This window comes from Phyllostomus hastatus, unplaced genomic scaffold (genome assembly GCF_019186645.2).
Source record: "Phyllostomus hastatus isolate PE091 unplaced genomic scaffold, TTU_PhHast_1.1 phas_contig_40, whole genome shotgun sequence".
NCBI classification, from domain to species: Eukaryota; Metazoa; Chordata; class Mammalia; order Chiroptera; family Phyllostomidae; genus Phyllostomus; species Phyllostomus hastatus.
The window spans coordinates 98,839,341-98,979,040 of NW_025333872.1; the positions used below are offsets into that span (position 1 = coordinate 98,839,341).

At 63.2% G+C, this 139,700-nt stretch overlaps 1 protein-coding gene across 2 annotated transcripts; it reads right to left on the reverse strand.

The window, feature by feature from the left end:
- Window positions 1-444: 444 nt before the first annotated feature.
- Window positions 445-94,801, reverse strand: RPS6KA2 (ribosomal protein S6 kinase A2). Of its 2 annotated transcripts, none has more exons than XM_045842828.1 (21): window positions 94,547-94,801; window positions 44,177-44,293; window positions 42,615-42,696; window positions 30,682-30,762; window positions 29,933-30,012; window positions 28,339-28,445; window positions 26,961-26,998; window positions 25,578-25,720; window positions 24,118-24,188; window positions 22,465-22,553; window positions 21,865-21,929; window positions 19,536-19,638; window positions 17,029-17,159; window positions 16,123-16,248; window positions 11,122-11,211; window positions 9,730-9,888; window positions 8,151-8,312; window positions 6,841-6,917; window positions 5,282-5,399; window positions 2,868-3,008; window positions 445-1,208 (listed from the first exon to the last, which is right to left on the reverse strand). In XM_045842828.1, exons 1-21 carry the CDS (start codon window positions 94,712-94,714, stop codon window positions 1,083-1,085), a joined length of 2,274 nt encoding a protein of 757 aa, XP_045698784.1. In that variant the 5' UTR covers window positions 94,715-94,801; the 3' UTR covers window positions 445-1,082. The 2 variants fall into 2 exon arrangements, with proteins under 2 accessions (XP_045698784.1, XP_045698785.1); XM_045842829.1 differs by lacking the exon at window positions 94,547-94,801 and adding an exon at window positions 72,580-72,884.
- Window positions 94,802-139,700: the final 44,899 nt, after the last annotated feature.

The following is a 139,700-nucleotide window of genomic DNA, read 5'->3' on the forward strand; positions in this document are numbered from 1 at the left end:
TGTGCAGGAGGAAGCCAGGGGCCCGAGTCTGCCCCCACCTTCCGCGTCCTGGGGCGCTGTGACGAAAGATGCCGTGTGCACTCGTTCGGCTCCCGTTCTAGGTCTGAGAGCCTCCGACCCAGCTAAGGAGTCCTTTCCAGGAGGTGGCGTGCGTGTCTGTGTGTGAGAACGAGCAGAGGCCGAGGGACACGAGAAACACGGGAATACTGTCTCTGTAGCGGGAGCCTGGCTGTGACCCCCGGGTGCTCCCGCAGCCCTGCCCGAGCTCACAGGGACAGACGGATGGGCGGCGAGTGGCGGTCCTCCTGCAGCCCGGCTGGGACACACGTGCCTGCTCCTGCAGACCCGGGCAGCGGCTGAGCGGTGGCGGTTTGGCTCAGCGGCAGCGCACGCCTGGCTGGCAGCAGCACACCGCGCCTGTGCGCACACCCAGGGACACACGGACGGTCACGGAAGGCCCGTGCAGGCGGCCCCATGCGACAGAAACACGCAACAGCACAGCCCAGCTTCCACAAATGGCACCACCTCCCAGCCGTCAGAGCTTCCAGCTCCCCGGCCCCTCCTGTCCCCGAGGGGAGACAGGGGGGACTGAGCCTGGGGTCCCGGTGGGCATGGGCTCCCGTGGGCGGTGGGCGGAGCAAGGTGAGCAGACCCAGAGCCATCGAGGGCAGGCCGGTGCCGGGGGCAGCGAGACGAAGGCTCTTCGGGTGGTCTTCGGGGGGCTGGGCCCGCTCTGACGCTCTCCAGCTGCGGCCCCCGGGGGCCTCGAAGCCTCCTACACACGACTGGGACCCCATGTCGCATTTCCCACCAGGTGACTGGCTTTCTCTTTGGGAAACGTCTGTCCGCACGAGCGGGGGCCGTGGTGGTACACGGGCCGGCAGGAGCCCCGGTGTCGTCGGCATGGTGGCTGCGGGGAAGGAGGCGGGAAGGCGGGAGGAGCGAGGCGGCACCGGGAGGTCGCCGTCTGGACCCCCTGGGCTGAAGGAGGCAGTGGGGCGGAGCGAAGTCCCCGTGGTCGCTGCGGCAACACCTGCAGTGCCGGGGCTGGGGCCGGTGCGAGGACGGCGCGGGTCCTGGCGCTACAACCGCGTGGACGTGAGTCTCTTCATGCCTCTGCGCTGGGCCAGGCCGGATGACAGCACGGGCTCCAGCCGCGGGGCCTGAGGGGTCCTGTTGAGCGCAAAGTAGGTGGCGGCCATCGCGCCCTGCAAAACAGGGGGGGCCCGGTGACCGCACTGCCACCACCCCGCTGGGCGCCGGCGGCCACAGCCTCTCAGGCGTTGCTCTCCCCCACGTCCCGGGGTGGGGGTGAGGCCCCTGTGACCATGAGTGTGGTGGCCCAGGGCCTCACCCCTGTGCCTGCCTAACACCCCTGCCGGCCCTGAACTGTGCCCCGGGCGAGGTCAAGCACCCCTACTTCGGGCTGGGCGGCGTCTGTTCTGGGCCCGCTGGGTCCGTACACGCACTCGCCCCCGCCCCCCGCCAGGGTCTGGCCGCCGCCACCTGGCCGCGGCCGAGGAGCCGGACTGACCTGGGAAACGCTGGCCGGCCCGAGTCCTCAGGGCAGACTGCTGCTGACCTGGGAGCTCCAAGCCCCGCAGGCACGCAGGCCGGGGCCGCCCCCACTTCTCTGAGGAGGGCTCCGCCCCCCGCCCCCAACCCCCACCCCCCACCCCGCCCTGTGGGGCCGCTGCTCCGATGGAGGCCCCTGCAGAGTGGCACCCTGGTGTGCTCTGTGCCCCATTTCTGAGTGTGGGGGGACGGGGTCTCACAGACTGCTGAGAGGGGGGGCCCCAGCAAGCCCTGGCGGCGGAGCAGAGAGAAGGTGGCACCTCTCCACCGCTGTGCGGGGGAGGGAGGGGCGTGGCCCCAGAAGGCGGTCTAGTGCGCTCCTCCAGGGGGCGACCTGCACAGCCGGACCCGGAGGACTGCACCCACCCCTGCCCGTGACCCTGAGACCTGGCGGGCCTGCGGCCTCGGCCCTCCCCCAGGCACAGAGCCGAGGGCGGGCGGCCACCTAGCCAGGGGCCCGTGCTGCAGTGTCTGTCCCCCCGTCTGGCGCGCACAAGCGGGTGCCGTGTGCCGGACGGAGGGGACCGGGAGCCACCGCCTCGGCACGTTCGTTTGAGACCGCGGGGCTGCAGGGACTCAGAAACCACAGGCGCGGGACAGGAAGGCCAGGAGGCACAGGAAGACCAAGCTCGGGGCAGTCGGGCGGCAAGTCCCCCGCACGTGAGTGGAACGCGCAGCCACCCGTGGGCGGAGGTCCACGGGTTCCCGGGGGCGAGACGCCCCCGCTGAGGGCAGGGCTGAGCGTGGGGCGGGGACCCTCGCCACGCCTGGTCCAGGGGCTGCCGGCTGCGTGGGTCGAGTCTCACTGGACCCGGCCACACCTGTCCAGGGCCGGCTGCCCAGGGCGTCTCTGTGCCCCAGGGGCCGAGCTGAGTCCTCGAGACAAGGGCGTCCGGCTCAGAACGCCCCAGACATTTCCTCTCCGTGCCGTCGGGGGCGCTGGCCGGGCTCTGGCCCAGAACCGAGGAACTGGGGACGGGGAGCCGCACGGCCCCGAGACCCTCCCTGCACCTCCCCCGGTTCTGTGTCCCCCTTTGTCCGTGTCCCTCTCCCTGCCGCTCTGTCGTGTGCACACACACACGTGAAAGCTGTCAGCCGAGTTAGCAGGTGCTGTGCCCACTCAGAGAGCCATGTGGGCCCGCGTGAGAGTGATGGGTGAGGTGGGGGAGCCTGCCCGCGCACCGGGGGCCCCTCCCTGCACACTGCGATCCTCGGGCTCCTGGGGGGGCCTCACGGGGCCTCTCCTGGGCCCCCCGCCCCCACCGCTTGGCCCTCCTGACCCGCGTGAGCACCTTCACCAGGTGGACGTCCTGCCTGCTGCTGAGCTGGTTCTGGGACAGGTGCTCGCGGTTCACGACCCACGGGTGTTTCAGGACCTGCACCGCCGTCAGGCGCTGCTGCGGGTCCACGTGCAGCATCCTGGAGACCACGTCCTGCGGGGAGGGTCAGGGGTCAGGGCCGGAGAGGAGGCGGGCGGTCTGGGCTGTCCCCAGAGCCCTGAGCAGACAGACACCCCCCTCCCTCGGCCGCTCGCTGCGCTTCTGCGAGTCCGCGTTTTGGGGTCCAGTGCTGCTCTTCAGGCTCACCAGCACGTGGCCGGTGGCTCTGTTTTAACCCTGAGAGGCCTGTATTGTGTTGAAGACGTTACGTCTGAGGAGAACCCGCGTGTGGAGATGTCGAACGGTGCAGCGTGTGAGCTGCTGAAATACTGCTCCGTGGGGATGACGCCCCCCAGCGGGCGAAGCTGGGCTGACCCCACGGACAGCAAGCCAGTTCCCGACGACGTGCGCAGCGTCCGATCAGTCGCTCGTAGAGTGACAATAACGTCTCCTGAAACGGTCCATAACGCAGAGCCCCACGTTCCACATCCTTGCTGCATTACACACGCACACAAGCCACACAGGCACACACATGTGCAGAGGCACACATGCATAGGCACACACACAAGCACACACACACAGACATGCACACGCACAAGCACCACAAGGCACACACGTGCACAGGCACACACGCAATCAGAGCCGTGATTCGCGTTCGCACAGCACTCGGGCCCCTGTTCTCCTGAGTCGTCAGGATCGTCCTCAGGGGGTCGGGGAGGGTCGCCGTCACTGCCCCTGTTTTGTGGATGACGGCGGTGTCGGTGTTCACAGTGACTAACCACGTGCCCAGGGAGGCCCGTGACAAGCACCCAGGCTGGTCAGGGAGCCTGCGCTCCACCGTGCTCGGACGTGAGATGAAGGAGTCGGCGTGTGAGCGCACGGTGGAAAGTTGAATCTCCCCGCAGAAGCTCTGGTCAAAGGCCGCACCACAGAGGGGCTGCCAAACACCCTTCTCCTCCACCGAGAGAGCCAATACCTTTCAACACCCCATGACGTCCGTCTGGGTAACTCCCTGAAACAGACACGTCCTGGAAGTACTGTCTCGCTTCCCCTCGTGAGGACGTGGAGGCCGAGAGCCCCACGCTGACTGGCTCAAGCCCTCGTCGTGAGAAAGGCATTCTCGCACGTCTGAGCGTGGAGGGAGCCGCGGGCGGAGCCGTTTCTGGAGGCCCGGAGGGCAGGCTGCCTGGTGGGCGCAGCAGTGGGGAAGGCACCAGGGCCTGGGGGCGGGGGGGGCACAGGTGGGCATGGCGGTGATGGGGCAGGAAGAGATTGGCGAGGTCCTGGGGGCCGGGAAGCCCTCTGCCCTCGGCGAGGCGTCCTGTGCTTGACCTCACTCCCGTCCCAGCACCGCCTCCCCTCCCGGCCTCGATGCCGGCTTCAGAGCGCGCATCCCGGAGAAACCACCAGCACCCATGCCCTGAACCAGGAAGACTCCCGTGTGCACTTGAGACAGAGCAGATGGGAAGGGGCGCGGGGAGGGTCAGGGTCACTAAATGCCAGCTGCCATCACCTCCACCATCACCTCCGCCATCACCTCCGCCATCACCTCCGCCATCACCTCCTCCATCTCCCCCACCATCGCCTCCCCATCTCCCCCTGCCACTGTGTGAGGTCACATGGTGACAGTGACGGCAGAGCTAGAGTCAGAGCCCCAGACGGTCCCCTCTAACCGAGTGAGGGTTGATTTTGTGTGTCAGCTCGGTTAGGCGGTGGTACCAGGGTTTGGGCAAACACCAGTCCACAAGTTCCTGTATTTCTGGAGGCAACTCTTGGATGAGATTAACATGAAAGTTGGTGGAGTCTGAGCAAAGCAGATTGCCCTCCACAATGGGTGGGCCTCACCCAATCAGTGGAAGGTCTTCAGAGGAAAAAGACTGAGTTCCCCGAGGAACCAGGAACTCTGCCAGTGGGTGGCCTTTGTGCTAGAGCCGCGGCCTCGACTCTCCCCGCGCCTGCCACCTGCCGCCTACTGGGTGGACTCTCCCCGCGCCTGCAGCCTGAGCCTCCGGGGTGGGTTTTGGACTCACCATCCTCCACGATCACATGAGCCAATCTCTTAAAAATAAACGCCTCTCTGTGTCTCTGTCTGTGTATGTATATACACCTTACTGGTTCTGATACAACACCGTAGAAAATGTGGAAAGCGCTGTAAAATATTTACACATCTATATATTTTTCAGCCGAGCAGCTTTAAATAAAAAAAACCTATGGCAGTGCAGTGTCTATGTCATTCGCACGAACGGTGTCCTCCAGCTCTGTCTCGGACGGAGCGGCTGCTGCAGGGTCTACACACCCGAGGGGGCGCCCGGGCGGCGCGAGCTCACCTTGGCCGCGTCAGAGACGAAGTCCCAGTTCCCCCCGGAGAGGGCGTACTTCCCGCTGCTGATCCGCGCCAGGATCTCCTCGGGGGTGTCGTCCGGGCCGTTTGCAAAGGGGGTGAATCTACGTGAGGACAGAGTTTATGGAAGTGAGCTTCCACTTTAACCCTCAAATGGAGCCCACGACAGAATGCAGCCACTCTGCTGCTACAAACGGCTTTTCCTCCCCGTGATGCTCCAGAACCGGGATTGGTGGTGACGCACGACTTATTCTCAAAGCTGCGTCCATTTCCCTTACGTGGTCAAGGCTCGGGGTCAACAGGGCAAGTGACAAGGGCCCCGTGGGCCCCGGAGAAGCTTCTCCACACCGCGCCTGGCTTCCCTGGTGACCGCTTGTCCGAGTGGTGTGCCTGGTGATTCGGTTTCCATGGTGACGGCACAGTGTGATGGGTGAGGCCTGAGACGCGGAGTCGGGGAGGCCCCGGTCGGTCTGCTACCTACCACCCCCGGTTCTTTGACAAGCTGGTTTTCAAGCTTCAGTTGCAAAGTGGGTGGAAGCACATGCTCCCGGGGACCTTAGCACGCCACACGGCGCTGAGCAGGGGCGTGCACCGTGCTTGGCGCACGGAGAGGGCGTGCGGGCCGTTCACTCTGCCGCCCCGAGTGTGACCCAGCGCACAACACGGGTACACGCCTCCCTAGCGTGGAGTCCCGTGTGGTTCTCACAGCAAGGCCGTGATCCCGGTTTCGTGGACAGCCACAGGGCGGCGCAGCCGTGTGACATCAGGACCTCGCAGCTGCTCCCCTTTCTCCGTCGGCACCAATCACCAACCCGTTACGGAACACTCGTTAGGGCCACAGAACGCGCAGGCCGTTCCCGTCCGGTCTTGCGAGGGCCCGCGGTCCACGCTGCGACAGGAGACGGCGCTGGGCGACCCCCTCCCCCGAGTACTCGACAGACTGGGGTGACGTCGGGAACCAGGGGTTTGTCGAGTTCTCGACCCTCTCGGGGGGAGGAGCCTCAGCCCTCACGCGTGAGCCCCCCCATTCACAGGGAGGGGAGCCAGGCCAGTGGGGTCAGGGGTCAGCCCGGGGGCACAGCTTGCAGGAAGGCATGGCCGCTCCCTCTAACGCCAGGGCCTCCTCCCAGGAAACTGGCCCACGCATGCCTGAAGGCCACAGCGCCGTGAGCGGCTGGCTTCCTCAAGACACTGTTTGACCACGACCTTTTATGGGCGCTTCCTGGGTCAAGAGGATGACTTTAAGGAGCGAATGCCTCGACCTTTTCAGGGAGTGGCCCCATCCGGGCAGTGGTGAAGGGGTGGCCTCAAGGCCAGAGGCCCGGGTGCTCCGTCGGTGGGCTGAGGCCGGCAGCCCCCGTCCCTAGTTCTGGAGCTGCCCTCGAGAAAACACCTGCCACGTTCCCTGTCCTGTTCCCAGGGGTCCTGAAGGGGGCGTGGAAGTCTGCAGGTGTGCCCACACCCGAGCCCCGGGGACAGATGGTCCACCCTGAGGGGACAGCGTGGGCACAAAGGCCCCCCCCCACCGGGGAGGGCGTGCCTTACCCCGCCAGCATGGTGTACAGCAGGACGCCCAGACTCCAGATGTCACAGGCCGCGTCGTAGCCTTGCCGCTTCAGCACCTGCAGCGGAGGGCGGGGGGCAAGTGAGCGCTCGGCGAAGGAAACTCAAGTTCACGGCGTGTCGTTCTGATGGGACGATGGTCCCGGCAGGGTGGGGACGGGGCGGGCAGGACCCCCGAGAACCAGCCCCTGGGAGCCAAAGCTCCTGCTGGGTACCGGACAGACAGACTGAGAAGGAAGCTGTTCATTTTTGGTGTTTTTTTTTTTTTTAAATATAATTTAAGCACTTTTTAATAAAGATTTTATTTATTTATTTTTGGAGAGGGGAGGGAGGGAGATAGAGAGAGAGAAAGAGAGAAACATCAATGTGCGGTTGCTGGGGGCCATGGCCTGCAACCCAGGCATGTGCCCTGGCTGGGAATCGAACCTGCGACGCTTTGGTTCGCAGCCTGCACTCAATCCACTGAGCTACACCAGCCAGGGCTGGAAGCTGTTAGTTTTTAAGGCAGGAGAATTTTTTATTATGGAAAAACAGGCATAGTGTAAAACTGACTATCTTAACCATTTGAAAAAGTTTTATTGATTAGAGAGAGAGAAGAGCGGTAGGGAGAAGATGGGGGGAAGGGAGAGGGAAACATGGAATTGTTGTTCCACTGATTTTGCACTCGTTGGTTGACTCTGGTCTGTGCCCTGACCGGGATCGAACTCACAACCTCGGAGTATCAGGACGGCGCTCTAACCCACTGGGCCACCCGGCCAGGGTTAACCGCTTTAAGAGTGGCGTTAAGCACATTCGCACTGCTGTGCAGCCGTCACCGCCACCATCTCCGAGCTGCTTCACCTTCCCAGACTGACACTCTGTCCCCACTGGGCACTCTCGCGCCCTCCCCCTGCCCGGCCCCTGGCCCCGCCCCGTCTGTGTGAATCTGGACGCTCTGGGCCTCAGACAGCACTGGGGCGAAGCTCACTTCACCCCTTGTCTTCAAGGCGCACCCGAGCTGTAGCTCGGGGCAGGCCTGCCCTCCTTTTGGGGGCTGAGTAATAAATTAAACCACACTGTGTTCGTCCTGTGAGCCGTTAACGCGCAGGTGGGCGACTTCCGCCTCCTGGCCACCGTGAGTACTGCCGCTGTGACCACGGCGGACGGGATCAAATACAGTAAACAAAAGTCGTGTGTGAGCAAGGTCAGAGGCCGGTTCTTCTCAGACGCATTTCTGTTCTCTAAGGCGACTGCCGACCTGAAGCCCGGGCTCCGCCAGGCGCCGTCTCCCGCGGGCTCCGAGCCCTTCCTACCTCCGGGGCGACGAAGTTGGCCGTGTAGCAGGGCGTCATCAGCAGCCCGTTCTCGGCGCGCAGCTGCTTGGCGAAGCCGAAGTCGCAGATCCGGATGGATTCGGGGTTCCCAGACTCGTCCACGTACAGTATGTTGCTGGGCTTCAGGTCTCGGTGGACAACCTGGTGGGAAGGCAGCAGGGGTGCCTTTCCTGGCCTGGGGGTGCAGCACGGAGGGAGGGGCAGGAGGGAGCCGGCGGGCCAGGAAGGTGGGGGAAGGTGGGGTTTCTGTGGGAACCGTGTGTGTCTCCAGGGCACACCCCGCAGCAGAAGCAGGTCAGCCTGGAGGCTCTACTTAGAGCCCCCCCCCAACCCCGCACACCCACGCTCAGATCCAGTCAGAGGGGCTGGGCGGACCCCTCTGATGGCGAGCGAACATTTGAACAGAAAAGTACGTAGGCAGCTACGCGGCTGCGGGAGTGGCTGGGGGTGGGTGGACAGAAGGGACTGGGGCGCTCGGGCAGCACGGGCGGGACCATCTGAAACAGTAAGCATGCGCCTCGGGCCCGTGGGGCCGCAGGGCAGGCGTCGGTGCACCTGTGAGGGACGCGGGGCCAAGAGGCAGCGCACAGAAGCCCGGGAGCTGGGCCTGCGCCCTGAGCTGCGGGACCGGCCGCCGCATCTCAAAGCAACCTGACTACGTAGGGCACAGGGCGGCGTCTCCATGGTGACCACCCAGCAGGACCCACCGCGGGTCCTGGCAGAGTCCCCTCCTGCTCACAGGGGACTGACCACACGCACACGGCTGGTCAGAGAAGGACGCCCACCTCTGCAGATGTGCCCGGAACCTGGAGAGTGGGGGCAGGCGAGGAGGGGGGGCCAGGCCCCCGGGGGAGGCCGCATCTGGGGCTGAGAGTGCAGGGTGGGGGGCAGTGTCTGGGGGAACAGCTGCCACTTGCTTGTGTGCAGCTGGGGGCGAACGTTCAAGCCATCCTCGCCCTGGTGACGATGTAAAGCTGGGCCACCGGAGGTTGGGACTTTGAGGGGGCGGGGGGGCGGGAGGTGGAGCTGAGAGCAGCGCCTGGACCGTGGTGGGGGCCATGAGAGCCTCAGCGTTACCCCCACTTACATGAAATGATTTTATTTACTTACTCATAGAGAGAGGGGAGGGGAAAGAGAGCACAAGAAACATCGAGGTGTGGTTGCCTCTCGAACGCCGGCCAACCGGGGACCGAACCCACACCCCAGGCCTGTGCCCTGACAGGGAATCAACCTGTGACCTTTCCCTTTGCAAGACAATGCCCCGCCCACGGAGCCACACCGATCAGGTGTGCTGTGGTCACTTTTATCGACAGTGTCACTTTGCGTTGGTTAAAAAAATTCGAGTTTAAATAGGGCGAGTGAGGGAAATTCTAACATTTCCCTTTATCGAGCCCACGTTGTTGCTGTAAGTGATCCAGGTACATTTACCTTCCTCCCTCGGCCCCCTGCGCCCAGCGTGCGCCCGGGACGTCAGACACAGACGGACTAGGGGGCCGGAGGAAGCCGCAGACGCCCTAGGTCCGCGCCCCGCCCACCGCGCCGCGCCCCGCGGGCTCACCCCCTGCGAGTGCAGGTAGTCCATGGTCTTGCTGATGGTGCACAGCACGTCGCTGGCCTCCCGCTCCGAGAAGCACCTCTGCCGCAGGATGCGGTCCAGCAGCTCCCCGCCGCGCATCAGCTCCGTCACCAGGTACACGAACTTCCCGTCGTCGTAGACCTGGGGGCCGGGAGGAGGCGCGCATGCACTGTCGGTGCTGCACAGTCACCCACGCCGCCGCCCTCTGGCCCCCGGGGGGCAGAGAGAGGAGCGGCTGCAGAGGGCGCCGTCCCAGGAAGTGAAAGACTTGTACGCAGTAGGCACGTGCGAGTGGCCAGTCCGGTCCCACCAGACATGGCTTAGACGAAACCAGCGTCCACACCCGCAGCTGGGCAGGGATTTGGACAGCGAGGCCGGCAGCTCAGGGCTGCCCGACTGAGGTTCCTGCTGAAAGGAGCCCCAGCCCTGCCCGCGGCCCGAGGCCTGCGGCCGACACCTAGGGACTGAAACTGGGCGTTTGCACAGCCCCTAGGGCAGCCCGGTGAAGACTCTTAGCACACCTGGCACCCAGGGGCGCTTGCACCCCCGCAGGTTCTGACCCTGCAGGTGGAGGGTGTGGGTCTAGCCCTGCATTCCTGACACGCCCAGGGGCCCTCTCGGCCTCGGGCAAGACTCGGAGCAGCCAGACCCCAGGGTCCAGACAGGGCGGGGGGCAGAGCCAGAGCTAACTACAGCATGGGGGGTGGAGCTTGTCTTTCAGCAAAGGGATAGAAAAGGAGGCTTTCGTCGCACTAGCTGTAACGCTCCGGCTGTCCCTGCGTCACACTGTGCGTGCGACAGGCACAGCCAGGTCCCGCTGCATGGGCCCCCGGCACTGAGGAGAACCTGGTGGAAATGGAGTAAAACTCCAAAATAGGATTCTACTTGAGCTTCCAGACCAATGAGTTTTCAAAACACGCCACTAAAGCCATTAGTGTGGGCTGGAGAGGAGGGAACTCTGCCATGGACCCCAACACCCCAGCCCGGGGACCTTCACGGATTGCTGGGGGCACCCCCTGCCTCGAATGTGGCTAGTTCCTGCCCGCTCTGCCCCGGGGGAGGGGCCGCTAACCACCCACCGGGAAGGGAAAGGGGGCTGAACCCCCACCTGGCCTGCCACACCCTCCCGTCTGTCACATTAGCAACGACAGTGGGAAGTGCACATCTGGGCTGGAATTCACGCCAGCGATCTTCCCCCCTTTCTGGTCATGTGACCTGGGGGCTGGGGTGGGGGGGTGTAAGTGCTGGGCAGGCCAGGCAGAGCCGGAAGGGCGAGCGGCAGACGCCGGCCTGGGCGCGAGCTGGGTGCCACGCCCCGTCACCGAGCCCCACGGAAAGCCAGCGTGCCGGCGCGGCCCCGGGGAGGCCACTCACGTCCTTGAGGGTGATGACGTTGGGGTGCTGGCCGTATCGCAGCAGGATCTCGATCTCTTCCGAGGGGTCTCTCTTGCTCTTGTCGATGATCTGAAACACAGGGGGCCGGAGGGCGTAAGACCCTCGGAGGACTGCGGCCTGGGTCCCGTCTGCCCCTCCCCCCGCCAGCCCCCCCCACCCCCGGAGGTAACTCACAGCCGCCTAGAAATCCACCGCAACCCCCCCGCCCCAGCTGGCACAGAGCAACAGTTACAGAAGGACACCACCCCTGTTGAGGTGTTCCAGGGCTGGCTGCAGAGGGTGGGCTGCGGGAGCCCCCCAGCACGACAGGCTGTGGGTGGGGGGCCGTGTGCTCGTTCACTGCGTCCAGAACGAGCCTCCAGCTGCTGTGTCTCTGCCGCACACCAGCTGCACAGCGCAGTCGAGTGCGGGGTTCTCGCCCAGAGCCGCGGGGCGGGCGCCTGCGGGGTCCCTCTGTGGCTGGGACCCGCACACTCCGGTGCTTCTCTCCATGCCTCCGCCTCCCCCGCCAGCGCGGCGCCCCGTCAGAGGGCAGGCACAGCCCCCACGCCCCCTGCGGGCGGACGGCTCTGCCGGAGACCACCCGCCTTGGAGCAGGGAGCCCGCTGCGGGCGTGCTGGGGGTGGGGGGACCGGCCCCTTCGTGTGAGAGCTGCTCTCAGAATGGGAGGGTGGTCAGGCTGTTCCCCTTGTCAGCCACCCCCCACCCCTGACTTAGAAGCATTCGCAGTTTGGGGGCCTGAGATCTCTCCACCCAGAGCGTGGGGGGGCCTGCTTCCTCCGCTGGGTCAGGGACTCCTAGTGACTCTCCGCATAAAGCTCCGTCTCTCTCTCTAGGTGGGCACAGCGCTGGGCAGCCCCTGCCCCGCGGTGGGGGCTCTGCCCACCGCCTGTCCTCCCCGCCCGGCGCCGATGCGAGGAACCCCACGGGGACAGCTCTTCTCTCCCACCAGGCTCACAGCCCACCGCCGAGCTCCAGGGGCGTCGGCGCCCAGGACCGTGGGCACGACGACGCCCGTGACGGACAGGAGACACACCACCGGTCTCCTCCTGCTGCAGCCATTTCCTCCCACTGAGGTCCCAGCTGGGACCCGGGGACCCAGTCAGTTACTGACGCCAGCCAGCAGGTGGCGCATCGCCCTCACGGACGCGGTCTCCTCGGGCTCGCCCAGTGGGGGAGGGGCTCCTGACCGTCCGCGCACCTGCGGCTGCGGGGAGGGGGGCCTCGGTCGGCCTCTGCCGCGGCTCCCTGCCGGGCCACCCAGCCTCCGTGGGCTGGGATCTTCTCTTTGAAACTTGAGGTTAAAAAGACAGGGTCTGGGACAAACACCCCCTTTTATCACAAAATCATGAGCGTGTCATTCTGTAACGTAACAACGTCACACTCAAGCACACGGTAGGACATTTTAGGTGAAATGTTCCCATTAAAACGATAAATTATCACACCTGTATTATTACCCTACCAACCATACTCAAGCAGGCCTTACTTCTGTTGGACCCTATCGGTGGATTTAAAAAAAATTACATTTTTTTAATAATAAAATTTCATGATGAAAGAAATATTTTCGTAGCATAACCTGTTGCGTCACCCTCTGAGTGGATAAACAAGAAAGAGGAAGCTTTTTCTGCACGGGCCGGGGGCAGGGCGGGCGGCAGTTAGACCGAGGGGGCTGCTGCGGGGGGGCGCCCATGGGCACCGGGTCCCACCTCCCTCCTGCCCTCCCACCTCGCCCTGGCAAAACTGACCGCAAGCCAGAGGGCAAGGCAGGGAGGGCACCATGATGGGGTCCCCCCCCGCTCACAGGGAGGGGAAGTGGCTCTGCAGGGCCCTGACAGCTGTCCTGGACAGGACGTCCCCGGGAACTCCAGCCCCACCCCCTGGCCGCTCCCTGCCCCCTGGTCTGCTGGCCTGTGCTGACGCGGTCGGACACACGGACGCACGTGCTGTTCAGGCTGTGTTTAGACCCCGAGCTCTGCCAGCGGTGCTGCCGCTCTTCTACACAAATCTCCTGCATGGTTTCGCTTCGCTGTGTGTTCGGCAGGGAGGGAGAGCTGTCGGTGGCGGGTGAGGAGGGAGCCCCCGCAGAGATGCCCTGCGGGGGGGGAGGGGAGGGGAGGGGAGGGGAGGGCAGGCGCGGTCGCCTGTGTGGGGGTGATGCCGTGGGCCCGTCGTCCAGACAGGCCGGGAAGAACCGTGCTCTGTGGGGTGGGTTCCTCGGGGTCGTCAGTGCTCCCCCTGCTTCGAGTGCAAGCCCGGGCAGACTGAGCCCCCCCGTGTCGAGAGCCGCTCCCCGTGTCGAGAGCCGTGCCGTTCGGAAGCCCCTCTGCCGTGGCAAGGCCGAGGGAGGAGCTCTCCCTGAGCAAGTTCTGCACAAGCCCCCCCCGTCCCCCTGTGCCCCAACAGTAACAATGACGGCCACCGGGAAGGAGTCGCAGGGCCTGTCCCTCCGTCATCTCGTCTGGCAGTGGCCACAGGGAGCAGGGCACTGCCCGGCGCTGAGCCCCGCCCCACGCGGAAACAGCCTTTCCTCCGGGACAGCCCTAAGAACAAGCATCGTGGGCCCGAGGTCCTGGGGGATGCGCAGCCTCGACACCCACGGGCGAGCCCGGCCTGGCCAGGGGACAGCCGACACCAGCGGCCGTCCTGGGAGGTGACTCACAGGCCCCCCGTCACACACTCGGACTCCTGGTGGCTGACAAGGGGGACAGGCGGGGACCAGACTTCACCACCCTCACACGCCTGTTCCTCTTCCCTCCGCCCTCGAGTTCCTCCTCTTCCTCCGCGCCCTCCCCCCTCCGGCTGCGCTCAGTCCCGGGCACAGCACAGCGGGGGTGGGGCTTTGCAGGGGACCCCACCGAGACCTGGGTGAGCTCCCTGCCTGGAGAAACGCCCCCCCCCCAAGCAGGGACCGGCATTTCCCCTGGCCCGCCCAAGGGAGCCGTCTCTCGTGGGAAACGAGGCTGCTGGGGCGAGCTCTCGCTTGCAGGGAGCCACAGACGCCCCCCCCCTGCACAACTGACTTTAACAAACGACACACGGAAACAACGCCCAGGTTTCCTGCCAGGAAAGGTGAACATTTCCACACCGACCAGCTCTCCTTCTGAAAATGAGCCCCCTCCGTGTGGAGCAGCTGTCTTAATCCCCCTGCTCCTTCGGGTGACACATTGCACGCTCCTGGTGGAAACCAGCACAGGAACGCTAACGTCGTCGCGGACGGTCTGCGGTGGGCGCGAGTCGGGGCCGCGAGTCGGGAGAGACCCCCGGGCCTCTGTGGAGCGCCGGGGCGCTGGTGCATGTCTGGTGCAGAACAGGGGCCGCCGCGAGGGGCTGCGGGAAGGAGTGAGGACCACCCCGGCCGCCGAAGGGACTGGGGCCCAGACCGGAAGGGCTCTGTTGGCAGTGATGGCCAGAGGGGGGAGGCGCGGAGGGGCTGGGACTGCCAGGGGCGGCTCCCAACTGAGGTTTCTCTGTAAGCAACTCGCTCTCTGGCCCCCACGAGCACTGGGGCGGGGGTGGGGACATGGGCAGGGCCGAGCTGAGATGCACGCCAGCGGTAGCAGGTGCCCGGGGCAAAGTGCTGCAGCCGGGGAGGACATGCGACAGGTCAGGAGCCACAAGGGGGCAGCACCCCCCCCCCCCAGAGAGCAGGGACCCTTGGAGCTGAGGTGCAGGTGCCAGTCTCGGGGACGGCTCTGGGCACAGGGAGGGCGAGCCCGGGAGCCCCAGACAGGAGCTTCCTGTATCCGTGAGAGCCGCCGCGTCCCGGACCTGCTCTGAGGCGACGCATGTCCTTCGTGGAGGAAGAGCTGCCCCGTCCCTCCCCGGAGGCCCTGCCCCGGGCCCAGGGCCACAGGGTCATGGCGAGGGCCGCCTGGCCCCGCACGGAGCCCAGGGAGCCCCGGGGAGCCCTGGGCTCTGGGTCCAGGATCGTCCTGAGGGACCCACCCTGCTCTCCCTCACACCCCACCCCCTGGGAGGCCCCTGGGCTCGGCACCGCCAACTTGGGGCTGAACAAGTCCACAGGGGAGGAGTGGGAGGGGCTGTCCCGGGCAGGACCGTGAGCAGAGTCCTGGGAGGTGCCAGGAGCGCCGCCGCCGCAGCTGTGAGTGACCAGGATGTCTCTGGACGTGGCCAGAGTCCCCGGGGGAGCCGCCCGACTGATCGGGACCGCCCTGGGGAAACTGTGCCTCGTGCCCAGTCGGATTCCACGTTCTCCGTGCGGCTCACCACTCCGTGGGCGAGTTTCGGAGGAGCCCACGCAGCAGGAGGGGTTGTGGGTTCGCTCCCTGGTCTGGGCGCAGACAAGGATCCGCCAGTGAGCCCAACACCAAGTCGATGTCTCTCCCCCCCCCCCACACCCCCCCTTTTTCTTTCTCTCTAAAATCAGTTAAAAAACAAAACAAACAGTCCAGCTCAGCTCAGTGGGCAGGCCGTGGACTCGAGCGCCCTGTACAGAGAATGTGCGACGTACGCTTCTCCGTGCACTGGAATCAGATTTACAGGAGACCTGCGCCCCCACAAATGGCCACGCCCCCCTTTCGCCAACCAGAGAACTTGAGAAACGATACTTTGCACTCCCAGACCACACAGTCATAGGAGCTGCTCTCCAAGGCCGAGGGGAGGCCGCCAGGTTCAGCCCCTGCAGACGCTGCCAGTCTGTGCTGGTCTTCGCTCCCGCGACTCGATTTTTGGCGACCGTAGCCGCCTCCCCTCCTTCCTCCCTCTGTCCCTTCCTTTTTGCCGGCTGCTACCCCTGTCCCCACCTCGATTTCCCAAAACACAGAGTGCCCAAGGCTGCCCCTCCAGCGTGTATGGTCTCCGAGGCTGCCGCGGGTGGTCGGGAGCTACGTGCTGACTAGAACTGCAGACGGACGACCCGTCACGGCAAACGGAACACCGGCTGGTCGGAGCGTGGACCGGGGAAGGGGGCGGGGCACAGCTGGCGGGAGCGTCCGCAGCACGGCCCGCCCACGGCCTTACCTTCACGGCGTACTCCGCGTCGGTGGCTTTGTGCACACACCGCTTGCACACGGAGTAGGAGCCCACCCCGATGTCCTCCTTGACCTCGTAGCCATCAGTGAAGTGGACGTTGTTCCCGTGCAGCTGCTGCAGAGACACCGGGCGGAGGCGTCAGAGGTCCGGGCGCCGCACACAGCGCACGCGCAGAGGGGGTCCGCCCAGGGCCGCGGAGCTGGGAGGGTGGCTCCCGACCTAAACCCCGACCCGCCCACCTCTCGGGCGGGTGGCGACCACGTCAGACGCCACAGTGCACCGCGCGGGGCTGACCGCCACGGCCCCCAGCTCTGAGTGAGAAGCTGGGGGTGGGGGGGAAGGCCGGAGCCCCGGCAGAGCAGGGCGTGTGGCTCCGACGCTGCGCCCCAGCCGCGTCTGCAAATCAGCATCCGACCGGAGGTCCCACCCCCTGATACCCCGTCCCCACCCCGGTCCCCACCGGCTCCGCCCACGTGCAGACCCTCCACCCCACCTGCTCGGAGTGCAGACAGGAAGCCACCGAGACCGGGGCACGCCGTCACACCCATGTCCACCCCGGACACGCGTGTTTTCCCAAAGGGTCGTGGGGAGAGAAATGCGGAATTCAATGCCATCCACACGCCCTGACTGGGTTTTTAAATAGAATCCAACCACGACTTCTCCTTAGCATTCTCTGTGTCTGGTTATATTTACAAGGAAGAAAACCATAGAAACACTACCTTCACAGACGCCCCCAAAGGCAGAGTTCAGGACGGGGCAATGGTGCCCACAGAGGGAGCTGCCCTCCTGGGCTCCCAGCTTGACTCCCCACGGTGAGGACACCCCCATGGGCCGACTGTGGGCCCGGCCCCCGTCACGCCCCCGAGGACCCCCGCGGAGCAGGTGCCGGGTTACCTGCACGATGGGGTGGACCGTGGACTCCCGCGGGCCCTGCTGCGGGGGGTCCTGGCCCAGGCTGGAGGCCACGAAGCTGAAGCCTCGGAACAGGTGGTGCGCGTTGGCGCTGGGGGGCACGCCCGGCGAGTCTGCAGGGGCGGGGGACAGTCAGCCTGTTGAGGGGCTGCGGCGTGGGCACACCCCGGCGTGGGGGGGGGTGTCGTCTGAGTCACACGCGTGTGTGATTCTGTGCGTGTGGCAGAGAGAGAAGGGGGTGAAACAGGCCGGATGGAGGGGAACCGCGGGGAACCGCTCTGTTCTGGGCGCTGCCGGCGGAAACGGCGGCAGTGCCTGAACACCAACCGTCTGGGATTCACTGACCGTAACTCACTGGCCACTCTTGACCGTGACCCTCCACCCGGCCCACTGCAGGTGGAGGCGGAAAGCCGCCGGGGACCTGGGGTGGAGCTGTGGGCACACACACCCACGCCACGGGCCACCGAGTCCAGTTCCGAGACCGAGCCCCCCACGCCCCCAGCCTGCAGGGACGGCGCAGAGTGCACGGACACCCCCCCCCATCCTGTGAGGGTCGTTCAGCCGAGGTGCCCTCCCCGGTGGCAGGACCCTGACTTCTCCGCGCACCACTCGACCTGCGGGAGAGCCTGCGGTGGTGGGGCTGGCCCCGGTTCGGGTGAGCCGTGAAGCAGAGTGAGAGGGTGAGTCAGTGCTGGGGCCGGGTGGCGGGGGGGCAGTGTTCGCAGCCCGGGGACAGCCTGGGGCGAAGAGAACTCCGCAACCTCGAGCTCCTGGAGACGGATGGGACCGGTGGCACAGCAGGGAAGGGCGCCTGGACGTCCAGCTGTGCGCCCCACAGACCTGCCTCCAGCGTGCTCGGGAGGTGAGGGTGGGAGACGGCCATGGTGGCCACGTCGGTGACAGCAGGGGAGTGGCGACCAGGTGAGCTCTGGGCACCGGGGAAGTCCCGGGCGTGACCCCGGTGTGTGAGTGCCGGTGACCCCGACAAGCGGGATGGGGCCCGGCTGTGCCAGCCGCGTGTCGGGTCAAGGGGAGAAAGCAAGCTCGGGCACCAAAGGACCCCACGCACATTCCGGAAGAGGGAAAACACAGCATTGCGATACACGTTACATTGCAATGAAGTCCCGTGTAGCAATATAACTACAAATACAGAAACCTATAATTATGCGCATTTAAGTTTTTCTCATAATGTACTTATACAAGAACGTCTAGACACGTATTTCATGTAAGTCCCTACAGAGGGGGTGGGAAAGGCTGCAGCAATGGCCCCGCCCTTCCACCGTTCACCCCTCTGCTCTGCGCTGCTGCTTCCCTTTGACACAGAGGTGACGCACGATGAGGCAGGGTTCGCCCTCTCGGGGGAGCAGGCGGGTGGGGCGCGGTGGGGTGGGCTGCCACGGGGAACGTGGGTTTTACTCCCCAGCGTGTTGCTTCGGGGTCGACAGCCATGAGGGGGGCTCCTTGCAACTGGGGACCCGAGCCGTGAGCTGTGGGTCTCCCCGCATCGAGTGACGCCCACCCACAGCCGTCCCAGGAGACTAAGCCTGGTGACAGGGCGTGGCAGTGGTAGTCTCTCTGTCAGCACCGTGGACCGCCAGGGGCCGACTCGGGTCTCCGCCTGGACCGGTCACCACCCAGCACCGAGACCAGAGTGGACAGTGTTTGGGGATGAACTGCCAGGTGCTGGACCTGAGACACTGAGACACTGAAGACCCAGGAGTGGCGTTTGAATCACGGGCTGTGCCAGACTGCAGACTCGCCTTCGGGAGACGCCGGGCGCAGCACATGGGCTTGCTCTGCGCCCTTTCTTTCGCCGGCACGGAGTTCTGGCTCCAAGGTCCGACCGGCCTTAAATGTCACCCCAGGTGCCAGCTGCTGCACCCTCTCCACCCAGCCCCTGGGTCCACCCAGCCCCTGGACCCACCGCCCTCCCCCGGCAGGGCTTTGGCTGGAGGAGCGCAGCCGTCCCGGGGCATCAGGGCGCATGCGGAAGGCCGGGTGGACCAGGAAGCGCCCTGACTGCCTACAGGGGTGGGTGCCCGCATGAGGGTCTGCCACACTTTCATCGCGACAGGAACTCTGCGGTCGCCCACAGCCTTCCTTGCCTGGGGCTGCCCCGCCCTGCACAGAGGAGACGCAGGTGCTGCCCAAGGCTCAGGGCCACCTGCCCGCGGCTAGATGGGTCCTGACAGGCCCAACAGCCGGTGCTTGGCCCGTGTGGCCAGGTGGGACCAGAGACAGGAGGTGGCCACAGCACTGAGGATGCTTTACAGTCACCTGGGGGCGCTGACTCTCAGCACAGATCTTAGGGAAGGGCAGACGTGGGCCTGGACAAACGGGATCCCACAGAACCGGCCCCGGGTTCCCGCGAAAGCGCCCCTGCAGCTGGGCTGCTCTGGCGCCTGCGCAGCTGTGCCTCCCGGGTCAAGGGAGGGCGCCCACCACGGGCAGGAACCACGGGATCACCCCCACTCGCAGCGGGCACGCACCTGTGGGCGTCCGGGTGGTGAACTCGGGGTCGAAGTGGAAGGTGTCCTCGGGCCTGCCCACCGCGGGCTTGAAGGGCGGCTTGATCTCCTTCCTGTACAGCTTCTGCGGGGACAGCGGCGGGGTGAGGGGCACGGGGCCGCAGGGGCGGGCTGCGGGAGAACTCGGGGGGTGCCAGGGCGTGTGGGTCATGCTGCGTCCCGTCTCATCGACGACAGCGCCTCACACGCCCTGACACGCGTGTGAATACACGAGTCACACATCCCCTCCAAACATATGTGTCCCGGGTCCCAGCGTAAGGGTCCTCATTTGGGGGCGACGGTTTTCAACCTTTCATCGGCCTGAGAATCTGCCTTCACTCTGTGGACAGGACAGAGTGTCTCGCCCTGCCCCGGGTGACCTCGGGGGAGAGCCCTGCTCCTGGGGACCCTCCTCACGCCCTGGTGGCCTCGGGCCAGCCCCTCGGAGCCGCCGGCCGGGTCAGTTTGGGAAACACACACAGTGATGTGTCGAGGTCTGCGCAGAAACTCCCATAGCGCTGCAAAGCAGGTGTTACCACTCTGACTTTACCGGCGAGGAAACTCAGGCTAAGACGGGTTAGGTAGCTCATCAAGGTCAAGAGCAGCTGGGGTAGGCGGACCCGGGTCTCTGGCCTCCTGCAGTTGCAGCTGCGCTCCGGACGCAGGTGCAGCGGGAGGGGCCCCTGAGGGAGCATGGCCGCCCAGAACCCCGTGGAGGCCACAGACGTTTCAGGGGCCGAGGGGCCGGGTGGGGGAGGGGGGTTCTGACTGAGGACTACTCGGCTGGGGGCGGAGCCTAGCGCTGCCCTCGGAAGCCACCAGCGGAGGAGACCGGAGTGGATTCGGCCTGGATTCTCCGTCGCTTCCTGCCCTGGGCACAGAGATCCCATTGGGAAGGAGTCACCGCTCCAGCCCTCTCCAGAAACAGCAATGTGCCGCCGCCCGTGGAGACGCACGCATGCACATGCTCACACACACACACGCACACACGCGTCGGGCGGCACGGACTCCCTGTCCGGCACTCGTCAGAGGCGACTCCGAGGCCGGCCGCCCAGCGGGCCCACTGTTACGGCCCTCCCCCTCACGGCCGAGGTCCCCTGGACATCAGAGCTGGGTTATCGGACAAACACCCCTCCTGCTCCCGTCTTGGATACAGGGCCCCCTTCCTGACGCCTGGGGGACGAGGAGAGGACAGGGGAGGGCACACCCAGATCCTACCCACTGAGCTAGGAAGGGCGTTTTAATTGTTCTGAGACTTGGTTAAAATGCTGGGGTGACTTTGCTAACTCTGGAAGAGAAGACTCCGTGTGGCTGTGGTGGTAACCCTAAAGTAGAGATGTGGGGACCGGCGTCGGGGGGGGGGTCTGACTCCCTGCCTCCCCAGGACAGATGGTGGCCCTTCCCAGCAGAGCAGCACCCGGGGCTGGCGAGAGCAGAGACCCCCGCCCTTCCCAGCTCAGAGCTCGCCATCCCACCCCCGCTCGGGCCCAGGGGCCGCAGGCGTCGGCCTCGGACGACCCCCGGTTCGTTCCCCAGCAGTGGGCCCTGGCATCCCACAGGACCTCGGCCCTCGGGCCCGACATCTCGGCCCCTGGCTTGGTTTCAGCAAGTTGATGACGGTTTTCCCAAAGCCCTCCCTCCACATCCGGGCTCCTCCACAACCGGCCGGGTTCCTGTTGCCCATCCACAGGGGACATCTGACCCCCGCCTGCCTTCAGCAAGAATCCCGGTGGCTCTGTTCAGCCAGAACCCCCCACCCTGGGTTTCTACCCCTGACACCCCCCTGCTCCCTGGCTGGAAGCCACTTGCGCACCTGTGTTCAGAGTGGAGCCCCGCCTCCCCCCAGGCCCCACCAGTCAGAGTGGAGCCCCGCCTCCCCCCACTGGGAGGCCCCACCCATCTCCACAGCCCCGTGAAGTCTCCTGCGGTCTACAACAGGCTGGGTCACTTTTTCCTTTAACGCCCTCCACAAGAGCGCGGTGGGGGCATTAGAGGTGGGAGACGCAGACCTGAGGGGCCCAGAGGCCCCCGTCAAGAACAGGCTGCACAGCCCTGCCCAGCGCCCCTCCCTCTAGCGCCCCAGGGGCTCTTGCTGGCTGAGGGGGGCCCTGCTCCGACCTCGGAGGCCCGCAGATTTCAGGCCCCAAGCCAGGGGCCGGTGCCTGTGCTCGCCAGCCCGATCGGAGAGCGCCCCCTCCAGGTGACAGGCTGGCGCGGACCACTGGTCTGTGCCCCGACGGCTGGGGTGTGCCCCACCCCCCTCCCCCTCCCCGTCCCCGGGTGTGCGGTGTGGGCCACGGCAGCCACTTACATTCCAGTCTATGGTCACAAAGAAAGGGTGACGCTTGATCTCCTCCACGCCGTCGCTGCCGGCACCTGTCACAGCACGAGGGGTGGGGGAGTCAGGGCCGAGGACCCGGCGGGTGCTGGCTGTGGGCGCTCAGCCCGTGCGGCGCCCCGGCGCCCCGCCCTGACCCGCGGCTGCGGGGACCCTTGTCAGAGCTCTGCCATGGAAGCGACCTGGACCTGGCTCGCCCTCCAGTGAACCTCGGTTCACACAGACGTGGAGGTTTTTTACGTGAAGAGGGATCAGGCTGGAAGCAGGTCCCAAGTGCGCCTCCCGTGGTTCGTGGGTTCCGAAGGAAGGAAGCGAACTGGGCAGGGGGTAGCGCCGCGGCGCGGGGGAGACAGAAACTGCGGCCCGCAGGCACGCGCTTGCGCGGCCTGGGCAGCCACGGGGCGGGGCGTTTGGACCACACGCGAGTCCTCACGTCCTTGGGTCGGACGCAGGCGAGAGCATCCCCCCCACCCCCATCAGTGGCCTCGGGAGCACGTGGGGCTGGAACAGGGCTGCGGGCACGGGCCCCGCCGACCCCCCTCGGTGCGCCCACGGCGGGCGCGGGGCTCTTACCCAGCCGGTTGCACGGGTTGCGCTTGAAGAGGGCGCGCAGCAGGCTCTGCGCCTCCGCGCTGAGGAACTGGGGCATGCCGAGCTTGGCCCTGCGGGGCGGGGGCGGAGTCAGAGGCGGGGGCGGAGTCAGAGGCGGGGCCTGGCTGAAGGGCGGAGGGCCGGAGCGACCGCCTCCCCCGCCCTCTGCGACCTGCTGCGCCAGCAGCAACTGACAACGCAGCGCGGGGGACCCTGGGCAGCGGCGCCCCAGCCTTCGGCCTTCCGCCCCTACACTCCGAGGTTAGTGAGGGCACCGAAATGTGTTTGTTCACGTGGCCGCACCTGTGATGTCAGCCACATTGGAAGTTAAAACTGAGAAAATTTAATTAAAAAAGTAATGAAGTCGCTACAAAGGAACCCTAACAATCCCGGGAACAGAAGTCACTGTGAACCGGAGTTAACTGTGACGTCCTGACAGCAACGGGGGCCTCGGAGAGGACAGCGACAATGTCCCACCCCGGGAATCTCCCCTGGGCTTGTCGCCCCTGCGGGGGTCTCAGCCCCCCGCCCCCGGACCTGGGGCTACAGCTGGGAGCTGCCCCCTCGGAAATGCTGTCACCCCAGGGGGCCCATCAGGAGCCCCCCGTCTACCCCTGCGGTTCGCTGGAGGGGACTCTGCTAGCTTCCGGGGACGTACCGGCCGTGTTCCCCCTTACCACGAAACAGAGCTCCCAGAGGGGAGAGAAGAGGGAATGTCAGGAGACAATGGGAAGGGTTTGCAGGAACAAATTTGAAGGACACGTGGACAAAAACTAGGGGGAGGTGGTAATGGGAGGGAAGTGGGGAGGATGGGTGGGTGGGCTGGAATGGGAGTATAAGGGAGAAAACTGTACTTGGACAAATGATTAAAATAAAAAAGAAAAGAAAAAAATAAAAAGAAAGAAACGGAGCTGAGGTCATCGCTACAAAAACATGGAGCTGGGGCCACACGCTGGCCTCTCTGGGGTTCGCCCCGAGCCTGTCCCGCCCCCCCCCGCCCCCCCGCCCTGTGCACACCTCGGCGCCGTCTGCAGGCACCGAAGCTCCGAGTGTCCCTCTGCAGGGTTCGGTGGGCGGGAGCTGGGGGCCCACTGCCTCACGGTCCCCTTCAGCCCACCCAGCCCTGCCCCGGAGACGCTGCCTTGGGCCCCTCCAGGAGCTGACCACCCCCCCGCCCCGCCTCCCCGCCCCGGGGCCCCGCTCAGACGGCCCCTGCTCACGCTGGAGACGCGACAGCGAGGCCGGCACTGGGGTCGGCCTTCCTTCGGGGGCCCCAGCGGCCAAGCCCACTTGCGGGGTGAGTGATCCCCCCCGAGAAGGCGCAGAAGCCTGCTCCCTGGCCCGCTGGAGCCCAGTCCTCTGCCCTTGGAGCCTGCCCTCCCCTCCTGACCGGCACCAGCCTCCGCACCCTACAGCGCTGCCACTGGACAGCTTAGAGGGTGTGCCTGGTGGGAGCCTGCTCTGGGGTGGACCAGCCCTCGGGGCCCTCGCGGCCGGCCCCTCACTATCCCTGTCGTCACCGGGATCGCTAGGCCTGCGTCCCAGCCTGCTCCCACCACCGGGGCTCTGGGCAGCAGGAAGTGCTGACTGACAGGTGCCGGGGGGCGGCCCCCAGGGTGGGCGCTGCCTACTCACTTGAGGATGAGGGCCATGGTCTCCTTCCGGTCCTTCCCCTGGAACGGCAGGGACCCCGTGAGCATCTCGAACTGCAGAGACAGCGCAGGGAGAGCGAGTTCAGACCAGCGGACGCGGCAGCGGAGACAGCACGGATGGGCGGGGCGCGCCCGTGTCCCGAAAGCACTCGGAGTCCCGAGGGGTGGCGTCGGGCGCTGGGGTGCTCGGTGGAGCCTCGGTGACTCTGCGTTACGGAGCGGCCTCAGCCCCGCTTTCCTGGCCGGTGGGTGACGGGGCGGGAATGCGCTGACCCCGGAGACAGGCTCAGCCCGCCACCGAGACCGAGACCGAGAACGGGACTCCCGGTCTGGTTCAGGGCGTGGGATCCCTCCGTGGGCGGCCTCCCGTGCGTCTGCCCCGCCGGCCAGCATCGCTGAGCGCCCCGGGGGCCGAGGACCACACCTGGAGACCAAGTGGCCATGGCCTGCGAGGCCTCCCGAGGACCAGCCTGGGGCTCCCCGGGGACTCCTCCGGCCCGTGGGGGTCACCGCCCCGAGGTTCTGTAGCTGGGGGACCGGCCTGTGCGGGTGGGAAGAGAGGGGCTGGGGAGGTGGGGGGCGGGGCCAAACCCGCACGAGCTCCGCAGCCTCGCTTCCTCCCGGGCTCGGCGCACTAGACGCACTAGACGCACTAGACGCACTAGACGCACTAGACGCACTAGACGCACTAGACGCACTAGACGCACTAGACGCACTAGACGCACTAGACGCACTAGACGCACTAGACGCACTAGACGCACTAGACGCACTAGACGCACTAGACGCACTAGACGCACTAGACGCACTAGACGCGGGCGCACAGCCCTGACAGCCGCGCCGCTGCTCTCGCCCGGCGTCAGATTTCGCAGCGTCAGCCATCAGGCCTGCGCCCAGCGCACCGCGCAGGCCGGGAGGACGCGGAGTGGGCGGGGCGGCCCGTGGGGGCGGGGCCAGGGAGTCAAGCCCGCCTCCCGCAGGGCCGTAGCCTGCGGGTCGGTCAGTGTCCGCTTAGGCTCTACCCGCGAACGCGCGACCTAAAGAAAATGCCGGTTCCCGACGCACAGGTGACAACGTTCAACTCCCCGTGCGTATTGGCCCACGTTAACTAACGTGTACGACCGAGTGGGAGGATTTGTGCCGGAAACAAGGGGAACGCTGAACGCGGAAACCGCTGCGTCTCCCAAGCCCTCGTGTCGGCCCCTAACGACGTTAATTAGGGTGTAGGCGTTTGACTTTTAGGACACACGTGCCCCTCATTTGGACCCCACTCGTGTCTCCTGAGGGTGGGGCTTGGGGTGGGAGCAGGAGGCGGCCCGGAACTGCGGGCGCCAGGGTTCGGGGTCCGGAAGCAAGCCCGGTTTCCCCGGGTCACCCGGGTCTGGGACGCGGCCTGGGGCGGGGCCGGGGGCGGAAGCGGGAGGTGGGGGGCGGGGCGGCCCTCACCATGAGCACCCCGAAGGACCACCAGTCGGCGCTCTGCGTGTGCCCGCGCCGGTTCACCACCTCGGGCGCCATGTACTCGATCGTCCCGCAGAAGGAGTAGGCTCGCTTGTCGTGGTCCACGGCCTCCTTGCTGAGCCCGAAGTCTGGAGGGGAGACCGCCGCAGTCTTCTCAGTCCCGGGTGGGGGGGGCACGGCCGGGGTCTTCGGGTCACGCCTGTGGGTTCCGCCCCACTGGCCTTCCCTCCCCCACTCGCTCCGTCTGGCCCAGCCCCACCCGGGGGACCCGAGCACCGTGGGGCCCGCATGTGCCGTGTGAGGCCGGGCAGCTCCCCGGCCAGAGTCTTAGGGGACCTACGGACTGAAGGAAGGCCTTGAGGGGCCACCAGCACACTGTATTTCTCAGTGACCGCTGTGAGCTCCCGGGAGGCCGGCCTTTCACAGGACCCCCCCACCCCGCCCGGGACAGCAGCTGGGCCTGGAAGCACGTGGGCCACGGATGGGAGGGGGGGCAGGCGCTGGCTTCGAGCGAGAGGGCACGGGGGCTGCCGCCCGCCACACCCGTGCAGGCACGCGCCTCGTGGCGAAGGGCCCGGTGACCACACAGGCCTCAGGGGACGCGCCCTCAGCCTCATCAGCGAGGAAGGCAAGGGGCCCGCTCCCCTGTCCGGGGCCGCGTGGGGGGCGAGACCGTCCAGCGCCCCGGTGGCGTTGCTCACTCCCCGCCCGAGGGACTAGCTGTGCACCGGGGTGCGTCAGGGGTGGTTTTCAATTGGGGCCGGGGGCGGGGCCGGGGCCGGGGCGGCGGCGGCGGCTCCTACAGGCCGGAGCAGGCCCTGCGGGCCCTGGACTCAGCCCCACGGACCACTCCGGACTCCCGGCCCCGGAACGGGAAGGTGGCACACGGGTGTCCCTTTAGGTCACCCCATGTGTGGCGGTCTGGGACGGCACCAAGAGGAACTTAACACAGGCGGGTGTCATGGGACCACGGGGGCGTCTCCCGTTGGACTGAACTTGGCCTTGACCGGGGAGATGGGCCCCGAGGAAGTGAAGGTGGGGAGGGGACGCGGGGCTGGGACCCTGCAGAAGTGAGACCACGGACACCTGTCCCCGGGTCCGAGCGAGCGGTCCCCGAGATGCGGGAACCAGACACCCAGTGGTGCTCCGCCTGCCTGCGGGAAGGTGCTGGGAGGGTCTCAGGTCAGAGGGAGAGGAGGAGGGCCCCCGGGACGAGTGGGTGAGCGTTCAGGACACGCCCTGCCATGCGGCTGACCCGCGGCTGCGGAGCACCCAGCCACGGCGGACGGGGGCGGACGGGGGTCGGCCCAGGCTGGTGCGGCGGCGGGGGGCAAGGGGGCCGGAGGGAGACCGGCGTCCTCTACGCACCTGTGATCTTCACGTGACCCTCTTCGTCCAGGAGGATGCTGCAAGGCGGGGGAGAGCAGAGCAGAGGGTTTGCTTCACCAGCCGCCAGCCTGCCGGGGGCCCTCGGGGGGCCGTCTGCACTCGGCGCTGCCTGCTGCCCAGTGTGTAACCGAGGTGGCACTTGACCACATTTTTATCTTTGCTTCTCGGTGACACCGAATCTCTGCCCAGAAATGAGCAGCTTTCGCGATTAATTCCTGACCAGTTCTCACTGACAGCAGAGTCCCCTCTCTCACGGCCCTGCAGTGGGAGTCACCCCTCAGGAGGGCGCAGACCCCTCCCGCCTGTCGAAGGAGAGAGGGCCAGGGGCCGGGCTTACGGCCGAGAGCGAGGGAGAGCCGCCCTGCTCACGCTCGCGCGTGGGGGCTGGGCCCACCGCTTGCTGCCCCCTCCGCGGGGCCTCGGGCCCGGCCTTGGCGGGTACACGGCCGTCTGCCTGCCCCGGCAGCGGGCAGCCCCGTCCCAGCGTCACGGCCAGAGGCTCTGCGTCCTCGTGTGCGGCTGCCGCCTGGCTCCTGGGCAGAGCGGGAGGCTCCCGGGGACAAGCACCGTGTGCTGTTCTCGGCCATTGCAGGGGCGGGGCCGAGAGCCCAGCATGGAGCCCTTTCCTGCTGCGAGGTCTCAGCATGCCGCCCAGGCACCCAGCCCAAAGCTGGTGGCTCCCAGCAGGCCCCACGCCGTCCGGGGGTGGGTGTGGACGCACAGGACAGTGCCCCGGGACTGAGAGAAGCAGTGAGGTCCTCTCAGGGATGACTGTTAGGTCAGCACCTGGACCTGAAACACCCCCAACCTCCCTGCCTCGTGGGGGCCCCCCCCAAGCCGTGTGTCAGCTCCAGGGGGAAACGGGAGAAGAAAACCGGAAACGGAAATGCCGTGGCTCTGGCGGGTTTCCGGCTCACTCTGGGCTAGACCGGCCAGCCCTCCCGGCAAGGACACCACAGGGCATCACCGCCCAACACGCTCGGGTCTCCTCAGCGACGCGGCTGAAAGCGCCTCCTGAAGCCGGAGGTGCCTCGTGGGAGACGACCCAGGACAGGGGGCATCACTCTTCGCGAGGAAGGAGCCTCGTGGCAGGAAGGAACGGGGGCAGGGGGTGGGGCAGGGGGTGGCGAGGAGGGGAGGGCGTGCCTCCCACCTGTGCAGTCACGCCCGGGAGCAGGGACACGGCTCTGGCCTCGCACCCCCTGGGACCAGGTCTCGCGAGCTGGGACTACGCCGCACCATTCAGCAGGAGCCACACTCGTGTCCGGGCCCCCTTTTCAGGGGAGCAGGTGGAGGCTGCTCGCCCCCCTGGGGCCCCGGCGTGGGAGGGGCTGCAGCCAGGGGCGCGCTCACTCACTTCTCCGGCTTCAGGTCCCTGTAGATGACGCCCAGGCCGTGCAGGTGGTCCAAAGCCAAGGCCAGCTCAGCCAGGTAGAACTTGACGTCCTCCTCCGTGAACATCACCTGGCGGGCGAGAGCACAGACTGCTGGCGGCGGGTTTGTCTTGAGGAACTCTGCCAGAGGGACGGGGACGCAGCCCCACAGAGTCCCACGCCCCCACGGTGCTCTGCTCCGGCAGGGGGAAGAGGCCTCTATTCGCCGTCCCGAGGGCAGTGAGGGCGCGGGAGCCCTTCCTGCAAGGACGAGGTCGGCAGCCCTGTGGGGGGCGCCTGGAGCTTCCCGTCCTCTGGGCCCGAGGGCCCCGCAGGCCGCCCGGCTCCGGGTGTTGCTCTGGGTTCGCACTTGCACACGGGAGCTCCTGGTGTGCATTTGCAGGATTTAACACAAGACTCCGCAGAAGCCTGGCGAGGAGCCCTCAACGACACGTCAGAACGTGTGTCTTCTGCCTCTCATGTGACGCCCGCCCCGGGTTTGTGCGGACCCGTGAGCTGGTGAGCCGCATGCAGTCCGCCCTGGGTGGGGGTGGGGGTGGGGGTCTACCCGAGAAGACACGCACATGTGGTGCAGAGTTAGCGGGCGCCCGGGGACAGTGGGACAGGGGACACGTGGGCGGCGAGGTCACAGGTCAGGGCGCCTGCCTTCGGGCTAGGAATTCCCACGACTCCAAGGTCGTGGTCTGGGGGAGGGGGATTCCCCTGCCCCCGGCAGCAGTTAGGAGCAGCGTGTACTTCCTGCGGTCACCTGCGAGGAGGCCAGATGGTGACGCGAAACCGTTTTTCACACTCACCACGGGACTCAGTGTCCCAGAAGGGACCGGAAGCCCACACCTCCCCCTCTGAAGGCCTGAACGCCGGTTCGCAGCTGCCAGCTATGCACAATCATAGTTTGAGGCGGCTCGCGGGGACGGGGTGGTGACTGGGTCGGGCTAACGCAGACGGAGCGCACCCGTCTCACGAGAGGGTGCTCCCTGGTGCGGCAGGAGCACGTGCCCCAGCCCCGGCGGCAGCCCCTGGGTGCCATCACCCCTCTGTCACCCCTCCCTCTGGCCTCTGGAATCTCCCGTTCCGCCCTCCACACTCAGCCAGAGCCTTTCCCGGTCGGACGTTTCTTTTCTAAACTGTTGGCCCAGCCATGGGCTTAGTTGTAACCAGTTCTGCCGGCCGCTGACCTCCCCTTCCCCTGATGCGATGTGTGAGGACCACAGCTGCGCCTGCAGTCCACTGCTCAGTGGGCAGCCCAGTGTCTCTGCCAGCCCAGTTCCCACGGCGCAGGTCGGTGTGGACGGGCAGGGGCCAGGCACCCGCTCTGGTGGGAGGGGGGGCCAGACACCCACTCTGGGGGGAGACCAGACACGAGCTCCAGGGCGGACCAGACACCCGCTCTAAGAGGGACCCAAACACACACCTGCACTCCCTCCACACAGACAACACACACACGTAGCCTCCCTGCACAGAAAACGCACATGTGCACACCCCTCCGGCCCGCCCTCCCCCCCGGCCCCTGGCCTCCGGGGCAGAGCGGACGGCCTGCAGCCCCCTGGCGGCCCTCACCTCCTTGGAGAGCCGGGTGAAGAGGTCTCCTCCCCGCAGGAAGTCCAGGATCAGGTAGAGCTTCCCCTCCGTCTGAAAGGCTGCAGGAGGAGGGGAGAGAGAGAGCGTGTCGGTGGCCCCTGTCCTCGCCCGTTTCCCGGGCTCGGTCTCCTGGGCTCGGATGACACTGTGCAGCCTGTGCCGCTGGGTCGGTTCACAACCGGGGCCGGGACGACGGGCAGGAGACAGCCGGCCGGGGCGGGACTCAGGGAGAGGGACTCGAGGTTAACGAGTTGTGTTGCCAACACTTCTAAGGGTCTTGAGATTTCTTCCCTTTTCCTTCCCTCCTCCCTTCCTTTTCTGGTCACAAAGGGGAAGGAAAGACACAGGGCCCGCTTGCCGTCCTCGTCACCACAATCAGGGTCACGCCCTGGGTGCACCTGGGCTCACCAGCGTCACCCTGGCTGGAGGGCGTCCTCACCAGAATGCCAGGGACGCCCCCCAGGCTGGGTCAGGAGACTCCCCCTACTTAGCCAGGGACAGAAACGAAAGAATAATAACGACACTGGTGTGTAGCCGCCGCGAGTAAGGTTTCCGAGACAAAAATAGGCCTCTTGCTCGTCTGGAGAGGACAGACAGATTGGGCCCCGGGAAGGGGGGAGAGGGGGGGCTTTGTCCCGGCGGGTCGCTGACCTGCAGCGTCACCGCCCACCCTGGCCCCCTCCAAAGCGCTCCCGCTGTCTCGCCCTGCCGGGGCTCACCGCGCTCACCGTAGTGAAGCTTCACGATGAAAGGGTGGCTCACTTCCGCCAGGATGTCTCTCTCCATCTTGGACCTGACGCGGTCGCGAACTGCGGGCAGAAAGACCGAGGCTTTCAGGGCGGGAAGCAGGGCCCACGACCCGGGGTCTGCAACGCCGGCATGGGCCGTCTCCCTAGCCCCTCGTGGCAGAAACTTCTGGGCGTGCACACAGGCTGAAACAGCGGGACAGCGATCACCCCGAACCCTCTGGCGGCTGCAACACTGCTGATGTCTGCACACGCTACGCACACACACATGGGAACACATGCCATGCATATGTGTGCACACGTGTGTACACACACACGGCCAGCGACCTGACAGTGAGCAGCGGTACCCCCCGAGAACAAAGACGACCTCTCACGCGGGCAGCAGGACAGCCACCCCGGAGGCAGTCAGCGGCCACCCCATGCTGTCACCTGACCTCCAGCCCGAAGTCCAGCCCCACGCCCGGTCATCCGTGGCTGTGTCCTTCCCCCGAGCCGGGACCCCGTCACGCCCCCACACCGTGTTTCTTCACTCTGTTTCCGCACCAGAACCGCCCCACAGCGTGGTCCCTGCCTCCCGCCGGCGCGCCTCCTTCTGGCCGGGAGGGAGGAGCGGCCACTCTGGCCCCGCTCCTGCGGGCCGAGGGCGGGTCTGGGGGCTCTGCGAGGGGGCTGCACGTGTGCACAAGAAGGCCTGGGGGGGGGCCGCGAGTGCCATTGGATGGCAGGTGAGGGGTGCGGCCGCCACCTGCTCGCTGAGCGACGAGGCTCGGGCGGCAGGTCCGCGGTCCCCCACCCCGAGGTCCACGTGCCCCCATCAGTAGGGCACCACCTGCGGGTGATGCTCTGGCCCCTAGTGACCCATGGGGGCCCTAACAACCCTCCGTCCAATGGTGTCGGCTTACGTCTACCCTCCTTGCTGGCATCCTAAGGGTTACAAAAGGGCAATGTTCTCATTTCCGAGGGAACTGGAAGTCCACAGGAAAAAGTTTCCTTCCCTCTCTCTCCCTCCCTCAGAATAAATCACTATGGACTACCAAATTTTAAAGCAGTTTAGTTTGTTACAACCAGTTACAATACTACTCCCTTTGGTGGCGACGTTGTCCCAAGCTTAGCCATCTGGGAATACAGATGGAATTTGAGGCAAAAATAAACAAACGAAAACAATCACCACTTGAGAAGAACAACTCCAAGATTCCCACGTGTGCATCGGCGCACCCGGCGCCACACCCGCGTGGACTCACGTGGCCCCACGCGGGCGACGGTGGGCAGTCTCCCCAGACGGGTGTGTATGCCTCCCACCCCCTGAAACAGTGTGCAGCCAAGATGGGGGGGCCCCAAATAGGGATTTGGAATGGGGTCCAGAGCTCAAGGTGTCCAGGAAATATTAGAAAGGCCTATAAGATGCCCTTCCCCCTCCCCCTCAACAGGTGTGAGTTGGGGGAGGGGACACGTGGAGCAGGGCCATGCAGGGCTGTTTTGTACAGCCACGGCTTTGCAGCTGACCTCTGGCGTGGTCGTTTAACATATCTACGACCTTTAACTGGTTGCAGAGATATGTTAAACAGCTGTGGCCGGGCTCTGAGCCAGGGGGACTGAAGGGATTTCCACCCAAGATGCAACTGGGGGGCAGGTCCCCGGAGTTACAGCGCCTGCGTGGGAGCTTGGAGAAGATTGGCTCCATGACATGGGGCCACGCCTGCCCGGACTCACGATGGCAGCCCAGTGAACTTGGAGTGATACAGGAATGCCGGCAGGCGTAACTAATTGGGGGAGGAGTTGGAAATGGGGGCACAGAGGAAGACTGGCGCGGGGATTTAAACCCAGACACGGCAGCCATTGCTAGGGGAGGGGACTATGCGGCTGTGGCAATAGAGGAGAGATCCACGCGGTGTCGCCGGAGTGCGGACCCCCACAGCTTGGGTGGAAAGGAGAACCACTCGGCTTTAGCCAGAGTGGGGAATCACCGTGCCGCTTTAGCGGAGAACCGCCACTCGGCTTTGGCAGAGTGGCCATCCCCCCACCCCCACTTCCCGCACCTTTGCTGAGAAGAACCACGTGGTTTTGGCCAGAGTGGAGACCCCTGCAGCTTTGGTAGAAGAGGACCATGCGGATTTGGGGTGCTCCCTTTGACCACGTGGCCTGGGAAGCAGGAGAGACTGCCTGGAGGAAGGGTGAAAGAACGCCTGCCAGTAGGCCACGAGAAGGTGCCACACGGCTTTGGATCAACTGGAGACCCTGCCTGGGCGGCGACACAGCTGACGGTGTCAGGAGCCTGGATCCCGGGCGTTTGCTCCTGAGTGACTACGGCGCCCCGGATCAGGGCAGGGGGAGAAGGCAGCACTGTGGGCGTCTGTGGGCATCCTAAAGGACTTTGATATCTTAGTGAAGACATTGGGTCTCTACTTTAAGCCTGTATAGCTCTGAATAAACATTTCCTTTCCTTCTCACACATTCTCTGGCGTTGAGAGACGTCCTTCCTAAGGCGGCGGACAATCGAACCTAGAGGGGGGCCCTTTGAGTAATAGTGTATGGTACCCCCCTGGGCCCTGTGTGTGTGGGGGTTCTGCAGTGCCTTGGCCTGGGCGCCACGCTCGGTTTGCCGTGATGGGCCCCCCCCGCCCCGAGGACGCCCGCGGCGGAACGCCAGCCACGAGCCCTGGCCGGGCTGCGGAGAGGCCAGAGCCCTGGGCGCCGCCGGCGGGAGCCAGAAATGGAGCGGCCGCTGTGGGGGACAGTGCGGTGGTTCCTCCGAAAAGCGAAGCGTAGCCCATTATTTCTCATATAGAGCTGCTTTCTCTAAGTTCCCTTAGGCTATGGAGGAACACTGTTTCCAGATAAGTGGAAACTTCAGATTAAAATAATGCTTACCCCGTGCTTTAAAGTGGCTCTCCGGGACCGGGTACTATAAATACGCTGACCCAGTTTGAGTTGCGCGTGCACCCAAGGGTGACAGAGTTTCAGTAAGAACACACTTCTGAGTTGAAACCGCACTTTTCCTTAGTGACTTTTAGCTAGTTTTACTGTTTCAAATTCACAGCCAAAGCGTGTGTTCATGAAATAACTTGGATTTTGGAGTATGAAGACGCATATGTTTTACTTCAAGCGGTGGACAACAGGCACCCCAAGAATTACCTTGTTCCCAGCCCCACTCCAATTAAAAGTGAGCTGACCTGCTGCTGTTGTTTCAAAAAGATTTTATTTACTTATTTTTAGAGAGAGGGGGAGGGAGGGAGAAAGAGAAGAGAAACATCCCTGTGTGGCTGCCTCTTGTGCGCCCCCTCCTGGGGACCTGGCCCGCAACCCAGGCCTGGGCCCTGACTGGGAGTCCAACCAGCAGCCCTGTGGTCTGCAGCCCGTGCTCAACCACTGAGCCACGCCAGCCAGGGCTCTGTTGCCTTTTTTTTTTTTTGGCTTTCTTTTTATTTTTTTAAATATTTTTAAAATTTTTTTGAGAGAGAAATGGGGAAGAGGAGAAAGAGGGAGAGAAACATCCATGTGTGGTTGCCTCTCATGCGTCCCCTACTGAGGACCTGGCCGGCAACCCAGGCCTGTGCCCTGACTGGGAATCGAACCCGCAACCATTTGGTTTGCAGGCTGGCGCTCAATCCACTGAGCCACGCCAGCCAGGGCCCTGCTGCTTTTTTGGAGTTGCGCACGGTGCCCGTGTGACCCAGAAATTCCACTCCTGGGTGTGTGTGTGACCACGAGCACCGGCAGCGGGGCCTCCGCAGACGGGTGGGCACGCACGTTCCCGGCAGCGCTGTCCACAGCAGCCCGAAGACGGACGCAGCCCCCGGGCCCAGCCGCAGGGGACGGGTAAAGGACGCGTGGTCCATGCAGACGCTGGAGGGCTCCTCAGCCTTCGAGGGGCACACTCTGACACGTGCTGCAGCACGGGGGTGGGGGGGAGGCCTGGGGACCCGGCGTGGAGTGGAGCCATCCTGACGCAGAAGACTCATGCAGCAGGCCTCCACGTCTGGAGGGGGGGGAACCTGGGGAAGTGGGGGGGGGCGTGCTGGGGCGGGGGAGGGGAGGGGTGGGGTGGTGTTTGTGGGGACAGAGTTCCACTCGGGCGACGAGACCTTCTGGGAACAGACGGGGCGGCGCCCACACAGCTCCGTGGACTCGCACGCATTTATCGCCACGTGGGACTGGCCAGAGAGTCCCCGTTCCGCGGCCCCCTCCTCACCACGGGCAGGGGAAAAGCTGTCCTTCCTGTTCTCGCATCCCCAGGAGGGTCGCCGCGTTCTGCTCTGGGGGCTTGGGTGCGGTCTTCTGTGTCCAGGCGCTCGCTCGGGGGGGCCTGCGCTGGCTCTGCGGCCGTGACCGAGGGGCTCCCCCCCCCCGCCCCATCTGTCTGTGACGGATGTGCAGTGCCTGCACGATTCCCTCAGGATGCCCCCCCCCACAAGCTCATTCCCAGGGACGAGGAACGCTGCAGACCCCCCCACGGCTCCCACACCCACCGCCACGCCGGTGCTGCCGCTCAGGAGACGGACACGGGACGGTGGAGCAGGTCACGGGGCCAGCGAAGGGCAGTCCCCACTGCTGGCTGTCCCGGCGCAGGTACCACCCGCCACCACCCGGGGACTGCCACAGAGCGGGCCCCAGCAGGGGGACAGAAGCAAAAGCTGAAGTCTGCCCGCTTGGTGGCAGAGGCCGAGGGTGCCAGCTGAGGACCCCGCAGGAGGAGAGCAGGTGACGCCACGGTGGCAGCACTGAGACGTCTCTCAGAGGCACAAGCTGGGGAGGAGGCCTGGGCAGCTGGCCGGCAGGCTTGGGGCAGCGAAGGGTGGGGGTGTCAGGGACAGTCGGGCGAGGGACTGTCCCTTCCAGTGCCGCCAGAGGAGCACGCTGCTGTGTGGACACGGCCTCGGCCAGCCCCCAGGGGCGGCGGCCTCCTCAGAGCGACAGCCTCCCCCGTGCATGTGGCCAGGCTCCTTGCTCTCCAGACAGCAGTCCAGGGGACAGGGCCACCTTGAGGTGGGTCATCTTCTGGGGAACAGTGTCTGTCCCACCCACCTGTCTAACCCCCAGACTCCGGCCCCAGGACGTGACCGAGAGAGAGCCGGTGTCAGAGAAGAGGACCTGGCTCCCACACCTGTTGTCACCTCCGTGCAAAGCCCTGTCCCTAACACGGGTCAAGATGACCTAAACCCCCCTGGGACTGACACGTTGTCATGGAGTTTGCATCTCTGTGGGAGGTAAGGACCCTGTTTCCTCGCATGCCTGGCCGGTCGCAGAAACCAAGGGCCGTGATAAACCTGGTGCTACGGTTGGAAAAAGACTCCCACTCAGATTTCCAGGGGCTGGCTAGTCACGGTGGAAAAATAATTATCAGTTTCCGCCCTGTATTTTACACAAAAATTGATCCCGGGTCTACTAAAGAGTTTGGTGTTAAAGAGACTCGAGCCCTGCAAACAGTGACAAGAACGCCTGGTGGGGTCCCCTCCGAGGGAAGGCGGCGGGGGAGACACCCCGGGAAGAGGGCCGGGCTGCACCCCAGGCACCCGAGGACCGGCCGTCCGGAGAGACCCAGCACTGGAACAGAGGCAAACTGAGGAATTAGGGATCATCGGAAACAAACGGAAAGAGGGCCAGGAGCCTGAACACACACGCCATCCAAATCCTCGCGCTGCGTCTGGGACAACAGAGGAAGCGCCCGAGACCCCAGCCGGCAGGGAACAGGCGCGGCACAGACGAAGCCGCCCTTCGGGCAGTGCTGGGGGCGGGGGGTGGGGTGGGGGGGGAGACCGGAATTGGGTGGGCCGGCCACGACGGGCGTGCACAGAAAAAACGCCCCGGGCTGTGCTGAGGCACAGGCCGGTTTTCACCAGGACCCTGCAGGTGCTGGGCGCGAAGCAAGGCGGTCTGCACTGCACGTGGCCCCTGTGCCTGTGGCCCGCCCCCAACGCAGAGGGTCCGGGTGGGGTGGTCTCGTGGTTCGCTTTGCTCTGCGGGACCGCCTGCCCCTCCCGGAAGCCGGGGTGACCTCCCCGTCCTTCAGCCCCCACGCCCCTGGGGCTCAGATGGAGGAGGGGCGCCCAAGCACCACCCTGCCATGCAGGGCAGAGCTCCCCCACCCCGGGGACACAGCAGGAGGCGCACGGGGGCGCCACCCTGGTGGACACGACACTCAGCACCCAGAGCGACCTTCTGAAAGCCCCGCTCTCGGGGACCAGACCCCGTCTCCATGACACCCCAGCCCTGGGGCCCCGACTCCCACTGGACCTGCTGCCCTGCACCCACGGGGAGCTTCAGGCGCCCGACTTCCCGCCCCGCTGGCTGGCCCCGGTTCACAAGCACGGGCCTGCTCCGGGCTGGCAGGGCTAAAACGGTGGCCCTGTCAGTCCCGACGAAGTGTCTCCACAGCCATGGTCCCTGGAGGCCCGGCCAGTGGGAAACCACAGCAAGTGGCCTCTCGCCCAGTGACCTCTGGCCAGGCGACCTTGTGACGGGGACACGGAGCCCAGTGGCTCTGACCCGAGGCCACCCTGCTGAGGGCCTGAGAAACCAGATAACTTGGTAACTTGGTGGGCGGGGGGCAGTCACCTTATGTTACTTTCCCTCCCGTTCCCTCTTCTGGGGAAACCAGCCCGTGAAGAGCGGAGACCCCCGTCTGCCAGAGAGTGGCTTCACGGCTTCCTGCCTGCGCTCCCCCACCTCCCAAGGGCAGGGGGTCACCAGCAGGGGCAGGGGTCACCAGCAGGGGCAGGGAAGAGCACGGTCGGGCTGGGAGTGGCGTTCCCTCCTCCCCCGCCCCCAGGAGTTCGCAGTCACCCGGGTGCGAGCCCCACGGCAGACGAGTCAGCGCAGAGACGAGAGGTGCTCAGACTCCGGCGCTGAGTGAGGTTATTCCCGGGTAATAAGTCCGTGTTCGTCAGGGGAGCGTCCCGGGACGAGGCCACGAGTGAGCCGGCGCTGACCCAGCCTTCTGGGCGGAGACCGCCGCGCCCTCCACGTCGACTCCGCCCCTTTCCCCCACCCCCCGGCAGCGGACCCCCCCTCCCCCGCGCGGGCCCTGCGCACGGTGGGGTCGCGGGAGGGTGGCGGGGAGGCGGCCTGCCCCACCAGGCTGCGGCGCCGGCCCGGGCGCGCGCTGCCCTCCCCCACTGCCCGGAACCACCCGCCGCACGGACGCGCGAGGGCGAGGACGCGGAAAGGGCGTTGCAGGGTATTCCCGGGTTACGGGACAGCGGAGGGACTCGGGCTGGGGCCGCAGAGGCGTGGGAGCAGCGCCGGGGTCAAAGGGTTCTTCGAGCCCCGCCCCCCTCCCCAGGGAGGGGCAGCCACGTGGGAGTGGGGGGCGTCCTCCCACCCTCCTGGCCCTCCTGGAGGGGCGGCGGGCCAGCCCTCCCCGGACCCCCGACCCCCCTGACCCGGACAAGCCCCACCCCGCAGAAGGGACCGCTTCTGTTTTCCCCGGAGGAAGTCCCTCCCAGCTGCATTTCCGGGAAAGAAGTAACAGTTCTTCAGTGGCGGCCGTCCCGGGGGGCTGGAATGCTCCGTGGCTTGAAACAGAGGGCGCTTCCGGGGCGGCGCACCGGCCGCCCCAAACGCTCCCCCGGCTCCTTTGCACGACGGACGTGCAAGTGACGTCACACAGCCGGGCACATGGGGCTGTTCACAAACGAAGCCGCGTGCTTTATTATTTTATTTTATTTTTTTAAGTTTTCTTTTTTAAATTTTTAAAAGATTTTAAAGAAGATTTTATTTATTTATTTTTAGAGAGGGAAGGGAAGGAGAAAGAGAGAGAGAGAAACATCAATGTGTGGTTGCTGGGGGCCGTGGCCTGCAACCCAGGCATGTGCCCTGACTGGGAATCGAACCTGCGACGCTTTGGTTTGCAGCCCGCGCTCAATCCACTGAGCTACGCCAGCCAGGGCTTTATTTTTTATGGGACGCCTGAACCATGGGGCGTGGACAAGGAGATCACAGCCAGTCACCGCGTGCCCGTTCCACGCGGCACCCGTCTGCCGGCCAGCGCGGCGTGTGTTCAGGATTTGCACACGCCGGGCCTCTCCCCGTCCTGACACACACACTCGTGTGCATTCAACCAAGCCACGCTCGGGCTGGGCACACTCCATCTCCTGCCCCGCCGCGGCGGTGCCCCACCAGACGCTGTCTCAGGGACGCGGGGGGCGGTGTGTGTGTGTGTGTGTGTGTGTGAGACAAGTGTGGACAGTGCGCGTGCCCGCGGAGGGCGGGCTCACCGAGCCGGACTTTGCACGGGAGCTGAGCGGCCGGGGTTGATTCACGCGGACGGACTGCAGGCGTCGCCGCAGGCCGAGCCAAGAACAGACCCCCGCTCCTCACCGGAGGAGCCTCCATCTCGCTCCCCGGGGCAGCGAGCACAGTCGCAGATTCACTGGGGGGCGGGGGGGGAGGTCGTGTGTGAGGGCGAGAAGGAACGGTTCGCGGTCGAGGTGCCTGTGCTGGCCAGGTTACTATGGCATCAGCCGGCGGACGTAGCGGTGCGTCAGCTCCAGGAGCACGTGACCGGGAGGATGACGTCACACCTTCCCGTTCCCACCCGCCCTCGTCTCGGGACCTGCCTGCCCAGTGCTGGGGGGGGGGGGCGGTGAGAGAGGGTCTTAGAACCCGCCCCCCCATGTTCTTTAGCAGCTGTTGAGTTTTTGTTTTTTTTTAAGATTTTACTTATTTTTAGAGAGGGGGAAGGGAGGGAGACAGGGAGAGAAACATCAGTGTGTGGGTGCCTCTCGCGTACCCCCTGCTGGGGACCTGGCCCACAGCCCAGGCATGTGCCCTGACTGGGAATCGAACCGGTGACCCTTTGCTTCTCAGGCTGGAGCTCAACCCACGCAGCCACACCAGCCAGGGCTAGCAGCGGTTGGTTTTTAAAACGATAGCTTGGCCAAGTTCCATCCACAGACAGGTTTGCATTGAATGACTTGTATGTCATTCAATGCACTTGCTGAAAGGGCACAATTCAGTGGCTTTTAGAATAGTCACAGAGTTTTCTAGCTGTCCCCACGGCCAGTTTTAAAGCAGTTCCATCATCGAAACCCCATGGCCACCACCAGTCATTCCTACCCTCCGCCCCGCCCCAAGGCCCCGCCCCAGCCCTAAAGCCCCGCCCCCAACCACGAATCCACTCTCCGTCTGTGGACCTGCCCCTTCTGGACCTGCAGCCCGGGGACTCTGTGGCCGGCTTCCTCCGCTTCCGTGTGATGTCTGCGGGATGCGCCCACGTCGCAGCAGGAGCCAGCGCGTGGCTTCTCCACAGTCGAGCGTGCCCCGCCGTGTGGCTGTGCCACACCTGATTTGCCCACCCGCTGAAGGACATTCGGGTGCTTCCCACCTCTGGCCACCACCGTGAGCCGGCCGGTGGGGCCGTGCACAGCCCCGCACAAGCCCCTGACACACGTCTTGAGGGTCACTGGGCCGGAGCGGCCGTTCGCTGTTTCAGACGCTCCGACGCTCCTGAGCTAACACAGGCCTAACTCAACCGTCCGTTTCTGAGGGCTCCTGTCCGGGGAAGGGCCTATCTGACTAAAACTTGGGTTAGAGAGACAAAGCCTTTCTTGTTTCCTCTGTACTTTCCTATGCCCCTTGCTTCCCACACGTTTCAATGCTGTGTAGGAAATTACAAAAATGAAACAAAACAATTCTTTAAAGTGATGTCAGAACCTTGGACTGCTTGGCCAAGTTCCATCCACAGACAGGTCTGCAGATACAACCCTAGCTGCAGTGAACAAGGCTCACTGGGGAGAACAGGATGCTGCCTGGACGGGCTGCGCTGAACACCTGTGTGTCTGCAACAACGTAGCGTGTCTGCAACAACGCAGCGTGTCTGCAACAATGTAGCATGTCTGCAACAATGTAGCATATCTGCAACAACGTAGTATGTCTGCAACAATGTGGTGTGTCTGCAACAACATAGTATGTCTGCAACAATGTGGCGTGTCTGCAACAATGTAGCATATCTGCAACAACGTAGTATGTCTGCAACAATGTGGTGTGTCTGCAACAACATAGTATGTCTGCAACAATGTGGCATGTCTGCAACAATGTAGCATATCTGCAACAACGTAGTATGTCTGCAACAATGTGGTGTGTCTGCAACAACATAGTATGTCTGCAACAATGTGGCGTGTCTGCAACAATGTAGCATATCTGCAACAACGTAGTATGTCTGCAACAATGTGGTGTGTCTGCAACAACATAGTATGTCTGCAACAATGTGGCATGTCTGCAACAATGTAGCATATCTGCAACAACGTAGTATGTCTGCAACAATGTGGTGTGTCTGCAACAACGCAGCATGTCTGCAACAATGTGGCATGTCTGCAACAATGTAGCATATCTGCAACAACGTAGTATGTCTGCAACAATGTGGTGTGTCTGCAACAACATAGTATGTCTGCAACAATGTGGCATGTCTGCAACAATGTAGCATATCTGCAACACAGAGCTTCCTGCACGAGAGTCACTTGGACCTCGGAGGTCCGGTTTACAAAGTCAGGTTCCAGGCTCTGCCCCGGAGAGACTCGGACTCAGCAGGTCAAGAGGGGGCCCAGGAGCCTGTTTGGACCATTTTCCCTCCGGAACACATGCAGGGGATTCTGGGGCAGCCCCTGCCTGCACAGAGGGGCCCCCTTGGCCGGGCTGCGGTGGTGCCCTGGCTCCTGTCTTCCCCATAGCACCCTCCAGACGGGAGCCCCCCACCCATAATCCCCCTCGTGTGGCCTCCTTTGGTTTGGTTGCTGCGTACTCGGTCTGTGTGTTTAGTGTCCTGTGTTGCTGGTCACATGCAGACCGAACTGTGCGCCCCACCTGCCCGCTGGACAGCCAGCGGCTGCAGTGGCGGGAGCAGCATGGCCTGTGTGGGAGCTCTGGGGGCCCAGGGCTCTAAGGCTGGCGCCCACTGTTGCCTGCACACCCTCAGGTTTCAGCCCCCAGAGGCCCAGCGTGTGTCCCCCTTTCACAGAAGTCCCCCTCACTTAGGCAGGCAGGCTCCCCAACTGACCCATCCCCCCACAGGCTGGAGGGGCTGCCCTGGTCTGGCCTACGTCCCCAGGGTGCAGCTCCCTGCCTGCTCAGCATCCTCCAGACCAGCGGAGGGGACCTCCGCACCCTTTTGCTCCTACAAAGACAGCACCCCCCCGCACCCCACAGCCTACTCTGCTCCTGAGAGCGACCCCGATCGGCCCAGGTGGCTCTGTGCCCTCCTCCCTGGGGACAGGGACCAGGAGCACAGGTGATAACACGCTCCGTGTCCCACTGCCTGGGGCCTGGATGGTGTGTGTGTCCGCCTCCGCTGCTGAGCGCAGGGATCCCCCTCCCACCCGCGGGGAAGAGGCCGTGGTCCCAGCCGACGCGGCAGGGGCTCGGGTCCCGCGTGCTCTTCGCCAGACGCCGGTGAGCGCGGAGCAGACCCCAGAGGACAGCAGCGACGTGCACTCGGCGCTGGGGCTTTGCTGGAGGGCGGGGATGGAGGGCGGGCCCGAGGCCGGGATCAGGAGTCGGCCTGCGCGGCTCTCTCCGCCGCAGTCACTGGGACCCCCCGGGAAACGCGCCGCCTCCTGCAACACCTCCTGCCTCAAACTGAGCGCCGCCCCCATCACCGTGACAACCTGCTCGCCACCGCCCCCCCTCCACGCTCCACGCTCCACCTGCCAGGGGGTGCGCACGAGCGGAACAGATGCGGAACGACGGTATTTACACAACGCGGCGTTTCTCTCTGGGGACCGGGGGCCGCGTGCGGGGCTGTGCGAAACGCTCAGGGAGACGTTCACACTGTTTACCGTCCGTGAGAGCGCGGCGCGGCAGAGGCCCTCCGGCCGCGGGTCTGCCCACGCCGCGAGCGCCGCACAGCGGACACCCACGGAGCGGAAACCGCCCCCACGCGGCCGGCCCCGCCCCACCCCGCGCGCCCCCCGGGCAGCCCTCACCTTTCAAGGTCGCCTTCTTCAGAACCTTCATGGCGTACAGCTGCCCCGCGTCCGGGCCCGCGACCTTCCGCACCAGGAACACCTGCGGAGAGAGCGCAGGGCGGCTGAGACCGACGGGGCGCCGCGCTGTGCCCCTATTTCACTGGCCGAGGGGCCACACCGGAGTTCCCCAAGCTCCCGGGGAAGCAGACGCGCTGCAGGAAAATGTAGGATTTTCCCCGACGGCCCAGCTGCGGGGAAGCGGCCCCTCACCACGTGCGCGCAGGAGGAATCGTGGGTTGTCTCCGCGCCTGAATTTTCTGTTAAACCGTCACATCAGAAGTGACGCCGCCCTCCTTTGTTTTTTATGTGTTTGTACCTCATCCTTTGTGTTGCTGTTGTTTTTGCTCTCACGGTTGCCCTGCTGTCTCCGCCCCACCCCCCCCACCCATGTCCTCCTCTTCTTAAAACACAGACGGACAGACACGTCTCCGGGGTGAGCACTCAGTCTCCTGCGAGGGTCCCCTGGGCCCCACAGCAGAGCCGCCCTCTGAGCAGGCTCTGACTGCCCGTCCCCACGACAGGCCTGACTCTCAAGAGAAACTCGTTTCTCTTCCTCTGCGCTTTCTTCCCCCAGATTCTACCTCCGAGCAGCTTAAGCTCAGACGATAGATTCGTTTCTAAGTGACAGGGAACCCCCTGCTCAAACCGGGAGACCCCGGGGGGGGGGACAGTGAGCACCGTTTGGGGGGGCCGTGTGTCCGACGCCGGCCTCTGGGGTGCCCCGGGAAGGGCCCCCCGCCCTCGCCCCGTGCTGTCCACGCACTCCTCTGCCTCTTCCCGGGGGCCCTGCGGTGCGGAGGGTCCCGCGAGCTCACACACGTGGCCGGAAGGGGACTGAGAACCCCGTCCCACCGGCTCTGGGCGGAAAACCATGCTCACACGAGCAGCCCAGTTAGGACTTTGTGTAGACGACGTCAGACTCCGCACGAGGAGCCGCACACACACAACTTTGCTTCCCTCTGTTCCGTCCCAGGCCCCAGAAAGGCAGTGCGTGGTGGCGATGGCCATTTTCTTACCTGGTTTTAGAGTTCTACTTTTATTTCCGGAAAGAACAGGGGGAAATCCACCTGCCGATGGCTGCCAGGCCCCCGAGTGGCTGGCCCTGCAGCGGGGGCCACGCCGGGGCGAGCAGGGGACCCAGCGGGGACCAGCAGCGTGGGAGAGAAACCAGAAAACACGGCAAACCCCCATTCCAGAATGAACTCAGCCCAGGAGACCGGCCCTCTTGGCCACAGGGAGTCACGCCCAGCCCGGACCTGTGCTTCTCTCTCCTCCTCTGTGACCCCTCAGTTCGCACGGAATCCTGGCCGTGCGGAGTGAGGTCTCGGCTCTGGGGGTGCGCAGGACCCGCCGGGGGAGGAGCACTGGGCATTTCGCTCCCCCAGCTGCGGGGCTGCGCGTCCACCTGTTCAGGGGCGCCTCCACCACGTCCCCCTCACCGGACGCCCGAGGGCCCCGCCTGGAGATGGGGCACCGGCCGCCGCGGAACCAGACTCGGAAGGAGCTGAAGGTGAACTTACCTTCCCATAGGACCCCTGCCCTAGCACCTTCAGCAGCTCAAACTGGGAGGGGTCGGCCTTTTCGAACCCTTCCTTCACATGGTGGCTGATGTCGATCTCCTTGACGACGCCTTCCTCCTGCAAGACACGGGGACACTGGGTGAGCACCCGGCACCGAGGTTACGACCTTGGTCAGCTCAGGTTCGTGCCGACGGTGCCGTCTGCCGGCCGGGAGCCCCCGCATGGCCCCGTGAGTCTCTCTCCCGGGGTCTCTCCAGCACCGAGAGGAGACGGAGAGGGGCTCCCCGTGCGATGCGCCCCACTTCTGAACACTTCAGGCATCAGCTTGGACTCAGGCAGACCTGGACACTAAGGAACAGGGGACCCTGACCACTCGCTCTGCCGCTGGGAAGGGCCGCCGTGGGTTCGGCGCGCGAATGCAGCCTGTGACGCGCGGGTCCATTTCCCCTCCTCAGCCACACTGTCCCTGGGTGCACTGTCTCAGCCACACTGGCCACAGCGACTACAGAGGACGCCCGCTGCCGTCCCAGAGAGCACGTGTCGCACAGAAGGGGGGTCCCAGCCCCCAGCAGCAGGCTCCCCCAGCAGGAGAGGAGCCCCGGTCAGTGCGTGCAGCACCGGCAGAGATCACTGGGCACCCACCGCAGGACGTCCCGTCCTGCAGAGACGCTGGTTCCCTTGGAAAGGGGCGGCTCCCTGCCCCTGCCGGCGACCGGAAGTCAGAACGCTGGACAGACAGACAGACAGACAGACCGAGTCTGCCTGACGTCACAGCCTGACGGCTCCCAGAGTCCACGTCCACGCGACTCTGACATTTCCCTTCATCCGCCCGCCCCGCCCCCCCGACCTCTCACCCCGGGCCGCAGGCTGGGCGCCATCGGGACACGCCGGCAGCAAAGCTCTGAGGCCTCTGGAGCAGCCCCCCGCCCGCCACTGCCTGGGCACGGTGTCCTGGGCACGCGGGGCTTTGCACACACGGTTCCTTCCATTCCTTCCAACACCCACACAGTGGCCTTCCATCCGGCGCAGGTCACGCCGCCAGCCAGGAGAGTCGGCCGGGCCTCCGACCAAGGGTGGGGTTCCCCCGTATTTCAGTCCAAGAGCCACTATTTCAAACACAATCGTAACGGCAGTGATTTAACGACAGCGGTCTCTAAAACTCGGCGAGCTCCGGCTCCCCAGAGCGAGAGGCTTCATCACTTCTTCTCCGTGTGACCGTCCCGCACACCCTTCGGAGGCCGGGCGGTGGGGGGGGGTGTGCCTGCTGGAAAAGCCCCCGCGGCCGGCGGGGCAGGGGCCTCAGCGGCTCCCTCTGCTGTTTCTCTGAAATTCCGACAGCTGGAGAGAGCACTCGGGGGCCTCACCTTCCGGGGTCACTCAGCACATCTGTACGATGGCGGTTTTCTCTTTGCGAGAACAAGGAACAAGGCGCCGGCGGGTCCCGCTCACGGAGGCCAGCAGGCGGCCCGAGCGTGGGAGACAGCCGCCCTGGGCGTCCTCTTCAGGTCAGAGTTGGGCGGGAGTCGCGTTGGAGGACCCCCCTCCTCCCCGTGGCTTTCCGGGACCACAGGCCCCCTCTAGCCGCAGGGGACTGGGCAGCTTTTGGAGGGAAATCTCTCCATTGGTAACAGGGGAGACGGGAAGGGGGACCTCCAGGTGCACCGGGTCGCCTTGTTTTCCCCAGGACAACGGTCCCCAGCGAGGCTGCTGCGGACTGGACTTCCCACTTGGAACGCAGGGCTGGAGGCTGCTGTTTAAAACCCTCCAAGTCCCCCAGACGCCCCCACATGCCCCCTTTCCTCCCACTGGCTCACCCGCTGAAGAGAGAAATGGCAGATTTGTCCCTCGAGTCAGAACCAAACGCCCCCTGCCTGTTAGTACGGCACTCCCCCAGCCCAGCGCCTGAGCTACCCCCTGCCGGCAGCCCTCCACCCCTCCACCCTGCACCGAGTCCTCCCCAGGCCCCGCCCCCTCCTGAAACAGCTTCCACCCCCCAGCCGCAGTAACACAACACCCCCGACAAGCAGTCTCCCGGTCACACCTCCCGTGGCTTTGCTCCGGCCACGTGAGCACGCTCAGTCGCACTGATGAGTGAGGGCGAAACTCAGCCCCGAAAGGCAGGGCGGGAGAGAGGGTGGTGTCAGCAGAACGGCCAAGGGGGCAGGTGACCCGGGCCGGGGGCCCTTCAGCTGCCGGTCTCTGCCCTGGGCAGTTTCACAGCACACGTGTGTTCCCCGAAGATTTCCACGTCGTCTGTGTCCCTCAGCTGCTCTTTCTGGCGGTCTGGAGACCCAGAACTGGGGTACTGAGGCCACTCGACATGCTGGGACACCAGAGGGGACCCCCACCTCTGTGAACCTGTCACCAGGCAGGCCTGTCCAGCTCTGGCTGGCGTGTCCCCACAGTGGGAGCCTGCTGCGCCCAGCACCCGGCAGCCAGCACCCGGCAGCCGGCACCCGGCACGGAGCCCCAGAGCCTCAGATTACCCCTCCCCGCCCCCCCGCCCCGTGCCACTGTGCCTGGGGACGCCTTTCTGAGAACATCGGGGTCTGCACCCCCACCCTCACTGTCCTGCTCCACCCATCCCCCCGGCTCCACGGCAGGAGTCACCTTCTGTAGCCATTGCTGGACACTTCAAATCAGAGGCTTGGGCGTGAATCTCTCAACATTTCACGTTTTATGTAGATTCTCGCTGTCAGTATTTGGAGCAAATGCACCCAAAGCACGCACTGAATTTCATCTCCAAAAGCAGCACCATCCAGGGTTTTTCCTGGGCAATATTGCAATGTAGTTGATCTCTCATTTACTTTATATATATTTTTAAAGATTTTATTTATTTTTAGAGAGAAAGGAAGGGAGGGAGAAAAAGAGGGAGAGAAACATTGACTGGTCGCCCCCCCCCGGGGAGCAGCCCACAACCCAGGCACGTGCCCTGACCGGGAACCGAACCAGCGACCTTCGCTATACAGGACGCAGCTCAGCCAACGGAGCTGTGCCGGTCAGGGCTCACTCTTCACTCGGATCAACACGGTCTTTAACAGCAAGGAATCTCAACTATCCACAGGAAAACCCCACGAGCGTCACAGCTGAGAGTTTTGAGCTCTGTGCTCACACTGACATTTAGACTTGAACTCGCCTGTGGATGCTTTGTTCTTCTTTAGTCCCAAGGACTTGGAAAAAAGAAAGAAAGAAAGAAAGCTCTGGAATCCAATCCGTGCCGACCCCAGGGGCCTGTGCGCCTAGAAAGCTCCGGGGAAGGAGACGGGAGGGGCGGCCCAGCACGCCGGCGCCCCCTGCCTCTGCCGGCCGCCCCGCTCTCTGGACGGCGCCACGCCTGCAGCTCGGAGGGGCGGCAGGAAGCCAAACGCCACCGCGCCTCGATCCGAGAGACACGGCTCTGTGCTCCAGGGGGCAGGTCGTTTCGTCCGGAACACTCCGTGGGCGCTGACGCCGTTCTCCTGAGACGACGCCCTGGGCTCCCGCGGCCGCCACAGGGAGCGCTGGGCGCCTGGTCTCCCGCAGAGCCTCTGTCCGTGGGGTTTCCTTCGGAATAACGGGGGGCTCGGGGCAGAGGCTGGCACCGTGGCCGGGCTTGCTTCACAGGCAGGGACTTCGAAGGAGTTCTAACGTGAGAGGTGAAGACTGGAGACATGAGCTGCCTCAAGGGCACGCATACGTGACAGAGTCCTCTGTGACGACGAGTGTGTAGACGCCGATCGGACGTGTTTGAAGTTCTGACTGAGGGTGGGGGTTGCCGGCAGGTGCGACAGCGGCTGCGTGGGAGGCTGGTGAGCGGCCGGGGTGGGCGGAGCCTCGGCCCCAGGGGGCGGAGCACAGGTGTGCGCTCCTGTCTGCACCCAGGTCCCCTCGGGTCGCACCTCTGCTCTGGGTCATCCGCTCTCACGTCATGAAGGGGAGATTTTACGAAAAGCAGGTGCAAATTAAAAGTTGGGAAACACTAATGATAAAGACATAGAAAATAAAAACTGGGCGTGTCGGATCCAGCTCTGAAAAAGGGGAGAGGTCACCCCAGCAATCACTGACCCCCGTGGAGGACGTCACTTTCCGGGCAGATTATGGGGACCGGAAGGAGCCCAGCACAGGTGCGCCTCCTCCCACACCGGTGGGTGAGCGGCCCACCCGGGGCCAGCGGGCACCGGTCACCCGAGCCACGTGAGGCTGCGAGCTCGCCGGCCCCACGCTCTCGGCTGGGTCACCTGCGCTCCAGGACACAGTCGGCTCCACTGTCTTCTCCTGGGACCGTCGGCATCTCCCGCCGACGTCCTGCCTCACCCGTGCACTGAAACATTCTGAAAGGGCAGTTGTATCCAGTGCTTTTCATCGTTTCCAGCAAGAAGCCTCGCCACCCCTAATCCACGGCATTGCTGGAAACAGAGGCTCAGGAGTTCTCTCCCTGTGGACTGAAGGACTCCAAGCGGCCTTTGCAGCCCCTGCAGGCGGCCGGCTGCAAGAGCATTTTAAACACGACGTGAAAGTGTAAGCGTAGCACTGCAACGGCAACCGTACAGATGATTACAGGGAGCCCATGCTAATTCCTCAGGAGGCTTGAAACGCAGGACTTTCCGATGCAGTAAAATATCTGTGTAATAGGCTGCATAAAAATAAAACTTTTATGACCTTAAACTGTAACGGTCTTATTAAGATGCTGAGAACCACCAGGAAAAGGTCCACGGGAACCCCAGTTCTACCGCAGACAGGAATGACTTTATACTCACACATCGAGATGGAGCACAGACTTTAAGAAGTCCCCCGTGCGCCCCCCGCTGCGTGCATGCCGACCCTCACCGCCTCCCCGACCAACACGGCGTGGCCGCGGCAACCCCGCACCCGGCAGCCCCGGGCTCTGAACGGCGGCTTCTGCCTCTGGGAGCAGGACCGGCTCTCCAGGGCACAGCTGGGGGACGAGTTCAAAGAGATACAAACGATGAAGTTCCACTCTGAAGACCTGCTAGGGTTTATGTCTTCTTTGGCCTTTGCATTAAAAAGTCCGGAGCACGCCCGGGTTGTACTGGGCGCGGCTGTGATGGGGGCGAGGGCTCAGCAGCGGCCCGGGGACCGTCCTCCGTGGCGGCTTTGCCCGGCGTCCCCGCTGTCAGCGAGGGCAGGCCCTCGGTGCCGAGACAGAAGCAGTGAGGCGAGGTTGCTCATTCCCCACTTAAACTTTGTTTATTGTGAGATAAACAAATCAGATTTCCAGAGAGAAAAAAAGCCAATTTCTGTTTTGAAGAATAACACACGGATTAGCCAGTGCGTTTGGCGGTGTTTTTGTTGGTTGTCTCCACACCTGGAGACACCTTACATCCCGACATCGCGGACGTGGACAGTCGCTCCCAGGTAGGTGCTGTCGTTGTCAAACAGTTTACACGAGAGCCCAGAGCTCAGGACGGTGTCCACATGCAGAGGAACCGAGAGAGAGTCGTCACCCCTTTACCAGAAAGGTTCGCCACCCTTCCCCGGGAGTCGGGGTCCCTCCGTCGGCTGGGAAGAGTGAGAGTCTCAGGTGGGAGGGAGTGAGCGAAGCCAACAGTCGCTTCAGAGAGGCTGGGGAGGCGAGAGCGAGTGACTTGAGGTCGCCACCAGGACGGGGCAGGGTGGGGACCCGGGGTCCCGACCCCGGACACTCAGCCGTGACCTCCAGCACCGGCCCCGGGAGGCCCAGGCCACTTTTGCACAGTGCCACCCACCCAGGAACTGCGAGGGTCCGCACAGAGACAGCAGCGCGGCGAGTGAGGACTGAGGCTGGCGACGTTCTGCGTTCGCAGCCCGGACTCGACCGCCCCGGGCAGTGCGGCCCGGCCGCTCGGAGGTTGTGCGTTTGATCCCCGGCCCGGGCGCGTGCAGGAGGCAACCGATGGGTGCTCCTCTCTCACATGGGTGTTCTCTCGCTCTCTTCCTCTCTCGAAAAGCAACGGAAAAAATGTCCTCAGTGAGGGGAAGAAAACCCACGTGCCTTCAGAGAGACACGAAACCCTCTGCACGTCACCGTCAGTATTCCGTGGGGAAGCGCAGGCAGAAGGGGTGGCCACCCGGACGCAGGACACGGACTACACAGGGTCTCGAACCGTGAGGGACAGGAAGAGGCCGGCTAGACAGCCGGCTCCACGGAGGGTCTGTTTACGCAGCTCAGTAAACTGTATATGCGTGTGCTCTGCTTTCTGGGCCAGTCCTTTTTTTCTTTCTTAGTAACATTATTATAAAACCCAGGTTGCAACCAGCCATGCGCACAACCACTACACTCTGTACAGAAGGGGAGGCCACGTCCGGCAGAGCAGGGTGGCTACGGGCTTCCCTGAGGCTCACTGGCCTTCCGGGGCGAGGGCGTGGGAGAGGCCGGAGTGAGGGTGGGGTCCGCCGGGGGCTCGGAGGCAGCGGCTTTACTGAGGACATTAACAATTCATTATTAACCAAAGCATCGCAGGTTCAATTCCCAGTCAGGGCACATGCCTGGGTTGTGGGCCACGGCCCCCAGCAACCGCACATTGATGTTTCTCTCTCTCTTTCTCCCTCCCTCCCCTCTCTACAAATAAATAAATAAAATCTTAAAAAAAAGAAAAGAAAAGAAAACACAATTACAAACATTAAAAAAAATTCATTATCACTGTGTTGCTCGTAACCGGACGACTGTCTTTCAAGAAAACGTAGGCATACTACTGTATGCAGAGCACCCTCAAGATTCCACCAGAAAGCATTGGAACCGATCAATGAATTCAGTCAAGTAGCAGGACACAAAATTAATACCCAGAAATCAGTTGCATTTTTATACACCGATAATGAACAATACGAAGGAGAAATTAAGAAAACATTCGTATTTACAACCACATGGGAAAATTAAAGTACCCAGGAACGAGTTCAACTGTGGGGGCACGGGAGCCGGACGTGGCCAGTCACGAGACGCCGAGGAAGACGCTGAGGTAGATGCTGAAGGAGGCGCACGCAGGTGTGTGTGAAGGGACACGCACACGCCGCTCGCGGGTGAGCAAGAATGGGCATGGCCGCCGTGTCCGTGCTGCCCGGGGCAACCTCCAGAGTCGACGCAGCTCCCGTCGGGACGCCGATGACGCCCTTCACAGACTAGAACGAGTAATTCCGGAATTTATACAGAAGCACGGAAGATCCCAGATGGCCACCGCGACCCTGAGCGAGGACGGAGTTGCAGGAACCAGGCTACTGACGACCGACGACACTGCAGGGTCCCAGTCGTCTAAACAGTCGTCTAAACGGCCTGGGGCTGGCGCAACCACGGACCCTGGTCAATGCAGCCCAACAGGGAGCCCAGAAACCAACCCACGCCCGCGTGGTCGGTCCACCTACGACGACGAAGGAGGCAAGAACACGCAACGGGGCGGAGACAGTCTGTTCAGCAGGCGCCGCTGGGAAGACTAGACAGACACAGGCAAAGGGAGGGAGGAAGTCGCCCCACCTTCCCGCACCAAGCACGAGAACAAACTCCAAGTGGACTCAAGGCCGACGCGTCAGGTCCGCGCCACGAAACTCCTAGAAGACGAGCACACGGCACACGTGTCTAAGCAACGTTTTATTATTAAGAGCCTGAGGTTTTGTTTGTTTTGGCTTGGATAAATAAACCATTTGACCAGTAACTTTAAATGTTCAAAAAATTCCCAGAAGAAAGCACGGTCAGCGAATTCCCTGAAACCGCTCCTCGTGTCATGTCTGTCCCGATGAACCTTCTCAGGCAGCGAGACAAAGAACAGCGTGGGTCACAGCGGCCCCGGAGGTCCTGGCACAGGGGAGGCAGCCGGCCACAGAACGCAGGGACGCTGATGGGGAGGAGCCCTCTGCCAGAGGCATCCAGCGGAGGTCCGTGCCTAATATTTAGAAAGAACTCGTACAGCTCAATACCAAGAGACGCCAAACAATCCAGTTTAAAAGTGGGCAGAGACGCTTCTCCAAAGAAGACACGCGGAGGGCCAACGGGAATGAGAAAGTGCTCAGTGTCACCAGCCGTCAGAGAGATGCGAACTGAGGCCCACTCTGCTGGTAACATCATTCCCTTTTCTCGCTACAAACTTCTCAGAGGACATGTGCCAGCACCATGGACAGGGCAGCCGAATCTTCCAGGGGCACCCGGTGCTGGTGCCAGTGCTCCAGCCTCTCCGACCCCAGCCCCTCCATCAGGCAGAGGCCCCACCCACACCCTCACCACCGACTCTCCGCTCCACCTCACCCCTGGGACGCCCCCTCTCCCAGTTTTATCTGCCCAGGTGGGGTTCGGCGTTCCCCACAAACCCAGGAAGGAGCACCGGCAAAGGTCAGGCCACAGGTGGGAGGCCGGCGTCCAGTTGGAGGGGCAGCTGCGAACCCTTCCTCTGCACCAGCTCTCAGTCCGCGGCGCCCAGACCTGAGACCCACACGGGCTCGGATCTGAAAAGCCCCAGGAATTGCCACCTGCACCTCGGCTGAGCGGGTGAGGCCAGGGCGGGAGGCCCCGTGAGCAGGACGCAGGGGGAGGCGGGTCGCCGCCCGTCTACCTGCCCTGCCGCCCCAGGTCATCGGTCTGACGCTGGCCGCCTGGGGCCCACACTTTCAGAAGTAAAGCCTTTTCATTTGAATGGGGCACGTCTGGCAAAACCAGACTTCTAGGGAAAAATGGTTTTTACTTGTTTTTAGAGAGGGGGGAGGGAGGGGTGAAGAGAGAAGCATTAATTGGTTGCCTCTTGCACACACCCCAACTAAGGATCTAACCCGCAACCCAGGCATGTGCCCTGACCGGGAATCGAACCGGCGACCTTTCACACTGTGGGTCGCCGCCCGCCCCACTGAGCCCTGCTGGTCAGAGCGGGAAAACGGGAGGTTTTTAAATCATCATCTCCCAACCCATTGCACGGACCGTTCGCAGCAGCTCAGCTCCGGCGCCCCTGGAAACTGGGTGTGGAGGGACAGGCAGGAACCCCCTAACAAGCAGGAGATGCACTTCGCAGGTTAAATGTGTGTGGGTCTGTGAGCCTTATTTTCTACCACAAGTTTTATAGTGTGACATTAGGTTTTATGAAATTCCTAGCATAACATAAACACATATAAAATGTCATAAGCATTAATTTCTCTATGGAAAAAAGTGCCAAAATACTAGCAGTAATAAAATTTCTATTATTAAAAACGTTAGCTGTGACTTCCATCTTAATTGAGAACGCAGAATATTGTGGAAGAACTTTCTAGAGGTCTTATGTAAGCCCTGCCATCATGCCTCCAGTTTACGGGGTAGGACACAACCTCCTGAATACTGAAAAATATAAAATATAGCAGGGTAATAAAAGAAGCTGGCTTTAGAACTTAAATATTTTTTGTAACTTGCTGTAGATAAGAATTTGGAGGCTTAGGAAAAAATATCTCACTATATTTTTATCCTTTCTGCTACTTTGAAATGCATTCAATTTATTTTAATTTGATTGCTGACTTCTTTTATTCCTAAAAATGCACTTGGGGAAAACCGAATTAAAGCATATGCACATTAAAATTAGAAAAACAACAATACTTTTTAAAAAATTATTTTGAAGATTTTATTTATTTATTTTTAGAGAGGGGAAGGGAGGGAGAAAGAGAGGGAGAGAAACATCACTGGGTGGTTGCCTCTCACACGCCCCCTACTGGAGACCTGGCCTGCAACCCAGCCATGTGCCCCGACTGGGAATCGAACTACCAATGCTTTGGTTTGTAGGCCGGCACTCAATCCACTGAGCCACAGCAGCCAGGATGAAAAACAACAATACTTTCAACATCAGTTCTAATTATGCAGTTTGATAGGTTTTAATCTAAATTTGCATATTTTCAAGGAATGATATTACACATGAATCCGTTCCTAGAAGTTACCAGATTGCTCTTTGTGAGCCGAAAGCGCTGCAGTTGTGCAGATTTAGCAAGCACACGGGGCCTCACCTGCCAGGCGGCCCAGCGTCAGCTACCAGGCTCCAGGCAGGACCAGGTCACCGTCACCTTTGACCTGTGAGAATGGCCCCGCCCACTCTGCCTCCCCTAGATCCAGTGACTGAGAAGCTCGTGAGACCCTGGCACCACTTCCAGGGGCCCGGGGAGGCCGGCTGCGGGGAGAAGCCAGTTAGGAAGGGCTCCCGGGTCCTGCAGGCTTTGCGCAGCCGCGGCGGGCGCCGCGGGAGGCCAGCCCTCCGCTGCCCAGACGTGACACAGAGAGACGCCCGTGAGGAATGCGTGGCGTGACCGTACGTCCTAGCAAACTGGGGCGGAGTGCACCCGGGTCCTTTGGGTGCCTTCTAAACGCTCGGGAGCCACCAGAGGCGACAGTCCACACGCTCCTGGCGGCCCCTCCGTGAGGCTGCAGGCCTCCCGCCCCAGGCTCACTGCCACCCTCCCGGACCGGGGGTGTGGGGCCGGCATCACGCGCACGGAAGGACCAGGCTGTTCTAGAAGAAACCTGCCCTGGGCTGGTTCTCCTGTCTCCTGCAGCACCTTACCTCCCTAAACGAGGCCCAGGTGCTGCCCCACGGCCACACGACTCCGAGTGGACCGTCAGCCCACTTATTTACAGCGAGTTCATCAGCTCACCCAGGGCGCGCAGAGACACTTTAATTAAATGCCAATGAAAACGGGCATCTTTCCATCTGTTCTACGGCCCGGAGATGCCGTGCCGCTGCGCCACGGACCGCCATCAAACCATGAAAACGCCCGGCGGCCTGGGCACTCGCGCTGCTCCCCCGTCCCCCACCCCTCCCCCCCATGCAGTGAGGGAGCTGCTGCGGCGCGGCGCCCAGTGCGCCCGTCTCCCCCCGCCCCCGCCCCACAGGACCGCGCCCGGCACTCTCCTCCACCGGATCTCGCAGCATCCCCCCCCCCACGGGAGGTCCAGGTGGCACCGAGAGGCACCGAGAGGCCCCGCCGCGTTTCCAGGAAGGACGTTCTCTGAGAGCTGTGAGCACGGAAGCCGCTGCCGCGGGATCCGCTTCCCCACGTGCACAGCAATGATGAGGACTCGCGGGGCGGTTGGCGCTCGGCAGAGAGGGGACTCACCACAGCGCCCCGGAGCCGCGGCGGAGGCGGCTGTGCGCGCGAACCTGGGGGACCGGGGGCGTCTCGGCCGCCCCGCCCCCCATGGTGCGGTTCTGCGAGCACGTGGGCACGCGGCTCCAAGGGCGTGGGCGAGGGCCCTCGGGGTCCTGAGGACCTGGTAACACATTTTTCTTTCCACCCAGGATGTCCCGCAGTAGACACCCTGGCTGGTGTAGCTCAATGGATTGAGCACAGGCCTGCAAACAGAAGGGTCACGGGTTTGATTCCCAGTCAGGGCACGTGTCTGGGTAGTGGGCCAGGTCCCCAGTAGGGGGTGCACCAGAGGCAACCACACATTGTTATTTCTCTCCCTGTCTTCCTCCTTCCCTTCCCCTCTAAAAATAAGCGAATAAAATCTTTAAAAAAACTACAGAATTTTACTTTTAAAAAAGTTGCTATTTCCAGGTGAGGAAAGAGCAGGTCACCCACTTCCAGGGGGTGATGTCTCTCCTGGACTCCGGGCGACAGAGCACTGCCCCCGGCCTGGTGGCAGACGGGCCCCTGTCCACGGAGGACCCCGGGCTGTGGACCCCCAGCCCATGGCTGAGACGCGTTGGCTCCGAGGCAGCTCTGCACGCCCCCGACTCCGTGGGCCAAGCCGATTCCCCTGGGTCCCCCCGGACAAGCCCCTGGGCCAAGCGGAGGGTCTGGGATGTGAGCAGTTTCCTGTCCGGTGACTTGTAACTCTGTGTGTGTGCGTGTGTGTGTGTGTGTGTGTGTGTGTGTGAGAGAGAGAGAGAGAGAGAGAGAGGGGTGGGGGGGAGAGAGAGAGAGAGAGAGGGACTCGTACTCCCACAGACAAGCAGCAAAGGCTGACGGGGTCCTGTGAGCTCGGCCCCCACAACCGCCGAGTTCGGTGCCGGGGACCGGGAGGACCCCTGCCTGCGGTGTCTGGGGTGGCCCTGGGCACACACGCTGGGGACCCTGAGGCCCAGCGCCCTGGAGAGCCGGCCGGGGCTGGACTCGCACCCTCTCGCTCCCCTCACCACGCCTGCTGGAGACCACCCCGGGGCTCAGCGGGGGACCCGCCGCACCGGGAGCACGTCGCCGGGAGAGGGCAGCTGCTCTGCCGGGCTCAGCCCTGCTGCGGGACGAGGAGGGTGGGCGGGGAAGGGCCCGGGGAGGTGGGAGGCCGGGGCGTGGGCCCTGCACAGAACAGGGGTGGGACGCGCTCCGCTCCTGGCGAGTCACAGCCGGAATTAGCGCAGTCCCTCTGAGGACACCACTGTCACCACTCCTTCAGAAGTGAGGTGCTTCAGACACGGGCCCAGCTTTCTGGGGACCGAGGGTCAGATTGACAGGGAAACGCTGGCCCCGGGGCCAGTCGCCTCCGGCCACCCGCAAGAGCCACACGCCCCCCGTGCTGCACGGCCAGTGTGGAGAAAGTGAGCTCGGCCTCTCCCCACAGACCGGAGCGGGTATGCCCGGGGCCCCGAGCCGCGTCCTCGCCGGTTGTCACACGGAGGAAGAGTGTGGTGGGGCGCGACTGGTCCTCGGAACCCCGCACTGAGCGCGGGGCTCTGAGATGCGGGTCCTGAGTGCTGGCCGCCTGGCACCCGCCGGGACTGGAAAGCGGCCGGGGTGACTCCTGGGCTTGGGGGGGCCTGTCCCACCGCCGGGGTCTGCTCTGTCCCTGACGCGGGGGCCCCGCCTGTGGGTGGGACCCGCCGACGGGCGTCGTGTGCTGTGGGAGAGCTGCGTCTGCCCCAGGCCTTTGTGTCTCCCCCGAGTCCCCGCCGTGGACGGCGAGTGCCAGAAAGTGCCCCCACGGCCGGCACCCCGGCTCCAGCGCCGGTTTTAGCAGAAACTGAGGGGAGAGAAGCGCCCCGAAGACCCCGCACTCGTGTCCCCCGAGTCTCCTCCTTCAGACAGAGCGCGTCACCCTGTCTCAGGAAAGACGCTCAAGAGACGGTCCCGCCCATGCAACTGTGGAAACATCTCCAGAATTTCTAACTCTCTCGCCTCGTGACCAAGGTGAACTACACTCTTGCGGTGCGAACGGCGTGGACACAAACCTGCCGTCCCACTGGGGGAGAAGCCCGTACGTCCCCGACACAGACACCGCGGTCCTGGACACGCAACGCGAGGTGTGCGGGCGCTGTGAGTGGAGGGGGTGGGGGGGCACGGGGCGCACGGAGGGGACAGAGGCGGTGGCAGGGAGAGGGCCTACCAGGTGAGGCAGACAGCTCAGCGAGAGACGGGACCGGCGGAGGCGGACGTCCCTGAACAGCAGAGGCCGAGTCTGCCCGGGGAGGTCGCGCTTCTTTCCTGCGACACCGTTTGTTTTCACCTTTCACCTAAAACTTGAAAGCAGTGGGAAGGGTGGCCAGAACCGTGAGTCCCTGGCTCCCACGCCGGTGGGGAGGGAGCGGCAAGACCCGCCCAGGAGAGGGAGCCCTCGGGGTCCGGCAGGCAGCACCTCAGCGTCAGACCCAGGGACGACGCCCAGATCCGGGAGGGGGACCGTCTGTTCCAGGGCATGGAGCTCCCGAGACGGATGCACGGCTCCAACCCTTGATATGGATGGAGGAAGAGAAAGAGGGCCAATGCCGCCTGGGCCCTCTGCTGTCGGCAGGGGCTGGAGGCACATCTGAGTGACATCAGCTACGGAGCAAAGCTCGGAGCTCCCGACGGGGGGTGGGGGGGTCCGGCGGTGGCAGCGGGACGTGTCCGGGATGGCCGTGGTGCGGCTCGAGCGTGCCCCCCAAGAAACACGTGGCGAAGCCCCCTGTCCCCCTGTCCCCGAGACCTTGCCTGCAAGCAGGGTCATGGGCAAGGTAACCAGTTAAGATCAGTGTGCACTGTGTGGGGGGAGGGGAGGCGACCGCAGTCCCAGGAAGGGGGCCACGAGAAGACACGGGCCGGGAACAGCTCCGTGACGACGGCGGGGACCGCAGTGATGCTTCCACTGCGCGGGAGCCCCGGGCGCCCCCAGAAGCCAGGGGAGGCGAGGCAGGGGCCTTCTCCCGGGGGTTGGGGAGGGTGTGGCCCTGCCGAGGACGCCCAATTCCACCCTCTGGCTTCTGAGGCCGTGGGGACCCGCGGTGCTGTGGTTGAAGCCCCGGGGGGGGGGGGTGGTCACGGCAGCCACAGGAAAGTGGTCCAGCGGGCAGCGACACGGCCCTCGGCTAAAACGGCGTCGACGCTCGCGACCACCCCCGGGTGTCTGTACTGTGCAGCGCACACCGCCGTGGAACACCAGCCCCCACGGAAGCCTCTCAGAGCTCCGAGGGAAGGAAAGCATCTTTGACACGGGAGTCGCTCGGGTCTCACGGAATGAGGGAAGATGGGAGGCCACTCGGCGGGAAGGTGAGCTCGCCGGACAGGCAGCCGGGGTGCGGCCACGGACCAGACCGTTAGCAGAGGTCACGTGGGTGGAGAAGGCTCGGGGACACGGGCCAGCACCCCGACATCACAAAGCAGCATCGGAGAGAGCCGTGCCGCCCGCAGGGACCCTCGGGAGGTGGAGGGTGGACGACCCAGGGTCCCGGAGAGCAGTGGGCTGGCTGGTGGGGAAGCGCACCGGGAAGGCTGGGCCGTGGAGAACGCGGCAGCCGCGTGGGGCACCCGACTCCAGCCAGACCCGTGATGCGGAGGGGAGCGTCTGCGGGCTGCTGGGCAGGGACAGAAGGGTGGGTTCCTCTTCTACGGGGAAACATGGGGGTGGGGAGAAGGCTGGTGTACCGAGACATTAAATGTATAAATAGGGAAAGCTAGGTTAAAACGTCAGTGAGTGTAGGACAACGAGGCAACGATCCTGTAGCTGGTGATGCACAAGGTGATAGCACTAACAGACAACGGGTGGGAAGCCACCGTTCTCACGAGGCTTTCTCGGGATTCAACCAGCGGCACCCACGCAGCTCTCCCGAGCTGGGCGGGCGGGTGGGAGGGCCCGTGTGCCGGGCCCTGCTCTCCGGGGCGCCCGGCCACGCACAGGCCTGACCTTGGCTCTGCCGCCAGCTCCCGAGGCCGCCTGTGGAGCACTTGTCCCCGGGACAGGACCACCGCGATCACGCAGCAGAGAGCCCTCTCCTGTGCGGATGGTGTTTGTCTTCCTGCGAGCACGGTCCACTCTGCTCCCGTCTAAGTGGGTCGCAGGGACATCTCCAGTCACGCGGGCACAGCCTGCGGCCACACCGCACCGCCCGCTCCGCCATTGTCCACCTCTCCGGCAGGAAGTAATAAACAAGGCGCTGCTCCGGGGGGAGGCAGGGAGGGAGGACGAGAGGAGGGGAAGCAGGCAGTGCGGGGCTGCGGCAGGGGTTGGGGGGGGCACGGGTGGCCCCTGTGGCAGGCGCGGCCCCCCTCCTTGGCCCACGGGCGAGGGCCTGCGGCGGTGGGCAGCCCGAGGCACTTTCCAGCTTCTCACGGGCGTTTCCGCTCTCACAGGAAGAATGCACAGAGGCGACGGATGCGTGAAGAGGTTCGCAAATTCAAGGCCGATTCCCAAGGCTGCAGACGGGCGGGGGCTTCGGGGGGCTGAAAAGTCGGTCACCTTTGGGCCCGTCCCACAGCCAGTTCTGGGCGGAGACGCTGGGGTGCGAGGACCCCCTGGACTTCAGGACATCCGGTTCCACAACCTGGGATGCGCTCCCCATGCGCCCGGTCACGGGCGGCTTGTGAGGGCAAAGCTGTGAACCCCTGGGCCCTAAGCGTCTTGGTTTGCCTGCGTCCTGTCCCCGAGCGAGTGGCAGGGGACGGCAGCCTGCTGTCTTTGGGAGGCGGCGGGTGGGGGAGAGGCAGGTCGGGGCACAGAGCACTCTCCTGTCGGAGCGCCGGCGTTTCTCTTGTTCCCGGTGATCCGTCTTTCTTCCCTCCACCCTCCGCTGCTTCCCCGCGCGGATGGGGACTCAGGCTCTCAGGTGACACCTGCCCTGTCAGCTGGGGCGCGGCAACTGCCCACCCAGCTTTGTCCCGGTGTCACAGCTCGGGCTTGACGACTGGCCTGCTCTTGGCGACTTTGGAAGAGGCTGGAGTGCTGCGGACGGCAGGCGAAGGCTCCGAGGAAGGACGTGGACCCTGTGACCCCTGGGCCCACAGACGTGAGTGGGGCTGAGCACACACGCGTTAGCCAGGAAGCCAGGGCCAAGGGCAGACAGCGTGACGGCGAGAGGCGGCCGAGGCCCTTCGCTTCCCCATGGGGCACCCAGACGGAGAGGCGGGGGAGGCGGGGTGCCCAGACAGGGAGACAGGAGACGCCGTCTCGGCCTTCAGGGAGACGTTTCGTAAGGTTTTCTCAGGGCCACAATGAGTCAGATGAGGCAGGAACGCCTGGTGGCGTCATCGCTGCCTGAGCCCACCCGAGGGAAGTGACGGACCCTTCACACCGGCCGCACCAAGGAGGCGTCCCCGGGCCCAGGGAGTGCAGGAGCCCCTGCAGCTGAAGGGGCCGTCCACTCGCCAGGCGACAGAGCACTTGGCTCTGAAATTGCCGGCAGACGGCAAGGCTGGATTTAACACAGACCACTAAGGTTACGAAAGTGAACGGAGGTCTCGTTCTTGTTAGCCAAAAAGACATGAGGTGCGGAAGGCAGTGATGGGTTACAGCCCCCCGAGTCCACGGTGTGGTCGTGACGGTGGACGATGAGGGTGGCCCGTGGTCCCCTCTGGGCGGGCCCTCCCAGGCACACTCCCTCGCTCCGGCTCGGGCTGGCCGCACGGTCCCCTCTCCCCACGCGAGTTCCATCTGTCTGCATGCAGCACCTTTGCTAGGGCTTGCAGCAAACGCCACCTCCTCCACGAGGCCTGTCCTGACCACCATCTGGTCAGACCCCTCGGTTGTGGGCGTGAGGCGACCTCCACTCCTGCTCTGTCCATGCGTGACCGTGGCAGTGCTGGTCACCATTGCTTTCCCGTACAGGCGTGGCTCTGGGGCCGTGCTGGCTGGCTTCTGTCTCAGCCTGGAGTCTCTGCCATGGCGGAGCCTGGCATGTGGTGGGGGGGGGCCACTAAAGACGAGCCTCGTAACGAGATGGATGAGCCGCTGCAGTCGGAGGGCCCCCACCCCAGGCCGCCGAGGGGACGTGGGCCGTCTCCCGCCCTGGGTGCATCTCGGGGGCACGAGGGCTGGTCTTTGTCGAATAAGCACCCGCTGGGATGTCACGCCCCGAGGTTGGCCGAGTAAGTGAACGGGGGCTCAGAACAATGATTCTTTTAACATAAAAGTTGCTGTTCTTACCCCATTGTCAGGACTAAATAATGAAGCGGCATGCAAACCGTTTAAGTGAAATGGAATTTGAAATTGGCAGAAAGAGCTCCTTATTTCACAAAGTGAATAGAAATGGCAAATGGAATGCACTTGCTTTTGAAAGTGGCCTTATTGAAACCAGTAGGAAACGAAATTCCAAACTTGAAGTCATTTTTGTCATATTATTCCTACCGAAACCTGGCTCGCTCTTGCTGCTGGGCACAGGGAGCAGCCGACGGAAATACTCTGTGTGTCCAGTACTTCTCTAAAAGGAAATCTCCTGCCCTCCCCTCAAAAGGATGGCGATAAATGAAAAAAGAGTAAAAGTATAAAACAAAACAGAACAGCTAACTGGTCTACCTGAGTCTGGCTAACTGGTGACTCCATTCGGATGTTTGCTAAGCACTCGCAGGCCACGTGGCGTTGCACAGACAGGGGAGCGGAAACAAGCCATAGGTCCTTACTTGTAAGCAAGTTGTACGCCAGCGGGTCCGTGGAACAGAGAAAATGGTCTGAAACCCAGGTCCATCACAACATTTTCACGACATGAGAACCCACAGCTTAAATCTACGCAGCTCTACGCTGCTTACAAAACTTCCACGTAGAACTTGTCCTCTGACCTGCAGGTTGGCCCGGACGGTACTGAAGGAGCAAGGCGAAGGGAGGAGCGCCGTGAGTCTGGCATCAGGACCGACTTTAAGGTGAGGACAAATAAGACAGTGTGGTTCGGGCACAGGAGAGACACAGGGGACAGAGATAGACCCGGCCTTCCCAGGGGCTCTCCTGATGTGACAAGGTGGCCAGGGAGGTCGAGGGGACAGGATGGACCGGTCAGTAAGCGGCGTTGGGAAAATCGGTTCTCTGACCGAGGTTCCAGGTCTGGGCCACGAGCTCACACACGGGACAGCTGGGGTCCTGCACCTGGGGCTGGCGGGGTGCCGGGAGGGTGGCCGGGGAGTTTGGGCTGACCTAAGACAGCACAGGCACCACCAAAGGCCCCCAGGGTGGCCACACCCTGGGGCGTCTGAGGCTGGGGCAGGGGCTGGGGCAGGGTGGGGTGGGGGAGGGGCGGGTGCACAAAAGGAGCTCCCTCCTGCAGCCGCTCAGGACCAGCTGTCGGGGTCCTGCAGGACCTGGCGACCCTCACCCCCTGCCCCTCCAGGAAGAACCTGGGAACTGCGTGGTTCCAGGCTGGGGGCGGGGGGACACTGTGGCTGAGACCTTCTCCACCTGGCTCTACCACGCCCTCCCTGCCGAGGCCACTGTGGAGAAGGGGGCGGACACAGAACAGGAGGAGTGAAATGCCCGGACACTGAAAGGCAAAGTGACAGCAACAAAACAAGGAGAAGCTCCGTTCTCACGGACCCCCTGAGAACACCCCAGGAGGACCTGCCCCACTCCGAGGGCTTAACCGAAGGCAGCCCTGCTGTGAACGGCACGTGCACTCCCACGTCCCGCAGCTGCTCGGCGCTGTGGTGCACTCTGGACGACCAGTCTGGGACGCAATTGGAGTCAGTGTTTGCAAGGCTCAGAGTCCACTTCAATGGGAACAGCACAGCTCACTAATAAAAGTGAGAAAAATGTCGTGCTTTCTTTTAAAGCTTCTCCCAGCACAGGTTTGCTTGTGTGACCCGTTTGGGGGTGTGCAGTGAGCTTGTGGAGAACTCAAAACAAAAAAACAAAAACACACAAAAAAGAAAAGAGAAAAGAGCCAGAGGAGAATAAAGGAGTGAACTGCACGTTCGGTATTGTCCAGAGTGGCCCACGGTCCGCTGCTCAGGGTGCCGGAACCACCGTGAGCTAATTCAGCTTGTGTGTTAAGGAGCCGACTCACCAGGGAGGGTGGGAGGCCCTGGGGTGGGGCAGAACCAAGTGGGGGGGTCCCCTGGGCCCTCAGCAGGTCAGCCGGTCCCATGGGTGCCTGCAACGCCCCATCTGCCAGGCGGGTTGGTGCAGACGCAGGTGCAGGTGATGGGGCGGCACAGACGGAACAGAACCGTGGGGAGTGCTGTGCGCACAGTCCTGGGGGCGGGGGGGGGGGCGTCACACACACTCCTGCGGCAAAGCCCTGCTCCCCCGGCTGAGGCAAGGAGGCCGCAGACCCGCCTGCCCTGTGCCCCCGCATAGGTGCCCCCACACAGATGCCCCTGCACAGGTGCCCCCACATAGATACCTTCACAAAGGTGCCCCCACACAGGTGCCCCCGCACAGAGAACATTACTCTTGTCTCCTTACTTAGATTATAAGCTCCTTCAGAGGTAACTCTGGGACACCGTCGCCTAAAAGATGAGCTTGATGTGGGACTTATCAAGTCCTCAAGTTCCGGCGTGGAACTTAGAAGGACCCATCAAGGCTAACCCAAGCAGAGCGTGCTGGGTCCCACCTGGGAGTCTCCAGCGGCCATCCCCGTTTGAGTGTGGGCTGCACCGCTGTCTGCAGGCACTCCACTCGGACGTGTCGTCACAGCCCGGAACGAACGCGCAGCCCCCGGCTCTCACCGCGAGAGGGCCGTGGGGGTGGCTCTGTGAGTAGAAACGCACGCAGGGGCGCACACACGCCCTCCGTGCACTCAGCGGCACGCAAACAGAAGTGGCCCACGCGTTTTAGGGAGAAGGGCAAGCCCGAAGACCGCGTTCGGTGGTAATGAACCTGCAACGAACACGTGACGGACGGTCGAGGGGGAAGGAACTCATCCCGCCCGAGGGGACGCAGCCCGAGGCTCAACACCTCCGCCTCCCAGGCCCCTGGCCTCCTGCGTCCCAGGCAGGTCAGAGCCTGGGCCAGCTCCGCGGGAACGCCAGGCCAGCCCTCGGCCACCCACGCTGGGGGGCGGGGGGGGACGCCACAGGTCCGATTCCTCCTCGAGGTTTGCCCCAGCTGCAGCCGGGCCGCATGCAAGCAGGGCGGTGACCCCCAGAATGAGGGGAAAGGTTTGCAAATCATGTCCCGACCAGGGGCTTGTATCCAGAATACACAAATAACCCTTGCAACTCAACAGGAACTTAAAACATCACCTGAGTTGAAAAAGTGGCCAGATCGCAGGCGTTTCTCCAGGGAAGCCATGACCAATACGCACGTGGAGAGGTGCTCAACACGCCAGTCGCTGGTGACACACACCCGGGCGCCACCGAGGTCACCACCGAGGGGGTGAACTGCGCCCACCTGCACGCCCACCTGCGGGCAGGGCTGCCACCGAGGGGGCTGCAGGTGGGAAAGCACGTGCTGCGGCTGCTCCGGAGCCTGGTCTGGACTTCCTCCCACAGCTGGAACGGAGTCCCCGTGGGACCCGCAGCTCCAGTCCCCGGTTCACACCCGAGACACGTGAGGACACACTCCCACCCAGAGGCTGGTGCACGAGGTCCCTGGCGGCCCCGGCCCCAGTAGCTGGAGCGGGGGAGCACCTGCATGCCTGTCATCTGACTGCCGGGTACACGGCGTGTCAGAGCCACAAAACGGAATGCCTGCCACGACGTGGGGGCACCTCACATACACGTGAGGAGAGGAGGAAGCCAGTCACAAAACTCGCTTTATGACGCGACTTATGCGAACTCTCCGGAGCGGGCCCGTCTGCGGAGCCACACTGGAACGTGACTGGTAGGGAGCCAGGGCTAGTGGGGGTTGCGGGGGCGAGGGGGGCGTGCAGAGTCACAGCCAGCGGGCGCAGCGGGTTTTCGGAGGGTGTGGAAAAGTTGCGGTGGTGTGACACTTGTGCAGCTCTGCCACAATACGGAAAGCACGGAGCCGTGCACTCTATGGGGGTGCACCGCATGGTTACGAATGGGATTCCACCACGCTGCTCGTGGGGGAGCAGTGGTGGCCTTCGGGGGTGCAGGGCCGAAGACTCCTGGGCGGTGCAAGGGGGGCTTCCCTGGGTGGAGCGCGTCTGCTCGCCGTCCAGCCTGAGCCCCGAGCCAGTTCTCAGGGGAGGCCTGGAGCTGTTTGGAGACCCCCAGGAGGCACTGGCCCACCGTGTGATGGGCAGGGACCACAGGGGATCTGCTCAGCACACGGGACAGGCTTTGGGGCGGATGGGGACCCTGCGGGCACGACCACGGCCGCCTGTAGCACAGCCCTCGGTTTAGGGGCCGGCAGCCCCCGTGCGTGGAGGTGGCAGGCATCTCCTTGGCCACGGCAGCTTCACCCGACTGGGTGCTGCAAGTACAGCTGGGATCGGCTCTAAACCCTCCCACCCAACCTCACCGCCTACGGCGCGTGGGAGACGATCTTCCACATGAGAATCCCCAGCCACAGACTCGGGGTGACGCCACCCGTGAAGGGGGACATCAGGAGAGACCCGGAGTCTCGCGGAACATGTGACATTCGGCTCCTGTTTGGGTGTACAGGGCGCTGGAGAGAACGGCCCCGATACCGCCTGCGTGAGGCGGCGTGTTAGAAGCTGGGGCCGGCTGCGAGGGCGCCGTGCTGGGGTCTCCCAGAACCTGCCCCCCTCGTTTCCGGTTCTCCGTGGCCCCGGCCCCGTGCCTGTGGGGCCACTCTGCGTGCCGACTCCCTCTCCCACGGCTGACACACGTTTACACACAAAGCCATGTTTACCCCAAACCCAAGCAACTGGGAGCTGAGAGTGTCTTCTAAAAATAGGACTTTCAGGAAGGACAGACTCAACTGAACGCGAGCGACCCAACAGTGTCGGGTCAGGATTTCTTTGTCCGAAGCTCCGCTCCCCGAGAACAGAGTGGGGTTGGTCCCTGTTCCAACCGATGCCCGCCCACCCTGGAGGGCCACCGGGCAGGACGCAGCAGGGTGTTGGGGTCCCCCCCAACCCCCCTCCTGTGGGTGGGACGAAGGGGCGGGGAGGCTAAAGATAAAGAAGCCGTTATTTAGCCCCTCCCCTGTGGATAAAAGCTTGTCTGGACGGGCGGTTTTCAAGCTGGGTTCTCTGGGCCCCTGGAGTCCTGTGCCCGGCCGCGGGGAGGGGGGAGCCCAGGGTTAGGGTTAGGGCTAACCCTAGGGCCAAGGTGGGCCCGTCCAGGGTGCCCGGGGACAGGAGCACTGCGGGGCCTCCGACCATCACCAGCCCGAGCTCCAGAGGGGGCGTGGCAGCGGCGTCCGTGGCTGGAATCCGGCAGGGCTCTCTGTCCAATCAGCACGTCCCGAACGCCCTTTACGGGGTCTCAGGGACCACGTGCAAACTGCCATAGTAACGGCTGTGCTGACACTTGCTGAGGACTCGAGGACGACCTCACCCAAGGGGCCAGCCGTGGGTCATGCAGGAGGGGACAGGGACTGGGCCCAGCTCCCGGACGCCGGGGAAAACGGGGACTGATGGCCGTGGGGTGTGGGCGGCGTGGGGGCGGCTGGCAGATGTGAGTGTCTCAGTGGCCAGGCTGCGTCTCCCTAACTGGCCTGCGGGGATTCCCTGCCGAGAGCAGGCTGAGGCTCCCACACCCTGGGGGGCGGTGGGAGGGTGCCTGAACATGGAGGGTGGGGGTTCTCTCTAGATCAACTGGGCGGGATTGTTGCTACGACTGGGCGTGGCCGGCCCCGCAGGGACCGCAGGGACCGCAGGGACCGCAGGGAAGCCGGAGGCCGAGCAGAGGGCTCGGGGACGCCGAGCAGAGGGCTCGGGGACACCGCGCAGAGTCCCGTAGAGGGTCTTCGTCAGCGCACACCAGGTGCTCCCAAGCACGGGCTCCTGCCGGCGCCACGCGCAGCCAGCGGGGCCAGCACACTCACCCCACGCTCCGGTCGGGGTGGGGGGTCCTCGTGTTCAATCCAGCGGCACCTCCGCACGTCTCCTCGGCCGCTTCGTCAGCAGGGGGGCTCTGACACAGCTGCGAACCCACAGGACGAGCGGTGTTTTGCACCGAACACGTTTGTGTCTGCCGACCCCTTTGCTTCATCGACTCTCAAGTAGCTTCACAGGCTCCTGGCTGGTGATTCCTACGTGACTCCAATTTCCTGGCTTCTACTAGCAGTGCACACGTGTCTGCAAACACACTCACAAACAGATGACGCCGGGGAAACCACAACAGGACGCAGCCCGGCGTCACCAGAAACAGAAGCGGAGCCTGCAGACGCCCCGGAGCGCCGGGCTGGCCCTGCCGCCGAAACACGCAGAGCCCCGGAGAAGAGCAGCTGCCACGGGCACGGTGCCGTGCCACACAGGAGGAGCCCGGCGGGGCCTCCCCAGTGTCAGAGGAGCCCTTCCCCACTAGAGACACGGGCGTGGTCTCCGGTGTGCAGAGCGACCCACAGAACACTGCCACCGAGCCTTCTCGCCCTCGGCTCCCGCCCAGGGCCTCCGTCCCGCGCCCCCCCCGCCCTGGCTCAGAGACTCCGGGCATCTGTCCCCCACCCCTTGTGCATTGGCCACATCTCGGCGATGGTGTCCGCAGTGTGCGAGACGCCGAGGGAAATGCAGCCGAACCGCCCGCATGGCCCGTTTTCACCCGGGGCCTCTCCCTCCGTCTCACCCGACCGTGTGAAGGGCACACGCAACTAGTCTTGCTGAGCCGAGCCGCGTGGGAGAAGCCAGTGGGCACCGGCGTGCCGACGGTGGGGGGGAGGTGCAGGGAGGAAGAGGGGTGGGATGTCGGCATTTTGGGGGGCTTCTCACGCACTTTTCAGTGAGACACAACACTTTGGGGAGCTTCTTTGATGGAAGGAAAGCATGTGGCGAAGTTAGCAGGTTAGGAAGGCATGCCGCAGACACCGTGGCCACAGAGAAGAAACTAGGTTCAGTGTCTCTAAAATCGAACGAAGCATAAATAAGCCAAGTGATAAGCAAATTCAGCATTCACTAATACGGACCATTTATCGCGGTGTCCTCTGGCTTTTTGTGGCCTGAAGGCCCAATAAAACCAAGACGAACACAGAATTTCTGTGGGTGCCTCTCCTGAAAGTACCTGAAAATGATGTTAATTAAAAGTGGTTTTCCTGGAAAGCACCCAAGCACTAGAAGGAGAGCTTACCTACCCAGTACCAAGAACACGCCGGACCTTCCGCTTTTCAGGGAGCGTGCTTTTCTCCGTGCCTGGAGCCAGCGTGGAGAAAGGAGCCCCTTGACCTGACTTTCTGGGCCACCGCGTCTCCCCTGGAAAGGGGCATGCAGTCACCGTGGGGTCGTCCGCACACTCGGACGAGGCCTGACAGTCTGCGGCCGCCCGCGGGCGACCAGAAAGGACCGGCAGCGGACACAGTGAGGCTGCCCCGGCGCCACCGATGCCCGCCGTCTCCCGGGCTGCACCCCCACGGCGGGCTGAGCTGGCGCATTTGCCGCCCGCGCTGGGCGCCCACTCACGGAGGGGCCGGGCCGGGCCGGGTTGGGCCTGCCCCCGGAGTCACTCAGCACAGTGCCCATGGCACACGCTCAACACGCTTCCAGTGTGCAGCGACCGTGCAAAGATACAACACGATTCTTCTTCCACGAACAGTTTACCACGACCAGTACCCCGGGTGAAATCTGTCGTCCTGTCCTTCCTACTCAACCCCGATGTCCCTCAGTACAAATGTCAAGCACAGGTCAAGTCCAGTCATCAGAGCCCCCTGGCCTGGGTAACCCCAAACTCAGTGAACTAACCTTTAGGACACTGGTACATGAATCTTACCCTGAGCAATGCATATCATTAACTTAACATCTGTAAACCTTCCCCAGCCACCTCCCACCTGTCCCAGCCTCCCACCAGGCTCTGGGGCCTGCCCACCCGGCCTTCGGTGGCTGCCCGGGAGCCCTGAAGGTCGAGTTGTTGGGGGGCGGGTTCCACCAGAGCCTGGCTGAGTCGGGACACTGGCAGTGGGCACTTCCCGGCCCTAGAAGCTGCCTGAGCTCTCGGGGCCCTGAGGAGGGCACCGGCGTCGGGGACGCGTTCACGGGTCAGGGCAGCCGACTCACGGGGGACGCGCAGGGTGAGGACGAGGGACGCGGCCACCCCAGGAGAGACGGTGCCAACGTCCACAGCTCACGACGCCGACCAGCGTGTTTACCACCCACGCCCCATGCCACGTCTTCACACGTGGTAGCTCAGCACTACCCTGACCCCGGGAGTCGGGGCTGTTACCACCCCCGTGCTACACCGAGGAAAAGCGAGGCCCAGAGGGCTTGAGAAACCGCCCTGCCCTGAAGGGTGGAAGCGAGAGTGCAGTGCCAGTGCACCTGACGCCAAGCCCCCGGCCCTCTGGAACTTCCCAACCTCTAGAAAGGGCTCTCTAGAATAACTCAAGGTTACGGGACGTGTTCCCAGGTATCCCATCGAGGGACTCCCTTCTGCACATTAAAGCTGCCCTCCTCCCTGCCCCTCTTCTGTGTGGTCAGCTCCAACAAACACACAACCACAACGTCTGACGTTAGTAACAGGCGGCTCTTACAGGAAGCGCTTCCCTCAGAACATTTTAGGGGCAGGAGCGAGTCCTTGGCTTCCCTGGGCCCCGTCTCTCGTCTGTAAAATGGGCTGAAGAATGAGCTGGTGCTGCGGTTCTTGGGCAACCTCAGGGCCCCGAAATTGGGGCTGTTTGCGGGGTGAGGGTCTGGCACACGCTGAGCCCTAATACCCTCCCCTGGGCTCGGGCACAGGAGTCCACGCGAGACATCCACTGTCCTTCCAAAAGGCCAAAATCGTTCCTGCCGGAGCTGAGTGTGCAGCCACCTCGGGCGGCGCGATGTGGACGCACCACGGAGAGACGGCGGCTGCACCCCGTGAGCCGCTCCCCGGTCCGATTAGGTGGCCCGGCCTCTCTGTGGGTGAGAGTTCACCAGATGCTGGGTCCTGGGTGTCAAGTCTGACGGCAGCAAGCCTCTCCCCAGGAGGCTTTTTAAGAAAGACGATGTTGTTTTAAACTTCAAGGGACAACCGTTACTTTCCTGCACGTGTCACCAGATTTTGAATTTCAAACAACAAAATGTTTCCACCTCCACGCACATTCTAAAATGTGAATTTCACAGAGACCATGAAGAACCATTTTTACTGCGTTATCTTTTTCGTTAGGGCGCACACAGAAATTGTGCAACTAGGTGTCCTCTTTCTCAACCTCTCGCCATTGACAGCGCTCCCTCCTAATTCTACATTTTTTGGTGATTCTCAGCTTATAACCTGCAGCGAACGCACAAACAAAGAGGCAGGATTCTCCGGAAAAAGATGGAAAGGCAGCTGGGCGGGAACGTGGGATTTACTGAACCAAAGCCGCTGACTGGTTGGCTCCCCCACCAGGTGGAGACCCCACGAGGCTGGGACTTCTGGGTCTTGATCATTTAGAGCGACAAGGCCCAGGAAAGGGCGGGACACAGAGTGGGCTCCCCACAAACACTCGCCCAGGGAATCGGTCGGTGAGCTTCCAGCAGGACCCTGTTTTGTGGGGCTTTTGCCTCTCTCGACAGGGTGGGTTGGCGTTGTGAGCCGTGCCCACGCCAGCTCGCAGCGTCACTGACAGGCGCCGGTGGGCGCACGGGTGGAAGGGAACGGGGCACCGTGTCGGCCTGCAGGTCTGCTCTGCACCACGAGCGCTTCTCTCCGGCACCCTGCGCGGCGTCGGCCGGTGCGTGCCCGCTGACTGCTTGCCCGAGGGCCCCGTTCCCTTCTCGGTGGTCAGACCTTGTGCATATCTGATGGGTCACCCATGCATTTTAGAAATGCAGTGTTTGCACCGGAGAAACTTCATTTCTGTTCCCTCCCACCCTGGGTCCCATTGTATCCTCCCCCGAGGCACTCAGCAACCGGTTCTCCTGCTGGACCGTGGCACAGCGCTGTGCGTGCTGGGCTGCCAGGTGGCTGCCCCCTCCCACCGCCGCCCCCAGGTTTGCCCCGTGTCTTCCTGAACCGCACCGGGACCTGCTCACACGCACACCACCCCTCCCTGCAAAGGACAGGAAATGAAAGGTGCTGTGTAATGAACCCGGTGCTTTGATGAATAAAAACTTACCAGGTATACAGGTAAAGGCAGTTTTGAATTTCTGTTTTTGTCAGCTTTCGCTTTTGAAAGTGCCCGAGTCCCACGGAAAGGACTTGTGCCATTGAACTTGCGTCTAATTTCTGTCAGCCAGGAGCTGAAGGCAAGCCCTCCTCCATTATTTGATTAATAAGTTGTACCGGTTGGAAAAGACGTCGAAACCAGCCAGGGATCCTTCCCAATCCCTTAAACTCTGGTTTAGCGATGCCCAAACAGAAACTTTTTAAACAGGGAGTTCCCTGTTGCCCTCATGCCCCTTCTCGGGCTGTGCCTAAAGCTCTTAATGGCTGTATCTCCTATCATGGCAGCTTGAACAAAGGAACCGAGATGAAAAATGGGACATTGTTCCAACGGCCTTGACAGCACGAGAAACGGACAAGCCGAAGCCCCGGGGGTGCCCGCCTGGTGGCAAAGGCAAGGGCAATGCCAACGCACAGCTCCACCCTGGGCTCCCCCGCGCCCTCCACCACCAGTCTCCTTCTCACTTGAACACACTTCACCATTTTGTCATCTATAGATTCCACGATGCAGGCTGGACCCCGGGAAGAAGAGAGTAAGATCTGACTGGCGAAATGGAAAAACACCCCAGAGAACGGCACGCAGATGACTTTGGGAACCCGACGATGACAAGAGGAGGAGGCACGGGGGGGGGGGGAAGGACACGGTTTCCAGGGTCCTCTGGGTGTCCCGGGGACCCCGAGCAAACCCGGGGCCGCGGGGATATTGCATCAGCGCCTCTCCGACTGGCCGGAGTGGATCGTGTAGCTGTGTTTACTCGTTCCTTGGGGTTAATTCTGCACGGGCTCGAGCACACCAAGGATCTGCACCGCACAGCGGCACGGGCGGGGCTCTGGGCTCTGGGCTCCGGTACGAGCCCATCACACACACGAGCAGGGTAGGGCTGGGAGGTCTGTGCTGGGGACTTCCGAGGTGCCGCGGGGGGACCGGCCAGCCCTCCTCACCCGGAGCACGCAGGTGACTGCCCGGGACCCTGCCCAGACGGTGGAACAAAATGAGTTAGAAATCCATCGGGGCCGGAGTTTATGCACCTCCTGCTGACGACCGAGGCCCGTCCCGTCATCGCCAAGTCCCAGCAGGAGCACCGGACCAGCACTCGAAGCACTTCAACTGCCCGACAGGCGCCCGTGGGTACGGGGCGTGCGCGTGACGACGGGCAGGGATCGGGCGGCCGGACCCCGCTGCGTCCTCCAGGGCGCGGCGCGGCCAGGGAACCTGCGCGCGCAGGGGCGGGGGCAGTTACCTCGCGCCGACTTAGGCTGGAGCTCTTGGAGCGCGACTTCTTGCGCAGGTACACGGAGAAGAACCTGCGCACGGTGAACTTCCTCATGCTTAGCTCCATCGCCCCGCGCCCAGCCCGGAGCAGCCGCAGGGCCGCAGGACGCGCATCCCCAGCGCATCCCAGGCGCGGAGCTTAGGTCCGCGGGCGGGCGCGCGTGGCCGGGGAGCCCGGCGGGGCGGCCATCCGCGCGGGGCGCAGGCTGCGGGCACAAAGGGCAGGCCGAGCCGGCCCCAGCGGCCGGGCCGCAGCGATCACTCCTCCTCCACCTCCACCTCCTCCTCCTCCTCCTCCGGCGGCTGCTGCCGTGCGAGGACCAGGCAGCCCCGCCCGCCTCCACCGCCGCCAATCAACGCGCGCTGCCCCAGGCGCACCCTCCTCTTTCTCCAGTCCCGCACAGACCGGCCCCAAGCGGCCCCACCCCCCCCAGCCCCGCCCCTGCTACTACGGCCAACCAGCGCCCGCCGCCACGCCCGGCCACACCCATCTCCTTGTTCTCCTTCACTACCACCAATCAGAGCCCACCGGCCCACCGCCCCAGGCGCTCACCCCTCCTCCTCCCCCTCCCTCCGCATAGTACTCACTCCGAGCAGGCCCGCCCCGCCTCCACTCCGCCCACCTCCCCCACCGCCAATCAGCGCCCGCCGCGGCGCATGCCTAATGAGCCCCGAGGAGGGCCGCTGTGCCGCACCGGGCTGGGCCAGCTGTGCGGCCAGTCCGCTGTGCCCGCCGCTGGCTCTCTCTTCTGCTCCGTTGACCGGCTGGGTTTTTTCTAGCTTAAGGGGTGTCATTGTTTTCCTTCCTTAAAGCCTACATTTACACACTTTGGCATAATGCTCTGTGCCGAACAAACACTTGAACTGTTGATTAGCAAACACTTCCAGAAAACGGAATAAACCCCGGGTGGGGGGCACGCGAACTCGCACCCCTCCCAGGCCCGGCCCCAGGACTCCCTCCTCTCCCGGGCCCTGCAGCTCAGGAGCCCAGGCCCGAGGGTCCACCCGCCACCTCCCCCCCCACCCCCGGGTGGTGAAAGGGTGCCCACGTGGTCGGGGACAGGGCAGCGGCTGGCAAAGCCGCCCTTGGCAGTGGTTGGAGAACAAAGACACATCCGTCCTCCCTGACCTCCGACTCCATATATAGAAAACCATCCGGACGGACGCATGACCCATCCGGGCCTGCACAGAGCGCCAGCCAGCGGCAGGGCTCTCTGAGGCCAGCTGCTGGTTGTAGGGCTGCAAGGGATTTGCCTTAAAGGGAAACGTACTTTTTTCCCCTACAAACACTTGCTGGAAGGCTGCAGGCAGTCCCAGATCTGTGAGCCGCGATCTTCGCAGCCTCTCTTGGATTACTCGTGTGCGGTGTCCGTGTGTTGAGTTTACATTTGAGACAGGGTCCAGCGATCTCATTAGCATACAGTCACGGGCCCCTGAAAAGTCGCCAGGCGGCTAGGCCGGCAAACTGCGAAAACCCTGGAGTCCTGCCCTCCCCTGGCAGAATCTAAGGTTGCATTAGCGCCTGTGAGAGGCCGTCAATGCTAAGGTGAGTAAGGAGGGCAGGGGACCCCAGGAAGGGCTGGCAGGTGCACGTGTGAGGTCGCGGGGGGGCCAGGCGGCTCTCACCGTGTGATGGGCGCTGCAGGCTCCGGCGGCAAGCACGGAGCTGTCAGTGCCAGGGAGTCGGCGCTGCCCCCGCTCCCCTGCGTGCACGCTCCCCACGCAGGGGACATCAAGCACCTTGGTGCGCCGCAGCCCCCCCCCCCGTCAGCAGGGCAGACTGCAGGCCCGGCGGGTCCCCCGGGATGCGGCTGGGCCCCCACGCTGTGTACGTGGCTGCCGCTGCCTGGCGCGTCCTTCCTGCCCTCTGGCACCCACCAGCTGGCTGCGCCTCTTTCCCACGACCCCCACGATTCAGCATGGCCCCCGCGGAGGCCTGTGGACACGGTTCCACCACAGGCTGTGTTGGGGGTCCTCCCCGGGGCCCGGTTCCCGTATCACAGCGGACTCCCACTCCCGGCTTCTCCGTCCGCCTCCCCGCCAACGTGGCAACACGCCGGGGCCCTCTTCGGCACATGCGCGGCACGTGTTTGTTTAAAGGGATTTTGTGACGGTTACTGTCAGAGCCTGCTGGCCGTGAAGAGCCCGGCCTACGTGATGACTTCATCTCAGCAACACACCTGTGGAACCTGCGAAACAGACACAAGGAACCCGCGTCCGGAGGTGAGGCCCAGGGAGGTGAACTGACTGTCGACGCTTCCAGGACAAGAAGGAAAGGGTTCGGACCGGGCTGGGTATCACGAGGTCGCAGATGCTCCGTGTGAGAAGCTCAACGCCGGTTTCCATGGAGAGGAACCCCGGGAGGGAGGAGCCACCCAGGGGTGACAGGCCAGGGTCCGCACTTCCTTTGACCACGGCACCGGCCCCGGGAATCCCACGAGTCCTGGTTTCCGGGTCAGAGCCCCGCAGCGTCGCAAACCTGGGCGGCGGCTGCACCAGCCCCTCGGGCTCTGGGCCCCGACGCTGCGGCGGTCTGGCAGCAGGACGCCGAGCTCCAGACCGCAGGACGGCAAGGCTTCCTCGTCCACAGTTCGCTCCTTTCTGAGACCGTGCGGGGACCCTAGAGAGGCCCGCCACATGCGTGGCTCTGAGAGGAAGAGACACGCAGGCGGTGCGCCAGGGGAAGGCCTTTGAAGACGTCTCATGAAGGTGCTGCGACTCGCCTGGTGCTTTCTAGAAATCCCGTCTACGGAGGGTAGGGGCGGCAGAGCCACCCTCTCGCTGCGAGGTGGCGGGGCCTGCAGCTTCACTACAGCTCCCTCGTTGTTGCGGGTCGCGTTGTGTCCCCCCAGAAAAAGCGGTGTTGGCATCCTGACCCCCGGGACCTCAGGAGGTGGCCTCATCTGGGGAGAGGTGGCTGCAGAAGGAATCGGGCACAGTGAGGCCAGACGGGAGCAGGGCGGGCCCTGGTCCCACGGGACGGGTGTCCTAATCACAGACACAGCGAGCAAGGCCACGTGACGACCACGGCAGAGACCGCAGTGCCACGGCCACCACCGCAGGAGCCGGAGGAGGCACGGAATAGCCCCCCTCACCCCGCCCACACGGCTCCGCGCAGCGCGGCCCTGCCCACACCTTCGGCTCAGCCTCCCAGCCTCCGGATCCGCGAGACCAAGCCCTCTGTCGCTGGAAGCGCCCCCAGTTTGTGGTAGCCATGGCAGCCACAGGAGACGACCAGACACCGCTCATCGCACAAGTGTCACAGGGAACCTTGGTGACAGCAGTGTCCGCGGAGAGGCTCCCGTTTAACGCAGCACCTGTGCTAACGGGGCGTGAGGAGGCTGAGGGAGGAGCAGAGAGACAGGGGCTGTTCTGGGGTCTGCCGGTCCGCTCGGGGAACGGGGCTGCGGAGGAGCTGGGCGAGGGAGGGAGCGCGCAGCAAAGAGGAAACAGACGACACTACAGCAGGAAGGATTGCTGTCCCTTAAAAAGGAAGAATGAAATGCTCATCGCAGGAAAGTCTCTCAAGGCCTGGAATGGGCACAGAGGGGAATATCGTTGCCAGAAGTTTGTCTGTTTGTTTTGTTTTGTTTTAGCGAGCCATGTTCATCTTCTAAAAAACGTTTCGTAGATACCTACGGCATTTCCAGCAGGAGGCGCTCATATCAGAGACAGGAACTAGTGGACACACAACACGGGCTCAGGGACACGGATGGGGGTGGGGGGTTCGGCTGTGGCCGTGTGCCGGGTCCAGCCCCTCCTCCCAGTCGGGGGCGGGGCACCCTTCCCGCCATCGAAGACTCCCATGTGCAGAGGGAGCTTTCCTCACACAAAATGCCGGCTAAAACGAGGCTGGGGGTCCCCACCTTTTGGAAACGTGACTGATCCAATAGTAGGTGGGGGGAAGGGATTTAGGCCCCAAAATAAGGCTGAGACGGGACTCCCCGAAGGTGTGCATGGTGTTTGTCCCGCAGCCGAGGTTTCAGCAGGGTCTGGGGAAGGGCGTCCTGGACAAGGCCGTGGGGGAGGGGAGGCCCGAGCCCTGTGCGGAAGTCAGGACCCTCGAGGAGCCAACTGTTGGGGGGGCTGGGCACACCCCTCCCTCCCCAGCAGGACAGGAGCTCCTTTCCTGTGACCGCAGGGGGGCCCGGCGGGGCCGGGCCAGGGGACTCTCTCCCCACAGGCGTCTGCAGCCCGTGTTGGCCAGTGTGAGGCTGCAGCGTGACCCCCGGCGGCCTGGAAACTGCCTGGCCAAATTTACTTCTTAAGGGGTCCAGACGGAGCACCCCGAGGACCAGGCAGAGGCGACCGTAAGTCCTCTGAGGCACCCCTTACACGCGCCCAAAGCCCAAGCGCAGAGGAATCCCAAGGGGCGCGAGTCGCAACCATAAACTGCTAAATGCACAGGGGAGCGAGCTCCCGCCAGCGGGAGTCCCCAGACATAACAAACTGCAGAATCAGACTGACCGTTCTATCTAAACAATACAAAGTGTTTGTTCAGTATGTTTAAAAAACAAAGAAGAGGATTGGCAACATGCCCAAGAAAGGAGAGATTACAGACCAATCAAGCAGGTTTGTACACGAAAGTAAAACTTTCAAAAGTAAACTATACATTTTAAATTCAAACTCAATAGACAGGATAAACAGCAGTGTAGACAAAGTCCAAGGAAACGTTAACAGAGGAAAATGGATGGAATGCGCACCAGAAAGTCGCACCGACGGGAAGGAAGGGAGGCAGAGTAAGAGGCGCAGAGGCGAGGGGCGGAGGGAAGCACCAGCCTGTGTTCGAGCCTCTGTCGGGGCGAGGGGACAGGACGACAGGACGACAGGATGGGGGGGCAGTTGTGAGCGGGATTCACAGCGGGCGGGCGAGAGTAGGGAGCTGTCCGTCCAGAATTCACAGGACTCTCCAGTCCTTGTAGCTAATCTTAAGAATTAAATAAAAATAACCTATACCCAAGTACATCATATTCCATCTGCAGAATGCCAAAAACAGGAAGAAGATCTCTCTGAAGCAACCAGAAGAAAGGACAGATTTTCTAGGAACCCATGTCAGGCTGTCGGCTGGCCTCTCCCCCCGGAAGCCGCATGGGAGGGCTGAGAGGAAACAGTTCCAGCCTCGAACTCCCTCCCGAAGGCTCTTTCAAGGACAAGGGCAGCAGAAAGACGCCTGGGGCCCAGCCGCCCGAGGGCGCCGGCGCCCAGTGAAAGCGTGGAGGTAGGCGAAGCCCCCCGGAACGTGTGAAGAGAAGTGAAAGTATCGCATCCCCCATGGTCTTCAATCAAGTCAGAAACGCTGACAAACATGGCGAGTACAGGAGGGGGTGAGCGCAGAGTCAACCACCCAAGGCAGCGAGCGTCGGGGCGCACGGAGGTGGACTCCTGAGCCCTTCTGTGCGGGGCTCCAGGGACAGTCCTTGGGGACGCACTCCCCGCCCCCAGGCCCGGCCAGCCTCAGCAGGTGGGGGCACTGGAGGGCACAGGGCCCCTCGGGCGTGCGCGGAGATCTTGGACTCTGTGAAGGCGGGGCTGTCTCTGTTTTCCCAGCCCCTCCGCGCAGTGCCCAGTGCACGCACACTGAAGACACGCTGAGCGGACCGACGGCGGGCCGGGCGGCCTTCCCATGAGGTGCTCCCTGCCCCGGGACAGACTGCGGCACGTGGTCTGGGCGGAAGGGCCAGCTGCCCCCTCTCCCCTCCCTCCCGGCCCCTGTCTCCCAGCCAGGAATTGGTACATCGCCTGGGTTCACCGGGAGGACAACTCAGTGACCCTAAGCAATGCTTTTAGGTTTGCGAGGGGTCTGGGACATATGCCGTGTACGAAAAGGGACTGTTCGGTGGGGCACAGGTGCAAGGCTCCCCGTGGGGCCGCCTGAAGGTCAATGCCGTCCACGGCCCGCATTTCTGAGCTGGTGTGCGTCCCCGTCCCGTGCCCACTCCCCAGTCGGTGACATCACCGCTTCCAGGTCCTGGGATGGGACTTCCTTCCCGGGACGACCGGCTGGGGAGTCTGGCGACAGCTCAGGGAGCCTGCGCCTCCGATCCCATCGCCGCTGCGGGGAGACCAGCGCCGTGTGGCCCCCTCTCCCCGCCGTGTCGGGAAGGGGCCGGTGGGAACCTCAGGCACGAGAGCATACTGCGGAAGCACTGGAGCCTGGACGTATTTTAAGAAACAGCTTAAAGATGTGGAACACCAAAAAAGACACTGAGGTCTGAGAAGTCTCCGTTTCCGAGCCGTGTGCCTGTGGCTGCTGCTGTGGTGTGTGCCTTCCCAAGGGTGCTCCGACGCCCCAGCCCCCACCCTGGGGACGGGGCCTGGTTGGGAAGCAGAGCGTGGCAGATGTGCTCAAGCTAGGGTGCCGTCACAGCCGGGCTGGGGCAGGGGGCCTAGCTTCAGCGGGTCCTTACGAGAAGGCACACAGACGCACAGGACGCCACGCGGGGACGGGTCAGGTCCCAGGGAGGCGCCCGCACACACGGACTCCCGGAGCCCAGCAGCCAGACAGACCCCTGCGTCCAGAGAGCAGGCCCCGCCCACGCTTCGATGGGCAGTGGAGCAGGGGGAGGTCTCCTGGGAGCCGGGGTGGCGGGGCTTACAGGGCACCCTCCGTGGGGAGAGCACTGCGGTGAGGAGCCCCCGGAAAGAGAGCAAGCGTCCCCGAGAGCAGCACTGTGTCCCCGGAGCTTCCGCCCACGGGGAGGGCCAGGATTGGTGCTGGGAGGGCCTGGGGGGCGGGGGGGACCGAGGAGTGCGCCCTGGCACCGGGACAGAGGGTCCCATGGAAGAATCAGGGTCTCTGGCTGTCACCCCCACCACAGCTGCATTTTCTCCGTTGACCACTGCAGCGCCCGCTCTGGTGGGAGGCTGTTGGCTGCTGGCTGATTTTTCTCGCAGGGCCTGGGGAGGTCCAGGCGGCGAGGGTCCGCCCTGGGGGTCGGGGCGGCAGCCAAGCTTCCCCCTCGGCCCACAGCCCAGGCCCGGGACTGGTCCCTGCATGGGGAGGGACGCACTGGGACCCCGGGGCCTGCAGCCCGCCACCGAGCGAGCTGAACCGGGCTGTGTCCCCGGGAGCCCTGACAAGCTCAGGGGTGCGGCGAGGGCTTCTCAGCAGAGGCTGGGCTACGGCGTCGCCTGTCCCAGCGGCTCGGGCGGGAAAGGTGCTGCCTGGCCCTTCCGCACCGCCGTTTCGGTGTTTCAGATCCACTGAGTCCGCTCCAGCCCCTCTTCATTGGGGGCTCCAACGACTCCCCATCCTTTCAGGATAAAGCGGAGCCCCTGAGGAGCCCCACGGGGTCCCCGCGTGTCCCTTCAGCCTCCCTCCGAGCTGCCCCCCCCACCCGACAGCAGCTCCCGAGCGGTGCCGACTCACTTTAAGGCACCCCGGCCTGGGGTTCACGCCACCTTCTCCCCAGCACCTCCGTGTAACCCGTCTCCTCTCCTCCTTCAAAGCTTCACTGAACAGCCAGCTCCTCTGGGAAGCTTTCCTGCCCACGTGCACACACACACACGCACTCATGCACGTGTGAGGACGCCCGCACTGACACACGTGTTCTCGAGCGCTTTCCCTGAGCACCCACAGCGTGAGGACACGCCTCCACCACGTCCTCCCCGGTCGCCGGAACAGTCCATTTATTTGCCTTTGCCCCTGTGTTGAGACAAAGGGGCCCCTGAGAACAGAAGCCGAGGTGTCTCATCCAACGAGCAGGTAAGTGGACCGGGGCAGACACAGCCGCGTTTCTCGACTGAACGAATGAATGGGCTCACGTCTTCCTGCACCGACGGCTGTCGGGCAGAGCGTCCTCACCTGTCCCCTGGCACGGCTGACTTCCACGCCTGTGTTTCCAGCTCACGGCACTCAAACCTCAGCTCCCGTGTTAACCACGGCCTGGTAATGCCGGGGAGCCTCCGGGTGGTTTGGGTCTGCACCCGGACGGGCCCCCTGTCTGTGCCGGCACCCGTCGTTACAGCCCACGCACATCTCCGTGCAAAGGCCGCCTGCCTGCGGGGGTCACGTGCTCTCGGGGAGCAGGTCACCGTCTCTCGTCCACTCCTGCGGCAGAACCCGGGGCACCGTCCGTCCGCCCGAGAGGGCAGGGGCCCTGCTCAGGGCCCCCATTCGGGGGAGAACCAGATCTCTGGGGTTTACATCGCCACTTTTTCTACTTTATCTGACACTTACCCCTCAATCTTTCTTTCTTTTTTTTTTTTTGGTGAGAAGCAGAACTTATCTTCCACTGGTACTTGACCATCTGCAACCGTTTGCACAGCTCAGCAAGTACAGAGAAGTGTTAGAGCATGTGGGCAGCGATTCAAAGATTTTTTTATCCGATTATGCAATTACCTCGACGCGCCGCGTTATGTAAGTGTACCTGAGACCAGGTTATTACAGAGAGTAGAACCAGAGATGTGCAGTCGATTTACTTCCTAGGTGTTTCCGGCGTTCGCCGAGGACTGGCCATGCCCCCTCGGTCACACTCTCCCTGAGCTCAGCGCTCCGGCACCGGGAGGCGACTCTCCACCGGAAGACCCAGGAACCTCCGGGAAAGCTGTTCCAGCTGGTGTCCCAGGAGAGGGAGAAAACGTTTCTTTGAGGCACTCCACACTGTCACTGTGAAGTGTTGGTGACAGTGATCACAGATGCCACCAACTACTAGTCTGGCTTAGAATCCACGGACACGACAAGAACCGTGAGGCAGGATTCTGAAATGCTACTACGTGGGACTGGCTAGTTCACGGTGACCGTGACGTTCACGCAGGGTTGCGGGGCTGACGACGGGCCACACGCCGTGCTGCCAGCGACTGTTTGGTTTACGGCGTCACAGGAGCTTTTCCCTGCGTCCCTTCAGGAACGTGATGCCGCACCCAGCCCGGAGCAGAGCCGCTCTTGCCAGTGTTCGGGGTTTCTGAGACACCGTCCCACAGAGTCCGACAGCAGGACAGCCAGCTGCTCTGTGCCTGGGGCCCCGGGACCAGGGTTTCAGTCGCTGACTTGCTCCACGACCTTCAGCCAGACCCTCCACCCCCAAGTTCCAGCTTCCTCACCCGCCCGACGGGAGTAATGACCCAGCGGGCAGGGCGATAGGCCAACAAGATGGCAGAGGGCAGGGGGGCCCGTAGCTGTGACGCAGCACCCAGGCGTGTGGGAGTGTCACAGGCCTGGGCCCAGAGCCCCACGGCGACATGAGAACATCCGTCACCAAGGCCACGAGACCCGCCCCACCCGGCGTGGAAACACCAGAGCAAAGTCGCAGCGGGCAGCAGCGGGACCGGCGTCCTCACGCTGTGCACGGGTCGGATGATGATGACCGACTGCCCCGCGGCGCTGGCTGAGCTCCTCTAAGGGCACCCGAGGGGAGCTCCCCCGAGGCACGAGGAGGAACAACACTGAGGTTCCGGCATCCGAGAGCCGGCGCCAATGAGGCTCCAGCATACTTGACGCCCAGGTTGCTTGTGACCTGTAACAAATGAGACACAGGCTCCGGGGCAGCTGGAGGGGATTCTGCAGAGGGGCCGGTGGCCGGCCACTGGGACAGGACTGCAGAGCTGCGTGCACAAATGTGCGTGAGGGTCTCAGGACAGAACCCCCCATGCCCGCGCCTCATCACCGGGGCCAGCCGGCGTTGACTTAGTGTCCAGAGGCGAGGGCCGGTTTCCGACTCCTGAGTCATTGCTGATGGAAGGGAGCAGCAGAGAAGGTGCCCCGGTCACCCACGGTGTGGACACTGCCGAGTGTCCACTCTGCATCTGCACCTGCTCCATCGAGGTCTCACGTGCGTCCTCAGGTCCCCTAGCAGCCCGGCATGCAGGCTGCCAAGGCCCCGAGAGCCTGGGCTGAGGACCCCAGGGGGTCCCATGGGGCATGGACACCACACTCTCCCTGTGACATTTTGCACCCATCACTTCACACAGGCCAGCACCCACGGGCTAGAGGTCACTTGGGAATCATGCGCTGAGGGTTCTTCGGCTGAAATGGCCTAACCGCTCAGTACCAGCCGCCTTCAGCCGGAGGGTGAGCTCGGGAGCCCAGACAGACTCCCCCGAGGGCCGGGGGGAGCGGCCAGGAGCCTGCAGCCCGGCCTGCTTGTTGCTCCCCACGCAGCTCGGAGGGGCTGCGACCTCACGCAGGTGGCTCTGACCTCCCCACCGGGGACTCGCTGAGCCACTGACGACGCCCCTGAGCCACTCCCGGCCCTAACCAGTCCGTGTCCTTCGACACCCGCAGAGAGGACACTAGTGGGTAGGGTGGAGGCCAGGACTTGTCCTTGGGGGGCCGGAGGGGACAAACTCTGACCTCCTGCGACCTTGGGGGTGGGCTCAGGGTGTGGGTTCTTGGGGTGGAGGGAGCGACCGGAGACAGAGAACTGGGGACAGCTCCGACCAGGCGAGTGTACTCGATCCCGCAGAGGGTCGGCCTGACTCCTCCCCTCCCGGCGCCGTGCGTGTGACCCGGGGGTCAGCTGTGACGATGCACGCGGGGCCAAGGAAGGGACACGTGGGGAACGTGCCTGGAGCCCCAGGGTCACATCCTGACCCTCGACCGAACCACTCAGCGCGGAGGAACAAAGACTCCCAAACGCTCCCCTGGACGGGCACTTGGAGGCTCCGCCCCTTCTGCAGTCCCGCAAGTTTCCGCCCTAACGGACGCCCCGCCTTCCTCGGACTGAGCATGCTCCGTGCCCGCCCCCACCGCACGTGACGCTGGAGCCACCTAACCCCCCCGAAGGCCTTTCGTGGCACTTGCACAGGGACCACCGAGGCATCGGCCGGAGAGGGGCAGGCGTCCCCCGCGAAGCACTAACGAATGCGGTAAAAATGTTAAGACAGGAAGTCCCACTTCCCCATGTCAGCCAGTTAATTAAAATTAAAATTCTGCAGGGTCACTTGTTAGGTCCTCAGTGTAAACACCAGCTGACACCACTAACTGCCCGGCGGCCCTCCCCAGCCGTTCCCGGCGGCCTGGGGGCTGGAAGGACGCCCCCCAGACGGGGGCAGCACCCAGGGTGCGCGGCCCGTGTCCCCGGAAGGACCCCTGCCCGTCTGCAGGAGCAGGAGCTGGATTCCTCACGGCGGTGGTGGGACTGTTTCTTGCCCTTCCCTCTCGGGGAAAGAAAGTGTTCGCTTCCCAAGTTTGATTTTTTCTTTCCTAAGCGGTCTGGAGCAGCACATACGCTTTCCTTAAAGGGCTACCCGGCGCGAGCGTGGCAGGTTCCTGGTCCCAGGGACACGGGCGTCCGCAGAAGGAGGGTGGTCGGGGGCCCTGGTCCCCGAAGGCGGGGGCGGGAGTGCACTGGGGTGAGTGCACAGGCACACTTGGGGTCCCCGCACTCCAGCTGCGTCCACCCGCGCCCTAGCTCCAGCGCCCACCCCGTGAGCAGGGCCCGCGCCTCCGGACCACAGACCGCCGTAGGGAGAGACGGGGCGGGCCTGCCAGCACCTTCCTGCTGCGGCGGAGGGTCCCGCGGACGCCGAGCGCGCTCGGACACAGCTCGGGCAGAGTCGAAAGCACCAGCGGAGTGCGAGGCGCCGACACCTGCCGGCAGGAGACCCGGGGAAGTTCCAACTCGTTTTAATCTCCGCCCGGTGCCCGTGACGGAGAGTCCTTTCATCCACCAGATGCAAGCCTGCCATTTGTAGACGGGGAGAATCTTCCTCATGTAATCATACTATTGTTCTGGTGTATGTTCTTACTCGCCAGCCTGCAGCTCGCACACTTTGGAGGGGGTGTGCGTGTGTCAGAGAACAAATATCTGAGGACCGTTTGAGTGTCCGCTGGCACGCGGGCCGGCCATCGCCTCCCTGGGGGGCAGCGAGCGCAGACCCCACCTGCCGGGCGTCAGTTCTATCTGGACGGACGCAAACTCCCGTGCAGTAGGCGGTTCCCTCGCAGAAAGGGCATCACCACGCACCCCGCGGCTGAGGGGGGCGAGGGTAAGAGCCGGAACCGGCGGGGCTGGGACTCGACCCCTCCTCGTCCAGGCGCGAAGCCTGACCTCCGCACTCACCACTGGACGACGGGCATTTCCGCAAGCTTCCTGGCGGTCTCGAAACATCCTTCCATTGAGGGCAATAAAATCTGACCGTTCCTCACTTATTTTTAAGTAAAAATAACATTGCAAGGAGCACTCTTGCCCATAAACCATGAATTAATGTCTTAACTGTGTCCTTAGAATGCCTTTGCACAAATTGGAATACTGAGTTAAAAGTCACAAAAATTTTGCCCTGACTGGTGTGGCTCAGTGAACTGAGTGCCAGCTTGCGAACCAAAGTGTCGCAGGTTCGATTCCCAGTCAGGGCGCATGCCTGGGTTGCAGGCCAAGTCCCTGGTGGGGGGCGCATCAACCACACATTGATGTTTCCCTCCTTCTCCTTCTCCCTCCCTTCTCTCTCTTTAAAAATAAATAAATAAAATCTTAAAAAAAAACCCCAAGTATCTACATATAAATAAATAAATAATTAAAATTTTTTTAAAAAGTCACAAAAAATTTGAGGTTAACATACACGTTGTTCTCCAAAAGTTTGAATTAACTCACACTCCCCAGCGGAGGAAAAGCCCGTGGCCGGCACGCACGGTGAGAAGCACTGGCTAATGCAACTTGCGTCTGCGTGGTCCTTCCCAGGGCCTGACCGTGTCTGGGGCTCACGCGCATTATTTTCCTGTTTCATGCGCTATGCCTGTGTCTTTAGCTCATTTTCTCTTTGGAGAGTTAGGATTTTGCTTACTGTTTTCTAAGAGTTCTTTGTATACCATGGAACTAGCCCTTTGTCAAAGTTTACGTATATGTGTTTTCCTCCTACGTTTCCTTATTATTTCATGTATCGTTCTTGACACAGAGTTTTTAATATTTTAATAGGTCGAATGAAATTATCTCTTTTGTGAGACGTTTTCTCCGCTCGTGTGCTTAGCAAGTTCTTTCCCGCACAGAGGTCAGTAAAACACTCAACTGTGATTTCTTTCTTCTTTCACATTTTGGTTATTTTTATTGAACTCTGACCCATATGGCGCCTTTCATGCGCACAGGACAGAGTGAGGGGCTTCCCTGCCCTGCTCCGTTTCCCAGCGTGACTTACGGGGTCTCCTGCCTCTGCCCTGTGTTTGGTGCTTCTTGCGTAACACACTAAGCACTAAAGAACTATTTCAGGTGGTGTACTGCCGCTCCTCCCTCATAGCAAACTCCCACTGGTCTGGAGGGAGTCCTTGCCGTCTTCCTGCACAGTGGGCCTGCACGTCCGTGTGGGAAGACAGGTTTTCTTTATCACCGTACGAGTGCTTTTTTATTTCTCACTAATTGGTATCAGAAATGGTCTTGCAATTTATAACATTCCATCTTTTCTTGTAAGATTATGGTAGATGTAGAATTTGCCGCCTCCCATGAATTTAACACCGGATATCCGGTCTCGGGGATATTGTCATGCTACGACTCTTGGTCGTCGCGGGTGGCAGACTTCCTGGGAGTTCCTTGGGCTGTCAGCTGTCAGGCCAGGGACCCGTTTTTGGGGCGGGGCAGTGAGAGAGGGTGAGCCCTGGGGGCACGGGGACGTCCCAGACACCAGAGTACGGGACTCCAAGCTGGTGTCCGCCTCCTGGGCGGTAAGAACCAGTCAGCCTGCCCCCCTGACCCGTGGTCACAGCAACGTGGCTTCGTGCTTGGAAAGAGGCACTCGGTGCCACAAGGGCTCTCGGTCACGTGCCAACGCCAGCCCGTGAGCACCCGCCCCGGGACGCGGGGCACGCAGAGAGGAGAGCAAGGAAACGCCAGCGAGGAGACCGGCTCCTTCCCGTCGGCTCCACAGGGGACAAGGTGGACAACCGTCTCCCTGGCACCAGCCCCGCCTCGGGCAGGGCCACCTGCGCAGCCCGGGCTCTCTGCGCGCATGCGCGACCGTGCGAACAGCGCCCTCTACGCGGCGGCGTGGTGATCCGCCCGCGGGAGGAGTCGGGCGCGGTGTCGGGGGTCGCCGCCGACGCGAGCCACGCCGCACCGTGCACATCGGCCTTTGCCTGAAGACGGGAGCGCGGTTCCTCCCGGCGGGCGGACGCGCTCACACCCACGGTGAGCCGCGGGAGTTTCCAGCAGCCCTCCCACAGCTGCCGCTGCTCGGAGTGTACACGCTCCCCTCCCTACACACCCCCGCCGCCCGCGGGGGAACTGCAGTTCGGTTCGGTCTGCACCAAGTCACAGGCGGACAAGCGGAATACGCGCCACCACCGGGTACCGGGGCCCAGCCCGCGTGACCCTGGGAAGTGCTGGACTTCTGAACTCGCTGTCCTCCGCTGCAGCTGGGGCCGGGGCCGGGCCCGCCTCCCGGGCCCGCGAGGTGGTTCCAGAAACGTGGCCACCGAACGCCACGCCCAGCCAGCAAGATGGCTCCATTTCAATCCTGAGTTTAGTAAACCTAAGCTAGAGGGTGAAATATTTGTAGGCCAATAGTATAACGGTGATAATCACTGCATTTCTCTTAAAGAACCCTTAAATTTCCCAAATTCTCATCCCCAGCTCTGCACCTCTCCAATCCATTCGCCGGTGTCTGAGCATGTGGCTCAGCCGCCATCTCCGGCCACGTCTGCACTGTGGGCCCACAGGGGGACGCCCCAAAGGCCCTCTGTGGGCGTCGCCACACCTCCCCCGACACTCTGTCTCCCAGGCACCGGGACCCGCTGGGCGAGCTGTCCAGGGCCCCCAGCTCTGTGCCTCGGGCCGTGTTCATGCTGACACGCCTGCCCTCTCTGCACACACCCGCCCACACTCAGCTCGGAGCCCCACCCTCGGCCCGCGACTCCAGTGAGGAGCCAGGCACCCGCCCCCTGCCTGCACGAAGCCCTTTTACATTTTTTTCATCACAGCATCAAACACGAGGCCACCGAAGTGTGCACCGGTGACAGAGAGGGGACCTGAGAAGCATGTATGTCCCACTCTCATCCTACTGAGCTCGGGACCTATCCCAGCACCTGCCACCTGGCCCACAGCACCTGATGGACAAACGGGAGGACGGAGGAAAAGAGTGATTTTATAGAAGCATTTCTGACCAAATCGGCCCAGTCGTCTGTACTTGAAATAGCTACTGTTTCTTCTCCTTTTTGACGAAGGGGAAGCACCCACGATCACGGGACCATGGGGGTGTGAGGAGCTGCCAGAATGCTGAAGACCGTCCTTCGTGCTGGGGCCTCTCCAGGAGGACGACTCAGCTCACAACTTCACACGGGCCCGTTCACACTCTGCTCAGAACAGCCGGCGCTCAGGGACAGCAGCCCGCCGCCCTGCAGCGCGGACGGAGGCACAGGCCCCCGGGCACATGCGCGGAGACAGCCCGGGCGGGGCCCACAGAGCGGGGGGTGGGGGTGTCGTCCGGCCCCCACGCTGCGGGATTCACCCACGGAGCTCTCCCACGAGGCGTGCGCGAGTCAGAGCACCCCAGATTGGTGTCAAGGACGCCAAGAATTGACTGAATTACAGTGTGTTTGTAAAACCCTCCAGGGCTGGCGCAGGGCGCTTCCTGTGCGTCTACGCCTCCCCCTGCCCCAAACCGCAGCGAGGCTCGGGGCTGCGGGGACTCGGCCGGGCCCAGGCTCTTCCCCACGGGGCCCTCGCCGTCTGTGCAGGCATTTGCACGAGTCACGCGGGAAGGGACCGGGGCCCGGACTCAGCGCGCAAACACAAGTCGCCCTGAGGACCGGGTTTCTCCTGGAGAGACTCGGGGCTGGCCCGGCCCCCGTTCAGAACGAGGACTGAAGTCGCTAAGGTTGCCAGAACCCCGACCGAAACCCGGGTGAAATCGGGAGTCCCGGACACCGAACTTGCCCAGAGCCTCGTTCGGGGAGGAATCTGGCTGCTCTGTCCCGTGTCCCGAGGGTGATGGCGTCCACAGAGGCCAGACCTGGTCAGAGCAGAGCCCCCGGCGCCGGCTGCCCCCGGGGACACGTTCGGGTCCTCAGAGCCTGCCCCACGTCACGCTGGTGAAGCCGGGGACACGGTCACAGCCAGTCCAAGAGGAATCCATCCGGAAGGCTCACCGTCCTCCTCGTCTTCCCGTGCGCCCCGATCGGAAAGGGGTGTTGATGAGAGACCCCAGAACAGAAACGTCATCGGAAGTCCCCGTTCTCCCCACCGAAGGGTCCAGAAAGGACGGAAGAAAGAAGCCGAACCGTCATCTGACCTCTGCACCTGAACCTGGCACCTCGCTCCGGGAGCTGTGCCGGTCACCTGGGCCCGCTCCTGCCTGATGGCTCCTGCCCGACAGCTCCTGCCCGACGGCTCCTGTCCGTCACGGAGAGGCGGTGCCAGGGGGCGTCTTCCCAGGGGAAGAGAAAGCTCTGTGCAAACATGGCGGGTGGTGTCTACACCCGCCCCCCTTCCTGCCCCCGAGAGACAGCAGCCGGGCTGCTCCTGGGCGGTTGGCCCAGTGCCTGAACCCCGACCCTTGTCCATTCTGCTGCGGAAATGCAGGAAATGCCGTTTCTAGAGCCAGAATGCTTTGTTTTTGTTTATGAGACGTGAGGGAGGGTCATTTCTCCAAAGAAGGGACGCGGAGGGCGAACAGGCACACGGCACAGGGCCCAGCGTCACTACGTACTTGGGAGACGCACATCACATCACAGTGACCGTGCGGCAGCACCTCACGCCCGTGAGGACGGGAGGGACACCGGTGCGGCCCCTGGGGGGACAACACGGTAGGTGGCCACTCAGGAGGTTGTGCATGGAGTTACCCCACGACCCAGCAATCCCGCCTCCTGGGCCGCACCCCACAGAGCCGAACGCGCAGTGTCCAGGAGACACCCGTCCTCCCAAGGTCACAGGAGCATCACGCACCGCGGCCGAAAGGCAGAAGCAGCGCAGGCACCTGTCACCAGGCGGGTGGGTGAACAAAGCGTGTCTGCCCACGCCGCGGAGGAGGAGGAGGACCTGCACTCCAAAAGGGAGGAGAAGCTGACAGGTGCTACCACGTGGGTGCACCTTGAGGACCTGGCGCTCCCGAAATAAGTCACCAAAGCACAGACACTGTCTGACCCCGCTTGGCTGGGGTTGGTGGGGGCCGGTCAGAGAGACAGAGCGGAAGCTGCAGCCGGTGGGGGTGGGGGGCGGGGGGCGGTGCTCACTGCGGACAGCGCCGCGGTTCTGCGTGAGGAGCAAGTTCTCGAGACGGATGATGGTTGTGGGCACCCTTCACAGCACTGAACTGGGCACTGAAAATGGTGACAATGGTGCGTTTCGTGTTTGTGTGCTTCACCACAGGAAGTTATTTACGGGAGGCAGGGAGGCTCTTGTTTGAAAAAGCTGTTGCCTTCGAGGACAGCAGGTGGCTCCCGTGTGTGTGTGTGGGGGGGCCTGGATGGGACGGGTGAGCTGGGGAGCAGGACCCCCCACCCAGGCCCGGAGGAGGACGCTGGCAGGGCGGTGGCCCACACATCACCGTGCTGAGTCTGAGGGGACAGTGGACACGAAGCCCACAGGCCCCCAGGACAGGGGCTGGTGTCTGTGTCGGGGGTGGGGGTGGTGTGTCCAGAGGCCAGGGGAGTGAGGAAGCACGGTGAATCACGGAGACCACCGGCCCCCACCGGAGACAGGCAGGGGGGCTGAAGCAGATAGGAGCACAAGGGACTGACCAGGAAGAGCTTCCTGGTTCACCTTGGTTTTCTGCAGAGTGCTCCTGACACCCACGCAGACCCACGGCCGGGACTCCCGGCGAACACGCAGGCCAGGCCCTGAGAGCCGCAGAGTGGAGTGGACGCCTCCCTCCACGGCCACGCTCAGGCTCTGCCCAGGCCCCGCCCCCTTGCCGGGGAGTGCTCAGGGCGCCGCCAGACGCCCCTCTCCGCTTCAGGAGGGCGCAGGAGGGACGCAGCGAGGGCCTCTGTGGCCGCGCTGGGCCTGGCCCTCACTTGTCCTGCTGGCGAGGACGGTGCGGTCCCCGCATCTGACCCTGTCAACCCCACCTCCTCTCCTCCAGACCCCCCCATCCCCGCTCCCGCCCCAGTCGCCCCCGTGTTTCATCTCTTTGTTCCTAAGCAACCTTTAAAACCGCTCATGGCAGGCCCTGCACGCAAAGCAGGACAGAAAGGCTGGGGACACACGGCACGTCCCCGGCCTGCGCTCCTCCTGCCTGGGAGGGCCTGTCCCAGGGTCAGCCCTGCCGGACGGACGGCTGCCTCCCGGGGCCTGGGTGGCGCTCCATCCTTCCGTGCCGGCGCCTGCAGACAGCGACGGACTCGCCGACGCGGCAGGTAACGCTCTGCGCCTGTTTCCGCCCCACGGGCTCGGAGACTCCCCCCCCCCCCCCGTCCGGGAGGCAGACGCAGCCCATCCATCACCCCTCGGGCGGAAAGAGCGTGTTTCAAGTGCCTGGTGCCCGAGCAGGACAACAGGACCCTTCCTCCCTCTGAGACCCCCAATGTACCCGTCGAGTGGCATCGTCCTCCAGCAGGGCTGTGGCCCCACTTTCCTCACCCTCGGCCCCCTCCGGGGAGAGGGGGTCCTCGTGCCCACAGGCCACGGGCACCTCTGTTCTAGGAGACGCAGTGGCCTGAGTGGGCCTCACCCGCTGGCTGCTCTTAACCTCAGCGGCCCTCTCCAGGGCCCCGCGTGTCCCGAGAAGGGGCCGTCCCCGCTGTCCTCTGTCTGGGGCATCCTCGGTGGGAGTGCACCTGCTTCAGCCGCGTGAGGAGACACACCCTTCCCCCAGGGTCTACTTAGTGTCACGGCTGCGACCGCAGCTGGAGCCCACACGCACCGCCAGCCCCCGCGCCCGAAGGAAACTCCGGGAGCCTCCTCCTCTCACTTCCCATGGCATCGGCACCCCCAGCCCCGCCCTGTGCCCGCCAGGCTGCAGCTCTGACAGCACCCCGTTAAATCACTGCCCCCCCCATGTGAACTGCCTGCTTCTTCGCTTCTGCGGAGGGCTGGTCGGCCTGCCCTCAAACGGAATTCACGTCTGTGTTCACGTGAGAGAAACGCCAGCCCAGGTGCCCGGGAGAGAGACCGAGATCCGTGACGTGTCCCCGTAACGTCTGCGGGGACATCTCGATACGGCAACCTTCCGACGGTGCCTGCCATGGACACGGGTCCCCTCAGGCTCTCAGGGAACGGAGCACAGAGTGCGCACAGTGTGGACTCGACTGGACACGCAGTGACCGGACTGAACAGGACCCCGGGGAGAGTGGCGGGGACTCCCGGTCGGCCGGGGGACCCAGGGTGGGCTGGGCGGCCGCTCACCCCTCTTCGTCATCTGCCAGGAGCCTGTGCACTTAAAAATAAACTCATCATTTACAGGTGCGCACTGCTGCTCCGGACAAAACCGTGGCAGGTAGCTCCGGGCGCTGGCTGGCAGGCGTCGGGACCGTTTGCTGGGACGGCGGCAGCCGCCTGCCCTGCAGACCGAGGGTCACGTCAGTGTGTGTCCCCAGCCCCCGGGGCCCACGATGCTGCCCGTGGGGGCCCCGGAGTCCTGGCTGTGTCCCTCCCCGCAAAGCGGCGGTGTGGGAGGAGGGGGTCCGAGGGCCCTGGAGGCAGCAGCCCGGGAAGGGACGGTCCCCGTGAGGACAGGGGTGGGAAGAGGGTGAAGCCTCGAGGGTAAAGCCACGCGTCTGCCACGTGGACAGACGGTCCCCGGTCACACCCTGCGCTCAGTCACCACTCTCCCGTCTGTGGTCGCCAGCGCCCCCTGCTGGAGTCGCAGAGGCCTCTCTCCTGGGGCTCCGCCTGAGTCCACCCCTGAGGGGTGACCTGCGCGGGGCCCATGGGAGCCCTGGCCGCCTTCCGCTTCAAGACGCTGGTCCCGGACACAGGGTGTCCTCGCCCAGGGCTGCCGCCGCAGGAGCACAGGCGCGCCCCCGCTGTGAGACTCCCGTCTGGCTGCCCCCCACACCCTGGCCCACGTGGAGACCCCAGCCCTGCATTTCCGAGATGCGCAGCCGGCGTGGTGATGCGCTTCCTGAGCTCTGCCGGGTGGGGCGTGCGTCCGCTCCCTGGGCAGGACGACGCGGGGACCCTGCACCCAGTCAACCCGCCCGGACGGCCCCGAGCGTCGCCACCGGCCGCCCCAGTCCCTGAGCAAGTCGCCCGCCGGCACAGCCCGCAGCTCCCTCCCCCGAGAAATGGGAGAACCGGCTCCTGAGCAAACCCAGCGGCCAGCACTGGGAGCCCCGTGTTTCGGGCGTGAGCACCCTCAGGTGTCCCCCAAAGCCCCAGGGGCTGGCCTGGAAGGCGGGGCCTGTCCTCCTCTGTAGAGAGGCCTCTGGACGCGGCCGCCACGGACGGGGTCTGTGACGCACACACGACCCGCTCTCGTGCCTCTCCTCGGTGTTTTACCAGGCACGTCTGTCAGGCGGGAACGCGGAACAAGCAGAAGGTTGAACTGGACTCGCCCAGGGCCCGGGATCCACGGCACCGACCGCACACGCTTGTGTGGGGTGTTCTCGGCAGCTTTGAAAAGGAATCGAAGCCCTGGCTGGTGTAGCTCAGTGGATGGAGCACAGGCTGCGAACCAAAGCATCGCAGGTTCGATTCCCAGTCAGGGCACATGCCTGGGTTGCAGGCCACGGCCCCCAGCAACCGCACATTGATGTTTCTCTCTCTCTTTCTCCCTCCCTTACCTCTCTAAAAATAAATAAATAAAATCTTTAAAAAAAAAGAAAGAAAAGGAATCTCGGGGTGAAAATCACAGGCCCTTTGGGTCCCTGCAGGTCCACGCGTCGACGGTGCGTGCTGGGCAACCCGAGCTCTTCCTGAGGCTGCCGCTCTTCCTTTGGACACGGCTGCGGCATGTGGCATGTGACACGTGGAAATCACGGAAAGGGACACCAGCCTCGGAGTCCGTCCTCACACCCAGGCCGCAGGACGTGACCTCGGCCGCTCCCTGGACACCTTCTCCGCCTGACGACCCGCCAACCACAGCCACCTCCAGAGAGGCGGGGGGGAGCTCCTGGTTTCAGGTTCTGCCCCCTGAGCCAGCGCGAGGCCGGCCAGGCAGCCGGTCCCAGAATAGCCCTGCTCCCGAGTCCCTCAGTGGTCGGCGGGGATGCGGGGCAGTGGGAGAGGCGGTGGGGATGCGCAGGCCCCTGGCCCCCATGCAGCCCTCCGTGACTTCGCCTGAGCGGCCGCTGGCCGGTGCGGTCTCCCCTCTGTCGGGATCAGCGCCAGACAGGGCACCCGTTTTGAGGGGCAAAGCCACAAACGGCGGAGATGCAGTGACACCGAGGGTCCTCGTGGCCAAGTCCCATGGGCCAGGCCTGGAGTGGGGACCCCACCCCTTGCTGACTGTCAGCCCCCTGCACCTGCTGCCTGGGGACAGGGGGACAGGGAGAAACAGGGGAGAACGTGGGGCACACTGAGGACAGAAGGGCAGAAGAAACCCGGGGGGAGGCACTGGGAGAGAAATATAAAACCAGTGAGCTCGGCCCACCCTCCCACCCTGTGCTTCAACTCAACTGAAGCCGACCCCCCCAGAGACAGCCTGGGGTGGGGGGGCCCCGCCATCGGCACGGCCGGGGGCTGGTCCCCGCACCCACACCCGAGAGTCGCCGACCTCCGGCCCACTCCGCACAAGACCGCGTCACGCAGACAGAGAACGGCACGATGCAGAGCGGGGAATGTCCGCAAGCCGAAATGTAAGGGAAAACAGGAAGAAAGCACAACACGTTCGTACCCGAAAGAAGAAAAAGTCCGAAGAGCGAAGGTTTAAAAATAGCGCGCTCCGAGTTTCACGTCAGGTAGAGTGCGAAGAAACGAGGGGAAAGGTTACCAATGCCATGCACGATTTTGGAAATCTCACGACCGGACTGGCCGGTTTGGCCTCCAAACGGGGACCCCCCATAGGAGAAGGAGACGACACTGCACCCCCCCAGAGCGGGGCAGATGCACAGTCGAGAGTACTTCCTAACAGCGCCCCGTAGAACCTGGAGAAGCCCCCCGGAGCGGGGCAGACGCGGAGACGAGGGTACTTACCAACAGCGCCCCGTAGAACCTGGAGAAGGCCCGGCGGAAGCGGGAAAGCATAGCGCCCACGTCGGCGATGACAGGGACCACGGTGGGGGGGCCGCCCAGGCCTCTGCTGCGCGCGTCCGGACTCGGCCCCCACGTGCGTGTCCCCAAGCACACCCCCGGCAGCGGCATTTGTAAACATCCGGCCGCTTCTCAGCGGTGCGACCCGACGCCGGCCGGGGGTGAGGCTGGCCCCCTCTTCTCGCAGCGGGCGGCAGAAGTCAGAGCCCCTTTTAGTAACCGGCCGAAGCCAGCACCTCGGGGTCATCTGCCTAATTTAGGGACAGCGCGTCCCTCTGGGCGGCCAGTTGGCATGTGTGGCCACCTGCTCTGCCGCCAGCCGGCCGGTCTTGAGCGAGGCCCAGATGGGAGGGAGCCACCGGCATGGAGCCAGCCGCGCCGCTGGCCATGGGACGGTGCCCGAGGCCATGGCCGCCCCGGCCCAGGGTCCACTCCTTCCGCACGCTGGGAGGGCGGCATGCAGGCCGCTCGGGGAGGGACTCTGTGTCCTGTTAACATCCTCTTTATGCCTCTTCCCGCTGGGGCCTCTATTTCTGTCCTTTTAAGGCTCCGATCTCCCGGCACCGTTCACCGGTGGGGCCTCCACGGAGGGGACTTGACCCCCGGAGAGGACTGGCCATGTCCCAGCGGCCACACGGCTTAATCTGGAGCCACGGAGACGCCGCGCCCCTGACGCGCAGGCCCCCTTCCGCCTCCTACACGGGGACCTCTCTCCAAACCTGTGGCCACGAATCTCCAACGTGGACACAGATGGTCCACGAAACGCTCATCGCTTGTGTGGTGACGTGGCTGAAGGAAGCTGCACCGTACGGACATTCCACCCCACGCACCGGGAAGGGCCGGAGGAACAAGGGAACCTTGTCCCCAAGGGCGGCGTTACTCTTAACGAGAAACGGTGCTGATTTACGAAGAGCCAGGTGCACAGGAACCTTCCAGAAACAAGCTCGGTGGGGTGGTGAGGGTTGCCAGGTGAAGCCCCGTGTGGAGGTAACAGGGTTAAAGCAGGTTGCCGTACGTTTAAGGACAGTGAGTATCTGGGCACATCAGAAACAACGGAAGAAAATGCTGGAATAAATACAGGATAAAGGCGCTACCAGGACGAGGCGTGTCATGAGAGAGGAGTTCCTGGGGAAGTGGACAGAGAGCTGACCTCAGAGTCCTCTGACGATGGTCTTCATGACTGTTATTGCTGGTTATCTCTAAAGAGGAGAGTTGGCTCGCTGATATCGTGTAAGCACGAAAAGAGAAAAATGTTCTCTATTATAGTTAAATATCTGTATGAACATTTAAATTCATGTTTCGTTCATTAAAATGTTTGTGATTTGGGGGGGAGCTGGAAAAAGTCCTAATTTAACCGAGTCTATTTTCCTCATTATGTCATAATTCTTTCGGAAACACCACAGGACTGAACTTGATGCCATAACACAGTCCAGTCACTTCTAAGGCCCGTGACTGGCCCCGGCCAGTGCGGCGGCTCCGTGGGCCGGGCGTCGTCCTGCAAAGCAAAAGGTCCCCAGTCTGATTCCGGGTCGGGGCTGTGCCTGGGTCACAGGTTCCGTGCCCAGGTGGGACAGGAGTGGGAGACAGCTGATCGATGTTTCTCTCTCCCATCGATGTTTCTCTCCCTCCCCTCCCCTCTCTCTAAAACCAAAGGACAAAATAAGTAAAAAGGCAACAAAAGAACAGTCACTAGGACGCGACCCACGAACCCCCACCTCTCAGGAAGTTCAGCCATGCCCACCGGCCCTGCTTATTAGGGTGCTGTAAAGAGCTGGGACACTCAGAAAGTAATCTCGGGGGGACCCAAGGCGCTCTTCCTCGAGACCCCCCCCATTCCCGGCCCCGTGAGGTCGGACAAAGCTGGGGGTGCGCAGGCTCCCGCTGCCATCTGACGGCCGCGACGACGGGGAGTCGGCCACCTGCTCTGGTGACGCCGGCGGACCACTGCGCGCTGAGCCAGCGTCGCGGTCCGCCCGCACCCAGGGTCTGGCACAAGGCGGCCCTTTCCAGAACCATCCACGTCCTCTCATTTTCAAGTTCACTGGCATCTGCAGAACCGACGGCCTCTGCATTGGCGCCTCCGCCACCGAGTGTCACGGGCAACAAAGGACAGAAACCGCGCACCACACCACAAAGTTAAAGTGTGTTTGGTGGGTCGAGGTGAGCTAATTGTGTGGGCAGTGGGGGGCGGGGGACAGGGACAGAGGGAATGGGCTGCTCCCTGCGCCAACAGCCCACCGGGGAGCCGGCAGGGAAAGGACAATTGTGCACCTACTGTGCGCTGTGAGCCTGGACAGCGGCTGTGCCAACCCCGCACTGACTGCCACCTTGCCCGCAGGATGTCACTCGCCCGGTCGGGTCTCGGAACCGGAAGTCCCTCAGGCAGCCCCTCCCGGGCTCTGTCGGCCGCAACGGGGTGCTGCTGCGGGTGCTGCTGTGGGTGCCTCAGCCTCGGTTCACCGTCCACTTCCGATCACCACCACCCCCTTTCCTCGGCAGGGCCAGGGTCTCAGGTGACGCCGATGACAGCCCGAGGTCCGGCTGGGTGGCTGGCGAGGACGATAAACGTCAGACGACGAAGACGAAGATGGCAGCTGCGAGACTGAGCCCTGTCGCGTTCTCGGTCAGCGGTGTTTCATCTGGCTGCCCCTCCCCACCACCCCTGCCGGCTCCCGGATTTGTGGGGCCGTCAGCTCGTCCTTGGTTCTCCACCACGAATTCACTCGCCACCAAGGAGTGGCTTTCAGACAAACTCTTCCGTTTCCGCTCCCGAGAGTCTCGGGCGTGGCGGCTGGAGGCGCAGGGGCTGCGCACGCCCGGCCGTGCTGCTCCGAGAAGGCCCGCAGCGAGGTCGCAGACGGCCTCCATGGAAACCTGGGCCCCGTCGGGGTCCCCCCGGGCTCCGCCGCACCGGCCAGTCCACACCCTCCCCCGCCCCCGCAGGGCGAGTCAGACCCCGCCTCCCCGCTGGAGCCGCTGCCGCCGTCCTCCCCAGAGGCGTATGTCCCTTTCACGCCAGCCCCCGGGTCACCGCGGGCGAGAGTGGGCGACGTGCATCTCCGAATGCCCGAGAGACTCAGTTCAGCTTCGCTTTCTGTGTGGAGGCCGAGGTCAAGCCTGACACAGGCCGGGGGGGGGGGGGCACGACGTCGGCTCCCTGTGTCTGCGGGGCTTGACTGGGGGCATGTGCCACGCCCCACAGGGCGCTCTCGGCCCCCGGCACAGCGAGCTCCGACCTGTGCGCGTCGGCACAGCCCGTGAAATCACGTGTGTGCGCCTGCACTCTCGTGTGTGCGTGTGCATGTGCATGTGCGTGCAGTCGATCACCCGCTCTCTCCACGGCATCCTGGCGGTGCACACGCTGTGTGTGGCCTCCCACCCCGGGAGGGTGGGACGGGCGGGCTCTCCCCTCGCCCCTCGCTGAGAGCCGCTGGCGCCGCGGACGGCTGCCTCAGACGCGCACGTGGAGACCCTGGGAGGCGCGGAGAGGGCAGGCTTCTCTTGTGTGCCCCCGCCCCTGGAGCTGGGGAGCCAGCAACCCAGAAATGCCAGGGGACACAGACAGATAGAGAAGCCCCAACAGAAGCCGGCTGTCTCGGGTGCCGGGCCTACAGCACCCCCTTTCCAGGCTGCAGTGAGGCGCCCCAACACCCCCACATTGCAGCATCTGCTGCCCTGGGGTAAGGAGGCCACCCCTCCTTTTGGTACAGGGGCGGTTGCAGGGGACTGAGGCAGCCCCCCCAGCCCCCCAGGGGAGCCCGTGGAGTCCACGCCAACCCGCACGTCCCGCTGCCCGCCTGTCGTAACGCGGGGCCCCACTTCCTGTGTCACAAGGCGTCCGAGCCGCCGTTTCGCCAGAGCCCGAGATAAGGCCCGCAGGCCCACAGCCTGATACCCGGAGAGTCCAGCCCTCGGTTGGAAACGGCTCATCGCACCACGAAGCAGGGAGGTCTCGGGCGGGCGGGACGAAGACGGACCACCGAGAGCCGTGACCCCGAGAGGGCGGAGACGTCACAAGGACCCGACAAGTTCCCAGGCAGCCCCAGAAACAGCGCTTCCCCGAGCAGCAGTGGCAGACAGACCGAGACGCACGGAAGACAGTCACCGTCAGCAAAGGGGCGGGAGGCGCAGCCAAGAACCAGAAGACGCGAAGAAAGAACCAAGAGGAGGTCTGGGATCTGAAGGGGCGGTGACGAAAACTCGAAGTCCCCAGCCGGGCCTAGAGCGGAATGGGGCAGAAGGGAGGGGGGTGGGGGGATAGAACCGGTGGCTCCAGCCTCTAGAACCTAGGGAAAGAGGAGCAACCGGACCCACGGCCAACACGTGGCAGGGCGTGAACGTGAACGAGCCAGGAACCGTGAGCACCGGGTGGGCAGAGGCCAGCGGACAGAGAGGCCCGAGGACAGGAAACAAGGGGGAAATCGGTGGAGCCACGCGCTTGTCCTAAAGCAGCAGCGGAAGCGGCACACCCCCAGCAGGCTGCGGGGGGGTGGGGGGGCAGGGGGGGAGCGTGCAGACGCACACCAGCGCCCTCGGGGGACGCGCTCCACACCCCAAGGGCGGCGAAGGGCGACGAGGGAGAGCGCGGCACCTGCGGGTCTGACCACACGGGTGGCAGACAGGGGATGGGCACGCCACCACCGCCGCCGCGTGAGTGCACGGGCCTGCGTGAGGGCCCCCACGGGCCCAGGGCCCAGGACAGGGGGCCTCCTGGTGCGGGTCTGAGTACCGTCCTGACTCGGGGCTCTTCTCTCGCTGTCGGCAGCGGGACGACGTTCGTAGGCACAGGAGAGCGAGGGGCGTGGGGGCAGAGTTAGCACCTGGGGTGCAGGTGCGTCTGAGGCCGTGCACCTGTGCCACCTACCACGCGTGTCAGGCATGTGCGTCCTGGGACGTCCCTCCTGGCTGTGGCGGCCGACAGCCGCGTGCGTGGCCTACTGGGTCCTCTACCCATGGCTGGGAACGGGGGGGGGCAGTGAAGGACGCTGGGGGCCTGGGGACGTCGGAGAGGGGCCACGGACACGGGTGCAGAGCGAGAAAGCGCATCCATGGGCTCCCTGGACATGGCCCACCTTTCCACGGAAGCTGCGCCACTTGCCACATGCCCTCAGGCTGGTCCCGCCTGGGGTTTCGGACGAGCTCCTGCCTCTTCCTGCGACACACAGGCCGCCACGGCCGGGCACACGCTTCCCCCGCCACGGCGGCCGGTCCCGCCACAGACCTGCCCTCGCCAACCGGTCCGAGCACAACGTGGCCGTGGGTCTTGTTTCTCTCCAAAGCGTGCAGACCCCGGCCCGCCCACCGGTTGGTGCGGCCCACAGGGCCCCTCGAAACCAGGAGGAAGGCCCCGTCCACGGCTGTTTTCCACACCACCTGGGACCGTGTGAGGGTTTTCCACAGTCAGACTTGAGGGGACAGAAGAGAAAAACAAGTAAACCCAAGGGGTGAAAGGGCAGATCTCCGTGGGAAGCGGGCGAGATGTCTGTGCAGACGGACCGGACCTCCAGGAAAGCGCACGGGAGGCAGCTACTGCTTTGTGGCCGCTCTTTCAAACGGGCCCAGAGTCCGGGTCCGAGCCCCGAGCGGAGACACAGAAATGCTCCCGCGTGATGCGGAGGGGGACCGGACGACGGGAGCGGCTCGGAGTGGCCGGGCACATGGTGTGGGGGGGGGGCACACTGTGAAAGCGTCAGGAGTCGCAGCGGTGAAGTCGCCCCGACCCCGTGCACCCTCTGTTCAGGTCACTCCACCAGCGAGTGCCGAGCTCCTGAAGCCGGAGGCAGAGACAGGCGAGTGCCCCAGCGAGACGTCCCGAGGCTGGTGTGGGCCGTGCTCTCGGGCAGGTGACCGATGTCACCGTGAGACGCTCCGAAGACAGAGGCTGCTCGCTAGTGTCCCGGTGGCGGTGGGTCTGCCAGGCACCGTCTCCCAGCGATGGTTGCCGCACAGTCGCTCTGCTGTCGCCCACATGCACCGGTCACTGTCACCGTCACCGGGTCAGAGCCTTGCTCTCCCCCGCCCCGTGCTGGTCTGCCCCTGCCCCCCCCACCTCAGGACCTCCCCCGAGCTCGCCCCCCCCACGCGCTCTCCTCGCCGTGGGGTGGGGGGCAGACCTGCAGACTTGCGGCTGTAAACGAAGCCCCGGGGGCGGGGCGTGCAGTGCGGCGACTGGAGTTGGCTGCGCCGCGTCCCGTATTTGACAGCTGCACAGACAGCAGACCTTGAAAGTCCTCACGGGGCCCTGGCGGGGGTGGCTCAGTGGGTTGCGAGCCGGCCTGTGGACCAAAGGTCGCTGGTTCAATTCCCGGTCAGGGCACACGCCTGGGTTGCGGGCCAGGTTGTGAAAAAGGCAACCAACTGATTTTTTTCCCCCTCTCGCACAGTAATCTTTCTCTCCCTTCCTTCCCCTCTCTCTAAAAGTAAAAACTAAATACAACCTTTGTTTGAAGTTCTCATAAGACAAAAATCGTGTGTGGTGACGTGTTACACAGACATAATGTGGTGATGGTTTCACAACACGTACAAATACCGGATTATTATGGCGTCCACTGGGACGAACGTAACCTGCCATGTCAGTTACACCCCCACGGAGGCCACCTTAAACCTCGAAAAGGGCCACAGTTATCCAGGAGACGAAGCCTGAGATGGCCCAGAAGGGGGACGGGAGGCGGCTGGTCCTGCAAACATTAAGATGCAATATTAAACACAGTGCGTAAATCGGCAATGCATTTGGGGGCATGACGCCGACATGCAGCAGCAGGAGCAAACCTCAACAAGTGGGGAACCACGGAACACCACGCGGCTCCCACACAGCCAAGGGAGCCACCCCGACGTGGAAAGGTGACTTCTGGGACGGGAGGAGATGCTTGCCAGCCGCACATCTGGTCAGGGGTTAATACTGAAAATACACTCCTACACCTTCACGGCAAGACATCTGACTTACAGAGGCGCAGAGAAACTGAACTGACTCTTTTCACGGGAGAGACCCAAGTGGCCAACAGGCACAGGAGCAGGCGCCGGCGCCGCTCACCTCCCTCCCGGGGAGCGCAGAGCAGGGCCCCCCCGCGGAGGGGCCGCCTCGCATCCGTCACAGTGACTCTCACGCCAAGTTCGGGAGACGGCAGGCACTGAGGGCGGGGTGGGGGGCACCGAGCCCTTGTCCACCACCGGACGTGAACCAGTCTCCCGAGAAGAAAAACAGAGCTGCCGTGTGACCCAGCCGCCCCACGGACAGGCCCCCACCCAGGGACATGGAGACAGGAGCTCCTACAGACGTCCGCAGGCCATGCTCCTCGCAGCATTCCCCACAGCAGCCTGGACCCGAAGACAACCGGTGTGCTCCCCCGCGGGCGCCTGGGTACGGAATGTGGATCGGAGCGGGAGGACGAGGTTGAACTCGTCCACGGGGAAGAAGGGCGCCCTGCCCTTGGCGACGGCGTGGAGGGACCCCGAGGGCGTCGTGCTGGGTGCAATCGCCGACAGAGCAGGGTGGACCCTGAGTGACATGACTTACGCGAAGAATCTAAAACAGCCCAACTCAGACCCGGAGGGTTCCACGGTGGGGCCCGGGGCTGGGCGGCGGGGGGCAGGTCGAAGGGCACAGACTCGCGGGTGTGGTGACGTGGACGAGCTCCCGGGGCGCGAGGCGCAGCGCGGGGACGACGGCTGACAGGACTGCGTGGTACGCCTGCGAGTCGCTAGGAGAGGAGACCCCGGATGCTCGCCCCGTGAAAGAGAACTGGTAATCCCACGCGTGGGGGTGTGAGCTGGCACCGTGGCCACGCCCACTCTGCGGTACGTAAGTGCCCCAAACCACCCGAGACCTGTATAATATTGTGCGTCCCTCTTATTTGAATAGAGCTGGGAAAAACAGTATAAAAGTCAGTCTGATGGAAGAGGAGTATCCAAAGACGGATCCAGGCGTGTGTAAGAGTTTGGGGTGCAGTGACAGTGGAACAGAAAGAAAACGGGACGGAACAGGCGTCCCGAAAAGAATGGGTGAGAAGTTTGGAAAAATAATTAAATCCATAGAGTGCACCTCACCATCCAACGTGCCAGAAAAATCAAGTCTAACTGTGGAAAATCAACACCAAAATACTAAAATAAAATAAGGCTGAACATGTACGTGACCTCTGGATGGACACAAGTTTTCTTGGCATGAAACCCAGACTGAAACCACTTTGAACGTGGAAACACCACAGTCAACATTTAAATAAACTGCAAAGATGTGTTGGGAACGCGTACAACACAGGGTTAATGGGCCGTGTGTGTGTGTGTGTGTGTGTGTGTGTGTGTGTGTGATAGTGTGTGTGTGCGCATGCGTGTGTGAAGAGCTTGCACCGATTAGCAGGAGGACAATGAACCTGCTTACAAGCTGAGGGAGGGGCCGTGGGTGGGAGACCGGCATTCTGGAACGGGAGGGGGCGGGGGGAGGAAGGCAGAACGGACCGGCAGGGGGCAGAGGTGGAAGTTCAAGAGCGGCGTGGTGGGGGAGGGGCAGGACAGGGCTGGACATGGAGGGTGTGCCTCTTTAAGTCCCCGAAGGTCCCAGAAGTGTCCCCAGTTGCACCTCTCATCATGAACTTGCATGCGGGCAGGTAAATGTGATGTAGGTTTTTTCCCTAACGGTTGTTGGATTGGACATTTTTCTGCAAAGACAAACACGGCTTTGTGAGTTCCCATCCACTTCCCCAAACAGGTTCCTCAGTTACGGACAGGAACGGGAAGTGGCGAGGGTCTTATCTGCCCCGGCCGCCCTTCGGAGGGGCGGGGCGGCGCCCAGGGCCGGCCGGGGAGGGGGCGCCAGCCGCCCGGCCAGTCTCCCCCGAGCCCCTGCACCAGGAAAGCCCACCACAAGCCTTGGAAAGCACTCTTCCCTCTAAAAAGACTAAAGCGTTTCATGTTGGTGTGAGTGCAATGAAGAAGCTCAAGGCCACACCTGACTCTAAACCATTCCTACCGACTCTTGGACGCTACGATAAAATGCAAAGCTGTCTGCGAGTACCAGGTGACGGAGGTGGGGCTCACTCCCTTTAAAGTGGTCAAAGGAACTCGCCCCCCAAAGGAGGACCGGTGAGGACACGTTTGCAGGACAGTCACTAGCAGCTGCTTCCCTGCGGACTGTCTCAGAGCCCCCGTCCCGCCATACACATGGAGGGGCTCCCCGTCCCCCCATACACATGGCCTACCCCGGTGCGGGGGGAGCCGAGTCTCCAGGAACCGTCCTCGGGTTCAGGGAGCGCGAGCCCCCCACCTTTCCAGACACCCCGAGCGGGCCTGTCACGCCCTCACAGAATCGGGGGGAGGAAGGCCAACCAGGTTAAAAATCTAGCCGTCGGGTGCCTGCCCTACTTGTGCGTGTCTGTCCATGTGCACACGCGTGTGAACACAGGGCTGGAAGAGAAGAAATGGAAGACAAAGAACGTTCACGACCGGCGTGGATGGAAATCGCCCTGACTTAGGGGCGGCCCCACCCTGGCCCATCCAAGTGGAGAACTCGTGTCCTTTCCGGCCGACGGGAGGAGTGGGGGCTCAGCTGTCCTCCCTCCGGGGGTGGCCGCTCCAGCATCCAAGTTGCCAGGGCAACGGTTTGGCTTCTGCTGTGCTCCCGGGGCACACATGTCCTATGTTCTGGGACGTGTGCATCTGTGTGAGTGTGCCATCCGTGTATGAGTGTGCACACATGTACATGAGCATACAATCCTCACACAAATTACCGGGCCAGCTCTCGGGGTGGGGGGGCGTGCTAAGCTCTGGTGGGTATCATCACGGGTCCCATCAGAACCACTAGGAGGAGCGTGTGACATGGGTTTTCACGGGCACACGCCGTGGGTCCCCCCCGCCCCGGCGTCTTCACGGTCCCGGGGCCCTGGCCGTGAACTAGCGGCTTCCACGCAGAACGGCCACGCTCTCGAGCGGGGGCTTGGAGAAGAAAACGTGGTTTGTCCGTGTGCGCGTTGCGCGAGACAGGGGACTTAACAGCAGCCGCATTCTCATCCCAGCGGACTTTGTCCCCGTGATGCGTCTGGTTCCAGGCGGCCCCTGCCCGCCGGCCTTGAATTGTCCGTCTGTCAGATCACCAGGAGCCGGACAACGCCAGCTCTGTTTCCCGTCCCTGACAAATCCCACACACCTCACTCCTTCCAGAGGCTCTGGGCCTCCAAGTGCACACACAGTCTTTCCGGGAGTAGTCAGCCCTCGGGGGACCAGCCTTCGCCACCCACAGAAGGCCCAGCTCCCACGACAGACGAGGATGGCTGCCCCATCCCCTCCCGGCGGTCACTGCCCGCCTGTGCCCTCCCAGTGGTCACTGCCACCCCATCCCCTCCCGGTGGTCACTGCCACCCCACCCTGTCCCCTCCCAGTGGTCACTGCCACCCCATCCCCTCCTGGTGGTCACTGCCACCCCGCCCTGTCCCCTCTGGGTGGTCACTGCCACCCTGTCCCCTCCCGGCGGTCACTGCCACGGCACAGGGGCCAGCATAAGAACAGAAGCCCATGCCTCTCCCAACCTCCACCCGTGGTACTGCCGAGCATTGAACAACCACCTGAAATATTGTCCTTAAACCCTGGGCTCTTGCGGTCCTTCTGGAACACTTTGCCCGAATCACTCTGACAGTCCTTTGGTTTCCCCGAGGCACACAGTATCCAGGCTTAAAGGAAATTTTTCCTGAATTTCCTTGGAGGGTGTCGAGGCTCTGGGATGGTCTCAGACACACGGGGGTTTATTGTCACCGTCGGTGACCCGCTGGCCCCCGGGGAAGGGTGCTCACCTCACGTGGGACGTCCACAGCAGGCCCAGCACCACGTCGCATGGCGAGTGGGTCCTCGCAGCATCGAGGGTGGGCTGACCCGGGGCACCGACACTCCCTTAGGTCACTTCCTGCACAGGGACACGTCAAGGCCCCTTGAGAAACCGTTTCAGGACCTCACACTGATGGTGCGTCTAAAGGGTCCCCAGCTGAAAAGAACCCCCAGGGCCACCAGCAGGCACTGCACCCGACCGCAGACACGCTGCCACAGCTCCACGCAGAACCAGAGGGGACGGGCGGCGCTCCGGCGGGGCTCCCTCCATCTCCTGGGCTGGTCCCGGGCGGCGGGCGGGTCGGAGGACCCTTCTCCGGGAACCGTCCGGGTCGGATTAACACCAGCCACAGGGAAGCTCGCAAACGCTTCAACCAAAAGTGCCACCTTCCCTGCACACTCGTGGTGCCCAGATCACGTGGACCGGCCGCTCGCTGACAGTTCCCGTCCCCCACGTGGTGGCGGCATGCACCGGTACGGAACAGACCCGGGCAGGTACGGGACGGAGACCGCGGGGAGAGTCGGAGGCGCGGAGGGCTGGGGTGAGCGGGCTTTTGCTTCCAGCACTGGAGGTGCCCCCCCCGCCCCCGCATTCAGTGCGTTCTCCCACGAGGATTCAAGGGCAGTTCTCCAGGGCTTCTCGCTTTTGCAAACACGAGCACAAAACGCTTAGGGTCTTTGGTCTCCAACTGAATGGCGGTCCCATCAGGTCCAGCGGCTTTGCAATAGGTACCTTTCTTTTTTTTTTTAAGGTTTTATTTATTGTAATTTTAGAGAGGGGAAGGGAGGGAGAAAGAGAGGGAGAGAAACACCAATGTGTGGTTGCCTCTCACACGCCTCCAACTGGGGACCTGACCCGCAACCCAGGCATGTGCCCTGACTGGGAATCGAACCGGCGATCCTTTGGTTCACAGGCCAGCACTCAATCCCCTGAACCACACCAGCCAGGGTGGAACATTTCATTTTTAATGGAACATAATTGCAGGTATATGTAAGTATATGCACTGAATGTTGCCATGGTGACTAGGGCAAGAAACTGCCTTTTGTTTGATGCACGAGATTGTCACAACCATCGTTGCACACCTAGCTTCCAAACACACCCCGAAAAGAAATCATTCTGGAGAACCTCGCACAGCGTGTGCTGGCCACTGCTCTGCAGGGGCTGCTGCTGTGACATCGGGGGGCCTCCGTCCCCCCAGCAGCAGCACCGCCGCGCTCCCACACCGGGCCCGAGAAGGAGCCCCCTCGCCGCGCCAGCCGTGAGGCGCTGCACCGCGTCTCCCTCTAACGCCCGTGGACCAGCCGCCCCGCCTGCCGCTGTAGTGCCCGGGCCCCTCTCGGCGCCCCCACGTCCCGGGGCAAGCGGGCAGGGCGTGTTTGCATTGGGGCCACAGGCCCGGGGACAGACGTGCAGTGGCATCAGTGGGCACACGGTACCCACGCCCGCCCCAGCCGGGGACGAGAACAAAGCACCCGGGACGGCGGGGCTGACGGGCGGAAGCCGCCCGGGGCTCTGGGCGGCTAGACCTCCGAGGGCAGCTGCCGAGGGCGGCCCCGGGCTCGGGGACCTCGCGAGACGCAGGGAAGCCCTCCACGGCCAGGCCCTGGGTGGGCTGCTCGTCGGCCCCCACAAAACGACGTCGTCCGCCCCACCCGCCGGGGCCGGGGCGAGTGGGCAGAGCCGCGCGGGGGGTCACAGGAGGAAACCAGGGCCCGAAGGGGCCACACAACAGGGTGGCAGCACAGCCGCGTCTCCCACACGTCCGCCCCCCGCAGTCCACGCCCACCCCCCACCGGGACCGGGACCGGGACCGCAGCCCCGGGAAACTCGCTCGGGCTCCGGCAGGAGCCCCGTCAGCACCCGGGTTGCGGGAAGCCACCTCTGGGTGCCCAGGAACAACCCCCCGCCCAAAGCGCAGTCGCCCCCGAGGCCGCAGGGCCCAACCCTCGTGCTTCCCGAGGGCGGGGCACCGAGAGCTCCTGGGGGGCGGACCCCGTGGAACCAGCCGTGGGCAGGCGGAGGGGCGCCATCGTGAGGACGGTGAGGCCGCTGGAATCGGGAACGGGGTCTCTCCCGCAGGGAAGCAAGGGCCGGGGAAGCTGCCCAGGCCACCGGGGCCACCACCCGCAGGGACCCTGGGCTCTGGGGGACGCGGGTGACCCCTGCCACCAGGGGAGCAACAGGCCCAGATTCACACCGGTCAGTGGGGTCAGTGGGAAGGAAGTGGGGTCCCCGGTCCTGCAGGTCACAGGCCGCCCGGGGCAGGTCGGCACGGGGAAGGAGGAGGTCACGGGAGTGCCGCCGTCACGAGGAAATACCCAGCATCCCACGGCTTAGAGAAGACGGTCACCGTTTCCTCTGCCCTCGCCTTTTTCTCTGAGACCGTCAGTAAGAGGCGGCCGGCCTCACCTGGGGTGGGGGGCCCACGACGTCCAGCTGGCGTTTGTAGAAGAGAATTCAGACAGCAGCGTCCTGCTGCCCTGAGAGACGGGGACCCAGGCCCTGCCAGGGAGCGCCCGGCGTGGGGCGAAGGACCCTGTGTCTCGTGGCCCCGTGTCTCCTGCCCCGCGTGTCCTCGTCTGTGAAGGACAGCCATCCCCAGTAAACAGTGACCGGGGACCACGGGCCGGGATGACGTCAGGCACTCAGGGACCGCTGGCCCGACGAGCGGAAGGGGCTGGCGGGAAGAGACCATGCGGTCCCCACAGCGACACCGTTCTGAACGCCAGCTCCCAGTGCACGAGGCACTCCCCGCTCCTTCGGTTCACTGGGGTTCAAGGTCAAAATGGCCACGGTTATGGCACGGGAAGTCACCAGGCGGCTACACAGTCCCGGCAGAGAGTTCCCTGCGGGCTTGAGGGCGTGTAGTCACGGCAACGGCGTCTTCCCGGCCGTGTCAGTGACGGAGACGACCTGTCCACGAGGGCACGGACCACCTCCCTTCTTGCCACTTGTCACCGCATGTCACCAAACGTCTCCTGCCACCGCTGACGTTATCTAAGACGTCCACAGTTCACCACCACCCTCTGATCATAGCTATTTCAATGTGTTCAGTGCGAGTTCAGCCTCAACTAATTTCCTAAGATGTACTTCTGTTAGTGGTTTAGATTTCTTTGCAAATGAGGAAAAACAATGAAGAAGAAAAAAAATCGCCTGTGATCCTAGAACTTAATGAAAAGCCTTGGGAATTTTTTGCCATAAATCTCGTCTGTTTTGGGGCTGGAAGCTGGGAAGTAGGAAACACCTGAATATGCTAACATTCGGGGTCAACCTTTGTTAACACTAATTTTGTTTTTTGTCTCCAGCTGTCCCAAAAGAAAACGTAAAAGTCTGGCTTCAGTCACAGGATGTCCCTGGCTCAAAATCTGCCCTGAGACGTCACTGGTGTCCAGGGCAGGGCCACGGAGATTCGCAGGGGCCGTCAGCCGTCGAGGGGACAGCGGCACAGGAGTGACCCTGCGTTTGCCTCTCCTGCGACCATTCGAGGGCAAAGCTGTGGAAGCTCAGAGGCTGCAGGTGAGCTCCGCCTCCCCAGCAGGCATCTCCTCTGCTAACGCCCTGTTCTGGAAGCTTCCCTGGATACCCCACCTGCCCCACGGAGAGTCTGCCCCGCCCTGTGGCCCGCTGCAGTCCCCACGTGCCCATCCCCCTCCCGTGCCCCCCGGACCCACAGCGCTGTCCCTGTGGGTCCCCGTGAGTCCCCGTGAGTCCCCGTGGGTCCCCACGAGTCCCGGTGGGTCACGGTGCCGAACGGGCGCAGAGCTGTGACTGGGAGCCGGGCTGGCCGCCTCGTGGCCGACTGTCTGTCCCGGACGACAGACTGAAGCCCGGGCGCCTGTATTTGTCCCCTGTGCTCGAGCCACCTTCTGCTGTCCCCGTCACCTGCACACAGCCGCCACCCTCAGAAGGCAGGGTCGTCTCTGAGTGCTGCTTCACGGGCTCCAGGAGGCGGAGCGGCGTTGGGTGACACAGACGAGGAAACAGGCAGGTCCGCCCTGGGCTCCACAGGCTCGGAGCGTCACCGTGGCCCAGGACGGGAGGGCCGGCCACCGGGGCGGACACCGGGCTCGAGTTTCAGTCTCCAAGTTCTGACCTGGAGGCCGGTTCCTCGACTCGACCAGGGGCTGCTGCGTGGGACCCAGGACCCTCTGGGGTGGGCCCCACCCTCGGAGACCGTGCACGGAGACGCCAGGCCCTGGGCCCGCCGGTGCTTTCACTGTCGGAGGCCCTTTCCACACGCACCTCGTTCGAGCGCCGCGTCCCCTTATTCGCACGTCGAAGAACAACGTGCTCCACAGACTACTGAGAATGAAAACAACGTCACAACATAACACGCACACACACACACACACACCCCCGATGTCAGACAGGCCGCCCACACGTGTGTGTCAGGCAGGTCCCCCGTGTCACGGCCTCAGAGTCCTTTCCATCCCGTGGTCGCCCTGCGTCGCTCCGCCCCGCAGCCGTGGCCGGCCTCCCATCCGCACTGTGACCGGGAGGGTCACTCCCTCCGCCCCGAACAGCGGGAGACCGAGGGAGTAGTCATTCCTCGGACTCACTCCAGTCCCACCGAGTCCGCAGGTGACGGAGCCGGCGGTGCGGTCGCCCCTGGAGGGAGGGGGCACTTGTGCTCACACCGGAGCGATGAGACGGTGAGACGGGGGGAGGGGAGACCTGGGAGGGGAGGCCCCGAGGGCTCCGGCTGCTCGCACAGGCGGGGCTGCTGGGGGGACAGGAAGCGCACCTCCCCTTGGAGTTCGCCCTCCTTCGTCTCCTTCCTAAAGTCCTTTCCATACAATGAAAGAAATAAGGAGTGAGACTCCCACAGAGAAAGAGGGAATTCAACGAGCGGGCAAACGGTCCACCTGGCGGAACCCACGGACGAGGGCTGGTTGCCGAGCTCGCCGCCAGAGCGGCCGCCACGCCGGCCCACCATGCCCCTGGCCAGAGGCGCGGGCCGCCCGCCCCAGCCCCGGCAGCCACCCCGTAGGAGTGGTCACTGACACCCAGAGGTGGTTCACAACGACACCCACATGCGTGTCACTCACCCTCGCCGGACACACCCTTGTTCAGTTCACCCGCGTCCACTGCCGACGCCGAGAGGAGACGCGCACTCGGCACCGGAACTCCGCTCCAGGCCGGCAAGGCCGGTCTCGGTGTGGGTGCCGACGGCAGACGGAAAACCGTCCCTTCGGACCATTCCACGAGACGCCAGCCCTGGCACGTCCGTCTCCAGCCGCGCGGAGCCCTGCCCAGCCCCGGCCCCTGCAGTGAACGGTCCCTTTCCCGACCAGGCGGCAGGCTGCACCGACAGGAAGTCACGGGAAGGGAGGGGAGGGCTCTCTCCTCCGATGGCCGCGCCCCTGCTCTCTGAGCTCGCCCACCCTGGGGCGCACGCCAGGGTGCGCGGGCGTTTTCCCAGGCCCTCGGCCGCAACAATGACAGCCACCTGGAGACTTTATATCGCCTGTCACCGGTGACCGTGACCTTCAATTTTACCCACACGAGTTTTGTTTTCTAAGAAAGAGACCTAATTTGCACAACAGAATGGTTCCAAGAATCTTTTCGACCAAATTCTCAGTGGAGGGCTGTTGTTAAGAGCAGGCGCGGGTCCGCGGGAACACGACAAGTGTGCCCACGGTGAGCCAGCGGGCCCCGGCCGGGACCCCGCAGCCCTGGGGCCCACGGGCCCACGGTGGGCGGCCAGGGAGCCTGTGCCCCTTACTGCGGTCCCCCGACCACACAGGACACTGCGCAGCCCGCACCTCCCCAAGGCCAGGGATGCAGGGCGACGAGAAAACGGCCAAATACACAGAAAAGCAGGAGTGTTTTCGGTTCGTGGGAACCAGGCTGTCTTTTCATGCATGCACATGAACTGAAGACCCCTGGCCGGGACCACCGCCCCTGCCACAGCTGCCGTGTGTGGCCTCCGGCCAGACAGTCACCGAGGCCACGGCTGGGCCAGGGCACATGGCATCAGACCCACCAGGCCCTTGGGAGCCGCGGGAACAAACACACCCCAAAGCCACCTCATGAAACTTCTTGTCTACAACGTTACCATCCAAACCACAGGGCCGCCTGAAACACTCCCAGGGGCGGCCTCCCTCTCAACCGACCCATTTTAGACCCACCGCCCAGCAAAGCCCCCGATGGGAGCCCGAACTCTGCGCGCAGGAGGCCGGAAAGGCCGGCCACACCCCCCCCACCCGTGGGCGGCGGGCAGCAGGGCCGGCCCTGTCCCGGCGGCATCCCACTCGGGCGTCTCCTCGGCCGTTTGCAACTGCGGCTTCCTGTGAGTCTGGTGAAGCTTCTAGAAGAATGCCGCCCGGAGGGTCACACACACAACCTCCCCTCTGGTCCCCGCAGGCCGAACACGGTGAGCTCCAAGGACGGCCGGACAGTCCCGGGGTGGGGGCGGGGGGCGGGGGGCGGGGGGCAGTGCCGGGCAGACCCCTGCCGTGCACAGGCGGCACCGTGCACATGCACTCGGGACGCGGGCCGGCGTGCGGCAGCGAACACACGGAGGGAGTCTTCGCGTCTAACACTGCTGTGGAAACGTGACCTGTGCGTGCGCAGAGAGAAACAAGCTTCGGCGGCCAGTGCGTCGTGTCTTACCTCGGGCCGGCGCCACGGCGGCGGGTCTGGCAGCCTGCAGGGTGCTGTCGCCCTTGCCCTGCGGGAGCAGAGGGGGGGGGGAGTCCCTTTGAGTCACGGGGGCCGTGCGCCGAGCGCGGCGCTGCACGTGAGGACGGGTCGGGGACACTCACCACGCCGGGGAATTTCTTGTGTCTGAACATGAGCCTCCACATGGTTTTGAATGGCCGGCGGCGGGTGCGTCTCGGGCCCCAGGAAGCCCTGTAGTACGCGCCGGCAGGGGAACAGGCAGGCGCTTGTGCAACGCTCACACTCAGCCAAAGGAAGTGATGGGGCTCCCATCACCGACCTCAAAACTCAACCCCCCAAAGGCTCCGGCGCAATCTCCACGCACAGCGTTTCGCCACCCGCCGCGGCCACTGCGAGCGGTCGGTGCAAGACCCTCGTTCTGGCTCCTGCAAGGCGGCCGAGAGCCCTCCTCTGCAGGCCCACGGGCCTCATTCGAAGTCCAGTCACGGCCACGGCCACGGTCAGTCTCGGGGGCTCGAGCCCCGGCTCCGGCACCAGGCACGGGGCGAGTCCCTCCACCACCAGGGCCCTCGGTTTCCTGGTTGACAAAGTTGGGGTGAAGCGGAACCTGCCCCGTGAGGCAGCCGGGACGTTTTGGGGGCCAGAGGCTCTCAGCCACCGGTGGCTGTGACAATGGCGTAGCAGAATGAAGGGGCTCCCCTGACTGGAGGCCCCGAGATACCCCACTGTTCTTTGAGGACACCGGCTGGTGTCCGTTTCTCGTCTGTGACCCTTTAGCACGGGCCCTGGCGTGTCTGAGCTGAGTGGCCTCATTTCCCTTCCAAACCGGTAGCGGCTGTGGGCTCGGGAGGGTGAGACTGCCGAGGGGAGCCAGCAGGTGGCGCTGCCAGACCCAGGAATTCTCTTTCTTTCCCACCACTGTCATTTGGGAACCCTTCAGAAGTCACCAGAGCAGTTCCTTGAAGACGTGGGGTTTCTCCAGACTGTTCTCTTTTCCTGTCTTCGGAGGGTGGGGGCTTCAGCAGACACAGCACCGCCCACACACCCCACACCAACGGAGGGGGGTCCCAGCCCTGCTGCGGGTCCCAGACTGTTTGGCAGTCTGCGTCCAGGGCCCTGCAGCCCTGGCTCCGAGCGGCGGCGGCCCCTCCCAGCCCGCACCACGTCCACCACCAGAGGGCAGCAGAGGCGGAGCCCGGGAGACCCAGCAGAGGCCAGGCCTTTGCCCTGGGAGGCCTCCCCGGGCGGGGGAGGGGTCTGCTACAGGAGGACGATGCTCATTCCCGCCCCCCACCCCCCCCCCGCTGCGGCCCAAACCATCAGGAAAGTGACCCGTTTTCCCCGCCCCTCCCCGAAGGTCCTCCCACACACACACACCCCGGGGGACCCAGGGCGCCAGGGTCCGCAGGCCGGCTGCGTTTTCAGACGCAAAGGGATTCTCAGGTGATGCGATGGGGCGACCGAGCCAGCCGCCCCCCTCGCCCTCGGCGGGTGCCGGGTCCTGTGTGACCCGCGTCCTTCCAGGTAGAGCAGGCCGGGAGGGGGAGGGACTAGTCTCAGCGGTGGCCAGGCCTGGACTAGAAACGGGGTCTCCCCGATAGCAGCCCCCCCGGGGCTCCCCCAGCCCCCCGGTCTGCGGGTCCCGTGTCTAACTTCTCTGAGGACCTGACAGTTTCCCCCAAGGAGCAGACCGACGACTCCCGCTCCCACCAGTGGCAGGCAAGGGTCTCAACGTCTGCTTCCTCTCACGCAAAACCTGCCTCCTTCGGCTTCCCCGTGATGATGATGATTGCTGTTGTTGTCGCCACCCCGTGGGCGCGAGTGGGTCTCACTGTGGCCTTACTTGCGTCTCCCTGATGCTCAGTAACCCCAGCACCACGGCGCCTGCTCCTCGGCCGTTCGCGTATCCTCCTCGGAGAAAACCCTACCCAGGTCCTTTGCCTTTTTTCAGTTGTGTGCTTGGCCTTTGTGGGTTTTATCACCGTGGCGGGACAGGACAGGGGGCCTGGCCCTGAGAGGGGAGGTGACCAGACAGCCGCTGGGGCTGGCGCAGCCACGGGCCGGCCTTGGGGGAAGGGTCAGGGGGTCAGAGGGCAGCGATTCGCTGGTCAGCCACGGACGACCCGGGAAGCTGATCCGACAGGACTCGTTACAGCATTGTTCTAACTGCATGAAAGGAACCATCGGACCTGTTTCTCCCGCGGGTCTGGGCACGGCTTTCTAGCAGTGACGTGGTTCAAATTCCATGTGAAGTCCGTCCTTCCCGTGAAGCCGGGAATACCGCCGAGTCTCGGGGCAGAGGCACACACAGCGCCCGCCTGCACCCCCCGCACCTCCCCCCACCCCGGGACGCGAGGAGAACCCGGCCAGGGGGCGGGCTCCGGGACGTGTGCCCACTGTCACCGATGTCAAAACCTCCGGACAGCACGCAGCCCGGGGAGGGCCGCAGACACACGGAGAAGCACGGGCTCCCGAGGGCAGAGGGCCACGGGAGAGACTCCGGGACACGGGTGTGAGCTCAGAAGACACGGCGAGAGGAAACCGTGCAGACAGGCTGAGGGGAATAAAAGGAAACCAGCACTGCTCACAGATGACGTAACCCTCTGTAAAACCCGAGAGAGCCCGCCGACGGTCCCCACGCCCAGGTGGGAGCATGTGAGGGGGGCGGTGGGGGCGAGGGCGGCGTTCAGAGGTGGGTGGAGCGTGTGCGCGTCCACAGGGAGCGATTCAAGGAGATAGCGCCTGCAGCTGCAAAAAAATAAATAAATAAATAAAAAAAGGAAGGAGGAGAGAAAGGAGAAGGAAAGGAAACCGCAAAGTAGAAAAGCTTACATCGAACAAAAATGTGTAAAAATTTTGCAGAAAAAAAGATAAACATTCTTTTTTTTTTTTATCTTTCAAGCTTTTATTCAAGCGCAGCGATCAGGACGGACTTCAGATCCTGTTGAGAGCAGCCACACCCAGGGACGGCACGCCGAGCACTGGGAAGGAAAAGCTGATGAACATTCTGAAGAAATGTTTACGTTAATGAAGATGCACGTTGTATCTAAGAATGACAGTCACAGCATCCATGTATACATTTCATGTAATTAACCGTCATAATCCAAGCGGGATGACTTTTTCCTGGAATGCAAGTCTGAGAGGGAGGGCTGAGGAAGGGCCGGCGGGAGACGCGCGGCCAGCCCAGTGCGGCCAGTCCTTGTACGGCCAGCCCCGCATGGCAAGCTGGGTATGGCCAGCCCAGTACAGCCACTCCCACTCGGCCAGCCCCAGGTGGCCACTGCTCAGCTGCCGCGAGTGATGGAATCCGAGCAGCGACAGGCGGAGCCTGGAGGACCCACCTGCACCGAGACCCTGGTGACGGCCAAGTCGGCGCCAGAGGGCAGTGGGAGCAAAGACGGTCTCTTCGGTGAAGGGCGCCGACCCCTAGACTGATCAGCCTCATCCCACGTCCAAAAAGGAGTTCAAGGTAAAAAACGGGAAAAGGTTGAACAAAGTAATTCTTTAAAGGACGTTCAGAAGATTACACTCTCACTTGTACCACTGAGGCACGTTTCAGACAAGCCAAAAATCCGCATAGTATTTTTTAAATCAATAGATTGGCTACATTTAAGAAAAGATATTTTGCATGACAAAGTTATCACAAAGTCAACGAGGCCACGGACCAGAAGGATATTCTTTTTTTTTTAAAGATTTTATTTATTTATTTTTTGAGAGAGAAGGGAGGGAGAAAGAGAGAGAGAAACATCCATGTGCGGTTGCTGGGGGCCGTGGCCTGCAACCCAGGCATGTGCCCTGACTGGGAATCGAACCTGCGACACTTTGGTTCGCAGCCCGAGCTCAATCCACTGAGCTACGCCAGCCAGGCCAGGGCTCAGAAGGATAGTCTTGATCTTGCGAACCACGGGACTCAGAAGGCCCCAGCCCCAGAGGCACGCGAGGACACGTGACGATGAGCGCAGGGAGCGGGGAGGCGCGGCCCGCCCTCACCGGAGCGGAGCACTCGCTCCTACAAGAGGAGCGCCGTTGTGCCTGAGCAGCGCCCCCCGAAAATTCATGCGTTGAGGCCCCAACCCTCAGAGCCTCAGACACGGGTCTTTACAGAGATGATGAGCTTGTAGGTGGCCCTCCCCCGACAGGACCGGTGTTCTCATAAGAAGACGAGATTAGGACACAGACACTCACGAAGGTCGTGTGGTCACAGCACGCTGTGTCTGTCCGCCACTGCATAAAGGTCGACGCCGTGCCACCCGGCTCAAAGCCCCCCCACCCCCCGGCCGAGGGGGAGCCCCTCACTGCTGAAAGCCGCCATCTCCAGTACGATGTTCAGTCAGTGCCCAGGAGCAGCGCACGTGGGCAGAACTCTTTGGAGTCCTTGTGCCAACCAAGGTCATTCCCGAGCGTCCCCCGAGTCCCGAGTGACCTCCGGGTGCAGACTGGCACCTGCCTGGCTCTCCCGGACCCTGCTGTGTGCTGGCCCTGCACTTGGGTGAGACCCTCCCGCCTCTGAGATCCTCGGACTGGGCAGCTTCCGTCAAAGACCTTTCCAGGGGTCTGTGGGTGTCATATTTTAAAAGCAATCAGTTATCATTTCCAGATACTCGACTCTTTTCTACAAATGATCTGAGACATTCTCTGCCCAATTTCCCTTTCCACCACCTCCCCCCATAATCTCTGGTCCCCTTCCCAAAAGAAAGGCCCGACTCTCCCCCCAGCCCCTCTCCCCATGCACTGTCCTGGGGGCGGAACCCCCACCCGCCCCAGGCAGAGATCCTTCCGCATCCGTCCCAGAACGCTCCCCGGGCCCACAAGGAGGGAGCGGCCCCCCAGCACGTCCCACAGCCCCCACCCTCCCTGCAGCAAACGTGCGGGAGCGGCTGCGGGCGCTGTCTGCCGACGGAGCTTTAAAAACACTCTTTCATAACAGCCCCAAGGTGATCCTTGGCGCACGGCTTGAAAGGCGCTCAACGGAATCGTGACATTGTTACAACACGTCTCGCTCCCGTTCCCTTTCATTCCAGGTCACGTGAGCGAGTGGCTCCGGCTCCTCGGGATGAAAACCAGAGAGAGGACGGGCGCTGCGCCCTCCCCTCCGCCGCCTGGACTCGGGGCGGCGGCGGGGCTGGCTGCCCCCTCCCCAGCACCTGCTCTGAATCTCCCATCGGTTCCCCTGTCCTACTGAATAATCATCAGCTTTTAGAAGCATTTTACTTTACTCAATTTCATCCCAAGAATACTATTATAACAATTCAAGAGGACAGTCTTGCAGCTACAATTAAATTTAAAAATCAATTTCCGTCTATGAACGGATTTTTTCTGCAAGAGCATCAGCGGGTGAAGAAACGACTTTTCCAAATAATCCGTAGTCTGACGGCGGGAGAGTATCCTGAGGAGGACGGAGGAGGGACTCCCGAGTTCAAGGAGGAAAAGGAGTCTCCAAACCTTCTGCCTGCTCAGAGAAAAGCATTTTCTTGTGCGTGTTTGAAGCTGCCGACGGGGGGTTATCAAGTCACCACAGCACTGAGGGTCCAGTGGAAACACGGAAACATGATATAACAATTTTGTCCTGAAAACCAACACTTTTTAAATCCCAGGAAATGCCCCTTGTGACTGAGAAAACTTACTTTTAGGTGCACGTTGGAAAGGCATTATCTGTGGTGTCCTCTACTCTCCTGAGCCCCCGCTCAGGTGACCCCGCACGGACTGTGGGGGTTTGGCTGAGCCGCTCCATGCTCCATCGGGGCTGCGGGTCCCCTTTAAAAATCAGTGCTTGTCCCTGGCTGGTGTAGCTCAGTGGATTGAGCACGGGCTGCGAACCAAAGTGTTGCAGGTTCGATTCCCAGTCAGGGCACATGCCTGGGTTGCAGGCCATGACCCCCAGCAACCGCACATGGATGTTTCTCTGTCTCTCTTTCTCTTTCTCTCTCTAAAAATAAATAAATAAAGTCTTAAAAAGAAAATAATTGTTTGTTCGGGTCCCAGCAGTGCTGGCGTCTCCGAGGCAACGAACTCGTTTAGACCCTGGAAGCAGGCTGCCGGTCCCCTCGGGCCAGCTCCTGAGGGGCCCCAGGAAAACATCTGCAGCCAGGGGATCCCGCGTGAGTCCCGGGTTAGGGGACGTGGGTGCAAAGAGTGGACACGCAGGGGTGCCGGGCAGGGTGGCAGCGACCTGCCCCATTCAGGGAGTCTCACTCGTCCAGAGCAGGGCAGGGGTGGGGACACAGCCGCTCCCCAAGGTCCTGGGCATGGTCCCTGACCCCCCCCCCCAACGCTGGTCCCGCTGTGTCTGCCAGCTGGGCCTGGTGACTGTTTTTAAACACAAAAGAGAGAGAGAGAGATACGCACTGTTAGACCGAGCGAGCGAGCGGACCAGTCACCCTTGCACGCGCTGGTGTGGCCGGCATTCACCCAGGGCCGGTTTGAACTGCACCGACAACTGGACTCGGGCACCCGTCCCAGGGAGCACGCCCCCTTTGTTAGAGACACTGGACGCACACGCACCTCCGGGCTGCCCGGTAACCGCAGAGGACACTCCCAACTCGGAAAAAGCTGAACTAGGATCCCCCGTTTCGACTTTTAAAAACAGGAAGACTCTGAAAGGATTAAACCTTGCCCACAAAGGATGGGATGAACACTGAGTTTCAGGCAGCACAGAAGCCGGGGTGAAAGGCGAACCCCCCTGGGCTTTCGTGGACTCGAGTCCGAGGGCGGGGGGAGAAGCTCAGGAGCCGAAACCACGGTGTGGGCTAATGGGTTTGCTGGCAGTGACCCCCCCCCCGCCCACCGAGGGTGACAATTTCATTGTGTCTCCTTTTTAAAAAATGTAGAGCATCGAAGGGATCCGATGTGCTAATCTTGAGAGAAGTTGGAGTGACAAAGTTTGCAGCCGAAACATAGAGCATAAAGCGTCTCCAGAGGAGAGAGGCTCAGGGGGGGCGGGGGGGGGGCGAAGAGGAGGGAAAGGCTCTGTGGCCTCTAGCGGACTCCCTACTGGACTCCTCTCGTCTCCAGCTTTCAGACACTCGAGCTCTTTCCTCGATCTGAAGTGTCCCATACGCATGCACTCACTCGTATTGTTGTGGAAAATCCACCCACACGCGGGGAGATGACGAAGCACAGACTTTATTACGCTCGCGGGGCTTAAGGGGTGGGAGGGGGTTAATTCCCAAATCCTGAGCCCAAAAAGGCTGGGTTTGGAGTCCTTTTATACACCAGCTACACAGGCAGAAAGGGAGGGGGACCAGCTGCTGGAAGCAAGCATTCAGAAGCAGGAGCGAGGTCAGTGGCCCTCAGATGACGTTACATAGCAACCCCTGCTGGCCGGCTCCTCACCTGAAAATAACTTTTACTCAGCTTTTGTCCCACAAAACCTGCAAGTGTTACAGAGAGCAGTTTCTTTTCCTGCCACAGTATCGTTTTCAATCAATGAGTATATTTCATGGCAAAAAATAATATTTTGAGAAATCAAACTGGTCCCATTCATGATTTATTATGAGTGTGTGTGGACAGTTTCAAACTGATTAGAGGAAACCTACTCGGAGGAATAACTATGAAACAAACGGTCTTAGAGGTGCGCGATTTCAAAAAGCCGTGGGGGCGGGGATGGTCAAACAAGGTTTTGTAAAGTCCCTCCCTGGACTAGTCAGGAAGGGTCCCCTGCGTCCCCCCCTCCCCGCGGCTGATCCCACTGGAAACGGAGAGGGGCGCTGCGGCCGCGTCCTCAGGGCCGCGCTCGGCCCGCGCTTGCGCGCTCCGGCGGGGTGCGCGCTCCGACGGGGTGCGCGCTCCGGCGGGGTGCGCTCTCCGGCGGGGTGCGCGCCCTGACCGGGGCCAGGCTGCGGCGCCCACCCCCCCAGAGCAGACCCGGCACCGCAGCGAACGCCGCAGGTCTGGAGAGCCTCTGGCCCCTTCGAAGCAAAACCCTCTTAGGACATGTTGAAGGGACTCCCACTCTAGAAGCAATGTTGACTAATTATAAAAGGTTTTTCACACGTGCAAAATTTCCGTTCAGTCCTTTGGTCAACGGAAGGCACCCCCCTTGCCCTGGCCGCGTGGCCCAGCTGGTTGCAGCAGGGACCCACATGCAAGGCGGCAGGTCCGATCCGGTCCAGGCGCAAGCAATCGGTGTTTGTCTCTCCCTTCCTCCTCCTCTGAAAGCAATGGGGCGGGGGCGGGGGGATGGCCTCTGGGTCTGGGTGTCTTCTCCTCTTCTAAGAAGGACTCTGGTCGTATGGCAACAGGGCCGCCCTGGGGCCTCAGCCCGGTCACATGTGGAAAGTCTCTATTTCCAGATAGGGTCACGGCCACGGGTCCTGGGGGGGTAGGACCACGAGACACCTTTGGGGGACCCTCAAGTCAAAGCGTAACACACGGTACAGAAGATTTAGTACGTCTGGGTGAGAACTAGCGGGGCGGTTTTTAAGGAAGTAGGTTCAAGTCTCGACTGAACGTAGAGTCTGTTACAGAGCCACAAAAGACTGGGTTTTACTTTGTCTCCGTCCAGCACACTTACCGGACACGTTAGGTCAGGCTGTCCTGCTCCCCAAAGTGTGGCGATGGCTGGTCGCCTGCATCCCATCTGGCCTTAAATACTATCTGTTTGACTCATAGTTACAGACTGATTCCATGTTGCTGGTGTACGCACATTTGCAATAATAAACATATTTAAAGTTTTTCAAAGATGTGAATGGTTTTATGCTTAAAACTGCGACTGTGTCCTGGCTGGTGTGGCTCAGTTGGCTGGTGCATCACCCCGTATACTGAAAGGTCATGGGCTCAATTCCCCATTAGGGCACATGCCTAGGTTGCAGGTTCAACCCCCTGCTTGGGGCGCATATGGGGGGCAACCAATCGATGTTTCTCACATCAATGTCTCTCTCTTGCTCTCCCCCCTGCCCCTTCCCCTCCCTAAAAGCGATGAAAAAATGTCCTTGGGTGAGGGTAAAAAAAACAATCGCAGCAGGGTCGCCTTACTGGAACACCACTCGGAAGGCACGATGTTTTCTTAAAAAGACTGTTAAACCAGCTACAATAAAAAATCATTGTTCAATGCTGGCCACATTCGCCAGTAAAGGACAAAGAGGAAACATTTTTAAAATCCAATCTGAAAATCATACAAGCTCTTTCATTTCAAGGCGCAGTGGGGCACAATCAGGCACCTCTCTCTTACACGGCCCCTTCTTCTCCCCAGAAGCGGAAGGAAGCGCGGGCGGCGTGTGCTACCCCAACCCTCAGGAGTGTGTTAGGGCCGGACCGGCTCAGCCGGGCATCCCGGGACAGGGTCTGTGTCGTGACCGAGAGAGAGAGAGAGAGAGAGAGAGAGAGAGAGAGACAGAGACAGAGAGGACGCGGGGGAACTGCTGTTTGCTGTACATGATCTATTACAGAAATGATGGCCAAAATCACTTTTCACGAAGAGGAAACGTGAATTAGGTTTTCTGCTGCCACAGTTCCACATAATCTAGAAAAATAGATCACCTCCTTCATGTCCGCTTGGACTGATGTGGGGGACCAGGGAGGCCTGTGGGGTGCCCCGGCGATTGTTGGGTACCTCGGAGATTGTGGGGTGCCCGGGGATTGTGGGGCTACCAGACCGAAGGCGCTCAGCCCAGCTCCCCACAGGCCGAGGCCGCTCACCAGGACTCGGTCGGCTGAGCCGTGGGGGGGGAGGAACGTTTGTGCTGTCACGCCGCCGCACCACCAGGGTCAGGGTTATTGTTTGCAGCTGCTTTGGTCTCTGGTTGCTGACACACGGTGATGCGTTCTGAGCCAGACACCACTGGCCCCTCGTGCACGCAGCTTGAATCCTACTCCTCAGACCAACACACTGCACCAACGCCGTATCACCTGCCCTGCCCTGCCCGGTGAGGCCCACGGGGCCGGTTCATTCAGGAGGCTGTACGGAGCACAGAAGCACACCTCGCTGAGGACAGACGCTGGCCTGAGGGTCCCACCTTGCCTCTCCCTCCAGGACACAGGGCGGTCCGCCCAGAGGGACAAGCGCTTCAGGAAGGGACGTGTCTTGCCACACGCTCACGGCAAGAGCATTGGAAAGGAGACGACAAGGAGGGAGGTTCCGGAGAACCGCCGAGTGTCTGCGGAGCGGCCCGGCCGGGTGAGGGTCTGGTGCCCCGGACAGTGCCTGGCACGCGCCCGGTTCCCTGAATCTCTCATCCGCCAGCAGCGGGCGTGAACTCACACCGACGTGTAGGCCGTGGCGGGAAGCGGCTGTGTGATCTGTTCGCACAAGCTTCAAGCCCCTAAGGGGAGAGGGTGCTGGCGAGGTGGGTGCCTCTTCAGAAGGTGGACAGGAACGAGGTCAAAGGAAGACGTGGGAAACGGCCGCGCACCTGAGTGTGTACGGTGCGCGTGGCCAAAAGAGGACGGGCAGACGCCCACCGAGCGCTTGGAGCAGGGGAGGGAGTCCTCTGCGACCCCCGGGGCAAACCCCGCCCCTCATTCTCCGCTGGGCTCTGACCGCGCACCCCGCAGCCCGAAGTCCCCGCGGCCCGTGGGCGTCCCCCAAACGAACTAGGGCACTGTGCTGGGTCGGAAGGTGGCCGTAACCCCTGCGCCCTTACTTCCACTTCGAGGAGTCAGTAGTTGGTGGATATAACATGACTCGGCCTGATGACAAAATATTCTAAGCAGGATGTCAAGAGCATGACCCCATGGGACACGCTCGAAAACCAGAGTGAAAACGTCTCTCACAAGGTTGCACAATGGCCAGGTCGGGGAAGCCAACTTTTACCACCAGACACACACACACACTCACAGGCCCCCCTTGGAAGGCATGGCGATGAGTGGGCTCAAAAAGTGCCCACGAGGCCCGGCCCTGTGGAGCATCGCCCACCGGGTGCACACGGGCAGAGTCGCCAGGCCCCCACGCCCAGTGTCCACGCCAAACCCACGCAGGCGAAGGTCCCCCCCACAGCGCTGCAGTGACCTCAGACCCCGCCTCCAACACAGAAGACAGAGTCTTGTTTTGTAAAGGAACAGGATAAAACAGGCGCGCATGAGTGTGAGGGGCGGGCGGAATAGAGAAAACCCACATTTCACTTTATCACATCTAGTAAGAGTCACAACTCAGGCCCTGGCTGGTGTGGCTCAGTGGATTGAGCTCGGGCTGTGAACCAAAGTGTCGCAGGTTCGATTCCCAGTCAGGGCACATGCCTGGGTTGCAGGCCATATTCCCAATAGGGGGCGCACGAGAGGCAACCACACAGTGATGTTTCTCTCCCTCTCTTTCTCCCTCCCTTCCCCATCTCTCTAAAATAAATAAATAAAGTCTTTAAAAAAAGCCACTACTCAGCCCTGAATGCCAAAAAGCGCTGCCGGTCCTTCCTGTCCCCTCCCCTCAGCGCCGGGATCTCAGCCCCGAATGTGAGGATGGGGCCGGCAGCTGGTGCGAGTTCCAGCTCTGCGGTTCGGGCTCCCGGTGACTCCCCGCCCCCGTGACTCCGCCCCCGTGACTCCGCCCCCGTGACTCCGCCCCTGTGACCCCGCCCCGTGACTCCACCCCCGTGACTCCGGCCGGCCACGACGCACAGGATGCACAGGCCGCCTCTCTGTGGTCGGACAGGGAACTCGGGCCCACACGAAGCAAACAAGACACACACTCGTGCACACTTGCACCCACGCGCACACTCCGTGAACCACAACCGGAGCTCCACACGTGAAATTCAACACCTGCCGGCGAGCGCTAGATCACTCCCCAGTGCGGCGTCGGGCGCCCGGGGCCCTCGCAAGCGCGGCGGGTGCAGAGGGCGCACCAGGGCAGGCCGGGCCGCGGTTTCTGTCCCACGAACAAGATGGAGGGTCATTTGGTCATCGTGTCGGTGGGTTCTCTATCTAGACCTTCGTCCTTCTTCCCACGGGGCATGTCCTCTTCTGCGTGCCCCTGACCTCCGAGTCTCCTGCCTGCCTTCTAGACGTACCCACATGCTGTTTCCGTGTGCATGGACCGGAAACCCGCCAGCCCTCCTTCCCCTCTGCCCGCCCCACCCCTGCCTCCGCCCTCCTGCGGGCCACCTCCCTGCAGACCCCGCCCATACCCGCCGATACCTGCCCTCCTCCAGGGGTCCCTGGCTTCCCCTCTCCACACCCGAGACCGAGCTGAGCGCCTCCAGATGCCCCGGATCCCACGACGCCTGACTTAACCTTGGTTCAAACCGTGTTTGGGTCCCCAGGCTGGGTCGGCGGAATGTAAAGAGGAGCCTTGAGCACGCACAGGGCTTCCTCTGCCCAAGCGAAGCCGGGGCTGTGCAGGCAGAGAGACCGGGTCGGAAAACGCTCACGCTCCTGCCTGGCCGCACGCTGTTGGGGGTGGCGCCCGCCAGCGCGCACCTCTGCTGGGCAGCGCCGAAGCGCTTCCGAGAACGCGGGAGGGCCCCTCTCGGCGATTCCAAGAAGAGCTCGCTTGTGGCCTTGGAGTGCAAGTGAACATTAGAGAAAACCACATTTCTCAGAAAGTGTGTTGGAAGGAATCACGCCTGTGAAATTTTAAATGCATTTGTCATAAGAGACTAAATTGCCTCCTTAACAAAAAGAAATAATTAACCCACTTATGATAGTCTCAAATTATTTTAATTATAATGAACTCATTGCTATGTTAAAAGTGCACTGTTAATTGCTAGTTTAGGAACGTTATTTTAAATCACTTCTCCTTCCCTAAATTCTAAGTGAAACTCAGCATCCCTGAAGTGAGTTTTTAGACACAGCGTAAACTAGGGTTCGTCTCCGTGGGGGCTGCAGGCCCCGGGCCATCGGGGTCTGAGCGCTGACACCCGGCAGGAGGGACCACCACACTCGTCCCCACAGGCTGGCTGAGCCAGGAGGTGCACTGATTAGGATAAAAACATGGAAATTAGGTGCATTCGAATTGTGATGCCAAGGTGTTTAATGGTTGTATATTTAAAATATGGAGATGTTAAAGTATGTTTAAAATAACCCCTGGACAAGCCTCTCTTGAGCTCCCTGTCCACCACGCAGCCAGAGCTGCCAGGTGACCGTCCCATGACCTCCCCCGCCCTGGAGCATGGCGACGCGGGAGTGACAGAAAAGGCGCTGGCCGTGCAGACAGGGCTGCCTCACCAGGCCCCAAATCAGGTGGATTTAACAGCTGTCTCCCCGCCAACCGTTTCTACTGCAAACCAGGGAAGAGCGTGTCACACCCGCCCCTGGCTGAGGGGAGGGGTGGCGGTCCCTGAGATGTCCAGCTCCTCAGCGGGGGCTGCAGACGGGCGCCCCAGGGTGGCCCGTCGTGGTGATGAGGACAGGGAAGGGGGTGGCGACTGCGCTGCTCTCAGCTCCCCAGGAGAGGGGACCGGGCCACACAGACTCGGAGACGCACAGCCCCTTTGAAAACACGACACTTTGCAGCCAGACAATGGGATATGAGTCATCGCTTTAAAAACGAGCCACCAAGTCGTGAAAGGAAAAAAAGACACAAAAAACGGAGAAACAAACGCGTGTTACCGAGGGAAGGAAGCCAGGCAGAAAGGTCTCTGTGCCGCAGGGACTCCGGCTGCGTGAGGTCCCCGCGAAGACAGAACCGCGGGGACGGGGACGGGGGAGGTCCTGGCGCCCGGCCTCGGAGGGGACGCAGCACGAGCAGGTGGACGCGTGGCTTTCCGGGGCAGGGACGCTGCCCTGCACGACACCGCAGGGTGGACGCCTGTCGCCCCAGACCCGTCCGAACCCGCAGGAAGGGCGACACCGAGAGGCGGCGGCCCATCCTGGACTCCGGGGGACGGCGACGTGTCACCACAAGTTTATCGGTTGTGCCGAACGGGCTTTCCGGTCGGGGACGTGGACAGCGGGGAGGCGTCACACGTGAGGGGGAGGGGTGCACGGGACACCTCTGTACCTTCCTTTCAGCCCTTCTGCGAACTGAAACTGCCCCGAAACCAGTCTACGAAGATTACGGTAGACGGTGAACGTCCCCGGCCCCCACGGCACTCCGGCCACGTCTCCCCTGCTGTGACACTGGGTCTGAGCGGGAGAGGGGCGTGGCTTTGTGCTCCCGGGACGTTCGCCAATGCCCCCTGGGTTGTCGTGACTGAGGGGGGCACTGAGCAGGCGGGGTCCCCAGTGCTCAGGGCACCTGTGCAGGGTCGTGCTGCCCACACCACCCCTCGCACGGGGGCTCAGGTCCCGCTGGGGAACCCCTCACCGCACGTCCTGCAGGTGTGTCCTCGTCTGGCCACGGAGGATGTGGGGTCACCTGCTCTGCGCCCCTCGCGTGTGGGCAACAGTGTGTCTGCCTGCCAGGGACTCTGCAGGAGGGCAGCGTCTGTGTGCCCCAGGGCAGCAGGGACGGCGCCCACGCCCCGTGACCCGGATGAGGGCGGGGGCCGAGCATCGGGCACATGGCTGGTCCTGAGACTCGGCCGCCAGAGGCCGCATGGGGCAGAAACCCTTCTCTCACAAAGATTCAATGAAGGTAAGAAAGACCCTGGATCCAGCTCACAAGGCACAGGACACGCAGGGTCCGGAGAACATGCTGTGCCCCGACGGGGGGCGGGAAGTTCAGCGCGCGGGAAACGCGGCAGGGCGAACGGGCCAGTGTCTTGCGCAAAGAAATGGAGAACGCAGGCAGGGAAGTCTCAGACACGCCCCCCGGAGCAAGGGACGTACAGGAAAGAACAAACAAGTGGGACTTCATCAAATTAAAAAGCTTCTGCACGGGTAAAGAAAACATCAGCAAAAGGAAAAGGGGACCAAGCGTACGGGAAAACACATTTGCCAGTGACACCTCGGACAAGGGGTTGACCTCCAAAATACATAAAGAACTCACATGACTCCACTCCAGGTAGACAAACAATCCAATTAAAAAATGGGCAAAAGACCTGAACAGGCACTTCTCCAAGGAGGACACACAGGGGGCCCAGAGACACATGAAAGGATTCTCAGCATCACTAGCCATCAGAGAGATGCAAATTAAAACCACAATGAGATACCACCTCACACCGGTCAGAATGACCATCATAAACACATCAACAAACAAGTGTTGGAGAGGTTGTGGAGAAAAGGGACCCCTAGTGCACTGTGGGTGGGAATGCAGACTGGGGCAGCCACTGTGGAAAGCAGTATAGAGTTTCCTCAGAAAACTAAAAATGGATCTGCCTTTTGACCCGGCAATTCCACTGCTGGGATTATACCCTAAGAACCCTGAAACACCACCCATAAGAACCCACACACCCCAGTGTTCATAGCAGCACAAATCAGAAAGCCAAGTGCTGGAAACAGCCTAGGTGCCCATCAGTAAATGAGGGGATCAAAAAACTGTGGCACACAATGGAATTCTATGCAGCAGAGAGAAGGAGCTCCGGCCCTTCATGGACGGAGCTGGAACTCACGCCTTGGGCAGGGGCGCAGCGAGGGAGCTAAACCCCAGGGAGGAGGGGCCAGGGCGGAAGAAGGCCAGGCGCCCCCTCCTCCACACAGCCCGAGAGAGCTGAGTCCAGGGCCCGGGGACGAGGGGACAGCGGTGCCCTCTAAACAGAGGCAGCCTGGCGCTCTCGCCCTTCCAGGGCTCTGCGGGTGGAGGAGGCACGCCCTCGCCCGTGTTCGTGCGTGGGGCGAGGGGGGAGACGCTGGGCCCTGGCAATGAAGTCACCCAGCAGGTCCCTTGACGTGACAGTTGCCCTAGTGACCTGGCTTTCTCATCCACCATCTTGGGGAGAAAATCAAGAAAACAGGGCTAAATTAAGCAGAAAGAATGAATCAGGACAAATACAACCGTGAGTCAGTAAATAACACCCAGGACATAAATAGACATTCCCTCCAGGCACATCCTCTCAGCTGTGGGCGTGTTCAGCGTCAGGAGGATGTGCATGCTGTTAAGTGGCTGGAGTGACTGGCGCACAGAGAAGTGTCCCCTCATTTTCCCCAGGTGACGCGCAGCTGTGGCTGCCGTCGAAAAATCGACGTGAAGTTTGCCGATTGCTCTGAGTGGAAAAGCAATACTACTCGATAACTATGCCCCCATCTTCGTGACGTTCAAATGTTAAGTTCTAGGGTGTACAATCAAACCGAAGAGCACACATTGCCACAAAACAGATCGAAGAGCTGAACCTAAAACTCAAAAGTGTAAAACCCTTGGGAGAGAACAAGGGAAAGCCTTATACCATCAGATCCGTCAGTGATTTCTTGGCCAGGACGCCAAATGAGCAGCAGCAAAAAGGAAATAAATGGGACTTCGTCAAAACGCAAGGCTTTGGCGTCTCAGACAAAGGGTGCGGTCAGCGCTCGGAAGGACGTATTTGCAAATCGCACACGAAACAAGAGGTGAATATCCCAAATGGAGAGAGAATTCTTACAACCCAGACGCAACCAAAGTGACCCAGTTAAAACGACTTTGCGTGGATCGGTCCACGGGGTCGACCGTGCGTGTGGGGGGAGGAGCCCTGGGGGAGCCGGCCGAGCGCTGCAGGGCCAGAGGGACGCCGGGGAGGGGCGCTGGCCGGCCTCAGGGCTCCCCGGGAAGCCGCAGCTGTCCGGGCGGCGTGCTGCGGGGAACGGGGAGTAGACAGACCGCTGGGGAGGAGCAGAGCCCAGGGAGGACCCCCCCCACACACACACACACGCACAGACGATCGGCATTGACAAGGGGCATGTGGGTACACCGGAGCCAGGGCGGTCTCTCTGACGCACAGCACTGGGACAGCAGGCATCTCAGGAGAGAACAGGGAGGAAGCCTAGGTAACCTCACCACAGCGACAACTGTTTGAACATGACACTGAGGACACCATCCAGACAGAAACGATGAACAGGCCAGACCTCGTTAAAAATGAGTTTTCTGGGTTCCGCGAGAGACACTGTCGAGAGAGCTAGAAGGCAAACCGCAGACCGGGCGGTAATGTTTGCAAAAGACACACATCCGGTAAGGCCCTGCTACCCAAAATACACAAAGACCAAAACTCAAAAATAAAAAAATGAAACTCAGTTAAAAGTGGGCAAACGGCCTGCACGGAGACGCCGCCCAGGAAGACACGCAGGTGGCGCGTGAGTGCCCGAGAGAGGACCGGCCCCGCGCGCCACAGGGAAACACGGACTGAAACAGCACGGCGGTGCCCGCACGCACCGGTCAGAGCGGCCCAGATCCAGAGCCTCCAGCACCGGTGCTGACGGGACCCGGAGCTTCGGGGACCATCCCTCCGCGCTGGGGGGAGCGCAGCCCGTGGAAGACAGGTGGGCGGGGTCCTGCAAAACCACACACACTCTCGCCGTGCGGCCCAGCAGCCGTGCTCCTGGGCGTTGGCCCAAAGGAGGTGCAGGCCGGTGGCCACAGCGGTTTCGTTCACCATCGCCGAGACCTGGAGGCAGCTGGGGGGCCCTCAGTGGGGGGTGGACAAGCACACTGGGGTCCGTCCAAATGGGGGCGGGGGGTGGGAGGGATTAAGGAGCAACTGGAAGAAACGGGCCACCGAGTCACGAACACACTCGGAGGAGCCTGACGCGCATGTGACTAGGTGGGGAGGCCAGTCCCTGGCGTCTGCGTGCTGCGTGCTGCTGGCTCTGTGACACTCTGGACCGGGCGGAACTAGGACACAGGGAGGATGAGGGGTTCCGGGGGTCGGTGGGGAGGGAGGGAAAGGGAGGGACGGTCAGCTCGCAGAGGACTGCAGGGGCCGATGGCAGGCCTCGGTCTGGCCCTACAGCGGTGGATCACGTCCCCACGCATTTGTCCGAACGGCACCGAGAGGGAGCCCTCGTGCGGACTGCATGCCTGGGAGACCAGGACGCGGCAGTGAGGGTCCATCGCGCGTGGCCAGTGCCCCCCTCCACCAGGCGTGCCGGATGGGGGTGCTGGACGCGTCTGGGAACCATCTGCACGCTCGGCTCGGATTCCCTGTGACCCCAAAACTGCTCTGGACAACAAGGCCTGCCCAGAGGGGGAACATCTGCTGGGCTGGCAGCGAGCACTGCACTGGCCTCGCCGTCCGTGCAGAACAGGAGTGTCCTCACTCCGAGTGTCTCCTTGCGCACGACGAACGTGGCCCGTCTGTCCCTCAGTCCCAGCCTCCCTTCCTCCCTCGCCGCAGCTGCGTGGCGGTCAGGACACGCGCCCGCCCCATTCTGTCAGATGCATCCCTCGGCGTGACCGCGGGGACGCTTTTGCACGCGGTTTTAGCTCCGGTTTCCAACGCTCACGGCCAGGGAGCCGCAGCGCGGTGGGAGCAGGCGGCTTCGGCTTCCCCACGGGAGGGCAGTGCTGGTTGCCGGCTGCGGTGCCGGGCCTGTGCCAGTCCCCGGTGGCCCCCGGGTCCCACCCGCCCGCCCCTTCCTCCCAGACCTCCAGTGCAGGGCCCCTGACAAGGACACCCGCGGGCGAGCGGCCCCTGGGCCCCGCTCGCAGACTCCGCGCTGGTGCAGGAGCCGCCCTGCAGCTGTTCTCTCTCCGCCCACCTGGACGGGCCGCCCCGCCCACCTGAGCCGCCCCGCAGGGGCAACTCAGCCCCCCTCCGAGGGGCCGCTGTCCTTCAAGGACCAGGGTCGCCTGGTTGCCTGCTCTCTGCTGGGCTCAGGGCAAGTTTCGACCTGGTGGCTCAGCTGGCTTCGGCCGTGACAACAGCCTCCGGGTTTTCTGCAGCCAAAGCAGAGCGGAACGCCGAAGGTTCTTGTTGCTTGCTTGCTGGCTGGCTTTTCCCAATGATCTATGCAACATTTTCCCAGAATTTAACAGGTCTTCCACGTGAGATACGACAATCGAGAAGCAGAATTTGTGCTAATTCCCAGCGCGCCGAAGAGCGTGGCCCCTCCGGCTCTCGGGCGCACTAGCGTGACGCTGGCTCTGTGTGCAGCAGGCTCGTCGCCCGGGGGCGCGGGCTGAGCACCCTGCTCTGTGAGAGCCTCGTGCGAGGGCCCTGGCTGGGCGGCTCCGCGGGCTGTTGGGTCGTCCTGGGCACCAGAGGGCTGTGGGTTCGATCCCTGGCTGGGGCGTGTATGAGGGGCAGCCGGTGGACGTTTCTCTCTCTCCCTGTCTCGCTCTCTGCCATCAATGCGCACGTCCGGAGTGGGAATTTGTTTTAAAAGCCTCACACGAGGAAGTCAGCAGCTAACACTGTTAAAATTAACAGCTAGAGATCAATGCCCTGTCCCGCAGAGGTACGCTTTAGCCAGAATTGGTTTTTTTTTTTGAGGAAGGAAAATAACACGGAGAGAAGGGTGGGAACCTTTTAACTTAAGCAGTGAAGTCCTTTTGACCTTCCTAACGCAACGGTTTGGGGGAAGGCGGAGTGAAGCGTCCAGTGTCAGAAACGACGGCATTTGCTTGCGCAGAAAATGGTTTTTTTAAGAGGCATACTGAAATATTTCGAGGTGAAACATGTGAGGAATGTAAAACCAACAAAAATGTTACCACGTTCGAAACCCTCCACTTGGCCCAAGAACTAAATTTTACAGTGGCCTTTTCCAAACGGAGACGCCACCAGTGGAGAGCGGCGGACAGCTAGTGGGTGGGGGGGCGGTCAGGGCCGCAGGGGCTGAGCAGGAAGGAAAAGGACTCAGGGACACGGACCACCGTGCGGGGTGGCGGGGGGAGGGGCGCAAGGGGACGACAGGGTCATGGAAACAGGACAGTAAAGATTTTCTAAGAAGACCCAGCATTTTGTTGTTTCGGCTCCTGTGGCCAGAACACGCAGCAGTCCCCCCACCTCCCGTCTGGTCTCGTGACGGGACCAGAGCCCCTGGCCCCACAGATGGCACCGCTGTGACGGACGGAACAGCAGCTCCCTTTGTCCTGGGACTTTGGAAACAGGCGCCTGCGTGTCTGAGTTCTCGGACCGCGATCTCTGGAGTGACAGGGGCGTGTCTTGTCTCACGCGTGTTTCTGTAACTCGCGAACGACGCTCGGTAGATGTTTCTGAATGTTTTCCTCAAAGAGCCGAGGCCTCCCCTCGACCCCCCTGCACCCGTGTCCCATGCCCTTTGCTCTGCGGACGGCGGGGGAGCGCGGGGAGTGAGGCCCCAGCGCCCTGGGCCCCCAGGACCGCTCCCGCGGAGGAGCGGGGACGTGGAGGGAGCCGCGGCCCGCAGCCCGCGCCCACGTGCGGAGGGCCGGGAGGGAGCCGCGGCCCACGCGAGCGGGCGCTCACCCAGCACGCACTTGGCACAGCGGGTGTTTGCTACAACATCGCGGAAAAAAATGTGTTTTGATGATTCCCTCGAGATATCCATGACTCACACAAATTGCAAAGTCTGTGTCCCCACACCCAGCCCCCAGCTGCATCTGGGGTGCCAGAAGATGATTTTACTTCACGTTTATCACTTCAAAATAGCTGAGGGCAACATAGCAAGCCCCACGGTTTTCTCTCCCTGGGCCCCTGGCACCTTCCCACACCCGGATGGCATCACGACACGGGAAAATCCACTTACAAGACGGGTGCGGGACCTTTCTCCCACAGTTATTCAAATTACCCACTTGAGGTTAATAAAAATCTCCGATTGTACAAAAGGAACTTTTATAATTCATGTGAGGCGATAATATATTCCGCCCACAGCCGGGAGAGGAAAAAGAAAAAGCCGGGGGAAGATAATTTTCAAAAGCATCTCCAGCGAAAGCGCCTCTGGAATTTTTTGTGCCCGAAAGAAAAAAACAGCTTTGCATTCTCCCTCGTACAGAGACAGAAGAGCCAGTCTGGGGAAGGGGCGGGGGCCTCGAGGGGCGGCGGCACAAGGGGGCTGCCGAGCCCCACTCCGCCCCTGGACATGCAGGTCGGGCCATGGGCACGCTGCTTCCGGGGTCCCCGGTGTGGGCACGCGGGAGGGGCCGGGTGCAGAGGCACCCCAGGGCGGGCCCAGCTGGCCGTCTGGGGCACGGCTGTCCTTGTCCCGTGGCTGTGCCCGCAGGCGAGAGCGCCAGCCAGGGCACCGGACCCCGGCCCTGACCCCATCAGCCGGGTCCGCCTCCCAGCGCCAGGCCCGTGCGGGAGGGTCGGCGCGTCGGGGACAGATGCCAGAATTCGGGAGGCCCCAGAATTTCAGGGGGCCAGGAAGCACCCCAGGACTCACAGGGACGGGAAACCACGCGAATGTTGTGACCCACGTCTCTGGACCTGGTCTCTGGGTTTGACCGGACGAAGCAGCGGTCATCATTAATAAACATGCACCTGACGTCTGGGACATGAGAAACCCACCTGCACGTCACCTATGAGTGTGAGCCCCAGAGACTGACGGTCCCACACAGGACGGGGACAGGTGACAGAGGTGACGGTGCCTGCGTGAGGGGGACCCGGAGGTGGAGCGTCCACGCTGCAGACGGGGTGGAGCCACCGCACCCTCGTCCCGGGGCCCCGCTCCTCCCCGTCCCCGGAACCGCACGGTCCCCCACAGGCGGACGAGCTGAGGAACCCTCCCGGGCTCGCTGGTCGACCCCGCAGTCCACACTGGGCTTGGACTCTGGCAGGAGCCCCGGCTCCCTGCACCGGTGTCGCTCCGCCGCCCACAGCCTGCGGGGACGAGGCGGGGCCCCAGCAGCTCGCAGAGCAGGCGCCTCGGGCCGCTCAGGGGCGGACGCCGCCTCCAGACCCCGCCCCCGGCCGTGGTCAGTCCCCACGCCGGGCCCTGGCCACCGCCCCAAAGACACCGCTGCGAAGGCCTCCCCGCGGGCGCTGCCGGGTGCTTCCCCGGCTTCCGGAGCATACGGGGTGCCCACGCGTCCTGGGACGGCGGGACTCGCGCCCCCCCTTCCGGGCACCTGTGACTCGGCCCCCGACGACAGCCGGCAGAGGTGGGACGGGCCGCCCAGGCACCCCAGCGCCACCCCCGCCGCCCCACTGCCGCCCGCCCACTTTCCACCCCCTTCTGGGCCTTTCGCAGCCGACACGGGGCCGGGACCCGAGACGCACGTGGACTCGGACCGCACCACACGCTCACACGTGCGCCCCCCCCAACAGGCTCTGACCTTAAACACGGAGGAGGACACGGAGGACACGCAGGCGAGGGGGAGTCCGCCCTCAGAGACGCCGCATCTGCGCAACAATGGTCCAGGCTGGGGCGCCGCTGCGGCGCCTCCCCCTCCTGCACGACCCGCCCCCTCACCCTTCACCCTTCACCCCTCACCCCTCACCCCTCACCCCTCAGCATGGCCGCGAGGTCGGCCCGCAGCTGTCGATCAGGGTTGTCGACCGAGCGAGTGGAGGAACCAACAGACGGCGTCGGAGTGACCCACGTTTCCTCCTGAGGAAGGTGTTCCGTCATCGGACGCTGAGGAAGGTGTGACGTGTCTGTGCTCAGCCGGCTGACACCTACCCTCCGCTCCCTGAGCCGCAAACCCTCCGGCCAGTGAGGGCCCGGGGGGCCGGGCCGGGGGACACAAAGCGAGGGCAGAGGAGCCCACGCGGCACCGACCGCGTCCACCCTGGCTCACACACCCCCGGTTCCCCGGCGCTCTGCCCACAGAGGCGGCGACGGTGCGTCCTGCCGGACGCGCCCCCCCGAACTGGCGTGGAACTCCCTCCCCTCCTTTACCCAGAGCCGGGGGACCCGGACTGTCTGTCCCCCAGACACGGTGACACCGGGAACCACGAATGACTCCCTCTGGCCCCCTTCCACGGTCAAAAACACCTTTGAGGGCGTGGGTGGAGTGTGCCCCATTCCTGCAACCAGTGAGCGTCTACCTTCCCACCAGACGTGTTGAGCGTGAGGCCTGGCCGGTGTGGCTTGCTTGGTGGGAGTGCCACCTCGTGGACCAACGGGTCACAGGTTCGATTCCCGGCCAGGGCCCGTGCCTGGGTTGCGGGTTGGGTCCCCAGTTGCGGGGCATGCGAGAGGCAACCAATCAGTGTTTTCTCTTGGGCACTGATGTTTCCCTCCCTCTCTTTCTCTCTCCTGCCCCCCCTCTCTGAGGACCAATGAGCGTGTCCTGGGGCGAGAATTTTTAGTGTTAAGGTTAACACGACTCCAGAGCAGGCGGTCTGAGGAAGGCAAGGCTGTCGTGGGTGAAGGATGACGGGGGGCGCGGACCCCTGTGGGCACGCCATCACACAGCCGTGCTGCCCACCTGACCGGCGGGCCCCCGACCTGGACGGTCCACACGCCCGTCTTGGCTGAGAGCCGCACGGCCTGCCTCCTGAGGCTGATTGCTAAGTTACCCCTTGCATCTGCCCGCAAGAAACACACCAGAGGTTTCCTGGGAACCAAAGTCGCCACAAATGCCGAGCAAAGTGTTACTAAAACTGACGGGCTGCTCTGGCTGGCGTAGCTCAGTGGATTGAGTGCGGGCTGGGAACCAGGCATCGCAGGTTCGATTCCCAGTCAGGGCACATGCCTGGGTTGCAGGCCACGGCCCCCAGCAACCGCACATTGATGTTTCTCTCTCTCTCTCTCTTTCTCCCTCCCTTCCCTCTCTAAAAAATAAATAAATAAATAAATAAATAAATATTAATAATAATAAATAAATAAAATAAAAAATAAATAAATAAAATCTTTAAAAAAAAACCCAAAAAAAACCCCGATGGGCTGTGCTCGGCTCCTCCGTGACCCCGGGCCGTGGGCTCCTTAGTCACCACTCACCCTGCTCCTGGGCAGGAACAGAGGCGAAGATGTGATTTTTCAGGAGAGTCCCGGGCCCAGATGACTCGTCACCCTTTCGCCTCCGTGGACCCGGCCAGGGCAGGGCTCCCCTCCGCCCCCAGGGGTGCCCGGGGCCGGGGCCGCGCGGCGTTTCGCTCAAGACCGCGGGAAGGCCACTGCGAGCTCGGAACTGAGCCAGCCCGCTCCGCGCGCCCGGGGCCGCCGGCCAAGGACGAGGCGGCTCGGTGCCGTCCTGCGCTATTTAGCCAACGTCCGACGCCGCGTGATCTCGAGGTCCGGTGGCCCGGGGCTGCCGACGGGCACTGCTGCGCACACGCTTCGTCAGAGGCGAGGGGCCAGCCCGGCCTCCGAAGAGCCCGTCCCGCGAGCCGGCTCCGCGCACCGACCCCCGTCTCCCGGCCCACGCCGCCTGCCGGCTGCGTGTGCAAGTCACCGGGCTCGCACGCCCCACGGCGCTGTGGCTCCGAGGGGAGCCCGGCCTCGCGACCCGCGTTGCGGTCTTCACAACCCCCGGCCCCTGCCGGAGCCCTCGCTGCCTTCCAGAGAGTTCCGTGCGAGCGGCAGGAGCCTGGCCTCCGAGGGCGGGCCTTTTGCTGGTGCCACCCCGGCGGGTTCAGCCCTTTCACGCCAGCAGTGCGCCCCTGCAGAGAGCGCTGTGAGCACGCCCACCCCATGACACGGCCCCGTCCCCTCCCTCCGTGGCGTCCCGGCTGCTCCCTCTCCGTTCCCTGCCTGTCCGCCTCGGATGTCACCGTCCCCGCGACACCCAGCTCCTCCTCCTGCCCACGGTCCCCACCGGCCTCCAGGCGGCCCGACAGGCTGCGTCCCCGCGGGTGCCACCCCTTCTCCAGACGGGCTAAGGGGCCCCTTCCCTGAGTCGCAGGAGGTGGGTGACTCACCCCACCTGTGCCCTGCGTTTCCCGCACGCCTGTCTTTACTGAGAATGACACGCCGCTTCCCCCTTAAAACGCCCGTGTGTGCCAGAATGACCGACCACTCAGGGGCTACCAACCTCAGACACCCCCCTCCCCCGCCACCCTCGCCCCAGGCAAGCAGGTGTGATCAAACAGACGTGCAGTTACCTCGTGCACGGTCTCCTCTGCGGTGGGCGCCGAGTCCAGGGGCTGGTCTTCCTCGGTGGTCTGGGGACGGAGAGGAACGTTAGACAGAGTGAGCAGGCCGGCGTTCTCCCCGACAGAGCCGCGCAGGGCGGCGCCGTGACGGGCCGCCCAGACGCCCCACGTGGGCGCAGCAGAGCGAGGGGACGGCCTCGAGGTCCCCTCCCTCCCACCCCAAGTCACTGGCACCCACACGAAGCTTCCTGCCGAGGTCACGTCCTTCGTAGGACAGGCGGCAACTGAGGCAGCGAGGTTTTGTGACCACGGTTACAAGCGGCTAAGTCACCCGAGCGTGTGCCGCTTACACCACAGCTGATGGGAGCAGCCAGGGGACTCAGGGGGCGGGGTTGCCGTGGGCCAGGGGACGGAGACAGACGGGTGACGGCGGGGGTCCACAGGGCCCCGGCGAGCGGGAGGAGTGGCACGACCCCTCCGCTGAGCCCCCGTAAGGAGTGAGTCTCGGAGCGCCAGGTCCCGGCTCACAGAGCAGGGCCGCTCAGGTGTCTGCAGGCTGAGGTCTCACTCGGCAGCGGTGTCCTGGCCGGGCTCTGCCGGGGGCTGCTCCGTGACCTCCGACCTCGGGCAGATGGCTGGCCCCGGGCCTCTGCGTCCCAGACACACAGTGGCCTGGGGACGTGGAGGGGAGGCGGGGACGTAGCCCCCGCAGGGCAGCACTCTCTGCTGGGCGCCTCTGCGGGGCACTCGGCTGCTGCCACTGTGTCTGGCTTCTCCTCCGAGCCCAGGGGTCAGGAGCTGTCTGTCACGGTGTCGGCTGGAGAAGGAGACTTCCGGGACCTCGTTTCGTCCGCGGCGCTTGAAAACGGGGCTCTTCCTGGCCCGGATGCCCAATGGCGTCCCCAGTCTTAATTAGTTATGCGTCTCTTTGTCCACACACCTCGTCAGTGGGCCAAACGCACCGCCCAGGGCAATTTGCAGAACCACAGACACTTTCCCTAGACGGTCAGTGAGTGACCTCCCCTGGTCGAGGGGCCGGTTTTCACGAAGGACAATACGCGGTATTCTTCGGACGGTGAGCCTCCCACCCGACGTAGCCCAGGTGCCCCAGAGGGCGGGCGAGGGAGCCAGGCCACAGGGAGCAGCTCAGAGAGACCACAGGGGGGCGCCGGAGTCCCTGGGCGGAGGGCGGCGGCCAGCCCCGGAGCTGCATGTGCGGGGTGGCACCCGCGTGAGCACCGGCCCCCCCCTCCCCCCGGCCTCCTCGGGAGAACGGCGTCCTCTGGGCGGGGTTCCGTGGCATTTCGTTGGGTCTCCGGGGGCCGAGCGCACCGCGGCCGGCTCTGCCCCATTCCGTGGCGTGTGAGATGTTTCACAGCCGAACAACAGAGAAGGGGAGGGAAGGTGAAGTCGGCCTCTGAGTTCCGGAACCGACGGGGGCCACGTCTGTCCGGATTTGGAAGGGTCCTCAGGCCCGGGCGGGGCACGAAATCTCTAGTCCAGGCTGAGGCTCCGGGGGTGGCGGGGGAAGAGCCCAGTGTGCAGGGGTCCGGGTGCACGGGCTCGGACCTGCTCACTACACAGGGTCCTGCTCTCCGGCCGGCCGCGGGCAGCCTGGAGGCCGCTCGGGGTGTCCAGGTGTCCTCGTGTGCGGCTGCACGACCCTCGGCCTCGGACCGGTCACCACAGCCCTCGGGACGGGGCGGCGGGCAGCGCAGTCACCGGCAGATCTGCTCCGACTCCCCCTCGTGTGGCGCTGCCCTCGGGGCCGGGGCGTGCTCTGAAAGTGAGTGCACTCACGGCAGGTCCACAGTCGGTCCCTCTGAAGGCCGTGTAAGACACAGGCTGCCCCCACCCCCCGGAGCTCGGTCAGGGCCGGAGGTGTCCGGCCGAGTCCCAGGATGAAGGTCCAGAGCCTCTCTCTCCGCTCAGCCCCGCCCTCTTTGGGCTCAGCCGAGGCCAGGACCCCCCCCCCTCCACCACAGACGGGCCTCCTTCCCGGGGCCCCACCCTGGACACACAGGGCTGCTCGGTGGCCAGGAGGGCTCCGGCAAGCACCAGGACACCAGGAGAGGACTTCCGGCCCGTCGGTAATTCATTAGAAAATAGACCTGCGTTGGCAGCCCTCGTGAGCGACAGGCACCTTCTCAGACGCTGGCTTCAAGGCCAAGGCTTGCACGGCGCCACGGAGGGGCAGACGACAGCAAGCAGGAGCCCTCCTGAGCCCTGGCTCCTGCCGGGACCGTCTCCCAGGCGGCCCTGCCACTGCCACTGTGGCAGCCACTCCAGCCAAACCCAGCCCGGCACCCCGGGCGCTGACCAGCCTCTGAGCGCGCTGGCTCATCCAACCCAAACTTGCTCATCAGCAAGTTCGCCCGGCGTCCCCAAACGCGGAATGTAAACCAGGAGTGCATTCTCTTCCAAAACAGAACCTCTTGTTCAGTTTACACCGATGTCACGTGGCTGCCGAGTCTGTACTAGAGAAATAAGCAACGTTTAAGACAGGAAGGACCGCGGGCACGACGCTGGGTGTGGGCAGCCGGGCCCACGGCAGAGCCGGGGCTCCTGACGCCTGGGTGCGACGCGGTGGAGACGGCCTGTTCTCGGCACGGTCGGCGTCGCTGTGAGCACGCCGCGGTCTGTCTAATAACTCAGTAGGTGTCGGCGCTGTGGGGGGGCCGCGTCTTCCAGGAAAATGCGCGTTGGCCATCTGTAATCCAGATCACACAAACCGAGTCCCGGGGAGGAGCGCGCCCCGTCCCCGGGGAATGCACATCCTAGCCGCACCACCTGGGCGGCTCCTGCGCCAGCGGGCGCACCCAGCGGCCCACCCTGCTCGCTCACAGCGGGGGAGGGGCGGCGAGCACCGTGCCCCTGACCTCTCCCCTCCCCCGACCACCCCCCTCTGCGGAACCCGGACCTGGCGGGACTCCCTACGAAACAAGTCCCACTTGTTTGCTGTCTGTTTCCACCCTTCCCGGTAGCAAAGGGAGTTTCGTCCGTGAAAGCCACTTGTTGAGAGCACACACACCGACTGGTGCAGGGTGACCAGGAGACG

Bases quoted from the DNA above. Each gene is read 5' to 3' on its own strand.
- RPS6KA2 (XM_045842828.1), bottom strand. From the start codon at position 94,714: ATGCCGCTGCCGGGGGTGTGCTTGGGGACACGCACGTGGGGGCCGAGT. The intron at 28,446-29,932 runs GTGAGGGCCGCC...CTCGCCCGCCAG, and splicing joins TCACCCGGCTCTCCAAGGAG to GTGATGTTCACGGAGGAGGA. The intron at 22,554-24,117 runs GTGAGTAGGCAG...CCCGCCCCGCAG, and splicing joins ACCATGGCCCTCATCCTCAA to GGCCAAGCTCGGCATGCCCC.